The sequence below is a fragment of the Nyctereutes procyonoides genome, unplaced genomic scaffold, assembly GCF_905146905.1.
Source record: "Nyctereutes procyonoides isolate TBG_1078 unplaced genomic scaffold, NYPRO_anot_genome, whole genome shotgun sequence".
Taxonomy (NCBI): Eukaryota; Metazoa; Chordata; class Mammalia; order Carnivora; family Canidae; genus Nyctereutes; species Nyctereutes procyonoides.
This window is the reverse complement of record NW_026575046.1, coordinates 39040639-39184817: the sequence shown is the minus strand read 5'-3', so window position 1 is coordinate 39184817 and position 144179 is coordinate 39040639. Positions and strand designations below refer to the sequence as shown.

Sequence of the window (144179 nt, the reverse complement as noted above, 5' to 3'; positions counted from 1 at the left end):
ACTATAATTCCCCTGATTACCAAATGTCCAAACAGTTTCATTAAAGTAATCTATGAGCGCAATTAGAAGAGGATCTATGTGTGTATGCTTACATAGTCTATAGAAATAAAGCTTAAATGCCCCTTAAATACAAAATTCCATTCCTTGGATTTATTATGTTGCATTTATATTATTAGGTAATTTAACATATATTAAAATTTCCAATGTGACATTTTAACACTGGAATTCCATAGGATGCTAGTTCTTATTTCCCAAGCTTAGAGGGGGCAGGGGAGTTAACTTCCAGTGGAAAATTTCTCTATGGTAGAGAACATATTCTTTATTGCTCAGTATTGGTATATTTTACTAAATGTTCTAGATAAACATATAGTATTTATTCTGCATTTGATTAGTGTAACATTGGTTCTCATAAATCAAGTTTATTCATCTATTCTTACTGATAACTTATTTGCTTTATTTCCTTCAAGTTACAGAAAGAAAAGAGTTATCTTCGGTTATGATTGTATATTGATCTATTTACCATTTCAGTTACAATGACTATGTATTATGTTAATAACACTTACCATGAGATGTTTCTTCTTACATTTTTTAAGTGTACAACAAAATATTGTTAACAATAGACAAAGTGTTGTACAGATCTTTGGAACTTTTCATCTTTCATAATTGGAATTTTCCATTGGTTAGCAATTCCCTACTTCCCACTCCCCCCAGTTCTTGCCAACCACCATTCTATGCAGCTTTAATGAGCTTGACTATTTTAGGCACCTTGAGTGTAAGTGAAATCATATAGTATTTGTCCTTGACTGGCATATTTCAGTTACCATAATGTCTTTAATGTTTGTCCATGTTTTTACTTTATGTTAAGGTTTTCTTCTTTTTATTTTTATTTATTTTTTTACTTTTAATTTTTGTTTAGGGATTTCTTTTTAAAGGTTGAATAATATCCCATTGCACACATAAACTATACTTAATTCATGTATTGATGGACATTTAGGTTGTTTTCACATTTTGGCTGTTGTGAATTATGCTGCAGTGAACATTATAGTGCTATAGTGATCCCTGTTAATATCTCAATGCAAAAATTTATAGAAATAGATTCTAAAATTCATATGGAACCACAAAGGGTGCTAAAAAAACAAAATAATTAAAGAAAATACAAAACTGGAATCCACATTTCTCTACTTCAAAATATATTCAACAATATGGTACCAGAATAAAAAGCAACACAACAGACCAATGGAACAGAATAGAGAGGCCAGAGATAAGTCAACTATTATGATCAACTGATCTTAAATAAAGGTGCTGAAATTACACCATGGTAAAAGGAGAGTCTTTTCAATAAACAGTGTCATGATGACTGCAAAAGGTGCATACTAGAGGCAAAAAAGAATGAAATTGGAACTTTATCTTGTACCATACACCACAGTCAACTCAAAATGGATTAAAGGCAGATATAAGACCTGAAACTATGTAACTCCTAGAAGACAACATGGGGGAAGTTCCAGGAAATTGGTCTTGGCAATGATTTCATAGAGATGACAACAAAAACAAAAATAGATACATGGAACTACATTAAACTAAGAAGCTTCTACACTGCAAAAGTATCAACATCAGTGTGAAAATGCATCTTATGGAATGGGAGAAAATATGTGCAATCTATATTTGGATAAGGGATTAATTTCTAAAATACATAAGAAACTCCTACAACAAAAGTGAACAAGAAAAGCCTTAACAATCCAAATTAAAAATGGGCTGAAGATTGGAATAGACATTTCTTTTTTTTTTTTTTTTTGAATAGACATTTCTTCAAAGAAGACCTACAAAAAACCAGAAGTTATGTGAAATGATGCTCAATGCCACTGATCATCAGGGAAATGGAAATAAAACCCATAATGAAATATCACTTCACACCTGTTAGGATGGCTATTATCAAAAAACAAAAGACAGCAAGTATTGGCTAGAATGTGGATAAGTTGCAACTTTTGTACAGTGTTGGTGGAAGTGTAAAATGGTGCAGTCAATATGGAAAACAGTATGGAGTTATCGAGTTTCCTCAACAAAAAAATAGAACTAGGATATGATCCAGCAATCCTACTTCTGAATATTTATCCAAAAAAAATGAGATCAGGATCTTGAGGGGATATTAGCACTTCAGTGTTACTGAAGAACTAATTAAATTTACTGTATATATCTTAAAACTACATGATTATGTGCATATAAATCTGGCATGGTTGTATTTGCCTGTGGAATTAATATCTTTTTTTTCTAGTATGGAAAGTTCTTTATACTTATAAAATTTCTTAAATTCTAGTTCATCTGATGTTATAATAATTAAGCAACTCTCCAGCATTCAGTGCTTTATTTTTATTTTTTTATTTTTTATTTTTTTTTGCATTCAGTGCTTTAAAGATGACTTGATTTTCTTCTGCCTTCCACTCTTTCAAAATCCTGCTGTGGTCTGCTCCTTAGAATAATTTGTCCTTTCTTCTCCTACTCTATCTCTTTAAGATGGTCTCTAAGATTTCAAGAATTTTAATATAATATGCTCAAGTGCTGCTTTCTTTGGGTTTATTTTACTTAGGGTATCTAGAAACTCTTAACTATGTGAGTTTTAGCTCACCGGTTTTAGAAAATAGTAAGTCTTCAAATATTATCCGGAGCTATCCACTCTCCTTTCACTTAAGGGTTTCCAATTTTAAAGTTTGTGGAATCTATGCTTATTTCAACATTAAAAAAGCACACGAGACATTTTCTTTATGTTCCAGAACATATTTACTTTCTTTCTTGTATTTTCCATCCTTTTCTTACTGAGCTTCAACTTTGACATTTTCTACAAGCCTATCTTCCAATTTATTCTTTTTCTGACATGTAAATAACTATTAAAGTCATTAATTATATTTTAATTTCATTATACTTATTCTTCTAGCATCTCATTCTGACTCTTTTAGAAAGGTATACTAAGACGTAGTAGCATGGGCAACAAAAGCCACTCATTTTCATAAAATGGAAAGTAGAAATATTTATGCTGTCAGCTCTAAAGATCCAGTTACTTAAACTGGATTTAGTCAATTTAAAATGACTTTATTATCAACACAATATATTTTCCTTGAACTCTAGGGATGAATCATAGGCTAGAATTTAACATAATTCTAATGGCTAAAAGGTGAACTTCTCTAACATAAACTGGGGGTGAAAGGGCAGGCAAGGATATTGGTTTTTTCTTTTCACTGCTGTGTTCCCAGCACCCAGAGGAGTGCCTGGTATAGAATATGTGCTTTTTTTGTTTGAGTTGAATAAATGAATTCCTGAATCAAAGTGGAGGTAAATGAGCAACCCGATTTGTTTCATTTTTTCACCATCTTGTAGAGTAAGAGTTCAAATTAATCTTTGTGAGCCGCTAATCTAATTAATACAAATAGCAACATTAAAAAAATATTATAAGATATGTGTGGCCTTGATTTTGTAATTTTAATGAAATAAAATAGATTTTTTGATAATATTATGAGACAAAAATGGCATTTCTTAGTATTAAAAAGGATCCATTCATTAGAAGACGTAATGTTGAATATACATGTGCTTAATGAGATTTAAGCAATTATAAAACAATAAAAATTGATAAAAACATAGTAGAAAATAGAAAAATAGACAATCATGGAGATTTTAATAGTATTTCTCAGTATATGATAAAATATATACACATCAAATATTCACAAGAATATTGAAGATTTGAAAAGTAACATCAACCAACTTCTGACATTTTAAAACACACCAAACGACTGTAGGATACATATGCCTTTCAAATACATAGGCAATATTCACCAATATAGACCATACAGTCAGCAATAAAATAAGTCTCAATGTATTTCAAGGGTAAAAATAAAGCAGACCATATTTTCTTGCCAAAATGGTATTAACTTAGAAATCATTAATAACTAATTAGCTTTCAAGGTCTCCGTGTATCTAGAAATCAAACAATGCACCACTAAATAATCTATGGTCATGTGAAGATATCACAATGGGCATTGATAGTTGTTTATTTATGCCCTAGATATTACTAAAACCATGCTATTGAACTGCTGTCAGTGAGGAGCAATAGATGTTTTTTCCAGGTCTTTCATTATTAAACAAACCCCAGCAACCTCAGATATGCATTTACATTTTTTAAAAAAAATCTAAAAAATTTTAAAAGGACTGAGATTAAAATGAGCATTGCAAAGATCTAGGAGATAATATAAATTGCAAAAGCATGAATGAAAAAGGTGGCTGCCTGACTTGTAAATATCCTGGTCATCCCTACCTCAGTACCAGCTGAAGGAGGTTTGCCTGACAGGGGTCTTTCACAGACACATTCCAGCCTCACAGTTTAGAACTACACTGTGCAGGATAAGCATTACATATTGGTGGGCTCTCAGACTGATTTATAAGAAGAACACTGTATCACTAACAACATAAAATCTTCACAAAATGCATCGACATTAAATCCAGTAAGTGAATTCAAAATGTTTTTTTGGCAAAGAAACTTGTAGTTTGATTTGTATTATTGGAAAATAACAAGACTGTCCTATAGGTTAAAGACATTTCACGCACTGGGATTAATGTTCATTTATTGGCAGGATTAGTTTTCTTCCCTTCAATTAAATCAATAGATTTCATTTCTCTCTTATCTGCTTTGTTCACCTGGTCAGGTGTTTTGATATTCCAAGCCTCAAAGTACCACTTTTTTACAAACCCATTCCTGATTTTGCACAGGCACAATTGATGGTTATTTCCCATAAGTTAAATAAATGCTTTCCACTCTATATCACTTCACTAGATACAGACACTGGCAGTTGTATTATCATTTAAACCTCTCTACAACCCACATGACAGTATAGTGGTTTTAGCACACTCATTTTCCCAAGGAGGAAATGAAGCATATCTCCTCATTTCCAATGAGCAATAAATATTAGAGATGGGATTTTAGACCAGATGGACCAAGTCCAGAAAGGATGCTCTTGTCCACACTGCATGCACCATCTACTCAACTGTACATTATAAAAATATGTATACATCCAGGGATGCCTGGGTGGCTCAGTCTGTTAAACATTTGCCTTTGGCTCAGGTCATGATCCCAGGATTCTGGGATTGAGCCCTGCCTCAGGTTCCCTACTCAGTGGAGAGTCTGCTTCTCCCTTTACTTTTCCTCTTTGCTCATTCTCACTCTAATAAATAAATTGAATATTAAATATATATATATATACAGATATTATAACACAGAAGATAAATCAAGCCATGAAAAAGGTATATATTGTAATACTGATTCTTCCTCCTACCACATCCATTTATCCAAAGATTCTCCAGGTCCTTTACATATTTGCCATCTGATTCTATAAATCCGTAATCCTTTGTGACCAAAACATCCTTTCTCACCTTGAGAACCTTTTGCAATATCCATCTGATATTTTATTTCAATCTTTCTCTCAGATGATCTATTATCTACGCATTAGCAACAACGGATCTTTTAAAATGTAAACTGTTTTATATTACCCTAACTTAAAAATTGTCAATGGCTTTCCACTGGTCCTTGTGTAAGGTCTGATTCCGTTTCCTTTTCCAGCATCATCCTGTGCCACATTAATGCAATATTGTTCTAGAGTACTGGCTTTCTCTCTTTTCCTCAAAAATTCTAAGATTCCTGCCTTGCCTCATACTCTGACTGCTGTTCTTTCAGCCTAAAACATGATTATGTTCAAACTGACCTACTTCTCCAACTCAGGGACATATTCAAATCCACAAATGACTATCTTTTTTTCATCTTTCAAATTTAAACTTAGATACTATCTCTTCAAAGATGCTTTTATTGTTTTAATGTATCAACTTCTGTGTACAGTTTCTCAAGCAAACATATTAAACAGGCCAGCATTTGGGAGGCATCCTCTTACTCACCTGGTAGCCAGTACACAAGCATAGGGGCCACCCCCCCAACACATGCCACCCCCTCCACCTGGAGCTTAGTGGTCAACTCAAGATTTCCCTCACCGATAGATTTTTCCCAAGCCCCATTTCTGTGGTCTCTTAGCTGGCTCTGCAATTGTTGGTTAGCAACCTCAGGAATTTCCTAGATGAATTCTAAAATTAACTTCTAAACACAGAGCAGAGAGAGACCAGAGAAAGAGGTAGACCACTCCAAATTGGTAGATGGCAGGTTTAATAAGCAAGGGAACTTACATATGAGATTTGTCTTGGGCAGCCACAGATAGATCTCCACATTTGCCTGCCGGAATCTTAAAGTTTATATAGAGATCTTAATGAATTTTAATTATGTAACCATTCCAGGTGATCTCAACAACACCTTACTCTTTCAAAGGTACTTCCTTAAAATGGCTTCAGCTGTGGGAATGGAGGGCTGAAGTACCCTCCCAGGACAGAGAGGGGAAGAGGAGCCCCCAGCTGCCTAGGTCCAGATCCGAGGTCAAATGAAAGTCACATCCTCTGGATCACAACATCCTCTTCCAATAGAATAGCACTCCTGGGCATTTATCCCAAAAAAATGAAAACTTACATGTACTCAAAAACTTGTGCAAGATTGTCTTAGTAGTTTTATATAATAGTAAAAACTTGAAAATAATACAAATACTTTCAATAGGTGAATATTTAAACAAACTCTGGTACATCCATCACTTGGAATACAACTCAGTAAGAAAAAAGAATAAATAATTTGTACTGAGTGAAAAAAAGACAATCTCAAAAGGTCAAATACTCTATGATTTCCTTTATATAATGTTCTCAAAATTCTGAAATTGTATAGAAGAAAACAGAGTCGTGACCATGGTTTAGGAAGAGTGGAAAAAAGGGTTGGGTGTAACTGTGAAAGGATAGTAAGAGATCTTTGTGTAGCTGAAATACTTTTGTGTCTTGATTATGATGGTGGTTACACAAATTACACATATGATAATATTACATACAACTGTATACACACATTGTAGTTATGTCAAATTCCTGGCTTTAATATTATACTATATATTAGGGAAAATGGGTGATAGGCACACAGGACCTCTCTGTGCTATTTTTCAACTTTCTGTATATCTATATTTATTTCAAAATAAAACATTAAAAAAGGAATTAAGGGGAGCATCTGAGAGGCTCAGTCAGTTGAGTGTCCAACTCTTGATATCAGCTTAGGTCATGATCTCAGGGTCCTGGAATGGAGCCCCACATCCAGCTCCATGCTCAACAGGGAATCTGCTTGAGATATTCTCTCTCCCTCTCTCTCTGCACCTTCCTCCACTTGTGTGTGTGTGCACACACGTGCACACACTCTCTCTAAATACTTCTTAAAAAAAAGAATTAAGGTACAGGTAGTAAATAAAAATGCTGAAATATTTACAATGCAAATTGACATTTGGGGGTAAAGGGCATGCTACTATGATTTGTGTAACCATCACAACTAAGACATCCAATGAGGATTTTTAGCAAAAACTCTCCAGCAATATCAACAAAAAATTGTTTTTTCCAAAATTGGGGTTGTGGTATCATATCTGCATGTAGGACTGGAGGTTTTGGGGTTTGAGTACAGTTATCTTCTCATGTGCATTTCATTTTAATAAATTTTAAGGCCTACATTTTTCTCCCAGATGTTTGATTTTCTATATATGCCCAGTCACTAAAGTGAGCAATATCTAATTAAAGATGTTCCATAATACAGCCTTATTAAATTCAAATTTAGTATCAGAAGACCCATTTAAGTTAATGAGGACTGTGTAATGGTTACTAGGTAGCAAAAAGATTGGGGGAAGAAAAAGATGATAGAATAGGACACATTATCAGACAAGAAAAAAAATGTGATTAAATTCTAGTATGCCAGGAAGTAGTTTAATACTATCTACCGTGTTTTTAGCTTCAAGTAAACTTTCAGTGATATGCAACAAAAATTTTAATATACCATTTTTCTAGTTCAGTAACTCTTCCATCTACACTTTTTTTTTCCATCTACACTTTTAATCAAACATTCCCTGGACGTTTGAAACTTGGATTTCCCAGTACTTGATATTCAATAATCACTCAATCTTTAAATGGATAATCATATACTCATTCAGGACATCATGATTACTCCAAACAAAATTCAACATTCCTACAAAGCATCAGGAACAAAACTGATGCCTCGACCATCGAGGGGCTTGTTGTCTAGCGGGGAAAGAGAGATAAAAATTGTGCTTTTTATAAAAGTTACAATGCAATGTTACAAGAACTTTGATGGGGAAATACAGGGTACCACCGAAACACATGGAAGGTCATTGGACAAAGGTTGGCAGTAGGAGAGGAGAGAAAGAGGTAAGTGTGCTGATATCAAAAGATAAGTTTTCTATATGGAGAAAGTGGAGAAAATGTTTCAGGCTTCGAGAAGAGTATGCATGACGACCTAGAGGTAAATACAAAAACAACAACAAACTGTCCATCAATGAATACTTATTCGAATGTTATAAAGAGAGGGGTGACGTCTGGTTGGTTTGGAGTTTAGAACAAATAATATCTATTGAGCTTTAGCTGGAGAAGTTAAGGTCAGCAACATGGAGTGGCATCAGAAGGCTATGGTAGTAATACATAGCAGTGAGAATGGCAAGAATTACTTGACTTTGTGAGAAGTTAGACATGAATCAAAGACATTAAGAATGTTTAAATATGAATGAAGAGGCTTAAAAGTTGTCAATGGTGTCCAAGACGTTCAAAGATGATGTGTTATGGTATCTGTTATGCCCTCTGCTTCAGTGGTCATAAGATTATTTGTGGAAAAAGAAGTAATATTAATCATATTTGCAAACAAACAAGTTAGTAATTGTGTATGTGTATTTGAGTATGTGGGTAGACACTCATACACATGGAGAAAGAGAAAGATAATTTTGTTGTTGACTCGATAGCATGTAGCTGGAAAATACAAAGCACAAATATGAGGACTATGGGAAGGTCTACAGAACAGCTTTGCTCTTATTTCTTCTTTCTAAATACATTTGTTTCCTCAATCCAAACTGGCAATAAGCCTGTGAATGTTCTCTGAGAACGTTCACTGACTATAGGTATGTGCACTCTGGACACAGGACAGAATGGAATTGCTAGAAAAGTTACTGTCCCAGGAGTAACCCTACACCAGGGAGGGCCAAGTTGGTGAAAAAATCAATCAGCTCCTACATTGTTCAGTGAGATAATTCTAATATGTGCTCCACACAGCCTTTCAGAGCCTCATTTTCCCTTTTTTAGTCATCTTTGGATCATATCTCAAATAAATTGCTTGCAACTAAATCCTTGCATTAGGTTCTGTTTCCTTCTTACTGTAACTTTGTGTATATGTTGCCTAATATTTTCTGTCAATTTTAAAACAACAGATTTTCTTGAATTAGAAAAACAAACAAGTATGTGTAGAGAGGATGCCAAAGTTAGGGTAATTTACTAGGTTTTTTATTTTAGAAGTGCCCTGATTTGCTGTGTAGTGAAAGTACAGTATCTTTAATAGGCAATATTTCTTTTGGTAGAGAATATTTGGTAGTTGTTTGATTTTGTGATTCAATTTTGTTCTATAGGAGCTTTTTTTAATTCTAAATTTCTAGCAACATATATTTTTTGAGTGCTTTCATGTGTTTGTTCATAAACTGAGGAAACCCTGATGAAGTAAAGGGGTAGTTGTGGTAACTCAAGGTAAAGAGCCTAAGGTAAAGAGCCAGATGGACTTAAGACTCATCTGTAAGTTAATTAAGACACTTACCAATGTATAATTTAATTAGAGTAAATGTCTAATAGAAAAATATTTCTATCATCTTAGGGGAGACAAGGCATTTACTTCTTCGTTTTTCCTTCCACTTTTAAGATTATAACAGCATGTATGCCCATTATGGGATTAGTAGAGCTGTGTGAGTTTTATATTCCAGGAGCCTGTGACTAACTTCATACTTACAAGAGTTGAACTCCTTGCTGAGGCTTGTAATTCATCTTATTCTGCAGATTAATTTCCAGTACCTGTTTTATTCATTCCCTTTAACACAAACTTCTAAGATATGTTAGAAGCACTACCCTTTCAAAAAGGTCATTTATTGTTCTGACCAATTTTGAGGCCCTTTCTGTTGATTGCCCTGTAGACTATGGTTGGATCCCATGCTATCTTGGGTCTGTTATTATTTCCTCACTCTGGTGTGTCTTGTTCTTTTAGGGAGTGCCTTCACCTGTCTGTCATTATCACTGGGCCCCACTCAACATGGGCTCTATGAGAGAAGGGTGTGCCAAGCTTAGGAGTTTGTCTTCCCACTTACACAGAAATTGAGAGTAGTAGTACCCTATATGCTCTGATTATACAGTATGAATCAGTTTCTTTTTTCTGTTTTAACAGATTTTAATGTAATTATATGCCATTATACTATGAACCTGAAAACCTACGCTTGGGAATTTTAAAACTTAGCTTAAGGAACATAAATATTTGTTCATAGTCACCTTGGGATGTTAAAAAATGAGACAATTTCACTGGAAACAACAACGACAATAAAATCAGATATCTCTTAGCTTCAGAAATGAAAGCAATAGTAACAAGATAATTTTTCCAATTTGATTAGTAGAGTGGTAAAAAATAATTAGAGTGGTAGGAGAGGTCTGGGCAAAAAAAAATCTTTGTGAACATTTTTGAATAATAAATAATGCCATTCGATGAAAGCCAGATTTCTCCCTTTACTAGCTGTGTAATCCCGGCAAGTTACTGAACTGTTTTAGTTACATCATAAGTTATTTATAAATAAATTATATAAGTTATAGCAAATCCTGAGAATGGTCCCAGTACATGGTAAGGGTTCAAAATATTGTAGTTATTATTATATAATATAAAAATCTGAAATTAATTGTTAGATTATTGAATTACACTTAAGTAAGAATTTGAGTGAAGTAATTTGCTTACTTAATTGGCTACTCAGGTTTCTACCATTTCTTTTGCCTGTGATACTTCCAGCACCATCTCTTAGTGCTTCAGAAAAATGGACTTGGTTATTGAAGCCAATATTCTTGAAGAGGCCTTTTGCATGTATCAACAGAACCAAAGGAATGTGTAGACTCTAAGATGTTATACATTAAAACAAAACAAAACAACTCCTCTCAAAGAAAAAAACATCCACAAAGACTTTGCTGTTACATAGACAGGGAAAGCACAGAAAATGCATGTGTTCACTATGTTTTATAGCACTGTGAAAATGACTAGCTTGAGGCTTGCCAAGTTAAACCCAGCTGGGCCAAATATTGCTGGAGCTCCTCCTAATGGAGGTAACTGAATGGAGGTTAAACTAAGTAACTAGTAAAAACTCATCACTTCCTACTTGCAGTTAGTGAAATGGTTTAGAGCAAGACCAACATTTCTTTTGTAATACGAGATAGAACATTTCCAGTTCTAATGAGTGAGGAAAACTATCCAGTTAATCCTCTGGATATAGAAACACAATTGCTTTTAATAGAAAGGCAGCTGATTGAATGTCATCTTAAGATAATCACAGTAAAAAAATAAAATAAAATAAAAAGATAATCACGGTATTTTTCTCAACTGCCTAAGACATCCCATAGCAATTCATGCATAAAATATTCCTTTTCAAAGTTAAAAAAATCTGTATTCAGAAATATACATTCAATTTAAACATAAAAGACTGTCCTGTTAAATGTGATGTGGAACTCATAATAAAACTTCAGGATTTCCTATCTTACTGCAGGTCAAATGCAGTATGCATGTTTCCACTTACTAACTCTGTAGAGGGGCAAGCACAGTCTTAAGTTGAACTATTTCTCTTCTAGATTGGCATCAGGGATGTTATTTAAGATTAGTGAAATGGCATATCTAGATTTCCATCTTTATGGATAACGATTGTTTATCCCCTTAATTCATTTAGATGCTTTTGTGTTTCTCCTTTTGAAAAAGAAAGTCACCTTTTTTTTTAAAAAAAAAAGAAAGTCATCTTGAAATACTTTCTAAAAAAATTGTTTTGGAGAGATAAAAAGAAGGGTGAACTACTACAATACTATGAAATATTCTTAAATGGCTGTTCCTGTCAGATGAGAGTAAAAAAGACATCAAAAAAAAGTGACAATCATTTACTTTATACCTGATGGAAAAGTAAGCATTTTATTCAAAATATGCTAATAACTATTTTCTTTTTTATGTACACAAAAAAATGTTCGAATAAGTCAGAAATCAAAAAGACCACTATCATTTAGGAACAAGGACTTTATCTGAGAAATTCTATTGAACATTGTACAATGCTAATGCTTACATTTAACTATACTTCACCTTGGAAAGGATTTATCTGATTGTTCTAATTGAGAATAAGGTTTGCTTCTTAAGTGCAAAACATTTACCCATACAAAAGTAGAGGCCATCAATTTTCTCTTTAAGAATTATATCAATAATAAGGGGGTCCTGGGTGGCTCAGTGGTTTGGCGCCTGGCCCAGGGCATGATCCTGGAGACCTGGGATTGAGTCCACAATGAGCTTCCTGAATGGAGCCTGCTTCTCCCTCTGCCTGTGTCTCTGCCTCTCTCTCTCTCTCTCTGTGTCTCTCATGAGTAAATAAATAAAATCTTAAAAAAATTCTATCAATAATGAGTAATAATTCTTGATTCTAGATCTAAGAAATGCCAAACTAATGCTACTAAGTTTTTAAATATCTTCTTATTAATTTGAAAGAAAGATCTCCATGAACAAAATGTCAATGGATAGATATATCTCCCTTTTCCTTTTAGGCAAAGACAAATATTAATTAGAAATTAAAACTATAATTGGATAGCAACCAATAAATATTTTTGACCATTGTGGATTGAATAACTATCAATGCTAAATATTAGGTTTAGTTATTAGGTCATTTAAATTTTAGAATTATAGGGGTACCTGAGTGCCTCAGTACCTTAAGTATCTGCCTTTGGCTCATTCATGCCCCCAGTGTCCTGGGATGAGCTCTGCAAGCCTGCTTCTCTCTCTGCATCTGCCATTCTCTTCACTTATGCTCAATGGCTCTAACTCTCTGTCAAATAAATAAAATCTAAAAATAAATAATAAATTTTAGAATTATCAGATAACGGAAATATATCTGTTCCTTCAGGGCAGGGACCATTTCTTGCTATTCTGTGTGTATGGTTGGTGTCTGACACACAATGTACCTAACACACAATGTGATACATAAAATGACACAATATGAGTCTTGATTCAGATTTTTGAAAATGCATCACATATAGTAGACATTCGAGAATTTTTTTAATGAAATGCAAAATGTACAAAAGACAAGTTTATGAGGTTATAGGTTGACTCAGAGAATTGATTATACCTGAAGATTTCATTTTCATTTTAAGTAATTCATCTTATTTTTCCCATTAAATTTCAGCCTAATTTCTGTTGTATTTAACTTTTTACGGAGCCTTAAAATAAAGAAAAAATCAATTTTAGGCATCTTATTGTGGAAATCAACAAATAGTACATTCCACTGATATCATTCTAATTGGACTTACTGGCTTCTTCTTGAACAGAAAGCCAATTCTCAAAAAGGTTCAGCAAGAGAGCCAAAGAATCTCTTTAGTTTTCCCATTAGCTAAAACTAATGCCTACAAGTGCTTAATCTACACTTTCAAAAACAAAAACAAAACGAAACAAAACATATATGAAGCCAAATTCTGCTACTGACAAGCTCTATCACTTGACCGAGTTATGTAGCATCTATGGGTGTTGGTTTTTCCATAAATATTATGGGGAAAATAATATACATGCTTAGATATTTTGAGGATTAGTCTCTCTCCTTTCTCTTGCTTGGAAGAAAGTCTGGTAAATATAAGTGCTTTAAAAGTGTTTGTTAAATATAATAAAAATATAACAATGAAATTAATTTAAATAAATGACTATAAAACATCAAGTAGAAACTAAATAGAAACTAGGCATTGTTATCTTCAAAATCTAATAATACCTCTATTCTCCTGTCTGATCACTCCTGTCCTTAGATTCATGTACTTTGTGCTAAACTACTTTTAGTTACTGTAAAATTTTAATTTTGTTCTCAATGCCTGGCCTTATTACTTGCTTCCAGAATCTGAACAACCTTCTCCTCTCTGTCTTTTCCTCCTTCCTTACTACTGCTCTTTAACATCATCATAATCATAATCATTATCATTATCAATTACTTAGTTTTTAACTTAATGCTCACTTCCTCTGGGAAGCCTTCTTTAGGTCATTTTAGATCAATATGGCAGCCCTCACTCCATGTTTTCTATACTGACCCACCAGTCTGTCCTGTAATTGATTGCCTGTTTGCTGGCCTGTCATTTCTCCTCAATTAAGCATATTTTATAAAAATGTTCCAACTCTGAGGCACCAATCACAATTTGACACATAGCACTTTTTTCTGTATGTGTATTAAGTAAATGGAATGCTTCTTTTTTAGTCCACTGAGAACAGGCTCCAGATCAGTGGCCTTTAAAAGATGGTCTGTGGAAATATTTTCTCAGCCAGTGAAAAAAAGTAAATAAGAAAATGTTGTCAGTTTTCATAAAGATAAGTGTAATTATTATTATTTTAAATTTCTGAGATATGCTTTTCTTATTCTAATGATAAAAACTATTCCTTTAGGGGACCTGGGTGACCCAGTCCGTTAAGCATCTGACTCTTGGTTTCAGCTCAGGTCATGATCTTGGGATCATGAGATCAAGCCCTGTGTCAGGCTCTGCACTCAGCATAGAGTCTACTTGAGATTCTCTTCCTCTGCTTCTGCCCATCCTACTTATGTACTCTCTCTCTAAAAAAAAATTAATAAATCTTTAAAAAAATTATTTCCTTAATTAAATGAAAGCAATAAGAAATGGTTAGTTTATTTATATTCTCTTTACTTAGAAAATTAAAAAGCTTCTTCTACTACTTCTACTTCTGGGATCTCTATTTTTTTTAAATTTATTTAACTAATACATGATATGCAAAATTCTAGCGGAAATGGAATGAGGCATAAAAATAAGGACATAAGTAGATGACGCAGAAAAGTAAGCATGAAAGAGGCTCTAAAAAGGATAATGATATATGGTATCTTTTTTAAAAAGATTTTATTTATTTATTCATGAGAGACACAGAGAGAGGCAGAGACATAGGCAGAGGGAGAAGCAGGCTCCTTATGGGGAGCCCAATGCGGGACCCCTGGGACCACTCTCTGAAGCAACGGCAGATGCTCAACCACTGAGCCACCCAGGTGTCCCGTTTTTTTTTTTTATAATAATGCTTAGAATTAGTGATAATTTTTTTTTGTGATAGCCATGCATCTTGAGCTATCTATTGTAACCGAGGTGAATATTCTATTTGTTGCACCTGTCCCCAAAATGAGGTTTCATAGACTAGAAGTCATAGTGCTTCTGCATTTCAGTGAAGCATTTGACAGAGTTCTAAGAAATGTTATTGGACCAGGTATAGAAATATATCATAACTAATAATGTAGAGGGGTGGATCACAGCCTGAAAGTGATGAGATATGTCAATGTCAAGTTGTAATGTGATGGCACTTTCTTTGGCTCTGGCACATTCAAAATTTTATTAATGACTTGGATGAGGACACTGATAGCTTGCCAATCTAATTTTGAGGTGACAGATATTGTAAAGAAACAAAAATGATCAATTACAGTATTGGATACAAAGAAGTCCTTGAGAGGACAAATAATTGTCCATTTTAAGAAGAAAAATATTTTTTTAAGAAGAAAAATATTAAGTGACAATACAAATGTATGCTTTTTTGCCAAAAGGAAATTCACAAGAACAAGTTAGTTAGCCATTGAAATAAAGGTAGGAAAGACGTAGGAATTTGAATTCAATACAGGCCAATAGTAGAAAGTAGTTGTGATCTCCTTTGTAACAATAAATGGAAGGAGGAACACCTGGGTGGCTCAGTGGTTGAGCATCCTCCTCCAGCTCAGGTCATGATCCCTGGGTCCTGGGATCCAGTCCTGCATCAGGTTCCCCATGGGGAGCGGGATACACTCCCTGCCTGTGTCTCTGCCTCTTTCTATGGGTCTCTCGTGAGTAAATAAATAAAATCTTTAATAAAATAATAAATGAAAGGATAGGGTCAACAGGAGAGAGAAAACAATTCTTGTTTTGGCTAGTGGATATTACATTCCAAGATAGTTTGATAAAGGCAATGTATCTATAGATGGGCTACCAAATGTTGAAAAGAAGTGACCTGAAAAAAGAGACAGTTCAGAAGAATTGTATCTATATCTTCAAATATTGATTTGGTATAACTTTATCATTCTGGGGAGTGTGTGTGTGTGTGTGTGTGTGTGTGTGTGTGTATAGAAAGGTATCTATGAAGGAAAATGTTTTTTTATTTATTATAAAAGTATTTCAGGTTATGTAATATCAAAGTAAATGATTATAAAGACAGTCTATTACAACCAGAGGAAAGTAATAATGAAGTCATTTTCCTACAGTTGAAGGTCAGGAAAAAATCATATTTTAATTCCTCCAAGGAGACTGTTGAGAAATGCAATTGCTGTTCAAACTTATTTAAATATTGTGAGCTGCAAAATATGCATCCATTTAATAAAACTACATTTGATTTTTGCAGATAAATAATGTCATAAGTGAAGGTGTAAGCCATATTTAGAGGACAATAAGTCTGATTTTAATACCTTTTATACATTTCTGCCTCTGAAGATACATTTTAATCATAATAACTAAGGAGAGCAAACAGTAGAGAGCTTAGAAAGTGACGTTATAAAATATGTTTGCATTTGGTTACTGTTGACTGGAAATTCAATCAGAGGACTAAAGGAGAAGGAGAAGTCTAAAACTGATATGTCACCCCAGATGACTTTTTTTAACCCCAAATATTGCTTTTCCATCTTTTTACTACTTACTGTAATAGGCCCATGGGACAAGATGAGTATACTGGTAAATCTGGAACTACGGTAGAAGGGGAATACCCTTTAACATGAATAAATTGGCTTTCTTTCTCTATTTTTTTTACTACATTTCTTTTATTATGGATGTCTCACTTCACTGGTACAGCCTACAGGTAATGTGTCACCATGATAAATGCCACCTGCTTCTATCAGACAGTGCTGTCTGGTGAAATGAGGGCTCCATTACGAGCTGTAGTTCATTTCTGATTTTAACACAGATTGGTTGACTGACCTTGAATAAATTGGGTCATGTCAGCATATTGGAGCTTTTTGGCTGCATCCTTGCCTGCCTCATATATAATGAATGTATTGCATATGGTAGCCTTTCAATATGAATAATCAAAGTTATCACTAAAATAGTGACAATATTTCACTATTTTATAACCAGCATTGCTGATTTCCTAACTTCATCTCAATAGCTAGCTTCTTTATCAAGATTATAGGTATGTTTCTCTTTCTGTCTGTGATGTTATATATCTTCATTTAAAAATTTTTGAATGTTTTTCTTTATTAATATATAATTGGCAAATAATATTGTAGGATTGTAGAATACAGTGATGATCTGATTGCTATATATATATCAATATATGTCTCTACATAGATGTATATACGTACACACACTGGGAGGGTTTCTCCTATTGAGTTAATTAACACATCCATCATCATACAAATTTACATTTTTCATATTTTTTAGTGGAAACATTTAGTTCTACTGTCTTAGCAAATTTCAATTATGCAGTATAGTGTCATGTATGTTCTATATCTTCCATTGTCTTTGGTAGAAGTTATTTGGGATGTTCAGTTTAGAATTTATTTCTGAACATGATTACACCAGTAACTTGTTCAGATACTACAGTTGCTTGAAAGACTTAAGTACAAATATTTTAGCCAGATGGTATTCAACTTGACTTGTTTTTACACAACTTACCTATTATCATTTAAAAATATATATTTGAGATTGTCTCACATCAAGATCACATAGATATACTTCTTTTTTAATGATGATATATTCTTTAATTGTAGTAATGTACCATAATTTATTTACTCAATTCCACATTGATGGATATTCAGAATTTTACAATATTTTGTAATCATAAACTATGCTGCAAAGAATATTCTTGTATAGATGTGTGTGTGTATACATATATATATATATATATATATACTTTAAAACATTAAGTGATTTTTAGACTGAACCTCTTAGAATCAATAAACCTGTAAAATGAAGAGGTTGAGAATGCTATAGTATAAGCATTTATTTTGACCAATATGTATGTTGCCATTCCATGAAATTCGTGTTAAGAATAAAAATACTGCAATATTAAATATATTGAGGTCTGAGTGTACTATGTCTACTAGCTATTTATAAGACAGTAGGAGAAAAAAAAGTCTTCTACTTCTGGTTATTTTTATTTTCCCACGTCTTTGATCTTTCACCAAGTAAGAGATGAGCATGGATCAGTAGCACTGATTATATCGATATCTTACATTAAGGATGTATTTGATGAGATATGTGCATATTCCTGGTATCTTTTACAGATGCCCAATTTTAGCAGTTGTATTGGAAGATAACCCTGAAGGTTGATGGTATTTAAATTACACTCTGCTACTTTTTCCTTTGAACAATTCAAAGGATAAGCCAGTTGGAAGTTAAACAGCAATTTTACTTCATGAAATTTTTATAAAAAATACATATGATTTAACATAAATTGATGATAGAAAATGTTTTAACCTTATGTCTTTGCTTGGGGAGTGCAATTAAAATAGAAAATAATTTTCTTGCCATATTGATTCAACACTGCATTCTCCCATGCCCTCTTTTATTCACTTGACACCACACGTAGTTTATTTTAGATGATGTGATAGCAATTCCTGAATGTTTTACATATGTGATAACAGTTTCTGAATCGTTTACCTATTCTGCATTTGGAAATTTTAATATGTTATTTTTCAATGTTCGTAATCAAGGATTAAAAATATGTGTGATCCTTTTTTGATTAAGATTATTCTTTAGTGTGAATCAGAGTAAACACGGGCATGGTTAAGTGTAATTAGATTTAGTTACCAAGGAGAATGTGTGAAAACAAATAAATGAACAGAAATACATTTAGATATGAAGTAGATATCCTGGAAATGCTGGTAGTATGTCACCTATTCTTCATGCATACAGGTTATAGTACCAACGAGCTAAAGAATTTCCATTGGCTGTCTTAAAATGGTATAGAGACCATGCCAATATAGAAAGTTGCATTTTATTTTATTTTCATCATTGTTTCTTGGAAGACATTTTTCTGTACTCCCTTAAATGCAGTTAACTAGTTACTTCTACATTTTGAAAAAAAGAAATATATTACAGATATTATTGTACTATTACACAAATAATTCACTCTTTGCCTTGCATTTTTATGTGTCTTTTGGAAAGTATAGCTTTTAAGTTTTATATTTATTCCTAACCTTTCAACTGCTTTATTCTTAAGTCTCTAGTTGAAAGCCACCACAAAAGGAGGACATTGTATGGATTTAGGAATTAATCTTAATTTTATTAAAGATAATGACCAAAAAAAAAAGAAAAAAAAGGTAATGACTATAATAAAAACTATATTTATTAAATATGCCCCTTGCTCTAAGAACAGTGCTAAATGGTTTTATGAATGCCATTGGCCCACACGACAACACAAAAGGTATGGTAAGATTATTCCCTCAATTTTTCACTAAAGGAGCTTTGAGCTATCAGGATTAAGTAACTTAAAAAAGATCTTACCATTAATAAATGGTAGAGTCAGTCTTAAGCTCAGGTCTGCCTAGAGACTTGGATATAGTTATAAGTAGAAGAAATGTATCAGGAATATGATGGAGCTTTTGTTTATAACAAATTATGGGATTGTGAGCACAGAAAGACACAGAGACTTTCAACAGCATTAGTCATGGTTTCATTCTTAAGCTATAAGGGGTTCTTGTTTTTAAGTTGCCAAATACGACAGTATTTTAAATATATATACATTTCTCAGTCTCGAATAAGTAAGATTGAACACAATATAAATTAGATGTGTAATTATATTTAATGATGTTTAATTATTTCTAATTCTCCATAAAATAAAACTAGAGATCAAGTAAAATGTATAGCATGATGCTTTCTATTCAGCATGAGTGGGGAATGAGAGATGTATGAAATGAAATATGAAGTTTTGTTCCTGCTCTATTGACCTAGAACCTTTAAAGTCTCAGTTTATTAGGGAATATTTTAGCCAAATTATACCAATATTAATGGATTTTTACCAAAAGGTATATTCTGATATTAATGCAATTAAGCAAATCTAATTCTATGATCAATATTATGATACCTGTCAAGAGAAAGTTATTTTCTGACACATTTTAACAATGAAGAGTTACTTAATTTAGTGAAGTTTATTTTGAATCTTGCTGTCATTCTTATTGTTTTGTTTCTTTTCAGTTATTTGTATCATTATTCCAAAAATGAAATTGATAGGACAATAGTCTGATAAGGAAACAAATGGCAGAGAAGTCATGTTGAAGTCATGTTTTGTCTGTAAAATTTATTCTTGTACCAATACAAATTTTACCAAATAGTTTTAGAAATTATAAGTTTCTGTTGATTGTTTCTATAAAGTTAATTTTTACTGTGTCAGTTAGTGTAACTTATAAATGGTATTGAATTTTTTTTTATTTATGTCAAATTTTAACTGCCTGCAGTCCTAGTAACTCCATTCTAGGTTGATGTTCGTATGTTGTTATGTGGCTTATGAACTGAATAAATGATTTATGATTTGTATTTATTTCTTAGCTAATTTACAAAATTTTGAGCAAATTATTTCATTATTTCAATATGGAACTGTGATTCAAATGGATAGATTATTATCACTGTGTTAGTATTTTTTTATATATTTCTGATCACTTTGAATTCTGTACTTGACATGTACATGCTATTTTCAAAATGAAAAGCAAATGAATGATGAGATCAAAATGCCTTCATAGTAAAGAATGTCCTTATGACCAAATTACTGTAGGTAGAAAGGCAATGTCAAAACCTGGCTTTACTGGAAAAATGCATGTTGAAATGTTCAAAGTGATTCACCTCTGTCTGAATCATGCTAGTATAGGTGATTTTACTTTCTTCCTTTTGATAATCTGCATCCTATATTTCTGTAATATACATACATTACTTTTTCAAATGAGGAAAAGAAATGAAACAAAAAGCAAGCAATCAAGTAGAGACAAATGATATATGTATGGACTTAGAAAATCCTTCTGGGTGTTTTAGAAATGGCAGTCAACATGTCACAATTGCAGAGGCAGATTCAAGTTTTGAAGGAATCAGTAGCTACAGTGCACAAAGTTCCCAAAAATAGGTCATTCTAGAGCCTGGGAGTCCACTTAAGGAGACTATCAGGACATGGAAGATGAAGAATAATGATTCCTTGAATTATGCAGGCATGGGGATGGGGAAAACTTAGCAGACCAATGAACAACTAGAATGGTTGAAAGAGTTAACACTGTAGAAATAAGAAATGCCCAAATGGAATGTCTCCCAATTGTCTTTCAATGTCAAAAATAAACAAAAAATAAAATTAAAGAAATGGTCATGTGTCAAAAATTCTGTAGAATAAATTCTTAGTATCTTTAGATACTTGATTTTGCATTGGAACAATCAAATTTCTCAAGAGAAAGGTTTTCCAATACGCTACCTGCGGTGGGCTGGAGGTGGGAGCTGAATTATAATTTCTTATTTATTACTCTAAACTACATTATTTTTTTTAAAATTATTTATTTATTCATGAGAGACAGATAAAGAAGCAGAGACATAGGCAGAGGGAGAAGTAGGCTCCTCACAGGGAGCCCGATGCAAGAGTTGATTCCAAAACCCCGGGATCCCACCCTGAGCCAAAGACACATGCTCAACCACTGAGCCACGTAGGTGTCCCTCTGAACTACATTCTTAGAAGTGTGTTATGACCTATGATTTACTCAAAATGTATCTAATCTAAGGATCAGTAAGAGAAAGGTTGTGGAAAAAAGTGCTGAACCTGGAGCAAGAAGCCCTGGATTCCATCCTGGCCCTATTCACTGACTACTTGTATAGCTATGAAACATTGAATCATAATTGTGGTGTAAATTACAAAAATGAAGGAGGGCAAATGGTTCCAGGTTGACTTTTAAACATCTGTATTTTCTTCCACTTTCACATTTTAGTGAATGTGCTAAATCAAAAACATGAGTGCAAATTACATACTCAGCAATGAAGACTAAATACTATAAACTAACATTTATTTAGTGAATATTATGTCCTAGTTTTCTATGTGTCCCACTCTGCATGGGCTGCTGTAACAAAATACCATAGACAAGATGGTTTAACCCATGGGAACTATTTCTCATAGTGCTGGAGGCTGGGAAGTCCAAGATCAGGGTACCAGCATGGTAGGGGTCTGGATGAAGGCCCTACTCCTGACTGGTAGATGGTAGTCTTTTCCCTGTGTCCTCATGTGGTGGAGAGAGAGAGACAGAGACAGAGACAGACAACAGCCTTGCTTTCATGACGTCATGTAAACCTAATTATCTCTCAAAGGTCTCACCCTCAAATACCACCACATGGGGGATTAGGGCTTTAACATATAAGTTTTGGGAAGACGAAAACATTCAGTCCATAACACTCTGTGCTGTACATGTACTAGTTTATTAATTCTTATACCAAACCTGTGAGACTAAGAACTTTTAATATCTTCCTTTTAGAAGATGAGGAAATTGAGATACAGCAAAGGGTAGTAATTCACCCTAGGTCACCCAGCTAGGAAAATGTATACTCAGAAACGCAAATTACAGAACTCACATTCTTAACCACATTGCAGTATACAATTGTGATTAATTACATGCTGTAGCTACTCAGAAAAATAAGTTAAATCTCTTTCACATTAAAGTTGTCTACAGTGTACTATTTTATTCTCTTCAACAATAGGCTAATTTCAGGGACTGGAATGTTCCTAGATATTGAATATGCCATGACTGTAAAATCTAATTCTTATACTAAGCTTTGTGTTTTTCTGAGATACTCAGGTAAATTTTTAACAATGAAATTTTCCAAAAATAATATATGTTATATTAGAACATGTAGCTCAAAAATGATAAATATCACCTCTAATGTGACCATGGAGGGAAAACCAAACCAAACCAAACTACTGTAATTAATTGTGTGTTAAAAAATAAAGAAAATGACATCCTAGTAGCTAACAAGCATTTAAACTGTTTATATTTTAGGAAATATCAACAAAAATTTTTATTTTAAATCTATTTAGCAAATACTTGTTCTTGTTTCTGGCTGCATTCATTGTTTATTTTAGTGATGGATCTAAATGCTCTAAATCTCAGCTTCATGAGGGTCTGTACTAGGAAAACCTTTTGTTAAGAACAAATACTTTATTAGTTTCATTGTATTCTTTCTTTCTCTCCCTTTCCTTCTCTCTACCTCTCTCTCTCTCTCCCTTTCTCTCTCTTTTGCAAAGAACAATTATTAATTTAATTTTATTAATTCCCAGATCATTTGGTCTGACAACTCAATTTTCCTCTATGGAAAATGTTGAAATTACATAATTTTATCCACCATCCACTGATATCTGGAAAATGTTCAGAAATACTTTATGATATAATTATAGAATGCTCTTTTAAAACATTATAACCAATAATAGAATCTGGGCCGCTAGGTTAAGAACTTGGTGATATCTGAGCAATGCATAAAATAAACAGTTAAACTTATTAAAAAAAGCCTCTTATCTTCAGATGCTTGAGGATAGGCTAGTCATCTTTAAAACAGACCAGAGTATAGAGGAATTAAGCAAAATAAGAAAGTTATCAAAAAATAATGAAAGCAAAATCTTAGTAAAAGAAATTGTATTAAATATGATGAAAGAACTAAACATTTACATTAATATTTAATAATATAAATTCAGTTTTTGTATCCATATCTGGTAAAATTACAAGGATATGTATACGTGGATGAAAAAAAAAGTCTGTAAATGTGAAATATGTTTGAAAACTATGCTGAAAATAAGACTTGTTATTTTAGAGGTGGGACTATAAACATACTTGCTGCTGGGGCTCACAAATATGATGAGCAAATGAATTAGCCCCAGCCTAAGAAAAACTGTTAATTTTATAGGCCTGTCCTCTGTTTTCTTACTTTTTATAATGACATGAAGAAATATGATTTTAAGATAAAACTCCAGTATCTTGAACTTGTTCAACTAGAGTAACATAAACATCTGTGACTCAACACATGATTTACAAAATGTGACATTATCCAATTTGCTTCAAATGTTTTTCAAAGAAAAAAGTGAAAATAAATGTTGAAAGAATTAAAATTCCCTGTGTAACTTTCCCAGATCAAATCAGGCATTGTTCTAAGACTTTACATTTATTACATATATCAACTTATCTAATGTTAACATTTTTATGAAGTAGCTTTACTCATTATCCTCACTTTACAGATAAGGAATCAAAAGTTTATGATAATTAGATCAGAAGGATTTGAACCCAGGCTATTTGACTATAGGTCATTGTTCACATAGCTCTCTGGGGTTAGCATACCCCCAAATATATGAGATTGTCCACAGCGGTTTTATCAATGAACACTCTCACATCCCAAGTATAGAGATCTCATGATTCTCCACATCTTTGTCTACAGCTGGTATTTTCAGACATTTTAATTTTTGTAAATCTGATTCTAGTGTATTATTACATTTCCCCAAATCCTGGTAAAGTTGAACATCTTCTCATATGTGTATTAGCTATATAATGCTTCTCTAGTTTTTTCATCATTACATTTTAATGAACTATATTAAAGTATAGCTTAAAAACAATGAAAGTGTGCAGTTTCTACAAATTATGCAATAATTGGCCTGTTTAATCTCAATAAAGCTCATTTGCCATTAATCTCTCACTTTCTTGGACCTAGGCAAATACTAACCTTCTTTCTGTCAGTCTCAATTAGATTTTTTTTTCTAGAAATTACAGACTACTTATCCATATTCACTTGTTGGACATTCGGGTTGTTTCTCTCTCTTTTTTTTATCATTACAAATACAGTTTCTATAAATGTCATGTACAAATTTTCACATAGACATGTTTTTATTTCTCTTGGGCAAATGACTGGGACAGCAAGTGCAAGATCATATGGTGAGTCCACATCCTTCAATATTTTTAATTTTAGCGTCTTTGGTGGGTTTGTAGGGGTTGGTATTTGTTTTGGTTTGATTTTTTTAAAAAAAGATTTGGTTGACTGATTGATTGATTGATTGATTGATTGATTGATGAGTTAGAGCACACATGGGCAGGGAGGCAGAGGGAGTCTCCAGCAGACTCCCTGCTGAGTGCAGAGCCCAACGTGCGGCTGGATCTCTCAACCCTGAGATCAGGACCAGCGAGGAAATCAAGAGTCACACACTTAACTGACTGAGCACAACTGTTGTGGTTTTAATATGCATTTCCCTGATGACTAATGATATCGAGCATCATTTCAACTCAGGGAGACTACCATACTCCACTTAACAGGATCTTGCTGAAACATTAAGATATTGAACCTAGACAAAAAGCTGGTGTAATCACAGGGCTCACCTCATTTGCTTCCCTTTTTTCTCTGTGACCATGATCCTTCTTGTTTTTTAATGTTTGAATACTGTGGAGTTTTGTGTTATTCCAGTTTTCTAATTGTTTGCAATAAGAAAGTATGTTTGATCTTAGTTATTCCATTATAGCCAGAAGCTATTGTTCTTTTACAAAATAAATTTTATAAATATTATTTTTAAACAATTAGAGTTAATGGAACTTATTTTTGCTAATGAAAGTAGATTTAATTAAACTATATAGAGTTTAGGAGTTACTGGGTTTTTTCATTATATTGTTTTCTTTCCTTCTGGATTCTGGATTACATTGATTAATAACTACTTTAGTAAAGTTAATTTGGTGGTAAACTCCCACATTCTTTATAAGTCTGAAAATGTCTATTTTTCTCTCACTTTAAAATGATAATTAAATATGTGCTAAATTCTAGTTTGTTGGGGTGTTTTTTTCAGCGTTTTGAAGATAATAGTTGTTCTCTGTCTTCTTGTATTTATTTATTCTGTTATCTTATTTATCTTATCTTCTTAGGTTTTAATAGTTTTGTTAGCCTCAATAATCAGTAGATTGATAGCAGAGAGTAGAATGGCAGCTTTTTATAATATATATTATAACATATATCTCAACATTAAAAAAAAGATAGTAGAGACTAAGAGAGGGAGAAAAGGAGAGGTTTACTGCCCCCTTGATCAATGAGATTCTTTTAAATTTGAAGAGTTCATTTGAATTGCAACGGTGTGCCAAAACTGCCCTTACAATCATATTCCTGTAATCAAGAGTAAGCTTCGGTTGTGAGAATAGATCATTTTTTCCCCCTTTGAGGTCAACTTGTTACAGATGGAACAGCATGGTACTGTGTTTATAGTGAAATGGGTTTTTGAGCTGTGCAGGAGCTGAGGTGGTAATACATGGCATGATTACATTTAATTTATATTTCAATTCTGACTCTCTTGAGCCCTAGCTCTGCTTTCTCATTTTCCTCTTTTCGTGACAGTCATGCATAGGGTGATGACTACAGATTTTCATCAGTAACTCCCAATTCCCTACTGGAGTCAGTATGCTACAGCAACTTTCTCTCTAGAATGTTTTCCTTTGTTTGTTTTGTTTTGGAACTTTGGCGATTTTCTTTTTCTTTTGGTCACCTCTCTCTGTTCCAGAAACATAAAATTATCTGTAATTTGGGCTGCTGTTACACTAACGTAACAAATAATTCATTAATTAATATCAGATTCTATTAAAACATTAACATCTGTATCTTCCAATTAATTGCTGTCAAAGTCCATGTGCAGAATCAATTATTTCTTCCTCTCAGAAATGCGTAGGGGTGCCAGGGTGGCTCAGACAGTTAAGCGTCCAACTCTTGATTTCTGTTTGTGTTATGATCTCAGGGTCATGAGACCAGCTGTGTGTTGGGCTCTATGCTGGATGAGGAGCATGCGTAAGGCTCTCTTTCCCTCTGCCCCTCCCTCCAAGCCCCTCAACCCAGTGCATGTGCACACCTGTGCTCTCTCTCTCTCAAAAAAAGAAAAAGAAAGAAAGAGAAAGAAAGAAAGAAAGAAAGAAAGAAAGAAAGAAAGAAAGAAAAGAGGAAAAAAGGAAAAATGGGAAAAGAACATTGCTGTGTTTATTGTAGTTATGGAAGAGAGAGAAGCTGAAATTTGATCTTTTTACAAGCCACCAACATTAACAAATGTAAATTTTTAGAATATTTATCTCAATTTTTCTTTCTTTTTTTGTTTTTTTTTAAATATTTTATTTATTTATTCATGAGACACACACACACAGAGAGAGAGAGAGAGGGAGAGAGAGAGAGAGAGGCAGAGACACAGGCAGAGGGAGAAGCAGGCTCCATGCAGGGAGCCCGATGTGGGATTTGATCCGGGTCTCCAGGATCACACCCTGGGTTGCAGGTGGCGCTAAACCGCTGCGCCATCAGGGCTGCCCTCAGACAAAGATTTTCATTTAAATGGAATGGTTATATTCTCCTTATGAACAAGTGTGTGTTTCCTTATAATTGGGCAACAAACTATAAATGGTGGGATTAAAAATAATTATTGTAAATGATATGTAAAATGAAGAACAAGTTGGAAAAAATGTAGATATTGTGATGCACAGAATGTATACAAATGCCAAAATTTACTAAGCACCTCCTAAGCCAGAGGGTTTGCATTTAAGTCACATCAATAGATATTTGCTGGGCTCCTGCTTTGTTCCTGGAAATGTGCTAGCTGCTATGATACATATAGCATCCTCTTGCCCTTTTCATTCTACAGGATTAATGTCTCTTGAACCAATTCTTTTCTCTCTATACCTCCTACTCTTCCTTTGTACAAATCTCCATCTATCCTCAGACCTGCGTACCTGCAGTCCTCAGGATGGTCCACCCCTATCCATTCTTACAAGTTTCCTTGAATACAGACCTGTTTATTATTCTCCTGTATTAACTCTTCTGTATCACTGCACTGTCCTCAGTTTAGCATTCACATTTCCCATCATGTAGTAGGCATGTCTTGAGTTTTTTGCCTTCTATTCTTTATAACTCCTTTTGCCAGCATAGCACCCCCCAACCATGCATATTTGTGATGGAAGAAACCACCCTCCCATTTCACAGTATTCTGTTCACAGAACTGCCAACTACAGTGTCTCTTTAAGGAGTAAATACATGACCGAAGCTAGATCAATCATAACCTTCCAAGAATTGAATCCACCTTGTGGCCAAAAGGACCTAAGGTAGTTGAAGCTGAGTTAAAGCAGTGACTGTGCTTTAAAGAAAATGCCATGATTTCCTGCTACTGAGTTTCCTGAGAATCTCCTAATTCCTGTATTTCTTGGGATTTGGCTACATAGCTCCCCCATCAATTATGTGATTTACCCAGTTCAATAAGTTCCCTTATTTTCTAAAACATTATCCACATATGGTTTAGATTGCTTTCAAGAGCATTTATTAATAGACCCCCTTCATGGACATTCAACACCATTTCTTGCAATGCTCCACCTTACATCTGAGACTGAATTCTCCATCCTCCATTAATTCATCAGCTTGTTTTTCCCATTGTTCTCACAAAGTGCCCCAGTTGTTTTCATCTGACTAGATATTTACTCCCCATGCCTCCCCCCCCCTTTTTTTGTGGAAATGCTTATCTGTACTACTCTAGTTCCTACATATCTTCTAGAATTCAACTTGCATTTTCTCCAGAAACATCTATATCACAGATGCTTCTACTATATGCTCCTATACCCCATTTATCACTCTTTTCAGTTATTGCTTCTCTGCTGTGAAAGAGGAAGTTCCATAAATGGAGAATCTGTGTCTATCTTCTTCATATTTTATTCATGGTGCCTAGGTCAGTGCCTACCACATAAAAGCAAATTAGCAAGTATTTGTTGAATAATGAGCAAAAGAATGAACATAAGAAAACTTATTTAATTCTACAAGACATTGTATAATCATGTTTCCCACTGAATATAATCAAGGTCCGGACAATGATTTTTCTGGCTATTAAAAAAAGAGAAAGGGATTGAGAGAGAGAGAGAGAGAGAGAGAGAGAAAGATATCTGTGATAGGTCAGTTTACCAGGGATGGATGCAGGAAGAGCATAAGAACATTTCGGCCCTAGCATTGCAACCTTTGCATTCAAAATGGTACATGTGGGAGAGAGAGAGAGAGAAAGATATCTGTGATAGGTCAGGTTACCAGGGATGGATGCAGGAAGGGCATAAGAACATTTCGGCCCTAGCATTGCAACCTTTGCATTCAAAATGGTACATGTGGGATGCGTGGGTGGCTCAGCATTTGAGTATCTGTCTTTGGCTCAGGACGTGATCCCAGGATCCAAAATGGAGTCCCACATTGGACTCCCTGTGAGGAGCCTGCTTCTCCCTCTGCCTATGTCTCTGCTCTGTGTATCTCTCATGAATAAATAAGTAAATCCTAAAAAAAAAAAAAGGTACTTGTGAAATCTGCCGCTTTTTGTGAGGTAGCATTTCAGCACCATGTAGATATGTTGACAAATAAGTTTTATCTCACATGTAAGTTTGGTTTTTAGTAGGATAATGAGGCCTCATCCAGTCTTGCTTGGATATGGTGATTGATTAGTAATATCTGCCTTGGAAGAGGAATAAGAAAGTTTGAACAGGAGTGATAGGTATTTTCCATTCACATGCTGGTGTTATCCATTATCTTCTAGGTGCCTTTTTGAATTAAATGGTTCCAGGAATTTCCCAGCGAGATGTAGAAAATGTCAGTTTGAGAAATGTATTAAAGACTCATATAAAATGATAGAAACATAAAATTTTTAAGATGTGTCAAACATCTATTCATATTATAGGTTTAGAAGTCAATGGCTGGAGAGAAGAGGTCTTGCCCGTAAATGCCCACCAACTGGTTAGCAAGAAACTTACTTTTTCTATTTTCTGGTTTGGACTTTTCAGGCTACATAATTGAAATAAGGGAACTTATTGAACTGGGTAAATCACATAATTGATGGGGGAGCTATGTAGCCAAATCCCAAGAAATACAGGAATTAGCAGATTCCCAGGAAACTCAGTAGCAGGAAATCATGGCATTTTCTTTAAAGCACAGTCACTGCTTTAACTCAGCTTCAACTACCTTAGGTCCTTTTGGCCACAATGTGGATTCAATTTTTGGAAGGTTATGATTGATCTAGCTTCGGTCATGTATTTACTCCTTAAGAAGACACTGTAGTTGGCAGTTCTGTGAACAGAATACTGTGAAATGGGAGGGTGGTTTCTTCCATCACAAATACGCATGGTTGGGTTTGTTTGTTTGTTTGTTTGTTGTCAAAGACTCTGAATTAATAAAAGTCACTTATTACTTGTGGTGACTTTACCAAATTACTTTAGTCCCTCCATTTTTAAATAAGAAAGATATAGTTAACCATTGGATCACACTATCTTATATGCAGGTATTAGCCAGTACTTGTCACATGATGAAAAATTAAGTGCTATTAGATATTCCTATTGTGACATTTTAGTTCTAACATAACATTCAAATGACTCAACTTCCAAATCTCTTAAAGAAATTTTGTGTCAGTTTTCAAGCCTTGATAAAATTAGCTGTATAAGGGAGTAGGCTCCCATGTCATAAATGGCAACCCATTCCATTGTGACTTTTTTTTATAAGACATTTCCCCCTACTTCATATAGTTACAGGGATAAAGGCAGTCTAGAAAACTGTGGGCAAGATGGGGATCATGGAAGAAAGTGAAGAGGGGAACTAGGGAACGGAGGGAAGTCTAGAGAAGGAAGAAACATGGAAGATAAACCAAAGTATCATGCATGGTATCTAAGCAAGGTTTTCTCTAATTCCTTCTTTGTAATCTGGTGTTTCATTTTCAAGGTTAAGTTTTCCTTTTCTCAATATAAATTTTATGAATTATTACATTTTATTTACACAAGCAAAGGTGGTGACAGCAGCAAGCACAGCTTTGGAACTCTGCCCAACACTCTTAACTCAAAGTTATTATCATTAATAAAATAATGAGCGATAAGCAGAGCTAGAAAATACAATCTAGGCACTGAGCTGATTGCTTATTCACATTATCTCAGTTAATCACATACTTCTTATGAGAACTGTCTTCATCTTTTTCTTTTAAGATTTTATTTATCTATTCATGAGAGACACACAGAGAGAGGCAGAGACATAGGCAGAAGGAGAAGCAGGCTCCCCATGGGGAGCCCAATGAGGGACCCCAGGACCTTGGCCTGAGCCAAATGCAGATGCTCAACCACTGAGCCACCTAGGTACCCCAAGAGCTGTCCATATTTTATGGATAAGAAAATGAGGTTTGTAACTATTAAGGTGCCCAAAGTCACAAAAGTAACAACCAACTACAAAAACACAAAACATGAGTGTTTCTCAAGTCCATGCATTTAGCTGTTCTAGCAAACTAAATGAAGCACTCACCTCTCTCCTTTTTTTCTTTGTGATTTTCACACAACAGGTCACATCCTCCACCATCCCCACTCACATCAGTGTGAACAAAAGGCAGATCCTTGGGAAACCCTCCAGCCCCATCTGTCCTAGCTGGGTGTGCTCCAGGTGAACTGTTTGGCAGGGCCTACTCTGAACTCTGTGAAGCCTCTGCACCTGCTGTTGCCTCAGCTTGGAAGACTTTCCTGGATTTTATTAGCTCATCACTTCTAAATCTTGGAAACCTTGCTTTGACCTCACCAGCTCTGAGTGAATGAACCAGGGAAGTTCTTCAACCCCTCAACCCCTGTGGCTACTCAGTCCACTGTAGCAAATCCAGGGCTTTTGTACTTACCTTAATCACATTATGCCTGATATGATATTGAAACCATTGGTTAAATTTCCACTTTCTTCAAATACATAATGAGGTGAGAACAGGGAATCAATTTCACTCATCCTTCTATGCTTAGTGCCTAGCACAGCAAATGGAACCTAATAGATGCTCCAAAAAGAGAATTGGATGATTTAATAATATAATATGTATTAATTATTAGCATACTATATATTAATATAATTCCTGAAAAATTCTATATGCTAAGCATTGTACTTATTTTTTTCCCTGCATTACCTCATTCGATTTTTCTGGTCAATCTGACACCTAAGTCATATTATTCTCACTCTAAATCAGGAAAACAAGACCTAGAGAGGATATCGAATTTATCCTTGTTCACACAGATAGTGCCAGAGGAAATTTGAGTTTTGATCTTTCTAAAGTAGAATCTATACTCATAAGCACTGCACTTTATTAGATCCCTTCATGAATGAAAATAAATCAAACATCAAGCACATGATTTTAGAACATGATCTTACAATGCAAGTTTCCATTATTGCTCTCCTAGTTAAAAATAAAATAGATTAAACAGCCCGTTTTTCATTGTTCTCACAACACACTGCAGATGTCCCTGAATTGGCACCTTTGTCTTGTGTTCTCCCTCTGGTGATGGCTCCCTACTTTTGGTCTGTTTATACGGACACTATCTGTTTGGCGTGGCTGAAGTCACATTCTTTCCTAATTTTGTGAACTCCAGCTGATACACCTGCCTCTGAATGGACAGTGCATTTTACCCCTTTCATTCCTTTTTCTTGTGTTTCAATGAAATTCTGCTGAGGTTAGGAGTACAGTCTTTGGAGTCAATCAGGGTTGAGGTTGTGGGTAATTCAACAGCATAATAGCTTTGCCTTTGGGGTAATGCTGACTTTAGATGTTAGATGCCTTCACTGTGGGTCACTTGGCCAGTTAAGTCTCAGGATCCAGGGATAGGCAGAGAGAGTGAGGCTGTGAAAACTGGGCATGTCAAATGGAGCCTGGGTTCCTGGTGAAGAGAATAAGGAGAATAAGGAAGGGAAAACCTACCATTCAATGGGAGGAAATAAGACTTAGAAATTGATCTAAATCAAAAGCTCCACCATAGAGGTTGGAGAGGAGTTTGGAGCAATTGAGGTATACCCTGTAAAGCAAATATTCCCAGGGAAGTTACATTTTTGGTTCTGGGAATTGTTCAAACAAGTGCAGGAGATAATCCTCTCCAGGGCAGGGAAAGGTTAAAACCACACACCCTATCTATAATATCTATAGAAATCTTTCACCTTGTGGTTTTCTCTGCCCTTTTCTGCTTCTTACAAACATGTTTATTTGTTGTTCTAATTTTGTTTTACTTTTCCATAAGTTTGCATTTGTTTTTTATTCTTATGGATAAAAAAAAAAAGAGGACATTTGACCTCTCCTTAAAAGTAGGCCTCCTTGCTCCTGAGGATATTTGTATCAAATGAAGAATAGCCAAATTGAACAGGTGGGAGGAAATATTCACTCTCTCTCCTGTGTTATGTGAGGGTGCCCTGATCTCCAGGCCACCTGCATCCTTTAGCAGTCTTGATGAAAGAGCACAGGGCCTGGCAGTCTTGGAAGTTTTGTTCCCTGGTGCTGTCTGGACTGCCGTGGGCTGCTACCAGCCTTATGGTCTCCACACAATCTGTCATTTCTACTTTGTCCCAATAACCTTTGGCAACAACAAAACAAAAAGGTACCTGAAAGTCAGGGATGCTGATATAGTGAATTTGATCAGACCTTTTCTTTAAAAAATGCAGGTGTCATTGGCACCGCAAGAAGTCATTAGCTGTTGAGAAGGTTCATTTAGAATCAAGATCACCTATGGGCTTGTTATAATTCTAGACCAAAAAAACCATGTGGCCACCATAGTTGTTTTGCATTTTACCCTCTTTTTACCAGGTTCTGCAAATTGGAGGAAATATGTGAGGAGATAATAACTCAGAATGTATGTATGTATGTATGAGTGTGTGTCTGTGCATCTTTTTTCTATTTATTTATATATGTATCAAGAGAGAGATACATTACATATCATTCACATATATACATAGTTATTATTTCCCCCCCAAAAAAGAGAGAAAGAGTTAAATACTTAGATTTATGAAGAAGGTACTATATCAGAGAGTCTGAAGGCTCAGTTTCCATTGAGATGTGCAGTGTTATAGGCTAGGGGCCTCTAAATGCCCACAAAGTCGAGAATGACATCAGTGAATGAAGCCAGGCATCTGTGCTGGGTGGTACAGAGCATACAAGAGGGTGGTGGGATTGTGAAGAACTGGAAGTTCTCTGTCTAATCTGGAAGGACATCAGACACTCACTTTTAGTTCACTGTTGCCTTGCAGGATGCAGGTTTATTGTTGGCAGATTTTCATATCTAATAAAACTGGAAAAAAAGTGTATGTAAAATTTTTAAATTCTTTTTTTAAAAGATTTTATTTATTCATGAGACACAGAGAGAGAGAGAGAGAGAGAGAAAGAGGCAGAGACACAGGTAGAGGGAGAAGCAGGCTCCATGCAGGGAGCCCAATGTGGGACTCGATCCTCAGTCTCCAGGATCACACCCTGGGCCGAAGGCAGCGCTAAACCGCTGAGCCACCCCGGCTGCCCAAATTTTTAAATTCTTAAATTGTGAATGTGTATTTCTCTCATCCCAACCTCACCCTTACTCATTATTCAACTGGCCCTTTTTCATTTATATTGGCAGTCTTTCTTTACATGTCTAATTTTACAATAAACTCCAACCTGTACCTACTATTTTTCATATGTCCATTCTTTCCATAAATTACTTGTTTAATAAAAAATGAATAAAACTAGAATATCAATATACATCCAAGCAGGAGATATATTGTTTAAATCTGTAAATAAGTTAAAGACCTAATAATCTCATGGCTAGGTTTTCTAACTGTCCTTCCCTTTGGAAGAAATATGCTTTCTTTTCTTTCTTTCCTTTTTGTCTTTTTTCTTTTCCTAAAATATGTGGTGTGTGATAATTATTTTTTCCCTGAAGCAATTCATATCTATTTGTCAACCCTACATGTTCCCCACCCACCCTGGCTGTCTTATGAAAACCAATGTGGGATATATTGGTAGAATTGAAAGGACCTGAATTTTTATTTATTTTTATTTTTTTAATTTTTATTTATTTATGATAGTCACACACACAGAGAGAGAGAGAGAGAGGCAGAGACACAGGCAGAGGGAGAAGCAGGCTCCATGCACCGGGAGCCCGACGTGGGATTCGATCCCAGGTCTCCAGGATCGCGTCCTGGGCCAAAGGCAGGCGCCAAACCACTGCGCCACCCAGGGATCCCTGAAAGGACCTGAATTTTTAATTCAGACAAAGTAGCCTAACCAGTAGCATTTGAGTAACTGCAACAGCGTCTCATAAACTTAAAATTAATTCCGGCCTCTTATTTATAGTCTGTAATACCCACCAAGGTATGATCCCCGCATACCTATCCACCATCTCCTACAACTCCTACCCACAACACTTCAGAATATATATTTTATTTATCCTCTAGAATTTTTACTAGCTTCTCCCAGCCATACAACCTTCTGTCTGGCATAGATTAACAATTTCTGGCTTTTCCTTGTCATTCATGTCTGAGAACATGTGTTGATCTCCCACAGAGACCAACTATAGGCATTATGTACACTGGTGAATGTTCTTTGTACTTATTATCTTAATGATTTCACTTTTTAAAACATTATTTATTTATTTGAGAGAGAGAGAGAGCGAGAGCAAGATGGGATAGAGAAAGAGAGAGAGAGAAAGTGCACATACGTGCCCATGCATGAGTAGGGATGGGTGGGAGCAGAGGAAGAGGGAGAAGCAGACTCCCCACTGAGCAGGGAGCCTGAGACATAGGGCTTAATCCCAGGACCCCTGGGATCATAACCTGAGCTGAAGGCAGATGCTTAACTGACTAAGCCAGCCAGATGCCCCAGTGATTTCACTTTTAAAAGCTACTTTCTTTTTATTAAAGGTTTATTTATTTATTCATGAAAGACACACACACACACACACAGAGAGAGAGAGAGAGAGAGAGAGGAGAGAGGCAGAGATGTAGGCAGAGGGAGAAGCAGGCTCCTTGCAGGGAGCCCGATGAAGGACTTGATCCCCAATCCCGGGATCATGACCTGAGCCAAAGGCAGGCGCTCAACCACTGAGCCACCCAGGTGTCCCTTAAAAGCTACTTTATTGAGGTATGACTGATATACAAAAAGCTGTACATATTTAATGTATACAACCTGATGAGTTTGGTGTTAAGTACGTACCTGTTAAATCATTGTCACACTCAATGCCGTAAGCAATTTCATTATTCTGTGTGTAAATATCCAGTTAGGGTTTTTTTTTTGTAAAGGAGAGAGGAAGGTTTGTGTTAGTTACATAAAACTTAACTATTTGCAAGACTATTTCAAATGTTTACTAAGACCATTCCCTTTCTGAAAGAAAAAAAAGTACACTATATTTTTCTTGGCCATCGTGCCCTCTGCCTCTGCCCTCTGTAAACTAAGTTTTCATGAGGAGAATGACACAGTAGTTTGTACTGATGAGTGTAATATTTATATTCTTACAAGTAGTTTGAATAATTATTTTCTTGCTAAGACTATTGCTAGCATTGTGATTCTTACTTTTGACAGAACGTATAAAAGAATCATAAACCTCTATACGACTTGACAAGGAAGTGTAATTCAAATAAATAATCTTTCAATAGCTTGGCAGGCTTTAGGAGATAAGACCTGTGTTTTGACTAGAAACCCTTTTCTATGTGCTTTCAATGGGGCTGTAAGAGAATTTAGTAATATCCTAATGCCATCTAATAGAAAATACTGCTTATTGAGATATCATATTATTTTTTAAGCCATCAAAATCATTTCCAGATATCCATGATTGCTAAATATAATTTGGGCCACTATTTGCATATTAATTTTGTTGTAGTTATATGAAACTTGTTGACACTTACAATAGAAGGATCTTCTCCCTAAACAAATGCCTGCAATAAAGCTTTAGTTGTCTCAGTAACACTGATACTACAATTGTTTAGGTAATAACATGCAAATAGGACATTTAGAAATAGCATTGACTGGGAAGTTGGAATCATACTTCAGATACCACCTCTACCATAAACTGCAAATTGGGTAATTCATGTCTCTGTGCTTTAGTGACATTGTCTATGAAATGAGGCTATTGGCCAGAATGTAGCTTTCAAGTTTCATGTCCTGCATTTTCATTCTTAAAGTAAGTGGATCTAATTCCTGGTATTCAAATGTTTAAAAATAACTCATTAAAGTTTATATGTAATACTTTGGGGGGGTGAGTTTCTTCTTCTTTTTCTTAGAAGTTAGTGTTACTTCTATATGTTGACATTCTTATTCAGTACCATGCATGACATAGGATTTCAGTAAATGAAGGATTTTTTTCAAATGAAGGATTTTTGGATGATGACTAAAATGATTTGATTTTTTTAAAAAAGGGGATGGTGTGAATGTTAGTTTGGTCAAATGATACTATCTCCCTCTCAGTGAGACACAGTTTAAAAAGAAAACAATGCTTTTATTTATATTGTACCTTTATTAGGTTTTTAAATTTATCATAAATAAAGCTTGTGTGCTTTTGGATTTAGGAGAATTATTTGATTTCAAATGGTGGCATATGGAAGAGCTATTATACACCATTAAATAGGTTACTATACAATTATATATTACTGTGATAAAATCTTATCAATATACTATGGTTCATAGTCAACAGTTGTCAATACTTCAAGACTCAGAATCCCTTGTGTAATAGGTAATTAGTAAGTTTCTTAAATTGGAAGCTTTAACTCTTCCTTGTTTTGATATATCTGTTCACTATCTAGATCACTGACACATGAGGAGGAGCTTAATGACAAATCTACTTAAAAAATGTTGCTTAGAGAAAACATGTCTTCTTCTAGGTCTAGGAAAATCCATTTATGTTCCGGGTATTACTTTCCTAGGGCAACTGTAACCAATTTTCACAAACCTGATGGTTTAAAACAACAGAAATGTATTTTCTCAGAGTTTTAGAGGCCAAAGTTAAAAGATTAAGGTATCAGCAGAGCCACATACCCTCTGAAGGCTTTAGAGAGAGAAGTCTTTCTTGTCTCTTCAAGCTTCTGGTAACTTCAAGAATTCCCTGTGGCTGCATCATTCTGCTCTCTGCCTCTGTCTTCACACGGCCTTCTCTTCTATATATGCTATATCTTCTGTCTGTGTCAAATCCCCCTCCTCATGCTTTTCTTATAATGACATAAAAAGACTTGTCACTGAATCTAAGACCAGATAATCTAGAATGACCTCATTTTGAGATCTTTAATTTAATTATGTCTGCAAAGACCGTTTTTTCCAAATCAGGTCATATTCACAGGTTCTAGAGGTTAGGATGTGGACATATCTTTTTGGAGGTCATCATTCAACCGATTACATTTCCCCATATGTATGTTCGTAGAAAATCCTCTTTATTGGTCCTGGGAATGAGGCCCATGTGAACTCTGCTCAGTGGGGAACATGCCTCTCTCTCCCACTCCTGCCCTTCCTTTCCTAATCCACACCCCCACCTGTGCTTGCTCTCTCCCGTTCTCTCTCAAATAAATAAATGAAATCTTAAAAAAAATCCTCTTTATTCTATTACCCTGCATGACATGTTTGTGTTCTTAAAACAGAGTTGTTCCTAGGGAAACACCAGTGTCAAGCACAGTTCCTGTTACATGTCGACTCATAACACATACCTGCTTAATGAATGGATTTCTTGAATACCCATAGTTTTCAACACCTTGATTGGATTAAACATTCTTTTGGTATCATTTCAGTTAAATATCTCTCTTCTCTGTAAAGTTTAATAACTAAAGATTAAGACAGTACACTGGGAAGTTCAACATAAAAGAACAAGTTTATATTTTTATTTCTTATTAAGATTCAAGAAATGTATGCTATAGTCTTGAATCCACTGTTAGCAGGGAACTTACCCATTATGGTTTCCAAAATATTTTTTATTTATAAAATAAAGGAGCTAATTTAGATGATAAGTCCATTTAAACTCATCAAAAGTGACCTACTTCTGATTTTGTTTCTAATCCTGGTTTGGCATTTTACAGCTATAAAACAACTGGTTAGTTCTATAATCTTTCTAAGCCTCCGTTTTCTCATCTGTAAAATGAGAATTGTCATTAGTGCATCACAGCAATATGAAAATTAAAAGAAATGGTGTATCAAAATAATATAGTGTAATCCCTGACACTAAGAAAGCTATACATTATTGGGAACTAGTAATTAGTGTTGACTATTCCTGTTATATAATACAATGGCTTATTTTTCTATGAGAGTTTTGTTTAGGATCCATGGAATGCACAGATATGATTGAACATCAAGATTTAACTTTATCCTGGGGCACTGGCCAAAATTTGTTGAAAAGAAAAAATCTCGGGCAGCCCAGGTGGCGCAGCGGTTTAGCGCTGTCTTCAGCCCACGGCCTGATCCTGGCGACCCGGGATCAAGTCCTACATCAGGCTCCCTGCATGGAGCCTGCTTCTCCCTCTGCCTGTGACTCTGCCTCTCTCTCTCTCTCTCTCTCTCTCTCTCTCTCTTTGTGTGTGTCTCTCATGAATAAATAAAATCTTTAAAAAAGAAAAGAAAAAGTCTCTTTTCTTTGGGTCACATATCATTTTAATCTTATCTGAATAATCTCTTACTCAAGAAGATTGTTTTTGATGAAAAGTGTTCCTGAGAATACTTCTTTACTGGGTACTACCTAAGGCTTGAATTTAAAAAACAGTTTTGGCACATTATTTCTGTTTCTTCTATTTTTACAGTGGCCATGAAGGGAAGAAGCAGAACTTAATGTGGACAGCTGACCCCCAAATATGTGGATTCAGTTTCCACATGTCAACTAATCAACTCCCAATGGTAATCTGTGCAGAAATAGGACTGCTGAGGAACAGAGAATCACCAATATTAATAAAACGAAATTTAAATGTTTAACCTTTTAGTACCTGAATAACTTTTTTTTTTGTTTTTTTTCTGAATAACTTTGTTAAAGAGAAGTGCTCAATAGTATTTTGAAGAGACCCTTTATTGCACCCCTCACCCTGCACTCATTGTGATGCCTGAAATTCTAATTCTATTCAACAGTGTCATTTCATAACCTTTAATGTGGGGAAGATCTAGGCAGTCTTTCATTATTGTGTACATATTTGCTACCTTCTATAACTAGATCATTTTGAACATAGACTGTACTTCATCTTTCAAGATTATACCCTTTTATAATAATTATAATATTCACAGACATTTTTCTGCTCTCAGATCAGTTGCAATCTGCAGCTCATGGTCAAGTGAAGAGAGCTGAAAACAGCAGGAGCAAATGGCACTGAATGACTTAAAAACAGCTGTACTAGAATATAGAGAGAGGAATATAGTCTCGTCTGTAATGTCTGAAATTGAGTTTTCTCTTTAAAGGAAAATGCAATTTAATTTTCAAAAATATTTGAATTTTATTATGTAAGAAAAAATCCTCTGTTTTAACATGTTCATTGAATTTTATTTCTTCATTTTACTTGTACTCACTTTTCCATTTGTGGGTGGAATTTATTATAGTTACTAGTTTTACATTGAATGAAACAAAATCTCTAAGATTTATTTCAATAAAATTTTGAATTCCTTGTCATTTACAGTAAAATGTATATACTTTCCATAGTAAGGCCATCCTTTGTTGTTTAAATCCTCTTTTCCCTCCTTCCTTACCCCCAAATATTGTTACTTTAGTTTTTTAAATAAAATTATTGAACCCACAAACATAGGCTGTGAGTAATGTGGATATCACATGCAAATAATAAAATAATAATCCAAATTTGCTTTTGAGCTCCTCTAGTAACTGTACCACCTCAAATATTTTTTAAAAGACTTTTTGTTTATTTATGAGAAAGAGAGAGAGAGAGAGAGAGAGAGAGAGAGAGAGACAGCATGAATAGGGGTAGGGTCAGAGGGAGAGAGAAGCAGACTCCCTGCTGAGTGGGGAGCCTGATGTGGTACTTGATCCCAGGACGCCAGGCTTAAAACCTGAGCTGAAGGCAGACGCTTAACCAATTGAGCCACCCAAGTGCCCCTAAATTCAGTTTATTTCCAAGTCTAGATTTGCCCTTTAGATTTACTTTTTTAATGATTTCTATCTCTTTATTGAGATTCTCTATTTAATGTATCAGTGTCATAATACTCTTATGACTTGAATATAGCTTTTTTGATTCTTCAAACACACTGATTATACTGCTTTGAAGTCAGCCCACTCTGAATGCTTTATTTTCCTCACCTTCCTGTTAAATTTCCATTTCTGGTTCTTCTGGTCTTCTGTTTGCTCTTAGGGGGATTGTAATTTATGATTACCTTCAGTATTAGTCTTCCCATTCATTTGCTTATAAGATTGCTACTGTACTTTCTAATAGTATCCACAGGTATGGAACTTCTGCATACTTTGCCCTAAATTAAGTAAGGATCTCTTCAGGAGGGAAAGTGTTTGTTAACACAGCTTGTCCTTCACTGGTAGCATTATTGCAAAACTGTGGATAAAAAGATTCATGAGTGTAATTCCCCATGAAAATATAGCATACAAACATTCTTACAAAAGTTTTATTCCTATTTTGTTTTGAATAAAGACTCCTTACTTTGTTGCATGGCTTTCATTGATTTCTAGAGCCCTGAAATTGTTGTTTTAGAGAACCTGTCAAGTTTTATTTTATCTTGGGTAGGTGTATTTGCTCAGGTCTTTACTCTGCCATTCTAGCATTGTTCACATTAATTATTATAATTCCTGTTTCCTGCATAAATAAGGCTCAGCAGGAGCTGCCCAATGGTCCCTGTCAATATTTAAAGTGAGATCTCTGACTTCAGGGGCTCGTTATGCTAAAGTGGATACCAAACCGCCCATATGAACACCCTAGTCATCTCTACCTTCTTTCAGATGAACTTTCCTTTTGATATGAAATGACTAATTGTGTTGTTTGTAATGTTTTATAAGATTATTATTTTTTCAGATGAGCAAAGACCATTAGGCAAGGAAATCCAGCATAAATTTTTTTTAAAAGATGAGTTTTGAAAGCATCAGTGTTATAATGAAGGCAATATTACATACTGTTTTAGGCAAATCAACAGTCTTATATAAATTTCTTTATAACTACACTGCTTATGGTAAGAACCAAAAAAAAATAATATTATCCACAATTATACTTTGATGGGCTATTGATGAAGAAATCATTACATAATAAATGTGCCACATGTTACAGTTAGAGAAATACAGGTAAATTACCAACCCAAACCAGAAAGAATCTTAATACTTTACAGCCCCATGCAGATATCAAACTTTTTTTTTTTAAGATTTTATTTCTTTATTCATGAGAGACACAGAGAGAGAGGCAGAGACATAGGCAGACGCGAAGCAGGAGCCCTGCAGGGAGCCCGATGTGGGACTCCCAGGACCCAGGGATCACCACCTGAGTCAAAGGCAGATGCTCAACCACTGAGCCATCCAGGTGCCCCTCGAACTTCTCTTTAGACCACAAATGTTTTGTTGAAAAATAATGTGACTTTAGAACATGTAGAAAAACAGAATTGTTTCAAATACAGTTTTAAAGTTTGCTCACTAAATAATGAGGAACACCTTCTCTTTCTCTGTGAAATAATTCTTGCACCAAACACAATACAACTGATTAATTAATGATTATCAAATGAATATATTAATCTGTATAGATTTTCTGAAAAAGACTTTCTCATCAGTTGAGTTAGCCAAAGTCAGCTGGATCATATATTATATTTAACAAATACAATAGTTTCAAAAGTAGAGTTAAAAAGCATTTTTAGTTGTTGTTGTTTTTTTTTTTAACATTGGAATACATGCAACAATACATGGCCTCTTTCTCCACAAGGCACGAAATAGCTGCAGCTGAGGCTCAGGAGACAGTTTCTCACAGGCCTTAGCTCTTGCTTTAGTGTCATATTTGGTCTACATCATACACATATGTTATTTCTCTAGCAATAGACTTTGTGACTCTCTGAGTTAAGTGCTAATACATTACTATCATCTTTCAGTGAAAGACCTGTCCCTCATCATCATCAGCCATTCCCAACAATAGGATGCCTCCTAAGTGAGTCATCTTTTAAAAACTCGTTCAGCTAACACTTTCATTTGAAGCTTACCCTTATACCACTTTCCAAGTTACAAATGCCCCATACCTTGTGCATTTATTGATAGATGTACACCTTGTTTAAAGTGTTGTAACTTCATGTTCACTTGGATTCTTTGTGAATTACAGCTTTCCAAGATCATTTTGTCATCTTCATTTCTATAATCTCAGTACCTACCACAGTAGCTGAGGGATTCTAAGAGGTCTCGTGTTAGATGGTAGTTCAATGGTTCACAATACATAGGGCCGGCATTTTAACCCTGGGCCATTGACAAATGGTCCAGGACCACTTCAATTCTTCTTACAGTTCAAGTTTTATCTCGGACAGGATTAGTTTCTACAGATATAACTATGTAACTTATGAAGAGTGCCAAGTTAGCCCTGCCATTTGTCTCTTAGCATCCTCTACCTACAGTATTTATATTATTATTTTTTCCTGATTCTCTGTCTTCCTCCTCTATCATAATTGCAATTTCCTTAAGGAAAAAAAGCCATGAAATATTTATGTCTACATCCCTATCATAGAGCACAACTTAACACACAATAGATACTTAGTGAATGTTATAAGAATTTAGTTTAATTAAATTAACATTTGGAGTTTATTTGACTGAAGTGTGGCTATAATGTAATTGAGTCAAATGCTTGTTCTTGTTGGTCACTAGAGTTGGAGATATTTTAAAAAACTCCAACAGAAGGTCTTAACAAACAGGTATAATGAAATTCAAACAGATGGTCAGCGATTATGCCAACTCCATTCTGATTTTGATTCCTAAGCTAATTACTATGGTGAGCCCCGACATGGATATATTTTGATAGCCAAAATTACCATCGTTCACTACATTCGTTTTTTGTGAGAGCCAAGAAATCAATGAACGTGGATCCAGCTAGTTTATATGAGCAGTTTTATTTGGATTGAATATGCAATTTGGTTGGAGGATTTTAAAATGATTAATTTTGCTAAATCCTGAATCTTTTAAAAAATTTTTGGAGATTAGTTGTAGAGACATAATTTATTTTGTTTTTGCCTGGCCACCATCTGACACGGAAAGATTTTGCCTCACATAGTCTCGGCTGTAGAAACCAGGTACAGTTTAATGTCTGTCATAGAAATCATTTTTTTATTGTCTTTCAAATGATTATAAGTATTTTGTACTTTAATCTGACTTCGTGGTCATAGAAACCCTGAGGAATATAATAGCTCCAGAGAAGCTTTTAAAAATGACAATGCTCAGACTCCTCCCTCAAAACAAATGAGGTCTCTGCACAGTAGATCAGAAAGCAAATTTGCTGTTGACAAGATACTCTACTATCATTTCAGCATTTTGATTCTGTTCTATTTATGTTTTATAAATTTTGAGCTGAAGTTACCAGATACTGGGTGTTTAATAATTCCTCTTTTTAAAAGTGATTAATTTAAAAATCATAGTTTAGGGTCATACTGTTGATACATCTTCAAAAATATTCTTGGTACTTTAGATCCTTGCTAGCACTTGGCACCTTATGGTGCTCCTACGTGAAAATGTTTAAAACAGGTCAATGGTAGGTCCTATTAATAATATGAAAAGAGAGTCAAGCATTCCATTTGGTTATTGAATAATGTTAGCTTTATTATTATAATAGAATACAGTATGACATAAAATTAAGAGCTTTTGCTAAACTCTGTAAAGCAATACATGCATCTGCCATAAACAACCTCGATTCATGTTAGGTTTTATTGCCACTTCACTGCACTAAGGTGCAATAAACATTCAGTGTCATCTTTTAAAAAATGTTCCTGGGAGTAAACAGGAACTGTCCTCTATAAGAGTGTATCTTTATTTTCAAGGAAGACTTAACTAGTATTACATGGTTTAGCAAAGCACTGTAGAAAAGCTACATAGAATAATTGGTCTTTGATAAACTGTGCAATCAATTTATACAATAGAATACTATCACACATACTAACAAACTAAGAAATGATAGAAATGCAATCATTGCATAGCAAAAAGCAGACTAATAAGAAATATTCACATCTAGTGAGCAAAATACAGACCAAATGTTATCCATGAGGAGCCTGGAAGATAAAATGCTCTTTATAAACACATTAGGTTAACGCCGAAAAATAACAGATATAAACAGCAACACAGAAGTTAGAGCCATATTTTGTTTTATTTTCTATACATGATATCTACACATGATACCAGAGGATGAAACGTCCTTGGTTCAGTCTTTATTGGCCTAGCTCATTGAATTTAGGCAGGACCAAATCAAACAATAAAGCACATTTAAAAAGAAAACCAGAGTTCGCTTAGGAAAACACAAACTGTGTTTTTTCCTACATCATTGGATAGCAGCTTTTTGAAAGAAACATTGCTCAAAACTTGGGTACGGATCCCAACAGACTTATTTGGCAATTATGCTGATAGGTTTATGCTGTAGTATTCTAAATGTGGTTAGACTATGACCTGTGGATTCTGGATGCTAATTTTAAACATCTCTGAAATTCTGTCAGACAAAAGGAGACTTCAAAAATACCTTCTGAATAAATATTCATCTCGAAAACATCTGGAAGTAATGAAACAGACCAGAATTTTTATAGGGAGTATTAATGGACCTCTTGTAGTTAAAGCCCTTACATAGTATACCTACAAATATATTGCTACAGTATAAATGAAATATAATAATGTTACTCAATAAAAGCTATTTCCTGTACATTCTTTCATGTGTTTTTATATTTAATGCTACATATGGTACAACACTTATTGAGATAGTTGGTATCAGCAATACAGCAATAATATACAACTGATTTTCTAGCTCCAACTAATGCTTTTCCATTTTCTTTCTATTTTACAAGAGCCTCAGATAGGGAAATGTGGCATGACTTGAGCAGAGAGCAACTGATTTACTACTGTACACCGGGCGATAGTTTGAAATTATAAGCTTTCTCTACATAAGCGGACTTTATACCCATCTGTTTAAATTCCATCTGATTCCCACAGGCTGTTCTGTTTTTAATTCAGGCTCTAAAGGTATTTCCATAGCACTTTACAACATTCTAACAGCTAAGAGCGGTGAGTCCTACACAATATTTTAAGAACATAACTTTAAAAAAGTAAAAAATGTACAATCTCATGCTGTATATTTACATATATAATTTATATATTCTATATTTGTTTACTAGTCATAAATTTCAATCTAAAGCTTTTAATGTACTGTTATATAAAATAATACATTCAACAATTCTAGAGCTTGCAAAATATGTTTGCCCCTCTAAGAACATCTTTTTATAATGAGAATCAAGTGATTATTGGACCCATGTGCTATCTGGATATAGACAGGGTGGCAAAGAAAGTATTTTTTAATTGTTTTATTTAATTTTTTTTTTTAGTTTTTATTGAGTGTATGTCTCTGTTAAAATGATTCCTCATTGAATCTAGTGATAAAAGGTCAGATGATGGTGAAGTAGCCTATTTAAAGCATTTGTCTCTTTTGGACTAAATGTGCTTAACGGTAAGGAACTGCACGTTTGCGTATGCCATTTCCATGAATTTTAAAATAGCCTTTAACAACAGAGTAATGCATTAGCTATTTTTAAAAGGAGAAAAATTGGGGGACTTCAGCTTTGGAAACAAAGTGTTAAAGCTATACATCAGTTTAAAAAACAAAACAAAATGTAAAGCACACTGAAGTTTGTGCAATAAAGACAATAGATTTTTAAAATTTCTTTCATTAAACATTTATAATTTATTCTTTGAAACACCTCCACATAAAAATATTTTTGACATATACAGTATCTTTTTTTAGAACATTTGGAAATATATATCTACAAATGACCTGGAGTTATAGAGTTAAGTTTTATTTTCCTTCTACTTTTCCCTACAGTCTGGACCTACTCACATACCTTTCCTCTCTCATTCTGTCTCCTTCTGTCGTGCTTTTTCTCTTTTGCTTCCTCTCAGAATCCTGTCTCTCAGCTATATGTTCTGCTTTGCTCTGGACTGCTGGACAGGGGTCTGTTGTTCTTCTATGAATTATGGAAATAAGGAAACCTTCAAATTCTTTAAGACAGAGGCAATAAAGCAGGTGGGAATCACTGCGTTGAGAACAGAAAGCAATTCCCAGTGCAGAGGACTGAACAACAGGATGTGAATAAAAGGACCTATTGATGTGGGGTGGGGGCTTTTAGCTGAGGCTCTCTGTTTAAATATGTAGCCCAATAGACCAAGTTAAAGATTCCAAATAGCAGCGGGAAAGCTATTCTTGACAGTCGGTCAATTTTGCTGACACTGTTAAAGGTTTTCTTGGGTTCTGGTGGTTTTGTTTCCGGCTTGACTTCTTTTGGTTCTATGGTTGCACTTTTAGCAATTGTGGCTAAGCCAGGGTCACCCCTGGCCAAATTAGGGGTGTAGCTGGTTGCTGTTGGAGCATAAGTGTTGTTTTTCTTAATGAGAGGATCTTTCACTTTCTTTGGCTGTAGAAGGAAAGAGTAAAAGCATTTCGTTCAGTAGACTGTGGGAAGGAAGTTTATACGTTGCTAAGTAAAGTGACCTTTACTTTGAAATCCAAATCTATGCTTTATTTAAATTGTAAGAAATATAATGTATGGCTGTATTATTGAGACAAATTAAAAATGCAGACACAAGTGCCCAGTTATAAAATTGACAAGTTAGGGCATCTAACCATACAGTGATTATAGCTAATAATAAATACGTATCCTGGACTTGAATCTTGCTAAGACCAAATCTTAAATGTTCTCACCACAAAAAAGAAATGGTAACTCACACAATGTCATGTGTCACATAATTCAATAAAGCTGGAAAAGAAGGGCACCGTATTTTCCAGGATTTCCCATCAAGAGGTAATGTGATGTTAGTTTAGGAGCCTATCCTCAAGAAGCTTTGTAGCCTCAGCCTTTACCCTCTAGAAACATGTTACTGCCACATGAAGAAGCCTGGACTAGAAAACTGGGAGACCAGAGACCAGCCAGTATCAGGCCCCAGATGAGGGAGAGGCCATTGTGGATGCCTCCCCCTGGTGGAGCCTCTAGTTTTCTGCAAGCATGTTAGTGAGCCATATCCTACTCATGGAAGTACCACCAGGTTGTTCCCAGACCCAAAGGCCTGGTGGTTACTTTAGGGCACTAAGTTTTGGAGTGGTTTGTTTTGCAGCAATAAGTTGCTGAGTCAACTGTTATTTGCTCCTTCTCCTCATGTTGCAAGTGGATTGATAAAGCAGAGTTTTTCAGGGTATCCTGAAGTCAATTTTTGTTCAATGTCAGCTGCTTGTCAGTGTTATCTGTGCAATGAGTCACAACTGCAGCATTTCTTGGGGTTTCTGTCATATAGAAATTTCTAAAAAAATGAAGTGAATCATTGTTTACAACTACGTGGTCTGATACAATTGCCACCAGTCATTTGCAACTACTGAGGACTTCAAATGTGGCTAGTCTGAGATGTGTATAAGTATAAAATATGTATAGGATTCTGAAGGCCTACTATAAAAAAAAGAGAAAAAAGTAATATATCTCCTTAATAGTGTTTTTTATTGTTTACATATTGTAAGTATAATATTTTTGATATGTTGGTTAAAAGCATATTATTATCACTAAATTCTATACCTGAAATTAATATTATACTGTATGTTTACTAACTAGAAATTAAATAAAAACTTGAGAAAGAAAAAATCAGCTTCACTGGTTTGTACCTTTAAAACAAAGTTATTAGAAAATTTTAGATTACATATTGCTCACATATTTCTGCTGGACAGCACTAGCCTAGGAGGGTAGTTCTCATTCTTTGTGCACACTACACCACTAGTTAAAATTTTTAAGAACAAATATGTCTTGGGCACAGCTATATTTTGAATTGGAATTCCTCAGAAGTAGAGTCTTGCTACTGATTACTGCAAAAGGGTATGCAGAAATACTTATGAGCAGCTAAACTTGACCAACCAGGCTCAATGTTCTCTGAATAATTTGTATTTTTATTATTGAATCAGAATAAAATATTACTACCAGATCTGCTGCTTTTCACAAAGCACACTAGTCAGGAATTTTAACAGGTTAATTTCTTTATTATCCAGCCCTGTGACCTATCTGCTACCTTTTCCCCCCTCTCTGAATCCTTAAGAATTACATTAGGAAAACAACAAAAAGCCCAGAATTTTTTCTTTCCGGTATTACATTATTAAAAGTAATGCCACTTACTCGAAGTGTACTCCTATCTTATAGTGAAGACAGACTTGGTTAAGTTTTATGAAGTTGACAGAAATTTGCATAATTATTTGTAAAAAATAAAGCAAGAAAAAATGATTCTTTCAAATGGTAAAATTATACAGGTCAAAAATAGTTATGGTTTACTAAGTCACACAAAGACTAATACCATATGATTTCACTTATATGTGGAACTAAAAAACAAAACAAATGAACAAATAAACACAAAGCAGAAACAGATCCATAAATACAGACAGCAAATTGTTGGCGCCAGAGGGGAGGGCATGGAGGTGGACGGGCAAAATGGGTGAAGGGGAGTGAGAAATACAGGCAGGCTTCTGATTATGGAATTAGTACATCATGGGAATAAAAGGCATAGCATGTGGAATAGAGTCCATGATATTGTAATAGCACTGTATGGTGACATATGTGGTGAGCACAGCATTAATGCATAGAGTTGTGGAATCACTATGTTGTACACCTGAAACGAATGTAACATTTTGTCTCAACTATACTGGATTAAAAAAAATAGATAGGATTTATTTCAATGCAATTAAACTGCCAAATTGAACTTGTATTAGTCCATTTTCCTTTAACAAATAAGACTTCTAACATTACAGACTACATGAAAAAGCATACATGTCCTTTAGATAAAATGGTATGTACTCCGTTGTTGAAGAGAGGCAGTAGGTTCCAATCTAACCAAAACTTGTTGAGTGACAGACATCCTGTTAGATAAATTGAAATGAATAATCTGCAGCAGGGATAATTCTTGGAGAAGAGTTTGTATTATTAATAGATTTCATTTCTCCCAGTGCCAAATTATGATAATACTCCAGTACTAAAGTTTCTCAAGTTGAGTGCCTTTATTTGCAAAATATGTTGAATAAAATATTGAGAAATATCTGGTTTGCTTATTTGGGAAAGAATACTTAATAATCTTCTTTAATCTTTGAGAATGTTGAGCTTCTCCATATTCTTTAAAAAAACTGATATTTCTTTCAGCAATTTACCATACGAGAATGGATCTTAAGCAGGCTCCTGAAGGCTCACTTGTTAATGTGATGTCTTACAAAAAAAAAGTTTTTTTTCAAGTTACACCATGTCAGAGATTGAAAATTTAATTCTCCTGAAAACACTCACCTGGTCATAGAAAGCATATTTTATTCATACTCTCTGAATGTCAACATGAGACCTGGATCACACTGTGCTCACACTCCCTATAATAAGTAAATCAAACCAGTAAAGCCCTGGGGAAGGTTTTTAGAGGCATAATTTACAGAAAATATTATCTTTCTCATTAGGATGATAGATATAGATGAATTATTGATAAATAATATATGTGTATGATAATGATAAATAATATATGATACAACTCTACCTAACATCTATATTTTTATACTGAATAACATGGACTGTAGATTAATAGAGATCAGAGTATTTTCTTTGAGACATGAATACAGGGTCTGACCTGTATCACCTTCATTAGAGGTAAATACTCCAGAGATAAATATAAATTGAACGGTGAGTTCAATCATACCTCAACTTAAATTCTATGCTTTCCAGACTAAATTCATCTAACGAGTTACTAATAACTGATACTGATGAGAAAGAATCAGAAAGACACTGGCCTCTTGCAACAAAGAAAATATTAAGATAGAAAAGCAATTTTCCCCAATGTTGGCACATCACTTTCCACTTAAATATCAACCATGTTTAGATATCACCAATTCTGAAGCACTTTAGCAGACTATTTCAGTTCTAAGATATGCATTTAAAAATGTTCACATCCGGGGCAGCCCCGGTGGCGCGGCGGTTTGGCGCCGCCTGCAGCCTGGGGTGTGATCCTGGAGACTGGGGATCGAGTCCCACATCGGGCTCCCCGCAGGGAGCCTGCTTCTCCCCCTGCCTATGTCTCTGCCTCTCTGCCTCTCTCTCTCTGTGTCTATGAATAAATAAATAAAATCTTTAAAATAAATAAATAAATAAATAAACAAACAATAAATAAATAAATAATAATAAATTCACATCTATGACTCTGGGCTATGTCTTATAATTGGTAGTTTTATGTGATGTCTTATAATTGGTCCTATGATTAACCATTCTCCATGTATGGTTCTCTCCCCTTTGGGCTGTCCTTCTACTCTAGGACAAATGGAGACCATCAATGGCTAAAGTAAGTATCTGATAATCATTCTGTCCTCACTCTCTTACTCCTCTCTCCAACTGGTATGTGCAATCCCTTTGTCTTGTCTCTTCTCTCTATGGAACCTGAGCCAAGGTCCTGGTTTGCAAATTCAGATTTTTTTTTTTAAATACTTGGCAAGTATGTTTCAAGGCAAGTGAATTTTGAGAGCTTGGTTCAAGTTCTGTTGGCTGCCATAGTGCGTTCTACACAGAACTTTCTTTTGCTTTTAACTTGTGTAGGAGATTATCAGGGTGTTAGCTGATTCATCCGTGCCTGAGGGGTATATCTAAAAGAGCTTTTACTTGGCAGCATATTTTCTTCCTTACTTTTGCATATATTAATGGCTCATCTTATAGTCAGTAACACACTATAAATTAGTTTAAATATGGTAGATGTTTCCACTGCAAAAGGTTCTCTTTTTTAGTACGTCCGTAGGGCTATGAGGAAAACACCATTAAATTAATTTCTTTACTATAGACTCTTTCAGATTCTTAAATACCCTGTGACTCTGTGATATGCAGCATTATTCAAGTGTATTCAACCACAGAACTTTATTCTTTGAGACTATTTCATAAGGCTAGTACTCCCAGGAATAGAATTTGGGAAAAAGCTGCTACAGAGTGATTCCTCCTAGATTATTTCTAGATGTTTTACAATCTCTGTGTCTCTGACTTTGACCTTCTTTCCATCATCCCAAGGCTCGCTTACATTTTGACATATTTTTCCTTTAAGCCACAGGAGTAGAAATATCCTCCACACACGTGCTTTAAAATACACTCTAAAATAGGTTCTAATTTAGGCAAGCAGTAATGAGCTTGACTTAATAATTTTCTACAGTGAAGAATTTTTCTGTGACTTCTGTGTATGATCCTTAAAGCAAACCTCTAATTTGGAAAGGAAATATATTTCTTGTCCTTTACTTCACTGAAAATTGGTGATAATGCATTTTGTAAACTCAATTCCATTGAGACATTAGAGTAATAATATTTATGACAAAGTGATTAGGTTCAGAAATCAACCAAAAGACAATGATTTTCAAGTTCAAATTATAATGGCATAACTTTATTTGCTCCTAATGTCAAGTTGATTAAAATTGTTCTCAGAGACCATAGGAAAGCATTTTTGAGTAGGAATGTTTACCTTCATCTCTCCTTTATCTCTTTCACTCTACTCTGTATATTGGCCCACTTAAACAACCTCTCTCTTGAGCACTACCAAAATTACCCTAGCATACAGTCACTTACGATTTAAGAAACATAGAATCCTCATTACCTAGTCTCTGCATTCTTCATCCATCCCTTGAGGTCCAAACATGCCATCTCACAGGTTTAGTAAGACATACCGGTGATACATACCACAGGGGATATTAAAGTACTTACCTTTTCTGGAACCACGCTTTTGCCATCCCATGCATAACCTCTCTTGGTGAAATAATTGACTGTGGCAAACTCAATCAGAGCCGAGAAGACAAAGGCATAGCACACTGCAATGAACCAATCCATAGCAGTGGCATAAGCCACCTTAGGGAGAGAATTTCTGGCACTGATACTCAAAGTTGTCATGGTGAGCACAGTTGTTACTCCTGTAAAGAAAGAAATGAAGTAAGGTTCACACTACAAAATATGATCACTGGAGGTCAGCCTACTTGTGCAAAGGGAAACCAGCAGGACCAAAGATACACTGTTTTTTAGTTCATCCCATTTTGGTTTGGGATGGATGCGTTTGCATTTCACAGTGTGGTGGGATTGAGGGGGACCTTTTGGAGGGATAGATTGCTCTGCTATTGAGAAGCTGTTAATATTGTGAGTTCCTTTAAATGGGCACATTGAATAGGGTATCCTGAGCAGGAAAGGAAATTATACTATCTCATTGTCCCCAACTCTTTAAACAGAAAGCGTAGATCTTTACTGTCTCTGATATCACAAGAAATTGCTGGGTCCTCAGCTCTGTTTAATATTCTATCTGTATATACTAAATGTATAAACCAAGAAGCCCATAGCTTCTTGTTAATCAATAATTGATAGGTAATTGAATTATTTTAGGATAATATTTTGTTATATATTCTTCTGCTTTTATACTATCTTTTCCCCCTAATTCTGACACAGCTCCTTTTTTGAAAGAACCCCTGAAATGTGTTGCATGTCACTTGCTTGAGGCCACATGGCACAGAAATGGCAAAACAAAAATTTGAGCACAAGCTTCTCTGATTCAAATGTCCATAAGCTTTCCATTTCTCTGTTATTGCTGCCTCATCTGGCCCTATTCTGCGAATCCATCCGCAGTGATTAAAGTTATCAATATTCAAAGCAGTTTTCAAGTTAGTTGTTTTTAGATTATTTAGATTATTAGTATATGTATTGCATTATAATAGAATATTGTAATATACCTTGTAAACCATTTGAAAATATATTAATTAATTCACCCAATAGGCTGCATAGTATGGAAGAACTTCTAACCTCTTCCAGTGACTAGTCCCAACCTCACCATCTCCTAGCACTAATAGGTAAAAGATTTTAAAGATGATAAATTATTGCTGTGGAAGATACTGTCATCTGATGTATCTAAAACTCTTATCTATAACTACCCTTTTTGATTAATTTTTAGAGAATCAGCAGTGTTACACAGCTGGTAGGTGGTTGATTTTCTAAGCTACTTTAAACCATCCAATAGTCCCTAGTTTCCCATGAATTTTTAAGGTAGATGATCTTTGTAACTATGTTAGGAAGTGATAAGATTAAGAAGAAACACAAAGACTTTTGTTAAATCATATTTTTGAAACATGGTCACAGATGTAGGGAACAGACTTAAACTTTGGTGGTGTTACAGAAAGGTCTGGGGCATTATCTGTATTATACAACCAACAAATGGTTTAAGAAATATTGGCTGGTAAACAGCCCTTAAATTTACATATCAATATTAACTTGAGCAAAGAGCAAAGGTAATTAAATGTTGGTATTTGAGGAACAGAACAACCCAGTTTCAAATCCCAGCTCTGTAATTGCTGAATGACCTTGGGAAAATTGCCTCACAATTCTGAACTTCTGTGGGTTTTTCAAAAAATTATTTCTTTGTAAATTAATTTTAATAAGTCTAACTCAGAGGGCTATTATGAATATTAAATAAAATGCTGTAATATAGTGTTTAGCATTGAGCCTGATACCAAGAACAAAGTTAATGGCTATTATTATTGACAACTTCAGTCCTTGTTAATAAATCTCTGCTACAATGAATTCCTTTTTTTTTTTTTTTCAAATTTTGGTTCATGTAGGCAACTGTCAGAAGTAATTTGGGAATGAGTGTTCTTAAACTAAATATATCCATAAATTAAAAGTAAGAATAGCATAAAGGGAAGAGAGAGACAGGTGTGTGTGTGTGTGTGTGTGTGTGTGTGTGTGTGTGATATCTTACAATTCCTGCTATAAGTACAGGGAAAAGAACAAAAATGTGTTGAGCTCATCAACTGAGTTCCAAGAACTCAACCTGACAATTTACATATTTTATTTTATTCTTCTCACTTAATCTTTTAAACAGTACTATTTTACTTTAATTGCCTTCTCATTATATAGGCAATTGAATCTTAGAAAAGTGAAGATTGAACCTAAAACTTGTATCTACCTGGCAGCAAAATTACATAATCACATTGCCTCTAAATGACAGAGCATGACCATCAAGAAGATGATGTTTGAAGACATAAGAGACTTCAGCTTTGTTGCATTCTGGATGCCTTATAATAAGCTGTTACTCTGTACAACTTTTTTTTCTTTTTCCCTTGTGTATTTTTTTCTTTAAGTATATGTGACCCTCTCAGGCATCTAACGTAGCACAGAAGAATGTGCTGAGTTGAGACTATAAACAATAGAAACATGTGCACTAAGTAAATGTTAAAAGGCCAAAGGCCTTGAGAAACTGTATTTGTGATTGTACTGAACGAAAAACATTAGAAATATATAACTTGAAACAAGGAAATATTTGCCACAATTGAGTTTACAGATATGTAGTTTATGTTCACCAAAAGGGCATGAGTTGGATGAGATATCAGATTGTTGAAAATGTTAAGAGCAAGATTTTTAACTTCTAAAACATTTCAAAATGCTTTAGATAATTTCCAAAAAGGAAAGGTAGGATTTATTAGGGTAAGAAGAGAGGAAGAGTTAGCATTAAAAAAAAAATCCTTTTCACTATAGTGCTATTATTCATTCCACAAAAATAAACATAAAACATAAAATGTGCTCTCTATTTTTTTCAATTTCCAGTGAATAAAAGGTTCACACTGAATATGCATACAGAAACACGTATCTTGACAAGAGTTCAATCTTCAGTTCTAGCAAGTGTCTTCAACACTAGTAAATACTAACAAATGGTAATAAAAAAAGAGTTTGAAATGAACTACTTTTTTGCTCTGCAGCTGGGGTCATTCTGGATCTTCATATACCTGTGTTCCTAGACTACTTGTGAGAGCAAATATGTGGTTTCCAACCTAGAAGCACTTTGCTAAGTGCCAGAAAAAACTATTTTCTGGGCATTTGCAGCAAAGTCTTGCTTTTTTCCCTGAGATAACGGATTTTTCAGACCTTGGCTGTTATTGAAGAATGATACCATAGGGGGCAGCCCCGGTGGTGCAGCGGTTTGGTGCCGCCTGCAGCCCGGGGTGTGATCTTGGAGACCTGGGATCGAGTCCCACATCCGGCTCCCTGCATGGAGCCTGCTTCTCCCTCTCCCTCTGCCTGTGTCTCTGCCCCTCTCTCTCTGAGTCTATGAATAAATAAATAAAAATCTTAAAAAAAAAAGAATGATACCATAGGGATCTCTGCACATGATAATCCTCAGTTTAGATTATAAACTTAAGCTTTTTATTCGGTAGTAAAGAGTCTTAAACATAGCGTGGGCCTAGTTGATATTTACATGCATCTATTTACATGCATTAGAAACAGCTTGCTATTTAAAGAAAGAGTTTTTAAAAATCACACCATAATGAAAATGAAATGGTAATTCTTTGAACCTTCTTTCTACTGTGCTAACTTCAGATTTTAACCCATGATTATTGTTTCATTCAATTTACAACATCACCAATATAACTTGTCCTCCAGACCCTTGCCTGCATGTCCTGATTGTCACTTACCAAAGACAGTCCTCGCTGGTACAGACTCTCTGTTGAGCCAGAACGAGACTTGGGAGAGAATGACTGTCATTATGCATGGCAGATATGTTTGAATGACAAAATAGCCAATCTTTCTCTTCAAGTGGAAATGAGTGGTCATAACAACATATTCTCCTAGAGGGTGAAACAGACAGTAAGGTGAGCAATTTGACCTTGAAAAGAAGTTATCTCCAGATTTTTCAAACAGCAGCAAAAACCTAGACTTAAGACATCCTTTCTCTAAGATGTGACATTTGGTTCCTGAAGAGAAAACATTTATCCAGGAAAGAACGGAGACATTATAAAAACACCAAAAAGGGTTCAAGGATGAGACTGAGGTGCCAGAGATCTCATGGATATTGCTGCATCCTTATCCTGGTACATCACACATTTATGAGATATAGCTGAGCATCTATTTACAGATTGGTTTTAATGACCAAGAAGGCAATGTGCAAGATCCTGATGACACATACTAATGGATTAGAACAGACCAAATCCCCAGTTTACCACAGCGGAAGACATTCAGGCTATCTAATGAAGTAGCTTTGATGTCCAAGTTAGGGGAATTCCAGTTCTCACACCACACTTCTTTTTAGCAGCTCTGTGACCCAGGGTAAGTTATTTAACTTAGCCTGATCTTTGGAATGAGGAGAGTGGGTTAGAACCTAGCGTTTCTCAAAATTTATTTTGAGGAATACCTTCATCAGAATCACTTGGGAAGGTTCTTCAGGTCCCACCTAGATACACAAACCACTCTTTAAGAGAGGCCAAGGAAAATCCACTTCAATATAGCTTTTGAACCTGTCCCAATTCCTAGCTTGGATTAGGAAACAGTGGACTACCTGGGCACACTTCATGATCTTTGTATACATCAAAGTCTGATTTCATTTGGAGATCCAAAGTGATAGATATACAACCCGAATTATAGGAGATTTCTTTTTTAAATTGATGTTATATTTCCTCAATTGTAAATCGTAGAAACATTTAGCTTTATCCATTCTCAATGTATATTTAGCTATCTGTGGGTGGGCAGGAGAGAAATGTGTATTCATACTAAGAAAACATCACTTTCTTTGGTATTCACCAAACTTTTTCCTTCCCTTCGTCTAAAAAATTTCCCCACACAACCTGTGATTTATATCTCAGCCCATGGCCTGGCCATCTACTTTTAGCTACATATGGATAAAACTGTCCATGATCTCTAAATATCCCAACCTTCACTTTTCTGCAAAGTAATTGTAGAGGTTCCTGGTGTAGTTCTGCTTTCAGCTTTCTTCCTCATTTTTTCTTGACTCTAACCAGGAATTTCCCTTCTCACTTCTGCCCTATTTGTATATAGAGGGCTGCCAAATCAACAGCTCTAAGTGATATTGATTTCAAACCTGTACTCCCAAATATCTACTAGACATCTCAGAGATACCGATTTCTCATTGACATCACCAACTAAGTATGTTCAAAAACTGACATTCATTAATCTTTCTCATAAAAAAATAATGAATAGTGTAGAGCTGTGCTGCTTTTCCACTTAAGAGTCCATCTCTAAATTCATGGTCCTCTCATCTGTCTGCTCACTCAGGCTAAAATCTTAGAATCAAACCTTGGATGTTAAGTCGGGCTTCTGAGGGAGAGAGAAAGGAATCAGCTGATCATCACAATTTTAATTTCTCCTTTGCAGTATCTCTGGCTATGCCTTATCTCATGGTCACTGCTCTTACCTCCTTTGTAGATCTATTAACTGCCTTGTTTATTTCCAGTCACTTCCTCACTCCAGTTTCCCTAAATTTTGATGTCAGAGTAATCTTTTTAAAGCATACATAAAATCTTAAAATACCTTAATGCATTCCCATTATCTGCATTAAGGTTTCAAACCTCAGCACTATTGACATTTCAGGCCAGTTAATTGTTTGTTGTGGGGGCTGTCCCACATATTGTTGGATTTTTTACTTGACCTCTATCCATCAGATGCCACTAACAAACACTCTGTCCTTCCCCAGTGTGACCACAATGTCTCCAGTGTTACCTACTGACAAGTAAACTCTGTTACCTGGATTTAAGACTCTCCATGTCATAGCTGTAATATGCATTTCAGTATCATGTCTCATGTCTCACCACACATTTTCACATCTCAGTATCTTGACCTACAAAATTCTCTACTTGAAATCTATTATTAGTGACTATTTTGTTCATCTATGAATTGGGCTCAGTCCATGGTGGAATAGAAAGAAATGTCACATAGAAGCAAGTTTATTAGCCTTGGAAACAAATGGATTTGGGTTTAAAACTTAGATATGCTATTTTCTTTCTGGATAGCCTTGGGTAACTCACTTATAGTCTCTGATCCTCAGTTTCCTAATCTGTAAAATAGTGAGAAGTGTATTGTGGGGAGAATAAAGAATAAGGGCTCTACTTAAGATCATGCTGTATAAGAGTTTTAAAATAAATTTTAGTTCCTTTCTCCATTTTCTTCTCTTTTCCCTCCATTCAGAACTGGTAAAAGTATTGGTTAAAAAAAAATGCATTGACTCTTTATAAGAGGAAATCATCCACACTCCCAAGTGTGTTTTCATTGCTAATTGTTAATAATGATAACAACTGTCATTTATTGATCGCTGGTAAGTAACTTCAAATTTATTTATACCTTCTGTTTACAGTTATAATAAAATCTCATACTTCTTATCTTAGCTAATTTACATGCTTATATCCCTCTCATCAAACTGAAAGCTAATTGAGAAGAGGGACAGTTCTTTGAATATAGCATGGTTTTACATATTTTAAGTATTCAACATCTGTGTGTGGTGAAAAGGGAGGCATTGAGGTTTAAGGACACTCACACAAATTAACATCCATGAGATTCTGTCTTTGGGAGGGTAAATACAATGTTTACTAATTTCTTTTCAGTTTCTATAGATACCTTGGGTGATGACTCCAAGGTCATCTGAAAGAAATAAGTGATTTAAATTTGAGAAAAATGTAGAAAGCCAATTTTCCCAGCATTATGAAAAGATACTCCTGTGGGGACATGGCCATGTTACATTTCACCCTCTCAGGAGTATGCATTATTATTTCTAATCATTCATTCAACTGTGGTTTACAAAATGTCATCAGCTCAAAGAAAAAATTCCATCTTTCATATAATGTCAGAAAGATGAGTGTCTATACATATTCCATTATCAACTTTTGTTGTTCACAATGTGACATTTGAGGAAGATTCTGCAAAGAATATGATTTTGGAGGAGCTATTATTCGACATTTTGTTTGTTAGATAAACCACTTCCTCCCTAACAAATTAGAGAGAGAATAAGAGGACTTCAAATCTATTGAAATCATTTTCCTAAATTAAACAAAATCTAAGAAGTTTTGGCACAAAACATTTAAGTAATGAAAAGAAAAGACAGCAAAATCAGAATCATGTTGTAATAGGTTAAAAATAAAAGACAAACACAACAACAGAAAAATCAATCTCTTATATTGAATAGAAAGAGTATCTCTAGACATCAAGTGCTCATGCACTAAGCATGTCAAATTCTTTTTCTCTAATTCAACAGTCTAGAATTGTAATTCAAATATCCTTGCATATCATGTAACCCTCAGGGAAGCTTGTAAATTAGATTTGACAATATTTCTGATACATTACCATACAAAATTAAGGAAAGAGAAAGAAAAGAGGCAGGGATATAATTGTATAAAGCAGCTTCAAGGATTTGTTTAGAACTGGCTTCCATTTACTTGAAGAATAAATACTTTGTTTAACTTTATTTGACTTCAGTTTCCTCATTTGTTCAATTAAAATGATAGTGCTTTATTTAACTATTTCCTAGGATGCTGGGAGGATAAAATGAAATGATAGATATGAAAGTTATTTTTAAAAATCGAGTCACATGGAGATTGACAGTGTGAAGACAGAAACAATAGAAGTATATTTTCTTCAGCTCTAAAAAGCAACCATGCACTTCAACAAAGTTGTAGTGAATTAAGCCTCTGTAAACCTGTCACTTTACTTTCAAGCGTGCTTCTAGGCTTTGTGTTTTCTAAGGCTATATGTTTCCTAAGTTTCTACGCTACTTTTTATTTTATTTTTATTTTTTTTATATTTTTATTTATTTATTTATTTATGATAGCCACAGAGAGAGAGAGAGAGAGAGAGAGAGAGAGAGAGGCAGAGAGAGAAGCAGGCTCCATCCACCGGGAGCCCGACGTGGGATTCGATCCCGGGTCTCCAGGATCGCGCCCTGGGCCAAAGGCAGGCGCCAAACCGCTGCGCCACCCAGGGATCCCTCTACGCTACTTTTTAAATAGGAATAAGGAATCAAAAATTATCATTGAGGGAGGAATTGGTATTTTAATATCTGCATCAAAGAGTTATGGAATAAAAAATTAAAAATATGATTAGAGTTCTAGTCCACTTAGCCTCTCTAGACCCATCCCTTCATCTGAAATATGAATAGTTTGATCAGGTGACCATAGAGATCTTTTTTGCCCTACTTCCAACCCCCAGTTTTTATATTTCATGGCTACAAGGATTTCTCTGAAGATCATGTGCTAAGCTTCATAAATGGGAGTGTTGAGGCTCCTTGGATTAAAGTTAATCACCACTCTTGTCTCTGGTCAGGGAAAATGGGTGCCTTCCTCATTCATTTTGACCCTGCAGGGTCATCCTTAAATCAACTCATCCAGAGAAGACTATCTTTAAGAAAGAGGATCTTACAATTTCTCTTGGTTATTTGTCTAAGGATAAAAGTCATTCATAAAGAAGAAACATTCTTATTCAGCAAAGCCAACCTAAATTTCCTTAGATCAAATCTGTCTATTAATTTAGGTAAATATGAAGGTTTTATAGTCATCACCATGTACTTTAAAAAGGCATTAAAGGGATTCCTGGGTGGCACAGCGGTTTGGTGCCTGCCTTTGGCCCAGGGCGCGATCCTGGAGACCCGGGATCGGATCCCACGTCAGGCTCCCGGTGTATGGAGCCTGCTTCTCCCTCTGCCTGTGTCTCTGCCTCTCTCTCTCTCTCTCTCTCTCTCTGTGACTATCATAAATAAATAAAAAATTTTTTAAAAAAGGCATTACATATTATTATATTCTTATTGTTTTCTGGCCATATTATTATTATTATGCCTGATGACTAATTTAATTATTATAATTTTTGTAGAAGTCATATTTACATGCTCTTTCATCACTATTGTAATTTTTGCATGGGCACTCCTTAAAGAATTACTTAGGAAACATAATGTGGTGTAGTAGAATGAGATAGGTGGCCATGTCTGGTGTCCAGTTCCAAACTGCCTTTCCTGATACTTCAAGCAAAAATGACTTCTTCTTTATGCCATGTGGCTCCCTTGTACTAACTCTGTTATTATTATTAATAGTAATATCTAATATTTATTACATAATTTGTACATGTCAGACACTCTGCTAATAAGCAGGTTGCATGCATGTTTCTTTTTTAAATCTCACAGTGGCTCATGAAATAGATTCTTTTATCATCCCCAAATAGTACAAGAGAAAGATGAACAGAGAGATGTCTTGCCAAAGGTCAGAGAGTTAATAAGTAGTAAAACCAGTATTTAAACCTTCACAGTATAATTCCAGAGTCCACACTTTTAAATCCATGCTATACCACATTATTGCATTTCACACATGTCTATGTAGCCTGTTACTAGTTATATGGTTGAGAACACTCTGCAGCTAGATTACCCAGGTTCAAATTCTAGCTCTGCCTTTGCCTATCTGTGTGATCTAGGAAAAACAGTTAAATCTCTCTGGCTTCAATTATGTTCCACCTGTAAAATGGATATAATAACATTAATACCTATATCCTGGGATTGTTGTATTATTAGAACAATGCTAAGTGTATGTTAGCTACATATATCAATCAACTATGAGCTTCTTGAAGGCAGAAATTATGTGTCCTCCATCTATCTTTCCTAGGCTCAATTGCAATGTCAAACACAGTAAGTGAGCAAATGGTTGAAAGAATTAGTGAATAAATGAATGAATAACTTAGAATTGCACTGGATTTGCCAACTGACTGGACTCATCCTTCTAAGTGCCTGTAAAGGTTTTTCTCTGCCAGGTGAGTAGGTGTATTCAAATAAATCTCCAACTTATTGTTTTCCTCCAAATCTATGGTAGACACCAGGAAGGTTACTGGGGTTCTAATGTGTTTACACTGAATTTAAAAATCCAAGCATTGGATTGAATCTCATATTCCCTCCTGCTATGTCACTGAAGTGATCTAGAGGTATTTGACTTGAAGGAGATCACTGGTAGGTAGTACATATGAATGTGTGTTTACATGTGAGTTGGCTTAGGCAAGTAGGGCAACCCCTTCTAAGAGGTGATCTGAATCGCTTCTCTCCCCACAGAGAATTTTCAGGTAGAAGTAGATGGTTTTTATCTAATCATTCTTCATGTGGTGGTCTTTCCTGCTCTCAGTCCTACTGTTCTGACAGACGTACTTGATGCTTATTTACCTTAATATTTTTAGGGTTCCACATGGATATGTGAAACATGGGATTGAAGACCTTAAAAAGATCTTTGTTTCTTCCCATAGAAATCTACCAAAGTGGATTTTTGATGAGCTAAAGTAGACCCAGAGGGAATATAGTTCAGTGTTTTATTTTGATATTGAAATGTACACCAACCTGAGCTCCTACATCTGAGGATTTGCTCACTATTTTCCTTACCTCCCTTTCCCCCCACCAATATCCATTTATGGGAATGATAAGAGAAAGCTCTTATTTGTACAGATAAGGCTTGCTGCTTTAGCACAGAATGAGTACTTTTAACAGACCCAACTTATGAGGTCCAGACAGTTTGATGATGGTGGGTTAGGCCACTGCCTCTCATCCCGTAGCCCCATTTATGCCTGTATATCATTTATGAATAACTAGAATTTATGTAGGCTACATCCTGATGAAACCAGAGAAGTCTCCAAGTTCATCAGACTTAGCCACTCACCTTGCAGACATGGAAACTGGTCATAAAGAGGGATGCAGTGACATGTCAAGGTCACTAGCACTAGAACTAGAGTAGAGCCACTTCTTCCTCTGAGTAACCCTTGTGATTTGTATATAGTTCTAGTATTGAATGTATGCCACTGTGTTTGAGTTACTGTCGTTCTAATGGTAATGGAGAATTTCTTGAGGGAAAGATTATTTTCAATCTTCTGGGCCTAAAACAGTGATTATTTGGTTCCCAACAAGTACAGATTAACAATATGAAAGGCAACCCCTGAAGCAATCCCTCCTTGATTATCCTAGGCTGGATACTGTATACATTTATTGTTTTATTCATTAATTCACAATATTTATTTAGTGCCTCTTCTGTTTCAGCTACTATAGTAAATAATAGGGATACAGAAGACAGATATGGTCTCTGCCCTCACAAAAATGTTAATCACAGCACTTAACACCCATTTTGATAATTATAGTTCATGTGTTTGTCTTCCCTTAGACTTCAGATTCCATGACAGCAAGCTCTCTGCCTTGTCTGTCATTGACTGTCCAGTGCCTACCACAATATCCAGCTTATAATAGCATTTATTTTTGAAAGTGAACACTTCTCGTTTTTGTATGTTTTCCCACAAAACTTGTGAGGTAGAAAAATTTTCAGTATTTTCTATGTTCTGGGATATCTTTAAGACTATAGCAATAACTACTACATTCCATTTTGCATGCTTACTATATGTAATATTCTACTTAGTGTATTATATTATCTTTAGTGAAAAAGTATAAAATCTCCACTTTTTAGAAGAGACAGTTTCCAATTATAATCAGAAAAATGACTTTCCCAAAGTCACTAGACTTCTATGCGGCAGGACCAGTACTTGAGTGCACATCTTTCTCACTACAGAGCCTAAAACCTTCCCACTATGCCACATGCATTTTTAATGTGGACAAAGCTGAGGAACAATCTTCTCCATTTTTGAAAACAAGAAACATAAATATTTGAACTTTCAGAGTAGCCATGGTTGTGATAAAATAAGCAAAAGGCAGAGCCCATTAAGCAAGGATTTTCCAATAACCAGAATAAGATATATTGACCTATTACTTGGACTTTTTAAAATTATTGGGGTTCTGACATAAAACCTGAAATCTAGGGAAGAGAGTTTTCTGAAAAAAAAAATAACACTTCAACCCTTATTTATTACCAAATTGTATTTTTTTAGAAATTACCAAAGTTAGTGAACTAATTTAATTTTATTATCATTATTTTTTTAATTCATGAGAGACAGAGAAAGAGGCAGAGACACAGGCAGAAGGAGAAGCAGGTTCTATGAAGGGAGCCCAATGTGGGACTCAGGACTCGATCCCGGGATCCCAGGCCTACGCCCTGAGCCGAAGACAGATGCCCAACCACCGAGCCACCCAGGCATCCCTAATTTAAAATTTTAAAGACAGCTATAAAAACTGCTGACTTCTGTTAAGGCTTTAATGATTGAACATAATTAAAATTATTGAGATTGCAGAAGGGTTAAAATTCAACTTTTTATAATTTTCTAGCCCAATGATCACATTCCATTTAGTTGCAAAATGGATATTTACATAACTAAACTCTTATTTCTTGAAACAACTTCAAAAGTTTAAAATTTGGGGTCCAGCTGCTTAATAGCACTTGCTCCAGTTCTTAGCATTACATTGGTAAAACAGTTATAATACTAAGAAGAATGGCACCCCACTTTTTCTAACGCCAAAGTGGAATGGTCAGTAATGTAATGATGTTTCTGTAGGATTTAGCTGTGGAAGATCCATAGCTAAGATACAAATGGATTTGTAGAAGGAATTAGTGTTTGGTATCTTATGTATAATGATCACTGCTACAAATTCACCAAGATTCACTGAATCATTGCAATAAGTCAGGCCTAGATGATATCAATAGCTAACATTTATTAAGAATTTTTTTATATGTGCCAGAAACTATCATAAGTATTCTTCATGGATTTAATTTATTCCTTCCAACAACCCTGCAAGGTGACCACAATCAACAAGTAAGGTGGAAGTGTAAGAATTTAATACATACATTCTCCTCCAAAAGTTCACATTTATAAATACTCAGCTACCCTGATCTCATAGAACTGGTACCTTATTTTGCAAACAAAGAAACAGAGGCCAAAAGACATTAAATGATGAATCCAAGGGCATAAATCTATAGAGTTTACACTAATTCCTAGCTTATCTGGTTTCAAGGTTAGTGAAATTTTCTCTCTATCTTCTTATTGAAGAACTTACTGAATTCTCACATTGTCACAAAAACTGTTTATATTTCTTCTGACATATCTGGAATAATCAAGTGGCACTAACCTGTACTAGACTGAACAATTCCAGAGTCTACTGTTTGTCCAAGAAGATCATACTGATTTAGGCGTGACCCATCTTCTGCTACAACAACTGAGCGTGCTGGCTCTCTGGTCCACTCATAAACAACTTCTGCTCTAGTATACGCATCTGAAAGGAAAGAAAGGAAAATGGTCCATGGGTCATGCTACTGCAAGTCTCCTAATTAGCTGATGAGTCCTACCAGTTTCATATTTTCAATTGCATGGCCAGGACAGGCAGGACCAAAAGCAGAGCCCATATCCCTTAATTTAGGAAAACTGAAACACATTTTCCTGATTTGTTCTGTCATCTGTTCACTCTTACAACAAATGGTTATTAAGCATCTACAAAAGACAAAGTACCTTGCTGAAAAAATACATAACAAACAAGTTTCCCTGATGTCGTGGAACATGCATGGTAGTAATGGGGACAGAAATAGACAAGCTAATAAACATATAATTTCAAGTAGCGTTAAATTAGAAACAAAGCCGTACACAATAGGTGAGGGGGTAAAGAATGAAAGACATGGACATATTTTAGGCAAAGACTCCGAGAGGGTCACTGAGGAAATGACCATTTTATGCATGACAGAAATGAGAGTAGGCTATATAAGTCTTGGGGAAGAATCTGCTGGATAGGTGAACAAAAGTTTTTTTCCTCTGGGCCTGATAGAAGCTTTATATGTTATAGGAAGAACAGGAATACTGATATGCCTAAATCTGAACTACATGAGAAATGAAATAAGGTTAGAGGCAGTAGCATGGGTTCAGATTATGTTGGGTCAGGGGAAGGTCATGATAAATGTGAAAAGTAACACTGGAAATTTTACTGAGCATCCATTTTTAAAAGAAGTCTGACTTTACTTCCTTTTAAATTAATTCTCCTTTCTATGGTATTTACTATTGTGACAATATGCTGATGAGATACACCATTTAGCTCATTACACTTCTCAATCATTTTCATTTACCATGTCACTTTTCACCCAGCCATCTTTCTACATGAGAAGTGAGGTCATGATCCTGATCTGTAATTCTGAAAGGTTGGGAGAAGAGGTGTAGAGAATGAGTGAGGAGGTGAGGAAGAAAGGATTCTATAGCTTTTCTGGTTTCTAGTTACACAATACCATTATACATGGGGTGGAATGATAGTATATACTCTCCTTTGTTTAGATGTAGAGTGATATTAAAAATAAAGAGAACAGCACATTAGTAAAAGCAGAAAGTTTCCAGGGTTATATCAGGCAGATATGACAGCAAAAGCTTCCTTTACTGTGAAAGCTTTATCCTTGGCCAACTTCTGCATTAGGCACAGTAGACAGTGTCCAGGGTCTGCAATACTTCTAGGTGACCAAACAATGTTTTAATTTCATTTAAAATAAAAAAAAAGTGAACATAACCCAACTTGAATTCTATTCATCTTTATACCAACATAGTCATAAAATATAAAAGTTAAAAATATAAAATTAGAAACTAAAATCTATATTTTAATATACATTTTTTAAGGAATTGTTCACAAAGGGAAGTTCCTAGAGCTTGTTAAAATCATAATGTGTCCCTGTTTCACCCAGCACTTGCTCCAATGTAACCAAACTTGAGAGTTTTGTTTAAACCTTTTCCAAGCTGAAATATTATGAGATGTGAAGTTATGGTTGCATTTTTACACCCATGTGAAGCTTCCATAAGAAAGATGAGAGCCATGCCTCTGATTCTCTGAACCAAAGCTTCTTCTTGCCTCTGGAATGAATTTTGCAGAAAAGTGTAGCCAGTCTTCTCCTGATTTTACAGTGTCTGGTCTACTCCAGCATCACTTTTGGACCAACATACAGTCACGTTATTTTTGTAATCAAATTTCTCCAGAAGTTCGAGAGAATATACTAGGAATTAACTTAGTGGTCATTACTTCTTTCATAAACATGTAAGATTGATAAATGAGTGGTTTTAGAATTTGTTCTCATTGAATTTTACTTTTTAATCATGGCCGCCCTCATTGACCTTTTTTCATGGCAGTAATCTTTTATGTATGTATGTATGTATGTATGTATGTAGTGTAGCTTTATTAAGGTATAATTGACAAATAAAATTATAAGACATTTAAAGTGTACAACATAATTTGATACGCATATATAGTGAAATAATTCCTATTATTTGTTAAGTTATGTGTCAAGTTAACACATCTCATTGACTTAAAATTTTGAATCATTTCAGCATTGCATTTGTTAAGAAGAAGAAATGCATTTATTAGCATCTAAAACATGATTTATTTTTAAAAATCCCCCAAAGAAGTGCAGAGCATAGTAGCTTGAGAAGAACCATATTGCTTACAATTTGCAGGTACCATACTCAGTAAAATATTTTTCCAATCATTATAAATTTTTCTTTTTTTAATGGAAGGGTCTTGCCTAAGAAGACAGCCAAAGTTTATGGTAACATAGAATCACTGATTATTAACATGGAAGGATTTCAGAGGTCATATAATTTGTCTCATTTTACAGATGATAAACTGAACCACAGAAACAATGAGACTTATTTAAGGGTTTAAATATTTAGATAGCTATTTAGTGGGGAAAATGAGGTAAGAGCATAGAATGATATTCATTCTACTCTACTGCTATTAATAAGGATTTTCTAGGCAAAAACTGTATATTATATTCTCAAAATCCAGCAGGGATACTTGATGGTCAAGTATTTAGGGATGAAACCAATTCTAGACCTTGTGTCATTTTGTAACAATTAAAACACTCTTGTTATTGTATTGCACTATCATTAACAACAGTGCCTGGACTCTACCTTTTCCTACCTCATCATGTGTTGCCAATGGGCTGCTAATATAGTTTTAGAGGAAAAAACTTGTTACCATCCACTTTTCACTTCATATAATTCAATGTCTCATACTTGTAATGTCTTAGAAACTCCATCGGGTATAAAATCTACAATAAACACGAAACTATTGTGAAAGGGGAGATTACTCATTGTTCACGTCTCTTAGCGGAAATCTCCCAAAATGCAGAGCAGATCTACATGATTAAATAGGTAAGGGGATTAAGAAGTGCACTTGTGAAGAGCACCAGGTGTTTTATGGACGACTACATTGTACACCTGAAAATCATGTTATACTGTATGCTAACTAGAATTTATTTATTTATTTTAAAGAATTTATTTATTTATTTGAGACACAGCATGCATACCACGCACTTGAGCTGGAGAGGAGCAAAGGGAGAGGGAGAAGCAGACTCCCTGCTGAGCAGAGAGTCCAACTTGGGGCTCAATTCCCGGACCCTGAGATTATGACCTGAGCTGAAGGCACAAGCTTAATGGACTGAGCCACCCAGGTGCCCCAACTACCTAACTGGAACTTAAACAAAAACTTTTTAAAAAAGTTGGTGTTTTAAGATGTAGAAGACATATCTAAGGTATATCACAATAGGTGATATACCTTATTTCTTCATTTCAGTATCTAGAAAGTACTTTTTATGAAAACCTCCTTCATCTGAGACTATTCAGCATAAAGAAAATAAGGTTAAAAAGAGTCTTCAGCTACTTAGTCAAAATGTTGAGCTCAGATTTCAAATAAATCAGCAGATTACCCAAGAAAAAAATTAACAAGAAGACAGAAAGTTTTGGTTGGGCTTATGAAAGAATTTGTGGTGAAATAACACTGGGAACATAGACTTGGTATCAGAAGAGTATCTGCTAATATAGACTATCACTTCACTTTTATGGGCCTTTATATTTCCATTTGTATGAAGCAGGCGCACTAAATAATTTCTAAAGTTATTTATTACTCAAAATTCATTTAAATTTCTACTTATCACTCTCTCCTTATTTATAAGGCACTATGCTTGATAATCAGTAGGGAAACCATCACTTATCAAGTCCTTACAAGGTCTAACACTCGCCTAGATCTTATTGTCAGAATATCATTTGAATCTCTTAGAATCAAAGTCTTATTTGTATTTTCCTCAAAAAGCAATTAAAAGATGTCAATTGAATCATGTATGTTGTCTTCTGGTTATCTGGCCTTATGAAGAGGGCTCTATTGCCAATAAGCAAAAAGTGTGATATAACACTGACAATCAGGGTCTAATGGAAAGTAGTAAGGAAAACATCTGTTTTTCTGAGGTTAGTTCTTATCAACATATGGATGAGGTTGCTTCATAAACATTTATTACAGTGTTTTACTAAATTATTACAAAATCCTGTAGCTTCTCTCTTGTTTATTTTCTTCTGTGATATTTTGGCAAGATGTTTGCTCAAAAACTGGGTCAAAGCATTTTTAGCCCACGTTTGCCTCAGTTTCTTAATTTAAGAAGTGTGCTAATTAGGCCAGGTCAGAGAACTAACTATACAATAAATCAACCCCCACTGCTTCCTCTCAAGCCAATGGCAGGCAATGGTAATTATTCATGGTGCTCTCCCACTGAGCTCAGAGGCTTACTTTTTAATATCAAGCCTTCTCTGTTTGTTTAATTCCCCACAGGTCTTAAATCCTCTTTTCTGAGGCTTTTCTGAGATTTAAACATTAAAGGGGCATTTAAAACCTGATTATTGTATATTTAATAAATATTTATTGAGTGTACATTATAGTAGGCTCTGTGCTAGGAAATACTGAACAAAATAGGTTGTGTTCTAAATGGAGTTTACAGTCTCCAGACAATAAAAAAGTCAACCAACAAATAAAACTAGTAATTATTGTGTGATACATCTAAATTAAACATGTATTATAATCAGGAAGATGGGTGGCACTATATGTAAATTTAGATAAGGTCATTAGGGAAGGTGTCTACGAGATGACATTTATGCTGAGAAGTGGAAAAGTAAAAGAAGCCAGTTACAGGAAGAATGAAGGGAAGAGTGACCCAAGTAGAGAAAAGAGCATGTATAAAGGCTCTGAGGTGGAAAACAGATTTTTATTTAACTTCAGTTTTCTTATATGAGACACTATTTACTTTCTAATCACTATCCATTTCTTCCTTCCTAAAATACCTCCAATTTTCTTCAGACTGACAATGTGCCTAGTTAAGAATATTTCTTCCCAGTCTCATTTGCAGTCAGCATTGGCAATGGGACACATCTTTGATTATTAATGAGATGTGAGTAAATGCCTTCTAGGATTTTAGGGAAAGCTTTTATCTTTTTGATACAGGTGCTAGTTCCTTCTTCTTTGTCCACAATTCTTTATTTTGAAAGCAGATGCAACGGCTGGAGTTGCAGCAGCCATTTTGTGATCAGGAAGATCTAGGGGTGTTTTAGAACATCATCCTTGTTAAGATGCTGACTAACCAACAATCAACCAACAATCACCATCATTCATCTTGTATAGAAAATATAAACGCTTCTTTTCAGCTAATTATACTCACTGCTTAAAAGCTATTCCTGACTAGTATGTTAAACAAGTAATTCGTTGTCCAAAACAAGGTTATATCTGAAGGTAAAAGGGGGCACTATTAGTAGTTACACCAGGATATTCAGCATAAATAAGTACTGCCTCAGGCAAAGTATAACGCACAATCTTCCCAAGTATAAGATTATTTTGTGGATGAGATGAACTAATACATATACAAATATTTAATATACTGCCTCGCATATAACTAACACATAATACATAATATTATTGTTAAAAATGGAAGTGGTAATCAGGAGAAAACATAGTAGTCCATAATATAGAATATATGTTCAATTGGGAAAAGAGTGGGGAGGAGGGAGTTATCACCAAAGGCCTGTTTGGCTGACAATTTTTGAAGTAGTTTGTCCTTGGGTTTCAGTATAGAATTAGATTTATAAATAAACTTGTCTCTCCATGACTAGTGCTGCTAGGAGCCTGAAGGCCCTTTGCTATTTTCTTTGCTTGCTATCTTCCTACACTACCACTATTTTTTTCTATGAATCATATCTTCACCAAAATAGTTACTTAGACTGTCTGTCTAGTGGGAACAGAAAGCTGGTTAGGTAGTCCAGGAGTTGACTCAGTCCTTATAAGTACCTCTTCTACAGGAAACCAGTAATACATCGCTCTCACACCCTTTATATATGCATACTAGTCAAAAGCAGAAGGGTGGAGAAAGACCAGAGCTGACTCTGCTGGTCACTCTTCTCTTGGCTCCTCTTATGTGTATCTATCTGCATATTTTCAAACAGCAGAAGCCCAGAGGGTTATCACAAAGTTTTCTAGGATACCTGCAAAAGCATTAATATGCACATGGAATTCATGGGATATCTTAACAAGTCGAGAACTTTTCTAAAGATTATGATTAGGGTAAATTCTCATCAGGGAATATTTTTTTAGGTGTAGGCTTCATTATTAAGAAACAATTATCATCCACTGCTGCCACCTACCAATATTTCCATCTGATAAACAACCTGAAATATTCTTAAGGTCAAACAAATGTCAGCAATGATACAAAATAAGCACAATGATCTCCATTTATTGGCAGGGAGATATTAGCTATGGGGTAAAAACATCTGTATTCTGCTTGTTTTTCTATGAATAAAGCTTTAACAAAAGTAGAATTTTTCCACTAAGTAATTAAATCCATTCTTTCTCATTGAGGAGATAGGGAATAATCTCATTCTGAAATAACATTTTAAAATGGAATAAAAGATTATTACTTATACAAAGTATTTTTTAAAAGATTTTGTTTATTTATTTGAGAGAGAAGGGAAGAGAGCATTGGGGGAAGGGCAGAGGGAATAGCTTACTCCCTCCTGAGCGGGAAGCCTGGCCCAGGCTCTATCCCAGGACCCAGAGATCAAAACCTGAGCTGAGGGACACCTGGGGGACTCATGGCTGAGCGTCTGTCTTCAGCTCAGGACGTGATCCTGGAGTCTCAGGATCGAGTCTCCCATCAGGCTCCCTGTATGGGCCCCGCTTCTCCCTCTGCCTGTCTCTGCCTCTCTCTCTCTCTCTCTGTGTCCCTCATGAATAAATAAATAAAATCTTAAAAAAAAAAAAAACCTAAGCTGAAGGCAGATGCTAAACACACTAAGTCATCCAGACATTCCTAGAAAGTGTTTGCAGCAAATCACTAAACTTTCTTCATGCTTTTTATCTGTCCCCCAACAGACTTTAATAATTGGAGGTTTCTTGCTTAAATACTTAGGTCTTTCAGGGATGCCTGGGTGGCTCAGTCAGTTAAGCATCCAACTATTAATTGTGCCTCAGGTCATGATCTCAGGGTCATGAGATTCAGCTCCACATAGGGCTCTGCTCTCAGCACAGAATCTGCTTGTCCTTCTCCGTCTGCTCCTCCCCCTGTGCACGCTCTTTCTCTCTCATAAATAAATAAATAAATAAAATCTTTAAAACTATTAAATAGAGAGGTCTCTTATAAGAATAAAGAAAAATTAAAATTACAAATTTACTCACAGCTTCCAAATTTTAGTGGGCAGGCATGGGCATCCATAGGAAAGTCCTCCAAATGCATTGGACATTCAGCTCTCACCGTCAGCCTTACCAATTAAGAAGACAGAGGATATAAACAAGAGCCCTATAGATTAAATACTTGGCTGATAAACCGGACTAGGTTGTCACTAACTCTAACAAATACATTAAGAAAAGCAAGAGAGGCAGGCACAAACTTCAGCATGATACTGAGCTGTTAACCAAAAGATCTAAAAGGAATTATTTACAACAATGACTAGATTCTATCCATTTATTTGTTTTGATAAAATAGGTGACACCAGATTTTGTATGATGGACAAGCATGTTTAATGTTTTCCAATACAAGCATCATTACCTAATTCACCTAGACTCAGAAAATCTTTTGAGACTATAATTAGATGTAAGCAAATATTTGGATAAAGACTTGGCAGAGAAGAAAACATGGACAGCTAGGAAGAGAAGAGAATGTCTCCGCTCTTCAGTGCAGCTCTCCCCATCTCCTTCCCTAAAACAGCACCAAACAGCATAAAATAAAAAAGGAGTAGGTGAAAGAGAGTTTGTGGGTGATCCCACTATAATCCAACCATTTTGTTTTATATAGAAACCTGCTGCCTAATTGAAGCCAGGATTTTGCTGTGCTTCTTTCTAGTCCCTGTCTTCATTTCTATTTACATTTGAAAATGATAAAGAAAATAATTCACTGAAATACATTTGATTTTGTTTGGTGGAATTATGAGGAATTTATACCAAATCCATCATACAGTTTTTATAAAATATATTTATCCATATTATTAAGTAGCTGAAGAAATGGGGTAGGAATGTCTTTATAGCCAGTAAACTCATTAAGTGATTCCAATGCTGATTAAAGCAAATATGGCATGTGTAAATTAATGACCAAACTTACATTTTAAAATCCAAATTTTAAGGAAAGTGATGATATATTAGCAAAGGAGGTGGTAAGTTTAGGAGATCGGCATAACAGGCTAGTTATTGACGAAGAACACTGTGCATATCAGAAAGTATGAATTGCTAAACTTCTCAGTAGATGCAAATCCTGCCCCAGAAAATTGATAGCTGAGAAGAATAAATACTGAACTTAGGCTCAAAAACAGGCGTAGGAAAAAAAAAAAACAGGCATAGGGTGTTTTACAAGGGGCAAATACTTCAGGTTTCAATTATAAATAGATTTTACCCGGATGATCTGGAAAGGTCTCACTCAACATGTCTGTCCACTGATCCTCTATTTTTTTTCTCTCTCTTTTTTATTTTTGCATGTGATTTGTCACTGTTTTAATTTTATTAGATGTTTACTAGTTGAGTCCAACACCTAAAGTAGCTCTTGAAGCGCTTTTTCTTTCTTTTTTCATTTGGATATTTTTGTATAAAAAGGTAGAAATTCTGGCAGCTCTCTTCAAAAGCAAAGCATCCCTCCATTCCCACACTAAACAAAATCCACCGAGTCTAGGATTTTGCCTCCATTATCTTTTCATGCCAAAGGAATAATTGGACAGTCTGAATTACCAAGTACTGTCCAGATCTATAAAAACAACATTCTAACAAGTCACTTGGGTATGAAATAACTGCTTCCCTTAAGAATGAGTTCTGTACAATTTTAAATTTCTTCAAATGAGGAATATTTTAAAGATTTTTTTCTTTAAAAGTATTCACAACTTTTTTTGATTTGTGTTTCCTTCATTGAACTGTAAATGAATGAAAATATCTAGCTGCTAGGTTTTCCAATAATCTCAAAATGGAAGAAGTGTTTATAAAGCAGATATATATATGTATATATATATAATATTTTTTCTTCAATTTAAGCAAAATTAAGAATATTTATATTATCTAATAATATCTAACTAATAACATCATTATAAATTTGTATACTTCTCTAAATGTATACTTTCACATGAATCTATGGTTTTTAAGATGAGCTGTTCTAATTTCGGGGGATTTTTTCCTCCTTTTTATGTAGAAACATTGTCAGATATATATCTTGAGATAGCATCTAGAAATTTAATCTAGACCTTATTGGGATAGAATATTTTAGGAATATTTTAGGAATATTTTCTAAAGGAATATTTTAGGTTAGTAGTAGGGGGAAGAAATTCCTCATACTGAACTAGCACAGGCTGGATAGATACTTGAGATATATTACTTAATATACATTATAAATTCCCCTCCCATTTTGTCTAATCATTTTACTTAATGCTTTCATACTTGCATAATACTTCAGTCAGTTAATTTTTCATACTGGAGCAATTATTAAGGTTGAAAAACAAGGTAAGCAGAAAGCCAGATATTTCACCATGCCCTATCAACTTCATAAGCACATATATATGGTGACAAAAAAGTATAAAAAGAATCACAAATGGAAACACAGTCATCCTTACCTCATGGTGTACAACAAGGTACCATCCTCTGTGATCCTCAGGAGTTTGTTTGGCATGGTCATGTTGTGTGCCACAGACTTCTTTCCATTGTGAAAAAAGGTATCCGGAGTCCAGATTTTACTTGCCATTAGGTTATTTAACCGGAGAACTGTCATGGGTCCTTTAAATTTTAATCTTTCATCCTTCCAGCTTTGACGGAAAAATACATCTATTGTATATTCCTAGGTAATTTTGGAAAATGGCAAAGAGTTCACTGAGCTGTATTTTGCAATGCAAATGGCTTACACAGACAATGCATAATTTTTGTAACTTTAAAAGCAAAATAGGAGGTAGGTGATGTTTTTAGAAGTAAACTGTGGTGGTCTGTACATATTGGTGTCAGGTGAATCATTGGTCAGCATAATCATTTTTTAAAATATCTAAAATGCCTGAAATATTTCTTGGTCAGAAAAATTCCACAATTATCTCTTCAGATATATGAAAATAAAATCATACTCCAGTCCCTACACCTCTACTACACCAGCACTCAAAAAAATAGGATGCAGTACAAATAAAAACAAAACTCATGTTAGAGGTTACCACAGATAGGAAGATGTTTAAATTACACAATGACAGCTACAAAGGTAAATCATAGCATTTTGGGGGGCCCTTCCATAGTCTGAAAACCTCACAGTCAGTTTCAAATCATCCATGATTCTAATATTAGCATGACAGTCCCATCTCCTTTATGGCTAAGTAAAAAAAATTTTTTTACAGATAATGTATATGGACTTTCAGTTTTCCACAGCAAAGAAGATTATGAAAATAATCTGGTTCACCGTCAATTGGGATCTTTGCCAAAAAAAAAAATTCAAAATATTCGAGTGTGTGTGTGTGTGTGTGTGTGTTTGAGTATATGTGTATATAAGACACATGAGAAATGTGTGAAGCTCATCATCATTCACAGCCAGGGAATCTATTTATTTGAATAAACACAGAATTCCTTATGGCAATACCCAGAGACAAACATCTGCTAATCTGAAAACAAGCAATGTGACTTACCAGCTCCTAAAATTGAAAAGGGTAATATCCATCTTCCTTGCAGCACTTGCTACACTGACACTAAATTTGGAACTTAATGGTTTGAAATAAAGATTCCCACATTCTCCATTAATCTTAGCATGCTCCAAACTGGAAGGAAGACTAACTTGAAAACATCATGCTACATTTTCTTAATCGCCTAAACCCTGATGCATTAGAAAGCTGTTCTTCTTTTTTTAATCTTATACATATCGTCTTTAGAACATGCAGAATAAATAATGTCTGTGTCTAGGCATTTTGTGCATGAATTTAACTACCTGTCTTCTTCTCAGGCTTTAAGTAAGATTGGGTAAAGATTGAGTAAAAGTTTATCCTTTCTGCCACAAGTTTGGTATTACTGAGCCCTTCTGATCAAGTAACTAATAGTTATTACTGGATAGTTTACAGTGCACCAGGCATAGCACTAAATGTTGACTGAGAGAGCAACAAGGAAGTGTAACATGAGGCCAGTTTATTTTTGTGGGCAAGAGAAACTACCTTGTCTGTTGCTTAGGTTTTTCATATCTGGAAGTGTGAGGTGAAATGGCACACTGAGATACATGACATAAGAATTTACTCACCAAGAAACAGTTTTTAAGCATCTTTTAATTTAGCAGAGGGAAAAACTGTTTAGACTTGGATGCTGTAAGGAAAACTTATGGAGTAGGATGGGCATACAATGGTTGTTTCCATGAGGAGAGAGATGGAGAGGGAGCTATGGACTACACTGGGAAGTGATACAGGCGAGCAGTGCTTGCGAGAGAAGCAAATGGATGGATTTACCCTGAGCTGTGTACATTCTTTTCTCTGGACAACAGGCTTATGAGATAGGGATATGATAATAAAGATATTTCTATTACTCAGGAATCAGCCACATGAGCTCTATTTTCTGTCCAACTGAACTACTTTAGCTTGTCAAACAGTAGCGGGAAGAGTCACTTATAAATCAAGAAGCCAAGTATGCCGAACTGACCATATTCTTATGAATCCAAAAATTTTATTTTGTTCATTTGTTTGCTTGCTCTAAGATTTTTGAAAATGAAATAAATGTTAAATATTTTAAAAACTTAAAATAGACTTATTACCAAATCTGTGATACAATATATCCAAAGTCAATGATTCCAAAAATTATGTCAACACTTGCCAAACTCCTCATGTTTACGTATTTGTCATGTTTACAACCAGCTTTACTTACCTGTGCTAATGGCAGACATTGAAATCCCCAAATTCACTTATGATATTCTCCCTTCAAATATTGTACTGGCCACACAAGCATGCACACACACACTGCAAAAGTAACTGGATAAGCTTTCGTATCCATGTTCCCTTCAGCTAGAAGTGGAAATGAAAACTGAAATAAAAACACTTGATAATGATCAGATCCTGTCTAACCAAGAGTGTAAATATTTGGTCTCCCATTTTATTAGAACAGCCCCTGCAACACTGCCATGGTAGCAGCAGGCAGCTCTCAGCATGACCTCACCCTCGGGGTCCTAGTTCACTAGACCAGATAGGCCAGAACTGCTTCTACAGAAAGCTGGAATAAGAAGGAGGATAGCAGAGCTGGAGCATAATGGTTAGGGATATAAGTTCTCAACCTGCTAACTGCTAACTTTGTTTGTCTGCCAAATGTGACTTTAGGTCATTTTCTTATCTTTCTAAATTCCAGTTTCCAATCTATAAAGCAGGGATCATGCAGTACTGATTTCATCTGTACTGCATATCTCTCTATTGTGAGAAATGAGTTAACAATGCAAGTGAAAAGCTTGCAAGAATGTCTGAAACCAGGCAGTTCTCAGTAAACATTAGAAGTTATTTGTCTCCCAATTTTTTTTTTATCAACACCAATTTATATCAGATTTCGATGTAGGTGGGAATGAGAAATGTGGTCTTTGGACGGTAGCAGCATAGGAAATGTCAGGAAAGTGAGGTGGTCATAACCAAGCAAAATCAGAGGCAAAAAGAAAAGTCTCTACAGAAGACTGTCTGAATAAAGTTCAGAAGTGAAGAAACTGTTCAAGGTTCAGCGTTCCAGCCCCTACCATTCTAGTGAGAAGTTTCTCCGTGTTACCCTGTTCAATAGAGTAGGTTGCTGGAGAATGTGAGTCTTACTCTGAATACTGGGACAAATCATCCGTTATGTTCCTAAGCAAATATTGTTGTATTGAAGTGTTCCCACTTGCACCATCTATTACCATCTGTGTGTGCTTTGACTTTATACATTTTAAGCACCATGGAGAACATGGCTCTGTGACTGTGCTGCCTGGATATTTGTGTCAGAACCTAGTGCCCTGGGAATGTGCTGTTTGATTGCCAATTAATGGCTTTTAGAATAAAGTTAAAGAGTTGTCCTAATTTTGTTTTCTATTCCAGATGAAGTCAGATGCCTTGGGAGCTATGGAACCTCTAGGGACACACAGCCTGAGTTCAAGTTGCTACCTAGCTAGGTCACTTTCCTCCTCTGGAAAATGCGGAAGATAATAATGTCAAGGTAAAATGCATGGTACGAGCACTAGATGAAATAAGATCTATAAACCTCTTAGCATGGTGCTTGGCATATTGGAAGCATTCTTATGGTTATCCGTATTAGATATTCTATTAGTTCTCACTTTAAAAATGACAAATATTTTCTTGTCTTGAAAAACAGCTTTGTCATTGGCCTTCTAATTTTGATAGACTCCAAATCATACTGCCTTGTATGCATAATTCTCCCACAATGTGGTTTAAATGCGTAATCTTCTCAAATGAATTGGCCAGGTGTAATTTATGCTAGCCACTTGGCATGTCAGTTGTAAACCTGGCTAATTTGGTTCTCTGACAGAACAATTCAAGCATTATCTCATTCAAGAGTTTTAGGCAATAGGGAGTATTTTTCCTTCTTCCTATCTGATTATTTGATCAAAAGCCATTTATGAAAAATAATTCACAATAACAATAGGGTTAGTGGTGTATCAAAAACCCTAACATACACCTTTAGTCCAAGACAAAAAAAAAATCAGTGGTTCCTTAAATGACAATCTAAACCTATAACTCAAAGGTATGCCAAATATTTTCCAGAGAAAATATGCCTTTATTTGAGTGCTGCCTTGTAACAACTCCTATTGAGCATCTACTCTTTGCATTATGAAAGATGCCAGAGATAGAGAATATTCATTTTAAATTATGATAATAATAATAATGAGGAGGAATACCATTATCAGTGTGTGATGTCTGTAATGCTTCATCCCCTCTCGATGTTTCCATTGATGAGAAGAGAGCTTCACCAGTGCAAAACTTCTGAATGCTCTCCAACCCCTCATACTCCTCTATTTAGGGAGGGGAGGAGGGAAGAATAATTTCATTTGATGGGTAAATTTGGAAGGAGAAACCAGTCTTGCCTATCTCAGCCTCTTCCTGCTGCACAAAAGACACAAATTCTGCTGTCTCTCCATGCTAGAAGTTTTATATGGACAGGCCCTGCCCTAACAGAGGGAGGTCTGTTGACTGGGTGGGTTAATCTGATTCTGATGTTTACTCTCTGGAAACTCACTTGTCTGCAGATACAAACCACTTTCTGCAGTACCATTATTAGTAGTAATAAAAATTATATTCTTACTTTCCAAATGCCTTATTCTTCTGTCTTATTTCTCAAAAGGTTTGGAACTCAAGAAAGAGGGTATTATTTATTGAGTCCCATATGACTTTCTGTTTTTAAAGACAATATCGACTCCTAAACCTATCACTAAATAAGTGGTAATTCAATACTTACTATAAGCCAGCAATGCACTGATACTGTGAGGGATGTGAAACAAGGGTGTCTTTACATTTTTTGGCACCACTTTAGGAAAATAAGACATTTATGTAAGAGAAATAAGTTTACAAGGTTGTGTTATCAATCAGGCCAAAAGCTGAGTTGTTATTTTACAATCATTAAATGTGACTAGATGCAGAAAGGAAAACTTAATCTGTTATTGGATTAATAAAAAAAATGTTTTCATTAAGCTTTTGGGTCTTGATTTGGGCCTTTGTGGAAATGTAGGATTTAGATGGGTGGGAAATAGAGGGAATTTTCCATGAAGATTACACAGCATGAGACAGAGGTTCAGAGGCAAAAAGTATTTATTGAGCACTATCTAGAGACACTTTATTTACATAGCTCATTTAGAATTCCTATCTTACAAGGAGAGCCTATTACAATATTATACCCGTTTTAGAGACTTTGATCCTTACATTTAAGTGATTTGCCCAAGGTCATGTTATTGGTAGTGTTGAGATGTGAATTCAGCCAGCCTGGATCCTAAACAATTTCAGCTCACCCCCAAGTGGTATGGCCTCACAGAAAGCAGTACTTAAGCAAATGACTAAAGTAAATAAATAGTCAGTATTAGGAACAAGTAAGGAAGAGTGGTAACATCATCTGTGGACTGTATGGAATACAGGGAGAGGAGTTTAAATTTGACCTTAAATCTGACTGGGATCTATTAAATGTTCTTAATTAGAAAAGTATTGTGAGAGAATAATTTTGTAAGATGGAATGTCAACATGGGAGAATCACAAGAGGTCCTTAGAGAGTGATCAGTTTAGCAAAAAATAATGTATAACACAATATTTCAAGAAAGTGTTCTACAGATCAACTGCTGTAATAAATTGCCAAAGGGATAAATTCATAATTATGGCTAATTTTTATATCTATTTCTTGCATAATGATAATGGTTAACATTCATTGAATCTTCCTATATGCTAAGAACTTTTAAATGATTTTCATGTATGAATTCATTTAATACTTGTGATAACCTCCTGAGGTATTATCATCACTCCCATCTTACACATGAAGAAACTGAGGCAAAGAGATACTAAGGAACTTCCCCAACAATACACCCTTATGAGCTCAAAAACTGGGATTATCAACCCAGGCAGTGTTCTGGTTCAGAAATCTGTATTCTTACCTACCACTCTCTTATGCTCTGCTGACCCTAATTTGCATAATTGGTACATTTCATAACTTATGTTAAGATTTAAAATATCTAATCATCCTCAGCCAGTATTTCCCAGTGTTTGACTCACAGAGTACTAGCTCTACAGAATGTCAATAGGTATCACATAAAATGTTTTGGACAAGTATGATTGGAAAACACTAGATTAAATGCAGTTAAACAGGTTTCCTTATTTCAGAATTTGGCAGAGCTTTTACTCTGCTGAAGTGGGTACACTTGTGAATTTCCATACTTTGGCAATGTTGGTCTAAATTGATATTTTCTGTAATTTTTATGGTCAATCACTTGAACTACTATGATGTCAGAGGACTTTTATGTAAAGATGGTGTCAACAAAAAGACATTTCAAAAATAATATTCAATAAATATATCTTTGAAATATTTCATACTGATGTGTCTTCGTGGCTTCTATGATTTTCTGATTATATAGGAGCTTGGCTGTTATGAGTTCACAAATATTACATAATATCTTCAGAGCTCTACTCTTTTACCAATTCCCATCAGATAGAAGAGAAATTCATGTTAATTTATTGGACTAGGAAAAGAAATAATAGGTATGTATTAATTTTATTTTCATTCTTGGTAATAATTTAATGAATGTCTTTTGCAATGAAGTTGAACATTTCCCACCAGTGTGTTTTATTTTAACCATTTCTCTAATTCTGGTCAAGTATTCATTCATCTTTTATACTCACTTCCCCTGTTTAGCCAAGAATAATTCAGAAATCATGATGCTCATGGCTATTCTATAAAAAGTGCTGGCTAGGGATCCCTGGGTGGCGCAGCCGTTTGGCGCCTGCCTGGCCCAGGGCGCGATCCTGGAGACCCGGGATCGAATCCCATATTGGGCTCCCGGTGCATGGAGCCTGCTTCTCCCTCTGCCTATGTCTCTTCCTCTCTCTCTCTCTCTGTGACTATCATAAATAAATAAATTTAAAAAAAATTTTTTAAAAAAGTGCTGGCTATCTAGAGACCTAACATCTTTGAATCAACATGGCCTCCTAAATAAAATGTAAGGCAAATCAACTATTTGGCTTACAGAACATAAATCAAGGCAAAACAATCATTTCAGAGATGGAAAAAAAGATGATTGCAGTGGTTGATATCATAAATAGGTTTGGTCTGGAAAGCAAGTGGGTATTTTCTATTATATAAATATTAATATTGGTATATATTACATAGTATACACACAGAAAGATACAAAGATATTGCCATGCTGTTTCAACTTACTCTCTAAATACTGGGTCTGTATTTTTCTTTCAAAAGTTAAAATGAGAAAATACACCAAGAAAACCAAAAATGCAGTGTCACTTACCATATCATGGTCTGAAACAGGTCCGAAACTGGTGACGAAGATGTCAGTCTTCACTTCAGTTACACGCTCTGATGAAGCAGGAAATTGGGACAGTGAATGTCTATCAACAGCCCTTATTAGATCTCACACCACATACTCACACCCAAATGGGAAATTTATTGGCTTTGATTAGCTATTTCTAAAATTGGTCCACTGTGTAGTCCTGATAATTTACTGCTTACACATGAAATTTCACAGTTAATATTTTTCAATGGAGAATGGAGCCCAAATATGTCACTTTGGGAGGCAGACTTTATGGAGAAGTCAGCTGCTGCTTAATGAATTCTTCAAGAATGAACACACTTTCCTAAATGATACCAAGCCATTTCACATTGTAATAAAAAAATGTTAGCATATGAGTGTGATTTAAGCTTAAATATTCTTACAGAGCTCACCAGATCCTCCAGGTATTTAGGATACTCTTGGGAAGTATATAGTATACTGAAACAAGCTTTATTAACTCTTTAAGGACTCAAGGGTATGTTTTGTAAATGATTGCTTTCTGGCACTAAATCATAACCGAATTATCCAAATTACTCCCTGAGAAAAATCTGACAACCTATATAAAGACTTTCAATTTTGAGGACAAGAATAAATATATTATGGCACAGAAAGAGTTCATTTAATAGATTCCATTTCAAGTTCAATGTGATTTTATTTTATTAGTCTCTGAGGCATATATATCAACCAATGAAACATATTCCTTGTAGTTGGGTGACAATTCAACACAGACATTTTCAAGGAAATTCAGTCATCCCCCTCGCCCCAAAAAAGAGAGAAAAATGTTGCTCTCATAAAAGGACACAATCTGCTTAGAAGTGAGAATAAAAAAGATGGCCCTGTAATTTTAAACTGTAGCTCTGAGAAATAACGGTCCAGTGTCTTAAGCAATTCATTTTATTTATCGTGACATTTATATCTCTGAGGTAGGACATTAAAAAGGTGATGTAATATATGCAATAATAAATTCTTTTGAAAATGAAGAATTTTATCTCTTGGGAATTCACTTATAAACAGTTAACACCTTCGGTATGAATTTCTCTCAAGAAGGTCATGTTATACACTATATATAATGTGTAACACAAATGTTAATATAATTTGGTGGTAGAGATAATCCATTCAATAAACAATATACCATTTTTTGGCATATTTTCCCTTTCTTTTCTTTTTTCCTTCCTCCTTTTTTTCTTTCTTTCTTTTTTTCTTTCTTTCTTTCAACAATTTCATTGGCTCCAACAATTCTTAAATGAGCCCCTTGACATAATTACCTGGAATTTACTCTTTAAAAACTTCAAAATGGAGGATATAGCTTAAGACAAAGAAAATAGAGCTGTGTTTTTAAAACTCACTTCCTTCCAAAGTCAGTGTTAATATTCTACAGCAACTGTATCGCTTGAAAGGAGCCATCAGCAATGTCTCAGCTGGAGTAACAATTGGCTTCTTCTGGCTATCCCTATCCTCTCCCCTTCAGGAGTCATTTTCCCAGTACATACATTTCTCTCTCTCCCTCTCTCCTGAACTCTCTTTCCAAATGTATTCTTTACTTGACTAATTCTTCTTAGTTACACAAATCTGTTATTTCTTAAGACTCAATCTAGAGTTCACATTTCATTAGAATGACAGGACTTTCAATTAAAACAATAATAAAAAGAAAATGCATGCCATCTATTTCAAAAAGCTAGAATTTCTTTTATTAATTGAGCTTATTTTTGTCCTTTCTCTTTCAGTATTTTCCTTTCTAGTTCAAGCAAAGGAGCCATCACACTTGGATTTTCTTTGATATGATAAAATATGCGATTATTGCCATGAAAAAAGTACAAGAAGAAACACATCACATAATAGAGAATTGGGCATATTTTCATCCTAATTTCTAGTGTCCCAAGTATGCTCTTTATTGGAAATAATTTTATTTCTTATTATTTATATAGATTAATTTATTGCAATTAAAAGCACCCTAAATTATGTGTTTAAAGAGAATTAATATCTATATTTTCTTTCTACATAAGTCTTGAAAGAGTTGGATCCTCCTGTTATTTTATTCACTTTTCTAAGTCATTGACTCACCTAATCTTGTTTCCAAGGTTGAAGTTTGATTCTCTGCAGATTATAACTATGGTGGACTTATGGTGAATATCTTATAGATCTGAGTGACATCTACAGAACTAGAATTATTCTTTCATTTTTATTTTTGTGCAGGGATCTACTATTAAGTGCATGTTCACTTGGGAGATATGTATAAGTCCCTGTCTGCACACTTGCAAATCTTGGCAGTATGGGACAGCTTTCCTGAACTCTTTTATCACCATTTTCTATTTCTTGAGTGTGGGGAGGACATAACATCTGCCCTTCAAGGTAACTCACCAAGGTAGCTAGCTTTACAAAAATTGGCTTTCCAGATGTTTTAGGAACAACCAATCTGTTTTTCTAGCATGATAAAGTGCTCAAAGAAGTGAGATACCCACTTTCCAAATTTATGGGCTATTTCCCTCTGCTGTTTTAAGATTGTTAGTAAATGATGATGCTATATAACTAACAAATTATAAAGACTAAAAAGCCTATTTATAAAGATGACTGTACCAATAAAATAGAATGTAAAACATGCTTAAGTTCATATACATTTATTGCCACACATAATTGTTAGTGTGCCATATAGAAAGATTAGGCATAAATGCAAGGCAGTTCACACAAATGGCTGTAATCACACTTTAAAAATCTATTTCTTGAATCCTTTATCTGTCCTTGCCCCTAAGTATATTTACCGTACCAGTTCATGATCTCCAAGTGCTTCATCTTATTTTCTACTAGGTATCTCCCTCTAATAGTTCCCAAAAGTCACCATTGTAATATCCCAAGGACCTCACCCGAGTCCTTCAGATGACCTTCTCACCATGCCCTCTAATCATACAAGATGTCCTTAAAGAGTTTCTGATTTTTGCTCTCTGTTCACCCTGTTTCTCCTCTAAGGTTAAGGTGGCAAAATTTCCAAGTCCCTAAACTAAAGATCGCCTGGTGTGGGGGGTACGAGGGTGCAAGAGCACTGAAGGGACCACTCAACTACTGAATGGAAGAGGTGGGCCATGGTACCAAGAAGAGGAAGGAGTGCAGTGCAGTGAGATTTAGGAAAACATCTGGAACTTGGGATAAGAAAATTAAAGAAAGGGAGTAACACTTTCTGCATTTTTCTCTCTAATATATTTTCCTTGCCACATATCCAAACAGTTTTCTTTGATTTGTCATCAGCTGTTTGTGAGTGGCCAGTTTCCATTGCTGAAAAACTCTGCTTATTATGTATGCCTTTGGAAGATTCATCATGAAAATTAGCATGCCAATGTCTCTAAGAAAACATATTTTAAATAAATGTAATCAACCTTGTTTACCCCTGAATTTCCCAAACTTACCTGGGAATGCCACTCTAAAATATTACAACAGCTTATTGTAAATATAAGACTAATGTAATATATGTTTATTAAAAATTGTTTTAACTTCATAGTATGTTTGGAAATTTCCAAAAAAAAAAGAAAATATTAAACCCTATTGAATACCATCATGCATATAAATCCACCGTTAATATCTTGATGTATTCCTTTCCTTTTTTTTTTTCTATTCAAATAATTCTCAAACCACATTCTCATTCAGTTGAGTACAATTTCAGTGACAAGAAATAGGTTCCTTTGGCCAAAAGCGTGTCTTTCACTACAGCTCACCAGCAATTTCCTTAGTGATACGTGAAGTCATTCTGCTTTAGACAGAAGATTTATAACTCAGAACGCAAAGGTTCAATACAGAGTACTGTTATGAATGTATTTTAGTCAAATTGTAAAAAGTGACATGGTTAACTTGCTCTTTCAGCAAAGAAATGATGATTTGAAATCAAGGCCTCTTTAGATCCAGGACCAGGCTTAAGCAGAAGATGTGCTCATACCTATGTACTTTGGCTGATATCTAGGAGAATTCTTCAGGAATCTTCTTTTTACCAATTCTGGGAAAATTTAGTCATCTTTTCCCCCCCTCCTTTCTAATTTGAAATTCCCATAACCTCATGAAGGAGAAAAGTTTATGGATACATATACAAATTTTAGGAACTTATTTGTTATTTAAGGAACATTAGAACATTAAAATCCAAATCATGTGCTCTAGCACTGGACATTAAGGTGTTATTAGAAATATCTAGAAAGTACTCAAGGCCTTTCTATGGATCACATGAAAGGTGAAGATACTTTTATGTCAAAATATTCTGTTTAAGAGCACACAACATGAGTCAGGAACTTTTAATGAAGTTCAGCTGGAGTGATTTTACAGCTAGCCAAAGTTAAACATGAATGAACTCTTTCTGTAACTAGGAAATTGTCTGAAAATGGAAATCAATTAAAATAACTCAGTTGGAGGAAATGTTCAAAGGGCAAATTAATTGGAAAGTAATTTTTAAAGTATTTTCTTCACAATAATCCTTCCTGTCCATTGTAAAAAAATCAACAGTCTTTAAAATTTGTATAAATTTATATACATGTTTGAGTACCAGAGGGATAAACATGGAATAGTTGTGTAAAGTGAGATTATAATGACAGTGATGATTATTGTTATAAAGATTTGGGATATCTTAAAATAGTACATCAATGTGAATAAAATTTTTGATGATAAATAAACCAATTAAAATCAATCTTTAAAGAAGCATATCCTTCAAATATATACTTCATATACATATATAGATGCTTTATGTGCTTTATATGATTTATATATATTTATATGTTTTCTATATATACACAAATATATATGTATACATACTATATTATATACTCTATAGCTGCTAGACAGTAGTAAATCTGTTTTTATCAGAGATTTCTTACATTGTTGATATCCTGCTGATAAGTATTGAAATAACAGATGTTTTGAAGTGATAATTCAAAAAGATGATTAGTGCTTGAGGCAGAAATGAGAAAAGCAGTACAGTATAGTAAGTAGTAAGCATATTGGATTAAAAGTCTAAACACTCAGATTTTAACTCTGATTCTCCTGGAAAACAAGCTGTGTGATTTTAGGTACAATCCTTTAATCTTCCTGAGCCTGTTTTCTTGCCTTTTTAGTGAAGAAATAATACCCATAGAGTGACAACATCACACTGGAGTAAGGGTGGAATAAGGTTTGATGCCCAAAATACTTTGAGATATATTTGTTGGGTATATTAATTTAACCAACAAATGTTAATTATTGAGTGCTTTCTATGTGCCAGGCAGGCACTGTTTTAAGTAACAGTAATACACTGGTGAACAAAAGTGCAAATGTTCTTATTCTGTAGCACATCTTATAGTCTTAGGGAAAGTTATTTTAGATAGAATAGAAACATGAATAGTATAGATAAATAGAAAGATGATAAATTAGAAACACAGATTGGTAAATGATAGGAAGGTGACAGATATAATTACATATATAGTCATTTACAAACACATACACAAATTATACTGATGAATTCCAGGTCACTATAAATGCTCTGGAAAAATGTCTTTTTTTCTGACTGAGACCTCAGTGAGAAAAATTCAGGGATGACCACAAAGGGAAAGATAATTAAAAGAGGAGAGGAAAGAACAAGATCTGAGGTAAGAACAAATGTGTGAAACGGAAAGTCCAGGGGTGCCTGGGTGGCTCAGTCAGTGAAGCATCCGCCTCTGGCTCAGGTCATGATCCCAAGGTCCTCAGATGGAGCCCTGCATCAGGCTCCCTGCTGAGCCAAGAGTCTGTTTCTTCCTCTCCTTCTGCTCCTCTGCCCACTTGTGCATGTTCTCTCTCTGTCTCTCTGTCTCTCTCTCTCTCTCTCTCTCTCTCTCTCTCAAATAAATAAAATCTTTAAAAAATAAAGGAATGGAAAGTCCAATAATGTATCTGGGGCCTGGTGATGCTGATAATCATGGTACAAGATGACACTCTGGATGCAAGTGGGGCCACACCTAAAGAACTTTGTGCATTTCACTGAGCAGTTGACCTTTATTCTAATGCAATAAGAAACCTCTGGGTAATGAAGTGAAATGATGTTACTTGCAGTTTAAGAAGATAGCTGATGCTGTGTGAATAATGCATTATAAGAGTGTAATAAAAAAATGGAAGAGGGAATCAACAGTGAAGAATTATAAGTGGTGTTTTATTAGGAATGTCTATCACAACAATTTATTTAATATGGTATTGACCATTTCTTCACTGGAATTGCTGTCTACTGAGGAACTCAGAGTGATATTCACTAGGCCCTGTTCTGTGGATTTATAATTTAGAAAGGTGGTTTATTGCCTCCTTTAAGTTACTTTGTATCTATTAATTCACAGAGGCAGTCACTATATAGAGACTAAGTGGACTAACATTAGTCATCATAATAAAGTATATCTTAAAACCTCACTTGGAAATGGTCCTGCTTGGAAATTGAAAATGTTCTGGGATCCCTACACAACCATCAGTGTGTACTTCTGAATTGGACAATGTTTCAGCTCCCTGCCAATCTGCCTGGGGCAACATTTTTTGCTCCCTGTCCTTCACTTACATTCCCCAAATTCTTTAAAGTAGTTGGCAATTTGCCCTAGCTGATATATAAAGCAACTTAATTGTGGCAGTGTTCAGCTACTAAATCTGGATATGGGGTAAAAACCCACTTTTTGAGATATCTAATCAATCACTGATTCTTTTGTGTTTTCAGATTCCAAGTACTCAAATGATAAAAGCATCTACCAGGAAAAAAAAAAAAGGTAAATTTTACTGTGGCAGAGATTAATCTCATTTCCATTGAGAATTTCCATCCGTCCCTCTTTATATTATAGCCAGATTTTTATTGGGAGGGGGACCCTGTAGAAAAGAATATAATGTCTGTGTTAGAGGAATGTGGTCTATGTAAGTCTTGATCAAAACTGTATAACCTGTAATAGCTTTGAGGCATCATACTTCCTGTTTCCATTATAGCATTTTAGTTACATGAGACTAATACTATAGCAATCTTTGGAGGAATATGGCATCGACTTAGAATTGTGTTTCTCCTAAGTTTTCCAAAATGGTAGAGTTTCTCATCTCAGAAACACTACAACATTATTTTTCAAGCAAGGAGTTCAGATTCTATCTGAAAAACAACAACAAAAATCATCTACAGAAAACATCTTAAAAAATATTCTACATTGGTTCTAGAATCAAGACAAGAAATGAGGGGCACCTGGGTGGTTCAGTCAGTTAAATGTCTTCCTTTTGCTCAGGTCATGATCCCAGGGTGCTGGGATAGAGCCCCACATTGGGCTCCCTGCTCAGCCAGGAGCCTGATTCTCCCTCTCCCACTGCCTACCACTCTGCCTACTTGTGCTCTCTTTCTCTCTCTCTCATTCAAATAAATAAAATCTTTTTTTTTTAAGATGGGAAATGGAAACTATAAAAAGTTCAAAAGTAACTACACAGAAAATAAACTTCAGTGTTTACTGATAATTTGGTCTTTATAACTTGAACATAGTCTCTGTGGCTACATTTTACCTCAGGAACTTCTTGGCACTGATCAGTAGATGATTTATATAGAACAGGAAAAAAATGAGAGTAGAAAGTTTCTAAACATGCTACGACATTCCTCTGGGTATCTGGGTTGGATTCATTAGGCAAGCTGGCTTCAGGGGCTGACTGGAGATCTCAGCCAGTAAACATTAAAAGGTGTTCTCTGTTCATTTTAACAATTCCTCTTAGGTCTTTGGTAACTGCTTTTTCCCAAAGTCCAGCTGAACTATGGAATGTCTAAGTATAATATTTCTGTGGAAATGGATTACATGATGCCAAAGTCTGAGTATATGCTCCACACCTTGTATCGAAAGCACCAGATAAGGTTACAGCAAATTCAGAAAGAAGGATTCTCAAGACAAATTTCAAAAGCTAATATTAAAAGCCATGATCTGGTAAAGTAAATATAACACCACCACCACCACCCACCAACAAAAACTATTGGATGAACCTAACCTTTTAAAATTTTGGACATTGTTAGTAATTTAGAATCTTTTTATTCTATTCAAAGCCATCACATTGTCCTCTCAATATCTTATTCTCTGAATTTTTAATATTCTAGCTGTTTAATAGAAATATCAAATGTGTGTGTTCAAATCAGTTGAACATGAATAAAATGGTTGCCTCTGATCTTAACATCACCCAGGATACAAATAAAAAAAATAAAATAATAAAAACAAATTAATTATGAATTAAGAATTTTTAAAATTACATGAATATCGAATACTTTATAATCTTGAGATAGAACAAAGTTGAATTTTGAAAAAGAATTAAATGATACTGTTTATTCCCTAGTCACCTAAACTTTACAAAGTCACAAAAAATTTTACAAAAGTTAATCTGCTTTTTTTCCAGAGCACTCAGTTTTCTACCTTTACTTATTTTGACGTTAAAAAAACAAACAAAACCCATAATCAAAAATCCCAAGCTAACTCTCAAAGGAGTCAACACCACTTAGCCAGTCTCCTGCATATCCAACCCAGTCACCTTGCTTAGCTGGAGATGTTTACATCTTAAAGCTGAGATCTCTTGCAATAATTGGCCTAAGGGAGGTCTAGAAAGTCTTATATAGTATAACAAGTCCAAAATTGGGAAAATCAGGAAGATAAGGAGAAAGTTTGCTTTGAAGTATAAACTGTTGGTTAAAATATTATGTTAGTGCTAAAATACCTTGAGAGAAAACCACCATTATATTCCAGTTACAAATATTCACCTGATACGTGCATTTAAGTAAAATATGACACAAACAAATAAATAAAAACCTTAAATCCATATAACTTATAGGAAAAATCATACCTAAATATTTATTAAAGATATATTAGGGATAAATAAAGTCCATTATCTACCTACATTCCTATCTACTCATTTACTTGTCTACTTCTCCTCCCATCCACCTGGGTTTGTCACATGATGAGTATGCATTCACTCTCCTTTACCATCTTCATCTCTATGGTTTGATGATAAAATCTTTGAGAAGCATTCATCATCCTATCTATTATTTATTGAGATTAAGTCTAAGGCAACATTTAGAAATTATAATAATATTTCCAGAAAGTACCATTAGCAGGGAGGGAGAGAGTAAAAAGTTCTGTAGTCCCCTGAAAATGTGGCTCAACCAAGATCTCATTTCTTTGGCACTATCCTATTTGGTTTCCATTTAAGAATGGCTTTACTGTTATCAGTTTTCCAAGGAGTGAAATAAAATCGTTTATAGAAGAAAATTTCTTTTGTAAGCAAGATGCTTAAGAAGAAGCCTGTGAATAGGAGGAATGGCGAGCCCTCAGCCTGGTGGTATGTTCCAGACAATAAACTGTACACATCAATCCGACTCACCCTGGGATTTTGTCATATTATCAATAAAATGTAGCCTGTATATAAGGCTAAGAAAAAGGAATGTCACTGGAAGGGCATTACTTATCCTTAAAAACCTGAAATCTCCCTTCAGAATTAAGTTTGGAATCTGTGTTTACGGGTTGCTTTTGTTGCCCACCTAGAGTGCAGGGGGTATCAGTGTGATGGTGGCCAAAATTTGACCTCAATGGTTGCAGTTCAGGAGCTGTATCATTTAACTTTTCAGTAAGTTGGAGAAAATTCAGGCTTCTTTAGTATATTTTAATCACAGTCAATAAGCAGAAAACGAATTGTCTCAGAATGTGCTTGGTTTGGTCCTGATTTAAAATGAGAAGAGGAATCCTGATTAATCAAGAACAGACACCTGAGCCTACTCATCTTTAGACCACAGATCCCGCCCCTTCACCGTTTTCTATGTGTTGCTCTCCTTCACTTTTTCTATCCCTCTCACTTCCCTCTCCTTATTTTCACTGCTCCCCTTTTGCTCATCTTTCTTCTCTAACTTTTTCTTTCCTATCCTGCCATTCTTTCTGGCTTTTACCTTTTTCCATCCCCCAACCACTTTATTCTTTTGTACTGGCCAGGTTTTAAGCAAGAGCCTTCTGAAAACATTCTTTAGTCCCTGGTTGCAAGGAAGAAGAGGGCTCTATACCTTGCTCTAAAAAAAAAAAAAAAAAAAAAAAAAAAAAAAGAGAGAGAGAGATATTTTTAAATGAGAATGAATTCCACAATATTTCTGATGATTTTGTTTTGGATCTTCTGGCCACTGATTATTTCAATTCAAGTCTATTTAAAGGTTTCTTCATTACCTTTGTATTTAAAATACGAACAGGGCCAAATCATTGTTCTCTTTCATTCCTGAATAGAGTATATTACATCATTAGAATTCCACACATTGTATTCCTTCGTAGCTTTTCTATCTCAAAAAAGAAAAAAAAAAAAAAGGAAAAAAGTCTCTTCCCCGAATTTATGTTATCTTTTCATTTTTATCTTCTCAGGATTGCTCTCTAGGCTCTGAAAAGTTAGGTACACTTTTTAAATAGTGTAACAATATCTGCAAACTTGTTTCTATCATCTAGATGAACCAAGTTATATATGTTGTTTCTTAAGTTACTATACCAAGGGTGTGTATCTCCAAAGAGTATTGCTATACCTTCAGGTGGCAGTGTGTTTTTCTGAAAAACAGGTCATGATGAATTTGCACATAGTCTCTTCCATTTGTCTCGGTTTATCACATTTCTATACCTTCTGAGAACATTCAGAATAAAATATCCCTGCATTCTTCAGAATGTTACTGTTTTTATAAAATTAGACATTTGTCATAATAGAGAAGAGAGTGAGCCCATTTCTCTTGCAAGAGAAGATTATATCAGTGGTCATGAAGCTACTAAGAAGAACCTTTTTCCTCTAATAAACTAATGATAATCTTTCAAGTGTTTGCTCTACATGGGCTTTTCATCTATGAAAATGGGTGGGGGCAGCCTGGGTGGCTCAGCGGTTTAGCGCCACCTTCAGCCCAGGTCCTGATCCTGAAGACCCAGGATTGAGTCTCCCTGCATGGAGCCTGCTTGTCCATCTGCCTGTGTCTCTGCCTCTCTCTCTGTCTCTCATGAATAAATAAATAAAATCTTTAAAATAAAAAAAAAGAAAATGGATGGATAAAAACACAAATGGATCATGTAACAACAACAAAACAAAGGTCCATTTCTGCCATGGAGATCTACTAAAATGTATGTCATACTTAGCAGAAATCTATAGTAAAGAAATGAAATGAAATAATTACAGAGAGATATTTATTCAATAATTTCAGTTTATACATCTGGAAAGCAGGGTGGTAATATTTTTCTAATTCTGTAGCTGACTGTGTTTTTGAAAATATCTAAAAACTCTAATATTTTAAGGTATAGTTTTTTAAAGATGGAGAGATGTTCTCAAAATGCTTGTAAAAATATTGATGACTCTGGAGATATATGTAATAAACACATGCTAGTATATCCTTTAGGGCTAAAAGATACATTCCAAAAAAATTAACCGAAATTAAGTTAGTATTAAAACTTCCTCAGAACTCTCAAATTTATCGGATTTAATCGTAGCATATTCCAGGATGACACATAAAATAGTAACAGACGTAAATATTTGAGCTACTTTTTAATTTATTTTGCCTATCATATCCTCAAAATCACTGTTTCCAGGAATCATGAATATCAGAAAAGTCATCTTTAGTAAAGATTAAAGCACATCCACTCTTTTAAATTTTCTTGAGTACTTGAATTCTTGATTATCATAGCACACTATATCCATTTCAATTAAAAAGAATACACTCTGACTACATTTGGCCAACTACTATTTCTGTTCTTTAGATACATGCCTATTTCTCTTACTTAGGGGGATTAAATAGATATGAAAAGTAGATTCTACCAAAATAGTAATGTTGCAGTTTGAATCAATGTTGATTCTGTTAACAGATCTAGCATTATCTCAATTCTTGAAAATTAGCCTTTCAACTCCTTCTTAGTCTAATTATATATCCTCAAGTTCTGTGGCTCACCAGGACCCAGGTGTGTATATGAGAAGGAGGTAAAATACTTCCTGTTTACACTATATTTGATTAAAAAGTTAACATACATATGTATTTAAGAATTATTACATATAATTAAATGTAAAGGACCAGTCAAACCCAATACTTATACTCCAAACAACAATACAACCATATAGCTAATCATTAAAGGTGTGTGCATGTGTGAGTGTATGTGTTTAAAATTCTTTAACAAAATGAAAATTATGCATAGAGCTTAAAGAGCTCTATGTAAAATAATTAAATGCATCGCCCATTAGTACTTTAGAAAGTCTCACTTTTTAAAAGTTGTATAACTATCTTGTTTCTTCTTTTTGTACATTCCTTCCTTACCTGCAGTCTTTGCAATTTATTTCGAATTCTATGAATTAAGAATAATTTTTCTTAAGCCAATTTAGAAGTTTAGATGTACACAAACGTTATTGCAATATATCACATACATAATTATGCACTCCATTTTATGACCAATACATTCTGTTTCTTAAGATTTTTTTTTTCTTAGAATGTAGTGAAGGAACACTAGGTGGAATTCAAACCCAAAGGAATTTGTATAGTATGTCCAAGAATGAATGTTTGAAATTGACAAGAAAGGACACCTGGTAAGGCCTCTGACATATATTTGAGTTGTGTCTTTGACAAAGCAGTTCCTCTTAAACCTCTGAGACACTAATGGTGTTTGGCAGCCTCAAAACAGACCCACGGGAAAAAAAAAATAGACCCATGATCCACGTCATGTGATTACAGTACCCAAAATATTTTTCAAAAAAAGACTAAATCCACGCTACTATTCAGTTTTAAAAACAAAATCTGGATTATTAAGCTTCTTATTTTTTGTATTTATTTGCTATTGACGAAGAGATGACTTTCTTAATATTGCAATTTAATTGCAATTTAAATATTGCTATTTAGTTATTTAGTTTAGTTTCTAACAAATGCTTCAGAGAAGATGCATCATTAGCTGTAGCTGGGAATCATAGATTCTCACCTTGGTTTCCTGTGAGACTTTAGACAATAATTTATTTCCTTGCTTCCCTTGTTTTAGTCTGAGATCAATATTTTGTTTTGGCTTCATTAATCTCTGTTTAACTAAATAAGATCAGTTGATTATCTTATTCAAAGTTTATTCAAATAAGTGAGTAATGTCTAGCACTATTTATTCTCACTGTTATAAATACTGTATTAGTAAGTGCTTTTTTCTTCCTAAGTAGAAACCCATAGTGTAACTAATTAATTGGTATACAAAGAAAAATATATTTTTACTACAGAAAATTAGGGTTTAAGTTCAAGTTCATGGTTAAAAAAAATTACCATATATCTCATTCACCTTTTATCCCAGAGTTGGTGCTAATTTAATGCAAAATAGTGCATCAATATGTAATATTCTAAACATTAAAATAAATGTTTAGAACATTAGGCTCAGAGATAATCTGCTTGAATTCAATGCAAACATAGCAATGCCAAATGAAGTAGATGTAGTCTTTGGGCTGGAAGGAAAAATATTACCTTCATTTTTTCTCTGGATAACCAAATCATTGCACAGAAAACATTATGACTCCCAGGTAAATGTAACACTTTTAATGTAATTATGAGAAGTTTATATCTGCCTTTTACTCCATGTAGGTATATGCACAGAAATACCATAATAAGTTGAATTAACACTGGTCAATCTATTAAAAATAGGATTGGTGCCTTAAACTACATGCTGCCATTCTTATTACTTTACCATTTAGAAGGAAAACAAGGCTTCATTAGTAAAGATTTAATACTGTTCTCTAAAATAAAAACACAATAATGCGACTCACCTCCCAATCCTGGTCTTAGACGATTGTCATAACCATCTAGGAGTCGGTCCAAAATCCTGGTGAAGACAGTGGTATTGTCTTTAAGTTCATCTTGTAATGAGGGTTGTCCATAGCTAAAGAAAACATAATGGCAGGTGATAATCTAAATTATAAATTTCTATTAAAATCATTTTCCAAATAAAGCCTTCCCTAGATTTTCCTACTTTCTTTTCTATTGAATCTTAATTTGAAAATTCCTTCCGATAAAGTAAAAAAAAGGTCATATTTTAATTTTTACCATTTTCTCCTATTTGTTCTCATAAGTGATAAACTCTTTATTCTAATATTTCTAACTAAGGAAGGAAAATTACAGGAAATGTGTTCTGTCTCCTTATGTGTATAAATCTCAGCATGTATACGATGCTATAATGCATGTTTCCTCTGAGCAAGCAAGAATGTTAATGCATGCTAGGGAAAAAAAGCCTGGTAAACTTCTTCCCAAATAGAAAAAAAAGGGGTTTATGAGCTATCAAATTAATAGTTTTGCTTTCATTTAACATGTAGCATCATGCTTTTATGTACTCTTCCTTCATCTACTTTATATGTATTTGCCCTTTTGATATTTTTTCAGGATGTTTAGATGAGAAAAATAGTTAAAACTTCTTTCTTAGGATAATTATAGTTTCAAATCGGTGTGTAATTTCCATTCCCCTTAAGGTTTATGAACCGATTTTTATAATGTGTCTATTCAAGCCTTTAATTAATCGAATTTTCGTCATTCCTATCTTTGAAATAAAAGATACCTTGAAAAAGAGATATTCCAGTATTCTTAATTTATGGTTTACTAAACTGTAGTGTAGGATTAGTATTTTGTTTAAGAAAACAGCAATTTGTGAGCAGAGCTGGAACTACAAGGCCGTTTTCTTCAACTTTTAGTAAAACTTTAATTCTATTCTTCTATAATGGAGTAAATTGTGTCTACTTAAATCCTCCTACTTGCAAGTATAGTTTTAACCCTTACCATTACTATTCTTTGAGTTTTAACCACATAGTGACCACAGTTCAAATATTGCATATTTCTTAAATCAATCACATTATCATTTATGGTCGTTGAATCATATTTTATGTAATGATTAGGATGACACCTCTAAAATCCTTTGAGAGAAGAGTTTTTTTTATCTCTGAGTGGATCACACTCACTGATATATTTCAATGATAACTCCGACCTTGAATAAAAAAGAAATGAATACACAGTGTAAACTAAGAAACGCCACAAAAATATCACTTTTATACTCTCTACTTAATATGCTTTTGGCTTCAGTCATTTGTGTTTATATTACTGATCAATGTAAAAAAATAGTAGCATCTGAAACCAGGATTCACTTATTTGCCAGGAACAAGAAATATAATGAAAGTATCATTGCAAAAACAAACACCATTTTTAAATTTTATCTTGGCAAAATTTAATGGCCATATTTCTGATAAAATTTCATTTAATAATTAAAGTTATTATAACTAAAAGCTCTTTATGATATTAAGCATATGAAATACACTTCTATGAAACAATTTTCTATTCTCCTAAGTTCAACATCAATACCATACAGATTGAGAGCTTACTCTCCTTTGGGAAAACTAAACATCTCACTAGTTTTTGAAATCAAATTTTCACTGAGCTCTGTGTCTTCCAGGATGTTTCATTAGCGATACTAATAAAGCAAAAATAGTTGTCTGAATGCAATTATTTATCAAAACTAGTCACAAAACAAACTGCCATGCCTGCATCTTTCAAGGATATTGGAAGGTCATCTTGATAAAGGTGAAAAAGAAATGCTAGTACACTTTAAATTGTGAGGACGGCCTGATCAAGTAGTCTAAGGAAGAAAGCAGCAAAATAAGAAGGGGTAAAGATGAGATGGGGTGAGTGACAGAGCACAATTCGATTGTGGATATGATTTTTAGAATATGTAGTTACTAATTACCTTTTCCTGCATTTTCCGTGTGTTTAAGCTTATACCAAATTCAGGAAAAGCTTTCATCCCTGTTTTTAGCTTCTAAATGTATTTCCACCAATTGCATGCATTGGAATATAAATGCCAAAAGAGACTTTTCCCTCCCTCCCTCCCAGAAAACTAGTTCTGCTATCCCAACTGGAATAGTAATCTTTATTTCCTGTGATTTTCTAATCAGGTTATTCTTCATCTCCACTTCTAATTTATTATGTCCAGTTGTAACTGTCAGAGAATAACCCCGGGATAAAGATCAAGACTGTTTATTACTCTTAAACACTTATGCCAATGTAAGGTTTCCTAAACTGAATATATAAGTTGAAAAGAAATGTCAGTTACAGTACCTGATTTTGATTCCATATGAACCACTATATAATAAAACACTGTGCACTAACTCCATCTACAGGTCATTACAATAGTAACACTTCATATAATTTTTTCAAAAGCAATGGAGAACATTTAACTCCTCAGATTAAGAGTACCTGGCAATAGTGAGTCCCCTCTTCATCTGGTAGTCATTATTTACCACACCCAATAGCAAAAAATAAAAAGACAACTTCTCAATTAAAATAAATCCTCCTAAGTTCATTTCTTTCTAGACTCTTCCTTCTTTCCACCTTAACTTGTTAAGAGTTCACTTTCCATTACATTTTGAAGAACCTTAGTTTTTATAAAGTCTAAGACTTTCTTAAGGGCCATAGGAGTAGAACATGCAAGAAGCATAAGTGCAGATAAAGAAGAATCTGAAATATTTGGTTATTTATACCATTTTTACTATAATATGTTTATATGTTTGATTTGACCATTAGCACATTTTTAATATGCTTAAGCATTTTATTAAATTTTTCTCATAACTTCTCTCCACAGTAGTCACACTTAAATAGAGAAGTTTGATTTTATGTAATGTTCTTAAGTATTTCTTCAGTATATTCTACCTCTATTGATTATACAAATAATGGTTTCGAAACACAACGTGCACACGCGTTTATAGAGACTTAGGACTTTCAGATTATAAATATTATTTTAAACTTTCTACTTTTACGCAGTCACAAGCTACTCTATGATCTTTACAGTTGCCTAGAAATGTTCTTGCTGGAAAATCAACTCACAGTACGCAGACATTAATTGGGGTAACTTTCTCTATGAATTAGGAAACCACATATTTTGTTCAGTTACAACTGAACAGTGAAAAGTTCAATTTAAGACTTAAATGTTGAATTAATATATTCCTTTAACAAAAGCGTGCTAAGTGTATTCTAATCATCATGCAAATAAGACGGCTATTTTTTTCATACTGCTCTTCTTTATTCTTAGTTGGGATTTTATTGCCGTTAAGTTTTTTGAATTCCCTTAGTCATGAATTCATCCAAAGACAATTTTCTTCCCCCTGAAAGAATAAATGAAAAGTTACAGAAATTCTCATGCAGATTTAAAATAAAGTGCCCCCACCTTCTTCCAATCAATGTGCTCAGAAGGAGGGTCCAGGCCCAAAGATAGTCAGAGAGACCCAGACTTTTCTTCATCGCGGGCTTGTGCAGCTGAAAAGTAGAACAAGTAGAGATCAATGTCTCTTGCAAGAAACATCAGGTTATAACCACTAGGGCTGACTGAGGCAGTTCAGATGAATGCTTTGAAGTCAGGAAATGACCTCACTGGGATATGACACCTCATTGGAAGCAATGGAAACCTGGACCATCCATTCTCCACTTTCCCTTCCATTTCTCCATTCAGCAATATATCAGTATCTTAATTTCTCCTGTAAAAGAATACAAGTTGAAATGCTTTCAGGTGACAGTATTGCGCAACAAAAAAAACCGTGAGTTTTTTTTCCTCTAGGTTGTATATTTCCAATATAGTTTGAATTACTCTCTTCTTGTTTATCATCTGAAAATCTTGACCTTTTTGACTGGAGTTTCCCTGCCTGAACTGTGCATTGACATTTTTAAGCCGGTGTCTATAATGGGGTGAACGTGTTTTGGAGCTGAGATGGGGTAGGTCAATATGCTTCGATGACTAAATTCATTTTTGAATTCTGGATTTTCCTTGATTTCAGAAGCAACTGTATTTATCTTAAAAAAAAAAAAAAAGCATAGGAAACACACTGTTGAATGCCGAAGTCGTGCTTATATTCTCTGTGATTGCTTTGTTAAACGTGCTCATTAATGCTTCTGTGGGGCTAAAGGACACACTTTATAGTCAAGCCATGTGCTGATCTCTCTCATACACACAAGCCACACTCACGTAAACGCATGCAAACATGCCCACACATGTCTTTTAAGCCCTCTTAAATTCTGCCAGGTTGCTGCTAGAAGGAAGATGTTTCATCTCAGACAGATGGAAGCTGGAGTGCTTTGCTTTGCATGAATACGGGAATCTTTTTTCCCTCTTAGGTAAAGTGCAATCAATCACCATCTGATTGTCGAATTTTAGACTTGATAGTGGGATGAGGAAGGAAAGGAAGAGTATGGAAAGCTTAGAGAATTTCACAAAATTATCATCTATTTGTGGGAACAATTTTTAAAGATCGGTGCACTACCTGGTTACGGAGAAGATATGGCAACACTTTTTAAATGTGCTATGATTAATGGCAATCATAGCATGAGAAATGCTGAAGGTATTTATTGGGACTTTTCTGAATCTATACTCCTTAGTACAGTGATTAATGGATTGCATGTCTTTTAAAGCATGTTTTTCATTATCCACTCTATGGTTTAATGTGGTATGCCTTTAAGCACATCTACACAAATGCTTTCCACACTCCTGGGGGGATCATTTATATCAGTAAAAACCATTACAGACAGACATGTAAGCAATGAAACGTAATTAATGTGTTTAGAGTGAAATGGTCTAGATCTAGAGATAAGAGCTGTGAGCTTCATAGTTTTTACTTAATTTAGTCACTGGTTTTGGCATGAATGACAAGAGATATCAGACAAATATCAGTATGTTAAAAGATTGCATCTAAATTGCACAGTTAGAATTCACCCTTGCATTAATCTTCAGCATCTGTTATGAAGGAAAAACAACTTCTCTTACCCTATTAATAAGTATTGGTCTTTATAAAAAAGAAAAAAGAGGGGGTGATTCTTGAGGGGTAAATGGAATAAAACAAATTCCCGAGGCAAGGTACTATAGCTTTTTGTCCTCCTCTGGCATTTTAAAGAGAAAAACAAACCTATCATGGCACTTGAGTTGTTGAGTAAGAAAGTTTCTTGCAAATACAAACATAATAGTTTAAAAGAAATGCTAAGCTGCCTCCTTACCCTCTTCCACCTTCAACCTTCCCCCATCAGACACACACCCTCCAAACACCCGTATCCCATGCCACCCATATCAAATGAGAAGTTGAGTTTTTCACGTTCAGAAATCAGAGAGACCCCTACACCAGAGGGCATTTTAGCAGCGTCCACTGGAAATGAGAAAAGAGGCATTTCTGCAGCCAGAACGTGAGCGTGCCTTCCCTGGAAGGGGACGTTGAGACGGGGCTTCCGTCCCAGTCCCAGCATCTTAACTTTAGACGGTGCCCCCCAAAGCCCCTCCCCAGCTCATCCCAGCTCCCTCTTGAAAAAAAAAAAAATCAAAACAACATGTCACCACCCACCCCGCGGAATAAATCCATATCTGCCTAAGAAAGGGGGAAAGAAAGGAAGAGATACGGGGGTGGGGGGGTGGGGGGGTTAACGCTTCTATATCGCTGCGGTTTTCACCCTGAAAGAAAAACATTCGTTGTTTCTACCTGCTGTGGGATCAGGCTCTTGTCCTGTTCCCTCTCTCCCCTTTTTTTCCCTCTCGCCTTCCTATCCCTCCGGCTGGGAAAAGCCACGTTCAAGCTGTGCGTGTAGCGGTCCGCAGCCGCACTTACCTCGGGCCCCCTCTGGGCACAGGATCGCTCAAGACCCGGGAAAAGTGTGCGAGCGAGGATCGCGGAGAGCCGGGAGCAGCGCGGGAGCGCGGGTCGGGCGCGCCGGAGCCCGGGGGCGTCCTCGCTCTCCCCTCGCTCACTCGGTCTGAGCCATCATGGACTCTGCGTGCTCCTCTGCTGAAGGTTTCACACCCAAATTTGCTTCCCGGTATCCGATCTGCAGCTATACAACAAAAGATTTCTCTTTACCAAGACAGTAGTAATACGTCCCAGGGCAAACCGGATGTGAAATAGGCGGTGACTTCATGCCAGAGAGATTTTATTTTAGAAAGGAAGGTGGTACCAGCCTCTGGATCTGGAGACCAATCCGCCCATTTTTTATATGCAGCACAATTTAACTTGCACCGCTCTGGCCCTAATCCCCTTCTCTCTGGCTGCAGACTCAAATCCTTCTACAATCTGCTGCAAGCTTTGCTTTGCCTTTTTTTTTTTTTTTTTTTTGGTGGGGAGTAGAAATGGGGGAGGAAAGGGGAGAAAGGGTTAGAGACGTAAGGACCCCACTCAGAACCTTTTCACACTTTCAATTCATGAGCACTGTTTTAAGGTGTGCCCCGTTAAAAAACAACAACAACAACAAAACAGCTGATCGGTATAACTAGTCCAGCTTTGATCAAACGTTCAACCACTGCATGCATATGAATGGATGCAGGGAGCTGCAAGGTTGCACATGTGGAGAGCCACTGTCCTCTCGCCTGCCTCCCTCCCTCGCACGCACTCCCACACACATGTCTGAGTCCCTGTGTCTTGCAGAGTCACGAATGGTGAGGGATGGCGGGCAACAGTGCTGGCCAGTAGGGAACTGGCCGCCAGGTGTCCAGGCTTTCGCACTTGGACAGGTTGTGAGCGCTTTCCACCCCACCTTCGTCTGTATCTTAGAGGACAGCAAGAAACGCGCTCCCGAGCCGGGTTTTTTAATCTCTGCAGGCAACTGTTTGTCTGTTTATGTGATTAAAGGAGAAAACACGGTCCCCTTTAAATCAGAACCGTGCTAGGTTCCCAGGACGAGGAGTATTTAACTTTAAATAAATCACCCAGATCATTTCTAGGTTTGAGAGTCATATCTCCATTTCCGGAATCATTCCCTTGACTCCAACTCCATCATTCTCCGGATTAGGAAAATGGGAGAGGGGGAGGAGAGAAGATTAACAAAAAGATTTTTAGAAGTCAGGCCCCGACCATCTTCTACCTTCCCACCCCCCCCCCGCCCTCTTCCATTACCCCCCCCCCAGTGGCGCTCTCCACCCACGAATAATTAGACACTTAGGGAAGGAGGGTGTGTTTCAACATCAATCTAACTCAATTTCTAGGGAGCCAGGGGCGACTGTAGTTCTCCCTTCGGATTTTGTGAATGGGTGTTTGCAGCACAGAGGAGATGGGTGCTTTCTGAAACGACCTGAAGCTCTGGAAACTGTCCCTTCAGCACTTGAGCCAGACAACGTAGGAGGCGCTGAAAAGATAGGGTGCCTCCATGTAATGCTTCTGGTGAGTAAGGTCTGAACTTTGATGAGCTCCCTAGTCATTTTGCTCTGGAAGACTTGTAGCAGAGGAAACGTTGTGGGTAGGGGCGGAGCTTGGCAAAGTGAAGAAAAAAACCTAAATGGCCAGTCTATACCACTCACTGGATTTTGGTTCTACAAGCCTTCCTTGACCTTGTGCTGTAATGCAGTCAGCTTACTTGGTTAAAACATAACAGGTGATTGAGATGATCAGGAATATAAAATTGAAGACCACTTTCAGAATCGGGCTTGGTTATCATGAGTTTTGAAGGGAAATGTTACTGGGAAGATGATTTTAGGAGTAAATATTCAAGGAAGAGAGATTTGAAGATCATCTTATGTTGCCTACTCTGTTCAGATAGGACAAAGGTCAATGTATTCTTAAAGATTCCCACTGAGGATCATCATAGCTTCCCTATATGACATTACTCAATTTTTATTTATTTATGTACTTATCCATTAATTCACTTATTTATTGAGTAGTTCTGAGAACAAAACTTCCTTTATTAAGGTTTTATAAACCTGGCTTAACAATTAGAAAATATTGTTTTCTTACCTGACAATATAAAATGCAATTCCATGATTTTGTTTTCATTCAACAAAGACTGATAGTTCTAGAAATGTAATCTTTTCATCTTTTTTTTTTTCTCCTGGTAAAATTGTCACAGCTTCTTCTACTCTGCTCTGCCAATGGGAGTAACTTTATATCCTATACCTAATGCTATACAATCAAACCACTCTACTGATTATGGTGTTTTTTTTTTCAATCACAGTTACCGAAATGTTATTATTTGCACAATAATCTCTGAAAACAATGCCAATCACATCTTTCTTCAGATTAAAAGTGTTATGTGACTATCCAGCAGGACACAATTGCATGGCATTTCCATACATTTAAAACAATAAATATTTATAAATAATCACTGGGTTTATTTTAAAACTAGAGTGCACATATGGGAATAGAAATGTCTATGCCATGATTCTCCATTTAAGAAAACAATGCAGTTTTTACTAGATGATATTTGTATGATTGGTTTTTGGACATATATGTTTTTAATAAATGATTTTAATAAATAAATTGTGGTCGTTTAGAACACTGATAATTTGGCTACTCCAAAAACAGCAACTGCAACTCTAAATTATCAGTTTGTTTATTATTTTCCATCAAGGTATCATTAACCAAGGAATAAATATAAGAAATAATATAAGAGATTAATGGTAAGGAAATAATTACTTTATATTTTCTCTTTATATTGAATCTTTTAGATAATTGGTGACAGACTTGTTTTTTCTTCCACCTAGGGGAATAAATCCTTTCAAAGTATGTGTGCATCTGATTGAAGTAAGTTCTTGAGATAGTAGTAACCATGATATTTAATATTCTTAAAGTGTTTACTTGGTGCCAAGTAATGTGCTAATAAATTTGTATAAGCCATTCAATTTAATTCACAAAACATGTCTGAAATATAGTCTTAATATACCCGTTTTACACATCATTCAATTATGAATTAAGAGTGAGAGATTTGCCAAAGGTCACATAGGCAGTGAATGCTCATGCTAGAATGCAAACCCAGATCTTCTGACTTCAAAGCTTATTTTTTTAACTACCCTTCTATATTACTTTAATTCCTTAATTACCATATAGTTGTAGGCTCATGTTAAAATCTGTTTTATTCATCTTACATCTATGTTGAACAATCTTCATATCAGTTACATAAAACCTACCTCTGAACATTTTTAAAAATATTTGTTCAAGACAAGATTCTTTCTTTTGCTGGTCTAGTGCATCAAACTGCAACACAGTATCAGGCTAACTTTAGTGTTTCAGAGGTTTCTGCAATTTCCCTCTTGTCTTATGAGGCTACTCCCTCAGAGGACCTCCAAACCATCACTGGTTCTGGACAGAAGGGATTTGAGGTCAAACCTAGGACCACAGATCCTGGGGAGGCCTAATAGCTCTATTTCCAGTGTTGCAGTCTGGTACATTTTGCTTTTTCTGTCAATTTTAAATGGCAGGAAGCCCTGACCTAATTGAAGAAGTGGTACTGATTCTTTTCAACAGAAATGTTTTTACTTTCTCCAACTAAATGTAAACCAAATGAAGAAAAAAAATAGCAAGAATGTTCTCATCAATTCAGTGTGGGTTTTTATCATTTACAAAATATAGGGTGAGGGAGAAGAGGCAAATAAAAATAATGAAATATCCAATAAGCTTCAATTGAAATCTAGAATAAAGTGTTTTTTTTAAATGTCTGTGCATGGTTTAGATATGTACTGAAAGTGCATTTTAACATGTATGAAACATGGTTATCAATCTGCAATAATAAATATATAGTTCTAGTCAAACATGATGCCACCTACATTTATGTATATATACTTAGATATTAATATGGAATTTGTACACTCACTAAACTAGTCCTCCTTTTCTAATTTCTTTATATATAATACAGACCATCTTGCTAATGAATTATATGAACACATCCAGAGGCCTATCCCTTCTATTATAATTGTTATCAAAATAATAGCTCAGGGGGAAAAAGAACTGTGATTTAAGTAATAGTGTACTTTTTGTACACTATCTGTACACCTAGACACCTTTGTCATCTGGGTTACTTAGACCAATTCCTTTCTCCCGTGCTGGAAGGCTAGTTTGACATCTTAGCATAGTGAGAGACAGGTTATGTATAATAAAAACAATCTAAATTTTCTCATATTTGAGTCATAAATGCTTGGTACTCTAAAGGGATTTAGTGATTGTCTGCCCCAATCAATTTAACAGATCACAAAGATTATGTAATTCTCCCAGTGATCTTTGTAGAAGTAGAACTCAGGTTAGCATGGCACAGTGATTATTGTACATGGATATATATCTGAAGTCATTGGTATCTAACAGCTTCATGACCACTGGTATATTGATAAACTTTTCTGAACCTCCTTTTCTGAAGTTTTAAAATAAAGTAATATTAGAGGCAGCTGGATGGTGCAGTAGGTAATGCGATCAACTCTCGATTTTGGCTCAGGTCCTGATCTCGGGGCTGTGAGATCAAGCCTGGCATGGAACCCCATGCTCAACGCAGAGTCTGCTTCAGATCCCCATTCCCTCTCGTTCTGTGCTTCCTGCTGCTCATGCTTATTCTCTCTCTAAAAAATAAATAAATAAATAAATAAACAAACAAATAAATCTTTTAAAAAATAAATAACACTAAAAAAATAAATAAATAACACTATAAATAAAAAATAAACAAGTGATATTATAAATAAAAATAAATAAGCAATATTATACATAAAAAATAAAAAATAATATTATAAATAAAATAAATAACATTATAAATTAAAAAAATAAGTAATATTACGTCATTAGCTGACTGTCGCATGATACAGGAAAACAATTGTGAATCCCATAGTTCTCTAGCATACACCTAGTAGGTATCCAATGAATGCCACTTTCCTTCTCTTTCTCTTATCTCAATACAAATTCATTGTTTTTCAAACACTATAGTACATTCTGTACAGCATATTCATGTAACTCACAATTATTATTCTATTGTCCACATTACACATTAGATTTAACCAAAACATAGAATTCCCAGTTATTAGACAAGATGCCACAGCAAGCTAGCTTACCTGCTGGGCTTAATCCTAGACCCATATGCTTATTTTGTTGTTTTGTTTTTTTTTAAAGAGTCATTTATTTATTCATGACAGACACAGAGAGAAAGAGAGAGAGAGAGAGAGAGAGAGGCAGAGGCACAGGGAGAGGAAGAAGCAGGCTCCATGCAGCGAGCCTGATGCGGAACTTGATCTTGGGACTCCAGGATCACACCCTGAGCTGAAGGCAGGCACTTTAACTGCTCAGCCACCCAGGTGTCCCTATATGCTTATTTTGAAGGTGTTCTGAGAAAAAGAATACTTCTCACTATACCTGCCTTAGGCATTGAGGATTTTGCATAGACCCTAAACCAGGAAGATTTGAAGAGAATGCTCCAAGATAGAAGCAACCACAGCTTCTGCAGTCAGCCACAGACACCCTACCCCACTCCCACCCAATGTATATTTTACAGCATTTTCCTGTAAGAAAAACTGAACCAATACCCTTTAGGAATAAAACATATATATGAGAGCCAGACTCTTTTTAATTGTCACGCAAGGAGGACATTGTCCAATTTTCTTTTGTGGCAGTTTTCAGTTTTTCAGCAACTTAGATGTAACCCAGATTCATCCATTTTCTTTCTTTTTTTTTAAATTTATTTATTTATTCATGAGAGACACACACAGAGAGACAGGGACACAGGCAGAGGGAGAAGCAGGCTTCCTGCAGGGAGCCCGATGTGGGACTCGATCCCAGGACCCCAGGATCACAATCTGAGCCAAAGGCACACACTCAACCATTGAGCCACCCAGGTGCCCCAAGATTCACTCATTTTCTTTTAGTCTTTTCACAGATGTCAAATCTGTCAACCCAAGCAGGAAAATGCAGATTTATTCAGAGTTCAGAGGAATGATAATAAGCTGATAGTTGAAATAAATTATTTATTTTCAAATATCAAATATCAATAATTTTTGAAACTTTCAGAAGATTTTAGACTCTGTAGATTCTTTTAGCAATGTGAAGATCGCAATGCAAGTCAGGAGGGAGGTAAGAAACTGAGCATAGTCTATTAAAATGCCACAACTTTAAATCAGATTTTTAAAAATGATATAGTCTATATGACTTGAATTGAGGAAACATGCATTCTCTAATTTTATGGCAAAATTAAGCCATTCAGGATGTGTTTCCTTTGGTAAACTTCAAGTGTGTATATGTATAAAGAGTCTCTGGGTAAACTCCTTTAATAAGGAGTATATTTGCCCTTATTTTTCTTTGTTAAGGTGAATATAATGAATAGATATTCCATCAATATCAGTTAAGTGTCTAGCATGCAGAAGGGAAAAATAAAGATCTGAGTTAGAGAATCAATTTAGAAAGATTACTTATCAGAAATACTAAAAAAACAGTAGGTATATTGGTACCAAGAAATTGCATTTAGCTTATGCAGAATCTTCTGACATGATGAGGATACACCTAGTTTAGAATATTTGAAGATTTTAATGTGGCCTCATTATCCTGTTGGGCAGCTGCATTTACATATTTGAAATCATAAAACACAAAAAGTGACACAAACATTAAAACATCATTTAAAAAATCATTCATCATATTCTGAATGGCCATAGGATTTATGGAAAGGATATGAAATGGAAGGATTTACTATAACAAAGATCAAGAATTAAAACACTAATGCCCCATCTGTTCAGTAGCTCCCAATTCTTGATGTTTACAATAATTGCGTTCTGTGGAGTGAAATGAAAATGAGTTTATAGACATGGGTGCATTTTTTATTGTGGTTGTCCATAAATATATCTCAAATTATCTAATGTCCTTGTGTTAAATGTAGAATATAAACCAATTAGATTTTTTTTACCATAACTTACAACTAAACAATCTTAACCTAACCCCTTTCCAAGTTCGCTTATAATAACATTCACCATGCTTTCTCTTGGAGAAAACTCTACAACTTCCATTTTAGTTTTATACATGATCTTGAGCAGGGGTAGGGGGGGAACAAAGAGTTTTAAAGATGAATGACAATTGCTTTTGAATAATTTCATTTATGAAACAGTCAGCCCATGTAAATCTCAGGAATGTAGACTGTCCCCCAGGAGATCTGGAGATTTAGCTCAGAAAGCATTGCTCTGGATAAAGATACAATATTAAAAACCATATAGACCAATATCAACATAAAGGATCAAGATGACAACTGAAGTTAGATTTACTTGTTCTACTCTTCATCAGCTTTTAAGATGACAGCACATAATTGCCTTTGAAAGATGTAAAATGTGATTCTGAAGCAATGGAGTGGGCTTACGGTTTGTCACTACTCACATTCAGTGTTAGAATTTCAACATAAAGTAGACGATTCTTAAATTTCATTTAAGATGAGAGAATGAATTCTAAAATCCCCAAAAGAGATTATCTCCTATTTAGTAGCTTAAAGTATACCAGAAACTGTGTTTATTTTTCCTCACATAATCTTTGCCATTGCATTCTTGTAATAATGCTGTTTATAGACAGAAAACCTAGGTTCAAAAGAAGAGTGGACTGTCCTAGACTCACTTGGCTCATAATTCAGAGCCCTGATTTGAAATTGATGAAAACATTGATTTTGTGGCTTCCAAAAATTCATAATTATAAGGTAACTGAAGGTAAGTCCCTTCTTCGTAGGCTGGGAGTAAAACTGTCATGAGAGACTGACGAAAATATTTCTGATCACAGATTTGCAGTTTGTGAAGAAATGTAATCATATGAATTAAAGTTTTAGAAATGTTTAGTACAGGGAAGCAGAATAACATATTTAAGAAAGTGGAATTTGGAGTCAGACCTTTTCTTTCTCTTTTAGTTACTGTTCAGCCACTTCTCTAAATTTGCTTCTTTTTTTGTAGTAGAGGATTAATAATTTCATTTTACATGGAATATTCATAATAGTTATAAAGTAGGTAATATTAAATCAAATTATTAAATTGTTGAAAAATTAAGGTATTTTCAACAATTTGGTAGCTATGGTTATTACTAACACAATCTTTACTCTGTAACAATCTGTGATAACATGTAACTTTCCCTAGAACATTTCTTAGCTTCTCAAATATTGATATTAAGTTTTTATACATGACAACCAATTAAGTTAAGGCTTTGCAGTTGGACCAACTCACTCAGCCAAAATTTGTTAAATATCAGATTGACCATTTGATTTTTTTCATCATATAGTTATTGCCTGAAGCAAGAAAGCAATGGCTTTTAGAAGGAAAGTGAATTCATTATTTCAGAGAAATTCGACCCAGCAGGTGGTAGAACATAAGACATAAAATGCTTAAGGCAGAAGCAACTGCAAGACTCAACCATGATCCCACAACAGGAGGTGAAAAATTCTCTCTATCCAACTTCTGTTCAACTATTTTGCCAATAAGATGATGTAGGTTTAGTCAACATATAGGATGGCTTAATATTAAAATCAGATAAAAGGAGTAAGAAATAAATGGGATGACAATTAATGAACAAATTAGAAGTTAGGGAAAAATTACCACTCTTATCATGTCTTACTCATTTTTTTAACAATTAGAGTAGATAGATACTCCTGAAAGAGCAAGGAGTTCAGAAATTCTAGAAGGGAACACTGAAAGATAAGTCATTTATTGTGGACTTGGCAAGTTTTGAAATTAAAAAGTAAATTTTACTAGACCAAGAAAGGATCAGGGAAAATGCTTGCAGAGATTCATTTTTTTATAACATGCTTTTGTTTTTATTTATTTGTATGGGAATATTTTATTTTATCAGGGAGGTTCATTCCTGTAACAGACCATTTGAATCATAACAGTGTTTTAGAATTCAAATTAAACACAATTTTCAACCAGTATTGAATTGAAAATCATGCAGAGTATTTTGTTTGTTTTACAATTCTTTCTATAAGCTAATTTCGGTTAAAAGTATGTTTTTTTAAACTGCCAAAGTGGAATAAAAGCAGAACTTAGAAAAAGCTTTTGAAAAGCAGCTTCAGGAGCCTACTATTCTGTTCTTCAATTTCATTATTAGTTCTGTGAACCATGTTAAAATATTATAGTTACTCTTTGGGTGACCTTGAGATACTTGATACCTCTAGGAAAACTAGCTATTTCAGGGATTGAACTGTCCTAAGTTAGTCTGACAGCCATATGTTTAAATCATGATTTCAGTGCCTGGAGAAATTTTTGTCAGGCTCCCAAGCAAGTCAGCGAATTCAGGAGAATTGCCTTTTGGCTTTGGAAGAGCATAGTTGGGGAAGGTCAGTCAAGGTTCAGAAGCCTTTGTCACAGGCTTAAGGAGGATGCAAATACAAACCCTGTTCTCAGACAGAACAGCATCTATCTCCCATTTATACTTTCATGGAACGCCCCATATTACCAAAAAAGAAAAAAAAATTCCATTACAAAATGTGGCCACCTCTCCTTACACTTTTTGTTTGATTTAGTTGTGAGTAAAATATAAGAACAAAAGTAAATAAAAAAACAAATAGAAGAAGGGCTAATATTTTCCATGAGAAGAGCTTGTGAATCACCAGAAAAATGTAAAAGAAAACCCAAGTATTTTAGGACTAAATCTGTTTAAACTGTACAAGTAGTTCCTCTCCTGTAATGTATGGGAACAGGTAGAGAAAGTGTTCGCAATATTTGAAACTATAACTCCCTATTTAATCATTCTTTCCCTTTGAAAAATCATGCTAACTCTAAAGTTGCTAAACTTCTTTCTCTTTTGAAGCACAATAAGACATAAAGGGAAGTATAGTTCTCAGAGGTCAGCACATCAAGTACCACACAAAAATGAAATTTTATATAAAAATCTTAACAAAAAGACTCCTGGGCAATAATAAGTAGTTATTTGTTCGTGCCATTTTTATTAAAAGAGGCCTCAGGAACCATCTTTTGTATAGATCCTTATTTTCATCTAGTTTTCAAATTCAAAACTAAATCTGAGATTTCCTCATTTAACAGCACAGTATATTAGACTCACCTGCTCAGGTCTACTACTTTCACTTTCTCATACCCATTTGCAAAATTCATGTCATTATTATTACTGCCTTTGAATTTCCAGAATTTATTTCATACAAAATCTTTACAAATGTACTGAATAATCTAATCAGATTAGTTTTAGGGTTGTTTAAGTCAATTCAAAAGTTCCTCTGAGGAGTAAATAGGAACAAAATCATCAAAAAAAATTTTTGGAAAAAAAATCTTGGCATAGGGATCGTTCTACCAGATATAAAAATGTACATGAAGAAACTATAGTAAATAAACTAAATAGTTCTGGCTCAGATGCAGATGGAAGCTTAATGTAGGATTATCTGTAAATGGCCCTAAAATTAGAGGCATCTTAAATGTCCAAAAATAGGGGAGAAATTGAATAAATTTTAGTATATTCATTTCACAAAATTATATGTAGTACTTTAAAAAGTGAAGTAAATTTTACCCAATCACATAAAATGATACTTGCAGTGTATTGCTACATCAAAAAAGCAAACATATAAATAGTATGATTATTGTTTTGCAAAATACATATAATAAGAAGATAAAAAAAATAAAGGTCTGAAATGGTACACATTTCAGATAATAGAGCTGTCAACAACTATCATACCTTTTATTTTATCCTTTCCATATAATATAATTTTTTTGGTAGATATGCCTTTTGTAAATTTTTTTATAAAACAATAACAAAATGAAAAAAAGAAAGGTATATGATTTAGCTTCCTGGACACAGGAGAAATAAAGCAGTGACTCTACTGCTCACTTAAAGCCCCAGAAGTCTGACTCTAGGTTTGTTGTTGTAATTATCACCTAGGAAGAGCTGGATTCTCAAAATTGCTGAGGTTTCATTCACTTGTCTTAGAGGTTGAAGAGGAAGTGGCAGCACAGTGCTAGAAATTCACACTCACTTTCTTCATCTCCCTAATTATATAGCGATCCAGGAGAAAAACTTCCCTTCAGAAATAAGATACTTAGTTCACAATCGTAGGCACTACTCCAAATTAAATGTTTATAGGTTTACTGTAAACTCAACAATAAATGATAAAAAAAGATAAAGGCTGTCAATCAACTAAACAGACATGCTTGAGTATAAAAGACTCTGTGGTGCGTGCTATAAATCCCGGATCATTTTACAATATTACCAGTTTGGAGACTTGGAGATTTACAGCCACTTGGGTTTTTTTTTTTTTTTGGTTTGGTTTCAGGCAGAATTCATTTTGTGCCTGCTGGATACCCTAGGGACCATATGTTTAAAAACGTTAGCATCGCATTGTTGGGAACTAGAGCTCTTCACCTAGCTCTCTGCCTAGAGACCTTGGAACTCTTCACTAGTCACATAATTCTCACAGTTCTATTGTTAAATGAATCACTTCCTATCCCTTATGTTGAAACATGTGTAAGTTTGGCTGTGTGGTTTTGCACAACAGTTATGTAAGCAGATATCTCCAAACCCCTAAGTTAAGCATGCTCTTTTCTTTCATTTGAAAGATTCTCTCCCTACTCCCTGCCCCTGCCCCCTGCCACACACATAGCCTTAGCAAGAAGAGCAAGTTTTAAATAGTAAATTTAAATGACTTTTTTGTTTCACTCCTAAAAAAAGTATCATCATAAGTTAGTGTTTATGGAAACATTAAAGAAACAGCCTCATGATCAAGAGAGAAGTATAATTCTGCTTTGCATGTTTGTACAAAGAAAGAAAATCAATTCTCCCATATATGAATAGCACTGGACTTTGGGCATCTATTTTCTATGGATTGAAAACCTATCTTTCTTTCTTTTTTAAAAAGATTTATTTATTTAATTAGAGAGAGAGAGACAGAGAAGGGAAGGGCAGAGGGAGAGGGAAAGAATCCTCAAGCAGACTCCACACTGAGCATGGAGACTGGTGTGGGGTCTCATCCCAGGACCCTGAGATCATGAACTCAGCTGAAACCAAGAGTTGGGACATTCAACCACCCAGACACCCCCAAAACCTAGCTTTCTATCTAAAGGATGATCAGTTATTAAAATGTTTCTAAGTTTAAAACTCCTATCATTACATTGACTATTAAGCTGTGGTAGATGAGATTAGCATGTATTTCTCATTTAACTAAAATAGGTGTGCATTTCAGAAGAGTAGATAAGCAAAGATAAATTTGACAGTTCTGTAGGGTGGGCATGCATCAGTCTCCAGATTGGTTGTTAACAGGAGGATTTCCTTTTTTCTCTTGAGATCAAATGATATTAGATGTTGGCAGTAGGAGCTAACTAAGTGTCCAGTCTTGGATGAACATAAAGATGGCAGAGATGTTCTGTTCAAAACTCAATGAAATAAAGGCCCAAGAGGAGTACAGCAGAGCAGTTTCAGGGAAACATGGGTCAAGCCCCAGCTCAGCTAATTACAGAACTGAGACAAGTTACTTAATTTTTTTTGTATTTCTGATTTTTCACCTGAAAAATAGGAGTAAGAGGCCTTTTTTCCCCTAAGAGTCCTAAATTAGGTAACTTAAAGGGCTTAGCATAGTACATGGAACATGAGAAATGCTCAACATGAGAAATGCTCAATGAACATTTTTTAATGTGACAGACATTATTTGTACTCATTAACATACCATCACTATAAAACCACCTTTCTGATACTCAGTTCCTAAATTTATGGATTGAGATTAATATTTCTTTTTCACAGTGAGGTTAGAAATTGATAAACTGTACTATAGATACTATTACTGGAAACTCTGACATTATGTTTATTTAGGGAATACTACTATGTCACTATCATTGAGAATTCACAAAATAGCCATGTAAATGCCACACATCAGGGAACACATTCCCTCTTAATTCACTGTACAATTAGGATTTAATGGATGAAGTCAAGATTCCTAGAAAAAGTGATGCCAATGTATATTAGCATGAGCAGTCATTATAATCTTTAGATAATCTTATCTTAAATACTGTACTTTAGAGTTACAGAGGTTTAAAAAATGCAGGTTATAGGAACACTGATGTTAAATCAATCAGAATGCACAATTACTTCTCCTTGGCTCCATGACTCTATGCATAGGTAAAAATATGTTGATGCTGCAGTTTGCAAATTGCATAAGCCCTAGTCCTCCTCCCTGTATCTTTTTGAATATGAAATTCTATGTGTCTTATTGCAATAATTAAGCAAGAAAATTGCTTCCCATTATATCAGCCCATATATCCCTTATGCATAAGACAAAGAGCTTACTAAACATTTGCAAAAACTTGACAGTTCAGGTAGTGATGGCTAGGATTCTACTGGACTAAAAACTTCCCTCCCCTAATCCTGACCCTACAAATATAGACTGACTGTATTCCAAGCTATGATAGGTACTTTTACAACTCCAAAGTATTACAGCCAGGTTGATTAGGGATAGTCTGGTTATTAAAATTCCAATATTAGTGATGAACGTGATGTAGTTCCTCTCACTGCAATCATGCTTTAACTTCTCCACTGAATTTAATATTTCTAAGTGCTTCAGAAGACATCCAACCCTCCATTCTCATTGGAAAGTGTGAGTTCACTACTTTGTCTAACATACTTAGGGAGATAGCTCCAAGAAGCAGTGGCAACTACTTCAACTATTAAGGAGGCTGTCCTCACGGGAGTAAGATGGGATAGGGAATGCTGGTTTTGGAGCTGGAAAATCTGGATTTCCTTATTCACTAACATTAGACTATAGGTTACCTGAAAGCCAAGAATATTCAGAGTAAACAAATAGATTGGATAAGATATATATAAGGTAGAATCTAGAAGAGCAAAATAGACATTGGGTTGAATTGTGCATAATGGTTAGAGGGACTTATTGGGAGGCAATTCTCTATTGTTTTCCAGCATTTCTGCATGTTATAAGCAGAGAAAATGATTGCTTTGTTCCAGATTATTTTTTCAAGGATGTTTTTGTAGCAAACAGTCCTAGACGGTAAAGATAACATTGCCCTAAAGCAAAGGGCAGGGAGTGTTTCTCATAATAAGAGATGTGGGCTCCTAAGGTGCCTGCCTGACTGGCTCAGTTGTTAGAGCATGCAACTCTTGATCTCATGGTCATGAGTTCAAGGTCCATATTGAGCATGGACTCAATTCAGAATAAGTGAAATCAAATCAAATCAAATCTTAGAGAAAGAGAAATGTGGGCGACACTTGGGTGTCTCAGCTGTTTAAATGTCTGCCGTCAGCTCAGGTCATGATCCCAGGGTCCTGGGATGGAGCCCAGTATTGGGCTCCCTGCTCAGCGAGGAGTCTCTTCTCCCTCTCCCTCTGCCTCGGCCCTCAACTTGCTCTCTCTCAAGTAAATACATAAAATATTTTTAAAAAGAGAGATGTGGGTTCCCTAAGTTCCAGGTTCCTCTCCTGTGATGCACCATGCTCCGTATGCAGGTGCCATCTGGCCCTCTTCATGTTGTCTTGTGGAAACTGGGGTATGGAGGACTGATGCAAACATTATGCTGCTGGTTGTGCTTTGAATAATAAAGCCCTTTGTCTTTGACCCAGGTGTCTTATGTCTTCTGCATGCATCCAAAAAACTGCAGCAGAATAGTGTTAGCTTGCAAGTAGGGTAAAGTATTAGACATGTCATAGTTCTTGACAGAATATAGAGAAATAAAGGAATACAGCATATAAAAGAACTCTAGAAGGGTAAAAGAGCAAACACTAGTCTGCAATTCCCTTCCTTCATGTTTAATAAAGGTTCACTTAGCATTAATTCATTTATTCATAAATTGAGCACCTTCCAATGGGCAGGTATTATTTTAGGACCAGGAATACAGTACTGACTATGACTGACAATGCCTCTTCTCTCTTGCTGCATGACTACTAATTACCAGAGAAAAATAAAAATAGGTGAACAAATACATTTTAAAATTTCAGATGGTCATAAAAGTTCTAAAGCCAAATAAAAAGGATAGAGGTATCCTTTTAAGGATTAGAGTTTAGTGATTCATCAGTTGCATATAACACCCAGAGCTCATTACATTAAGTAATGCTACCCCATCCCCTCTACCCCCACCGAAGGGAAGGCCTTCCTGAAGTGATAACATTTGGTATATGGTCTGTCATTTAGAATTTGAAGAAAGAACAGTCCAAGAGGATAGAGAAAAGGGGAGGGAGAGAAAGAAAGTGAGGAGAGAAAAAGGAGAAAGGGAGACAGAGAGCATGAGTAGAAGCGAGGAAGCTTGAATAAGAGAAATAAAAGCAGTATTCCTGGAACATGAGTGATGAATGAGAGGAAAAGTGATACTAGATGATTTTAGCAGGAGGGTATTATGCTGAGTGAAGTAAGTCAATCGGAGAAGGACAAACAGTGTATGTTCTCACTCATTTGGGGAATATGAATAATAGTGAAGGGGAATATAAGGGAAGGGAGAAGAAATGTGTGGGAGATATCAGAAAGGGAGACAGAACATAAAGACTTCTAACTCTGGGAAATGAACTAGGGGTGGTGGAAGGGGAGGAGGGCGGGGGGTGGGGGTGAATGGGTGACGGGCACGGAGGGGGACACTTGACGGGATGAGCACTGGGTGTTATTCTGTATGTTGGTAAATTGAACACCAATAAAAATTAATTTATAAAAAAAAATTTGCAGGAGCCAGATCATATTGTAAATTATAGACAGCAGTAAGCAATCAGGTGAGATAGATGCTGTTTTTTTGCCTTTATGAAGTTAAATTGGCTAACTTTCTTCATTAGTTTTAAAAAGATACAAAGTTTACTGATGTTATGCGTATTCAGAATAAAAGGAATATATTTGTGCTGTGTAAGGCAGGTGTTTGGATTTACAGAAAAAAAAAGGAAATAAAGGCTTTTGCCTAAAAACTTCTGGAGAACAGAGCTAAAGTATAGTTTCAATTAACTACTATTATTAATATTAAAAACTAATACCTCTATTACTACTAAAAATAACAATATAAAGATAAGGAGAAGGATGAGGGAGACAAGAAAAATAGCAAATTATAAAGATAGTCATTGTTAGGAATTATGCTCAATGCTTTACAAACTTTTTTTTTAACTTCAAAATTATGGTGCAAAATGCTTTACTGCTCCTTTCAAAAATGGAAATTCAAGCTCAGAAAGGAAGAAATCTTTGCCTGAGATTTTCCGGCTAGCCTATGCCTGGGCCAGGATTTGAACCTTGGAACTATCTGGCTCCAGAGCCAGGAACTTTGCAAAATATGCAGCCTGTATTCTAATGTAGCATCTCTATGCTGAAGATGTTCTTTCTTTATAAAGCAGGCAGCTGGGATCCCTGGGTGGCGCAGCGGTTTGGCGCCTGCCTTTGGCCCAGGGCACGATCCTGGAGACCCGGGATCGAATCCCACGTCGGGCTCCCGGTGTATGGATCCTGCTTCTCCCTCTGCCTATGTCTCTGCCTCTCTCTCTCTCACTGTGTGCCTATCATAAATAAATAAAACAAAAAAAAAATTTATAAAGCAGGCAGCTTTGTCATCAGTTGATAGAGAATTGTAGTATCCCAGAGATTGTTAGGTTTAGTGATGGAACAAAATGATTGGTTGTTTTTATCTGCATTGTTTGAAAAGTCTGGCTTTATACAGAGGCTGAAATACAGCACATAACATTTTTTTTCCAGTGGATGCCATAGCAGACAACAGATGTACAATGTCTATACAATAAGATGGACAAAAATGCTTAAATCGATCATCTAGCTTGAGAAGATAGCTGACCCATGCTTTATTCCAGGTACTTCTAGACTTTGGTCCTTTGGAAGAAAAATGATGAGTTTCTGGAATATATCTCTAAAGAGAAAGGATTATTATCATCCTACAGAAAATGTTTCATAAATGCATGAAGTCAAAGGTAAGGGAACAGAAAAAAAATATCTGAACTAAAAAGACAGGTTTTGATCTAATAGAATAATAGAGTATAAATCCAAGGATATCTGGAATTTACTTCTTAGGTAATTAGTAACTAATAACATGTTAGAGTAGGGGGAAATGTCTGAAACAGATTGTCTAGATGAGTGTTTTCAAAATTATTGCAAAGAATGCATGTTTCTAGAAATACCAACATTTTATTAAATTAAGATTCCATTGTTTGGAAAGCCTCTAGCAAAATTTATCCAAATTTATTTTTCTTCATAACAGAAAGAACTCTTAGTTTTATTTGGGGTTGAAGGTAGAAGCCAATGGTTTGGTGGGCTCACTACTGGTGGTTTTAAAACATGAGACTGGAAATTTAAAGTAAAGAAAGAGAAAAACAAGCTGCCAGATGGTCAGTTCTTGAAATCAACCAAGCTCTCTAAAACAAAGGAATACCGGGAGAGGTGTCCTGGCTGTTTCTCTAGTCCCATGGCTGGCAATGTGTTTATTGGAGATAGCCGTCTTTGAAGTGGATTCTCCTTTGAAATGGATGTCTCAGCAATCAAAGCTTAAGTCAGGTTGCATCACAAAAAGAAAAGCCAACTGTCTAAGTTTACACTACAAAAATTTTATAGATGAAACTTACTCTGTGGCACTGCCTCATCAACCCTGGTGTACCTACATCTTAAGTCTTATTGGGGGGTGAAAATATAAACCCTCATGTGTTTAAACAATTGTGACTAGACCTCTGTTACTTACCAGCACTTGGGGACAATTCTTGATACACATAAATATTGTACTTCTCTTTACAGGTTTACAGGCATATTTACTCATTAGAGACTGAAAATTAACGTTCTAGATAATACATTCATAAATAAAACAACTATTAAGAAATTACCATTGTGCCAGACACTGCAAAATGGTGAGGATGTGGGAAACTAAAAGACAGAGTGATTGACTCTGAGCATGTCATAGCAATCTTTTCAAAAGAAGCTCACATAAGTTTTGAAGTGTGAAAAGAAGTTTTCTAAATAGAGAAGAAATGGAAATACAAGACTGGTAGGAAATGTGATAAATAAAAAGAGACCTCAGTATGTCCCGAGAACTTCAGCATCTTTGATAACAACTGAGAAACAGAAGTAAATTGGTCTTTTGGGTGGCTACATGGTTCTGTGGCAGAATTAGATATTTGGAGAGGCAGGCAAAAGCCAAACTATGCAAGGCTTTTTACTACGGCACTTAAGCATTATACCCTAGGCAATGTGGCACTATTAAGCAGTTTTAGACAAGGATAAACAAAATCAGTTTTGTGTTTTTGAGTGACCACTCTGGCCTTACTGTGAAGAATGGATAAGGGAGGCTGACTGGAAAGTGGCCAAGGTGGGGCATGAAACCAGATATAAGAAAGCCAAATTGGAATCTACTCAAGAGGACATCAACCACCATAGTAGTAACTTTTTGATTGACTAGCAAAAGGCTACTAGTATTTATTCATGGAACAATGCTATTCCACAAACCTACCAACAGTCATATCACTCCTTTATCTCATAAAGAAATCCTGACTCCTCACCAACAGAAAGCTTATGTCTAAAAAAATGGATTCCATGAATTAAATTTTTAAAAAGTCCCATTTTCCAATTTATTAAAAGAATAACTTTTTTTTTTAGAGAGACAGAGAGAGCACGGGAAGGAGGGGCAGAGAGAGGGAGAAAGATTCTCTTTCCATACCCAATGCGGAGCCTGATGCAAGGCTTGATCTCACAACCCCGAGATCATGACCTGAGCTGAAGTCAAGAGTTGGGCACTTGGGGTGCCTGGGTGGCTTAGTTGGTTAAGCAGCTGCTCTGGGTTTAGGTCATGATCCCAGGGTCCTGGGATTAAACCCCACATCGGGCTCCCTGCTCCCCCTACTTGCGTTCTCTCACTCTCTCTCTCTGTCAAAAAAATAAATTAAAATTTAAAAAAAAAAAGAGCTGGACACTTAACTAACTGAGCCATCTAGGTGCCCCAGGAACAACTTTTATTTAAAGAGCACAAAAGTGCAGATATGTCTTTGATCTACTCTGATTCTTCCACTAACACTCAGCTCCATGCTGAATATGGTTTTGATTTCTTTGCCACTTTGCAGATATCTCACTATCCCAGGGTAAGAAAACACAGTCTGCTCATCTCTTCATATCTGTAGTCAAGGAGGTTTCCATTTTCCCAGGGCCCACCATTTCTGGCACTGAGAAGATCTGAGAAATTGTCCACTGTGCTGTTTAGCACTACACTTGCTTGGAGCATTGTGACTAAAGCCAGTATCATTTTCACTCTTAGTATCAATAGTAAGAGCCAATGACTGCATCATCAATAAAAACCTTCATAGTCCTGATTTCAGAGTCATTTCTATGGGAGACAATAACACCTTTAGGATTCTTTAGCACCCCTAAAATGAAAACAACTACAACGAGGATGCCTGGGTGGCTCAGTTGATTAAGCACCTATCTCTGGTTCAGGTCATGATGCCAGAGTCCTGGGATTAAGCCCCACATTGGGCTCCCTGCTCAGCAGGGAGTCTGCTTCTCCCTTCCCTAGTCCCCCCCGCTTATGCTCTCTCTTTCAAATAAATAAATAAATAAATAAAATCTTTTTAAAAAACCCAACAGAACAAAAATTACAACACTGCATATCCAACTTCATGAGTTCTTGTAAACAACCTCTACCACACCAAATCCTGAAGAGACTCTGAGCTTTTGAACAATCCCACGTCTAAAGTATAGAGTATTTACTTTGTCCTTTGTGGAAGAGCTGTAAAATATTTCTGAATGAGATTCATAGATTACCATCTTTTGTAATCTATGTTGGAGGTTGGTTATCTTCTTTATTGTGGTTTTGCTGTCATTTCTATCTCATCCACAACTCTTATCACCTCCATGCTGCCAACTAGATTTCAGGGAGGAACTACTCAGTGTGTGAAGAATTAGAACTCAAGTTCCTCCATGCTGCTTTTGCCCACGATATATATTCCTTTACAAATACTCCTGATTCTGATTTCATTCCTTTAGGATTTTTTTTTCTTTCAAACACATGAAATCAATCATATCATGAAAAGAATGTATCCAAGAAACTTAACTCAAAAGGATTTTTGACAGAAAGCATCACTATCCCATCAGATAATGTCAGAGGCTGAGTATCCAGATTGAGGGGCGGGGGGAATTGTGTGACTGTGTTGCATACCCAGTATGCTTAATAAATATTTTACTTAGAAAGCAATGATTAGATGAACTAGAAATACATTACATGAAAGCAGCCTACTTATAGAAAAGTATAAAAGCATATTTTTGTTAATTTTTATTTGGACTTCACCTAGTTCCCAAAGAAAAGTAGGAGTAGCTAATGGTATACACTACTTTTGCTTTATTAATTGTTCTACTGAAAGTTTTGCTGATGTCCTTGAGTACAAATTCGAAGGAAAGGACATTGTTACACATAGTACTTCATCCTTTACTCAAATTAAATTCAACTTTTTATTTCTGTAAAAACAATATATTCAATGAAATGAAAAGGCAGTATAGTTTGAGAATTAGGAAGAGAGTCATGTGGCTCAGTCTTTGTTTTTCACAAATGGAGAGGAAAACATTGAAATAAAAATCATGGTAGTGAACCTTTAAAGTGCTTACAGAGCAAATCTTTTCAAGAATTATAGGCATGTCCTCATGTCTAGGAAACATCCTGAATATAGCCCTATAAAATTAGTAAGAATCATGAAATCTCACAGATCCTGAGAACAGTTTATAGTATGATGATTCTCAAAGAGCATTTAATCCAATGCTTGCACATCACAATAAGGAAACAAACATTCCAGAGCACTAAAGTGACTTTTGCAATGTCACATAGCAGTAATAGGGGCTATCTGGAGCTTTTTGAAACCTACTTATAATTATTACTGTGTGGTATGCTCCCAGGCAATTTATTCTATGGGGAAAGCCTTGGGCTAGGACACAGGTTTTCTCCCTTCCACAAAGTAGATAAATGTGTGTGTGATTTAGGACACATCAATTTCCTGAATTTTTGTTAGAAGGTACAATCCTAATTTTTGAAAATCTAACAAAAAACACCTAAAGTAACAGCATCTGAGCCAGCGTCAGAGATCACAGACTGAAAGGTCCCTTGTTTAGAAACTAAATGTAGACATAATTCAAATCAGATTTTCAAAACTAGGGAGAACACTTTATGTAATTCTCTTAAGGAAGGGAAACAGAACACCTTATTTTAAATAATAAAAAAGGTCTTTATTATATTCAGTTGAGGCTCCACCAGTTAAAAGATTAAAGAAACTTCCTTAGGTTTCTGGAAATAACTTAGTAACCCAGTTTCATAAGATCCCATCACACCACAGCAGGATGCATGTTTGAGAGCTCTTCGATATAAAAGTTTAGGGAAAAAGAAGAACCATCAAGTAGAGGGAAAGTATTCTATTTTTTTGGAGTTTTACCTTTAGTAATTAAATTAATCAAATAGATATTTTTCACTTTCCTTCCATAAAATACACATTTAAAGGCTATTCAAATATAAATTGCTCTCAAAATCATGCTAATTGACTCTCTGGTAATTCAAGAGATGACTTCCTGATGAAAATAATGATGAGCTCTCAAGGGAATGTAAGGAAGTTTGATTTTTAAGAGTAGTCCCACTTAAATTTTTTTCAAGTTATAAATAAGAAGAAACACTTTAGAATGGAAGCTTGAGAAAGGTTCCTGAAAGGGATAGTAATGGTGATAATTCATTGTCTCTAAACCTCAGGGTAAAAAGGAGGGAAACCTCCAAATTACAACTTTTTTAAGTTGAGTAAGAGGACAAACTGTCAGATAATAGGATGAAGCCATGTGTCCCACTTAGCTTCACAGTAAAGGTTTTCTCAAAAAGTAAACATTTTGTAATTGTTCATATTCCATTATTGTATGTGAAAGAGAAAGACAATTTTCCACTTCTGTGCTGCAAAGCAAAAGCTTAAAATTTATAGAGCAGAGAAATAGAAATGTCCCTGGAATCTAGAAGCCTGGTAGTGTCATTGGTTGCCCCATCTGCCTTCTTTGCTGCAGAACCTCCATTTGTTTGGATATTCACTCTCACGTGGTTCAGAAAAAAAAGAAGAGGACAATAATTATGATAGGTCTCAAACCCCTTGGTTGTGATTGATTAGGTATGAATTTGTGACCCAATCCTGACCAAAGGGATAGAGAGGCAAATCTATCAATGTAGCTTTACAAAAAAGCAAACAAATAAAATGATGCAAGATTGGAAATCTCTCTCTTTTTCACTAGCTACGGCCATATGTCAAGATGATAACACAAAACTGCTATAAACATCTCATAATCAGAAGTAAAAACATTTCCAACTCACCAAAGGTAACAGAGGACTAATGTACTGAGCCCCTGGGTCCATGATGATATTTCTGACTTGCAAAACCATTTCTGGAATCAACCTTCAGCTAAGCACTGAGAGCCAATTTTCCATGGGTCTCTGGCATTTCAGCACATCTTGCAAGCAGCGGTACTGACTGCCTTTGCTTGTGACTACACTTTCAAGGATGTTTGTATAATGAAGAGGCTTGTAAGATAGAGATAGTGTCTGCTCTAGTAATAGAGCCAGTTTGTTTACTTTTCGGTATGATAAAGTTAATGTTTACCTTCAAGACAAAGAGCAGGCAAGCCTATTAAAAAAAGATTAACTTTAGAGTTCTTCTCCGGTAATGCAACCAACTTTATAGGCAGGGATTTCCTGGCTCTTTTAATTTCCATGTGGAAATGGGACTCATGGAATCAGCAAAAATTGATACTCTGGCTGTTGTTACTGTTGTGAGTAATAAAGCCTTTGTTTCTGACCCAGAGTTTTGTGTTCATGCGCACTCATGCAACTGTTACAGGCTAATTATTTTAGCTCATAGGTAAAGTAATATTTCAGACCATTCACAGTGATTGACACTAAAATTCCTATTATGTGAGGTAATATATATCCCCATAATTAATCTCATTTTAATGGGATATTCTACTATTTATGGCTAAAATCATCCACTGAGATATTGTCACAAAACTGTATATTTTTGGAAGAGAAGAGCAAAATATTCTCTAGGTGTATGCTTCATATTCTCGTAAAGTCAGTGGCATGATATAGTGAAATTTGAGAACTAGATGCTTCTGAGATTATAGGAAACTATTTGACCCTTTAGCCTAAGTGTCCTTTTTTGTTAAATGGTGACAGTAAATATGCGCTACCTACATATATGCTCTCATATAAGGACCATGCTTTTCAGAAAATATAGTTGTTTTTACTGAATTTTAAAGAATCATACAATTTTACATGCATAGTCTCTAGATACAGATCTAGAACTGTTGATATAATTAGTACCACAATACAACAGTTTTATTATAACACCAGGGTTTATAAATGGCAGATGTCTTAAATTCTATAATAAACACCTTTAATTTAACATAATTTGGGGGTGGTGTGTAGAACTGCAAAGAAATATTTCAGGCACAAGTATAGAATCATTTCTTTTCTTTTTTTTAAGATGTATTTATTTATTTTAGAGAGAGAGAAACAGTATGAGTTGGGGGAACGTGCACTGAGCATGGAGCCCAACATGGCACTCTATCCAACAGTCCCAAGATCATGACTGAGCCAAAACCAAGAGGCAGATGCTTGACTAGACTGAGCTACCCAGGAGCCCCTAGAATCATTTAGATAACTCAATTTTAAATATGTAACCCATGGAGCAACCAGAAAGAGTTGTTTCTTCCTTCTTTTCCTTTCTCTTTTCATGTGGGTGCAGTATAGGATTTCTTTAATGAATCTTTTGTGAAGTACCTATCAGTGGACAGAGATGTCGTTAAAAATTCTTTACCAGTTTTTCTTTCCTTCCTCTTCCCTTTGTAGAGGAGAACATATGGCAAATGGATGGTCAGGGATGCTGAGCAGACTAGAAAATGTGATAACCAATAATGGGAGTAATGAGATGACAGAAAAGATGGCTGGCATGGCTACAGTTCAGTTACGTTGAGCAAATAAGTAAACATATTGAGAAAGAAGCCTCTGGATGTAAGAGAAGATATTAATTATCAAAGAAAGGTAAAATGATGGAAAGAAACATGAGATGTTGTACTAAAATTAAAGATTTTGGTATAGACTTATGATTTTGTAACATATATGCACCATTACATGTACAGTAGTTGTATATGTATTCACATACATATACTTCCAGCTCTGCCCACTAATAAGGCAATGATACTCCTGTAACAATAAGTACAGTGAGTTCTAAGATAATGGTTTTCTAAATGCTGACCTCACTAAAAGGAACCAGGGCTTCTTAAAGTATTAACTTTTCCTAGGACTAGGAACTATTTCCTAGGACTAGGGAGAGTAGGAGATGAGCTCTGTATATCGTATTGTGCCTGAAATTAAGGTAATGCTCAATGAATGTTGAAGACATCTCTAAAGCACATAGGAGCCAGTTTGAATGGGATGATTTTGGTATCAAAATAAGTAGCAATAACAATGGGTTGCAATCCATTGAATAAGTTAAGAATCCATGATATTATACTGATAATAAGTGGGTGAATAAATGAATAGAATTATTGCTTCTATTACATATTCTATTATAGATGGATTTTATTTATATAAATGTATATTCTATTAGAGTTATATACAAAAATATACATAGAGATACAATTTTTCCTTACAACAGAATGTTAAAAAATTTTGAAGGAATAATGGAAATAGAGAATTGCCATTTAGCAACTATCAGAGTCCATGGTTAATTAAGTAGATGCTATCAATAGATACAAAAGGTATTTGGTGGTGGTTTGATGAGGAATGGACTTAGGAATTATTTTGAAATACTTCCCTACATTACTCTAGTCAATTAAACTGGGAAAATGGTGACTGTAAAGTAGAAAAACTGGCAAAGGCCAATATTACCCACTGTTTCAGTTAAAGTCACCAGAGAAAAGATTGTTTCACAAGTGTCTCATGAGGTCATGCGCCTAGAAGTGTGCAACATTTGGCAGGAATTCTTGCCAAAAGTGCATGCGCTTAGTCAGGAAGGAAAATTAGCACATGGACCCAGGTTGAAGGTCATGCTATATAGAATGAAAGGCCTGCTCCCTTTAAACTTGTCAAAGACAAAAAAGACAGCAAAACACTGAGGGACTGAATCAGGATGGAAGAATCAGAAAAGACCTAACAATTAAAAGCCACATGGTGTCCTGGATAGGAACCAGAATCAGAACCAGAATGGGAAAGTTGTTACTGTTGGGGCAACTGACAAAATCTGAATGGCAATTTGGGCTTAAATGGTCTTATTGTACTAATTTTAAATTCCTGATTTGGAAGGTTATATGATTGTTATTCAAGAAAGTATGCTTGTTTGGAGAACAGAAACATTGTATCATTTGGAGTGAGGGGACACTATGTCCACATCTTACTCTTGAAACTTCAGAAAGAGATAAAAGATAATGGCTACAAATTCATATACAGAGAGAGATCAATTGAGGGACAAAACAAATTTGGCAAAATTTAACAACTGGAAGATCTAGTAGATACATACATACTAATATTGAAGCATACATAACTATTAGGAAAAATGGAATTATTTCCATTAAAATTAAGGTGGGTATGAATATATCATTTATTACTCTAACAAATATTGGGATTCTGCATTGTTTGTCCCATTATTTTGGGTGCAAGATTTACAGAGGGAACAAGAAAAACAATCTAGACTCCAGGAATTCATATAACCATGAGGTCTGTCATTTATGCTATTTTTATTTTTTTTAAAAGATTTTATTTATTTATTCATAGAGATGCAGAGAGAGAGAGAGAGAGAGGCAGAGACACAGGCAGAGGGAGAAGCAGGCTCCATGCAGAGAGCCCGACATGGGACTCGATCCAGGGTCTCCAGATCACGCCCTGGGCTGCAGGCGGCGCTAAACCGCTGCGCCACCGGGGCTGCCCCATTTATGCTATTTTTAGATATTCCAGTGGCCTTGTGGAAGGAGGTGAGGAAATGTGAGCAGAAAATTATAATATTCAACAGAATAATAAATATATCCACTGAAGCCTATACTTTTTAACAAATGTACTAATTTCTGGGATCTTGAATCTAGAAGGTATGTCATTTCCATTATTGTTACCAGTGTTATGAATAGAGATTGCTTTTTTTTTTTTTCAAGGACCTTTGCAAGTATGATCTTGTTTGTCAGGGCTGAAAGCAGTCTAGTAGTACGCTGCCTCCTCAAATAATAAATACTGTATTTCTTTCCTTCCATCTCTCCACTTCAAAGGTCAGCAGCATTCTGAATAAAAGAGTAAAGACAAAAAAACCCTATAAATTGTGGTGGAGGCCCTCAGTGGAAACATTATTTTTAAAGTGCTTAAATTAAAACAATAAAGAAGGTGATTACTATAATATATTGACACATTTCTTCCAAATTCAATTTTTAGACAATAAAACTTCTATTGATTTTAATTTATTCTTTGTTTTGTTCTGTATCTAAGTATAGACTTCCAAAACCACAAAAATTATTAAAATTCTTAATAATGTTTGCAATCTTACTAAGGATCTATGTTTTATTTCCCTTTGGTTAAGTGGCAATACTTTTTGCCACTGGAGTTTGACAAATGATTAATAAGAATTATCCTGGTTTCCTTATTGCATATTGTGAATTTACTTTATTTCTACGTTAATAGTAGTTATTCAGAACATCTGCATATATGAAAAGTAGATTTCAACCTAGAACATATTTGTTTAATGGCTGAACTACCTCAAACTCAATGCTACTATACACATGAAGCATAAAACATTTGTTTTGAAATGTAATCCCTCAACGGGAACCTCATTTTGGTAATAGTAAGAATCTAGTCAAGAAGTTCATTAATATATTCATAAATAAGGGGTCAAGAAAATTTAGAAAAAAAGCGTGACTCTCTCATTAAGGAAGTACCAGGGATAGCTTTCTGGGGAAGAGAACAAACCAAGGTTTTAAAAATAAATAGAAGTTTATTAGACCAAAAACTGAAAGTACCAAAGACATAGAAGTATAGGACAAATAATAGAATTTGATGAATCTATTTGCTACTGCCTCAGCACAGAATATGTATGCCTGTAAAATGGCTGAGCAGGATCGCTTGTAAATCTGAGAATGGGGAGGAATATAGGGGCCAGATCATGAAGAACTTTAAATGCCTGTATTTTATCATGTAAAATAAAAGAAAATGGGGAGCTAATAAAGAACATTAGATGGAAGAATCACATGGTCCCAGAAAAAAAAATTAAAGAAAATCACACTTAACAATTTTATAATATACCGGAATAAAATACATATTAACAATAGAAATTATATGTCATTGTTACACACTGAATATTTTGCATATGAAATTATATCTAGTTCAATATTCCATTCATATTAGAGTTGCCATCTGTATGGTAGGATCCCATTCCATGTGAGGCTGCTCATGCTGCTTCAGAGGGCAAGCAGCTGGACGGAAAACGGAGATATATTTGGTGTTCAGAGACTTGGGATGTAATCATTAACTTCAGTGGCACCATGTGCCTAGTGCTGTGTAAAATCCTTTTTCCCCATCCTATAAATCCAAAGGCAGCATGTGGGGTGTGAAAGTATATGTGCATGCATGTATATTTTGCCTATTCCTAGTTCATTCGCACAATAGCTAGAGTGACTATTTAAAAACTCGAATCAGTTCATCTTACTCCTCTAGTATAAAACTTTCAGTAGATTCCTACTGTACTTGGAATAAAATGTGAATTCCTTTACATAACCTATAGCACCATGCAGTATCTATATCTTGCCTACTTCTCAAACACTCTCCTTGTCATTCACTAATTTCCGACCATGCTGGCTGTTTTTCAGCCTGTAGACTAAACCGTGCTCTTCCCTAAAATATGGGGTTTTGAATTTACTGATTCTTTTGCACAAGATGTCCTCCCTTCTAGCGACTGTTCTATGCTTCATTTTAGAGATTAAAAGCCACTTGAGGGATCCCTGGGTGGCGCAGGGGTTTGGCACCTGCCTTTGGCCCAGGGCGCGATCCTGGAGACCTGGGATCGAATCCCACGTCGGGCTCCCGGTGCATGGAGCCTGCTTCTCCCTCTGCCTGTGTCTCTGCCTCTCTCTCTCTCTCTCTCTGTGACTATCATAAATAAAAAAAAAAAGCCACTGGACTCTGAAAGGCAAATCCATATGCTTCAAACTAATATTACATAATGTTGCTTTTCATGGCCATGGTGACATTAAATGTTGGAAACAGGATGGAAACAATTGGCACAATTGGATGTCCACAGGGCTTGGAACCAAATCCATAGTTAAGATTCCAGCTGTACAATTTACGAGCTGTAACTGGATAAATTCCTTAACAATCTCCTAGCTTCATTCAATTTTGCATTCACAAATTCATTCATTTGTTCATGCAGGCCCTGTTCTAGACGGTGCGGATTAAGCAGCGACCAAGACAGGTAATACCTCTGCATCTTTGAAGCTTCCACTGATGATGGACAGAAAGACAGACTGCAGACGGACTGCAGACAATGATACATGATATGACTCAAGCAGTGTCCTTTTTCTACAACTTGACCAATAAAGTCTTTCTTAGGAAGATTTTAACAAAGTGACAAATGTTATATAGTTAAATTAGACAGATTGTCAGCAAGCACCAATCCAGAAACAATACTGGAGTGCTTCAGGATTAAAATTTATAGATAATGAGACCATTTTACAAGGTTGCTGTTCTAGGAATTAAGTGAAGTGTAAGATATGCAGCATAGTGTGTGAAACCTGATCAGTACCAATAAATGTTAGTTTCCCTCCTCGTATTCCCTGGGATTAGTGAGGACTAAGAAAAAGACAAAATCACACTGATGTTGGCCAACACTGTTATTTCCTGCAAACTTATACGCTTCCTCTCAGAAAAAAGTTCTTTCTTTCCAAATTCTTGATGATATTTCTAATAGGATATTGATAGGTATTTCTAACAACAAGAATTTCCCAGTAATATAAAGTAAAAAAAAAGGACAAATTTAATTCAAATTAATTTTAGTATGAGTCTGTGATCCATTATTTGCTAGTTATGTGATTTTTGTTTAAAACACCTCATCTTTTTGAGGTATAATTTTCTTACCTATAATAGACTTTCAATCATAAAGTTAACATGTGCCTATAATGTTACAGCCTGCTTAAGTATGTTACATGTGCTAACATATATTCTTCATAACCACTTCCTGATGTATTCACATGATTACTAATACCACTGTACAGATGAGGAATCTGAGGTACAGATAAGTAACTTGTCCAAAGTCACTTCACATGAGTATAAGAATATTTGAAAAAATTTAAATGGAAATGGTATATTCTTTTCAAAGAATTTTGTAACCATCTTTATAGTTTCTTTGCTTAGAAAACTGGGGGTGTTTGTTAACCGCCAGTTAACAGTTGCATTACTTTCCAGAGCATTACCTAATGGGCCCAATGTGTACCTCAAGATAAACATGGTATGTTATGTCAAAAAAAATTCATTGTTGATTTAAATGGTTCCGAAATGTCTATAAATAAAGAAAATTTAAAAGTTAAAAAAAAAGAATATTTGAAAAAAAATATTTGAAACTAGTCTACATATGATGAGTGAAATATTAATGTTTGTCATTATAAGCTATTGAGATTTTGTGATTGTTCATTATAACACAGCTGTTGTGCTGTCAAGTTTTAATAGACTTGTATGTTATAACTCTAGAGAGCTACTGTATAAGCATTTTCAAACATATTTTATTTAACACGTTCAATGTAACAATTACTATGTATAGGCCATGTTCCAGAAACTTTATAATTATTGATTAATTCTCATGTCAACACAAAGAGAAAAGTACCACTTACTATGGTATTTATGGACAATGGTACTATGTAATATATTTCCACTTAATAGCTAAGGGAACTTAATAGCTAAGTCACAGAACAATCGACCTGCCCAAGTTCACGTAGTTATGATGTGGAAGAGGCTTTTTTAAAATTTATTTTTATTTTTTTTATTGGAGTTCAATTTGCCAACATATAGCATAACACCCAGTGCTCATCCCATCAAGTGCCCACCTCAGTGCCCATCACCCAGTTACCCCCACCCCCCTGCCCACCTCCCTTTCTACCACCCCTTGTTTGTTTCCCAGAGTTAGGAGTCTCTCATGTTCTGTCTCCCTTTCTGATATTTCCCACTTATTTTTTTTTCTTTTCCTGGAAGAGGCTTTTAAATGAGGGAACTTGATTATGTGCTCCTGATCACTGTGCTATGATGACTTTCATGTATTTGATAGCATGCTCCACAAACCTTGTACTAATTCTTTGCAGAATTCATGTGGCTAATTTCTGAATGTTGGAAATATGGTTCTCTTCAGTAAAGAAGGATCTCAGACAAAGTGACAGTCTCTGGAGGACTACCATGAGCTTGTAGGTGCTGGTTAGGCTATTAATTCTTCCCTTGAATAAGAAGGATGTCATGTAGTATTTTTCTTATTATTCAACAATAATCTTTATCTTCCTTCTTTTAAGTGTTGTGTAGTCAAAACATTTGGATGACTAAAAATTTAAATGATGTTACCTAATGTTTTTGTCATAATTTAAATATAGCTCTCAACTCTTGTTCCTGAAATTATTTCACTAGCATTTGTAAATGTATGTTGCATTAAGGTGCAGAAAGTGAATGTCTTTTACCTTTCTTACTTTGAAAGTTCAGAGTTAGTGAATTGTTTAAAAACATTATCTATTGGCAAATTATGTGTATTAGCGTGGTACCGCATGAGTGAGAAAACTTCAAATTTTGTATAATGCTGACCAAATAATACAAAACTCTCTGCAATTTATATGTACATATATTTTTAGCTTTCATAAGTATATCACTGTGACATAACAATACAAAGTATGTATTTTAGAAATAGTCTGAATTCTGATTTTCTCCCTTAGGGTCTTCCTATAGCTTCCAACCACTTGTTGAGACTAGTATCATAGGATTAATGCCTTGAAAAGTATTGTCAGTATTTCATCCCATGTCACTATCTACACAAAAAAAACATTTAAAAAGAGGAAAATGTTTGCCCTCCATGTTGTACCTTCTAGTGTCTCTTCACATGATCCTTCTTTAATGGGCATTTGAGAATATTTTAGAGAAAGAAGAATAAGTGTCACTCTGAATATGTCAACATCTTTAAAATTTTTTAAACCACAGTCGACTGTAAGTTTCTCCAATTATGATAATTGTTGTCTTTGCATAAAGGTCAGTGGAAGGTTGTTCTTGAAAGTGGTAAGGAACATTCTTACACTCCAGGTTTTTATATTTTTATAGTTTTTATATTTATATAGTTTAACCATACCATTTACTTATTAAGGATCACGTGAGCTTGTTCACCCAGTCCATCCCACTCTTCCTAGAAACACTTGGTGCACATGCTAGCATTATAATAGTTTTCTTAAAAAGAACTTTATTTTTTAGGTTCACAGCAGATTTGAGAGGAAGGTACAGAAATTTCTCAAATATCCCCTATTCCCACATAGGCACAATCTTCCCCTATTTTCAACATTCTCCACCAGAGTGGTACATTTGTTACAATTGTTGAACCTACATTGACACATCATTATCAGTCAAAGTTCTTATGTAGCATTTTCAGATGGGTCTTTTTTTTCCCTCTTAATAGTATGCCTTTAAATTTCCTCCGAGTCTTTTAACGGCTGATAGCTCATATCTCTTTAGCACTGAATAATGTTCCGTTGTCTGGATGCACCAAGTTTATTCATCCATTTACTTGCTATAAGACATCTTGGTTGCTTCCAAGTTTTGGTAATTATGAATGAAGCTGCTGTAAACATTCATGTGCAGAATTTTATGTGGATGTAAGTTTTCACCTCTTCTGGGTAAGTACCCAGGAGCATGATTGCTGAATCCTATGATAAGAGATTTAGTTTTGCAACCTACCATCAAACTGTCTTCCAAAGTGGCTGTGCCATTTTATATTCCCACTCTTTACAGTGTCTTTTGCAGAGCTGAAAATTTTAATTTTAATAAAGTCCAACTTACTATTTTTTCATATATCATGCCTTTGGTGTGATATCTAAAAAGTCACTGCCATACCCAAGGCCATCTATGTTTTCTTCTATGTTATCTTCTAGGAGTTTTATACTTTTGTGCTTTCAAATTAGATCTGTTATCCAGCAGCCCCGGTGGTGTAGTGGTTTGGCGCCACCTGCAGCCGGGGGTGTGATCCTGGGGACCTGGGATCGAGTCCCATATCAGGCTCCCTGCATGGAGTCTGCTTCTCTCTCTGTCTCTATGAATAAATAAGTAAAATCTTCAAAAAGAAATTAGATCTGTTATCTACTTTGAGGTAATTTTCATAAAGAGTGTAAGGTTCATGTCTGTGTTCTTTTTTTTTTTTTTTGCATGTAGGTTCCAAGTTATCTCAGCACCATTTTTTGAAAAGATTAACTTTTCTCCACTGTTTTGCTTGTTCCTTTGTCAAAGGTCGGTTAACTATATTTATGTAGATCTGTTTCTGGGTTCTATATTATGTTTTATTGATCTATTCTTTTGCCAATATTATGCTGTCTTGATTACTGCTGATTTATAGTTAAGTCATGAGGTTGGGGAATGTCAGTTCTCCAACTTTGTTCTTTAATATTGTGTTGGCTATTCTAGGTCTTTTGCCTCTTTTCATAAACTTTAGAATCAGTTTGTCGAGATCTACAAAATAACTTACTGAGATTTTCATTGGGATTGCATTGGTCCATGCTACTATTATGATTAATAGATTTTTTAGTTTTCTAAGTACTATTTCTATACTGAAGTGTTAAACAAACATCTTTAGGTTTTGTTTTAATCTATACCTAAGGACAGGAATGCCATCTGCTGAATCATTGCTCACCTTTCCTATCTTCCCTAGGTTAAGATGTGAAGACATCAAACCCCTAGATTAAGATGTGAAGACTTCATGTGATACTTAAGGGTCCCATAAGCCTCAAAGGCATAATGAGTTGCTGGCACTTTTTAGTGTACAAATAAGTCACTAAATTTGTCATCTTTAATAAATGTTTCATTAAATTGTAAGTTTTTAATTATTTTGTGCCTTTTTTTTTTCAAGGCATCCTCAGGAACTTTCTATCTGGTTCTAAATTACATAGAGGGAAATAAAATATCTACCAAGGAGTGTTTTCAGAAATCACTTGTTTAAGTTTCATTGTTGTTTTGCCTATTTTAAAATTATGGTTGTTTTTCTAAATGGATGCAACATATACTAAACCTAACATAGTGAAAATTTAAGTAATTGAAACATGGAAAAAATAAAATGATAATCTTACTGTTCAAGTATGTCTGCCATTAATATTTTATTTCTCATTCTCTCAACTTTGTATTTAATAGAAAAATAAATATGACACATAGAAATTAATAATTTTCCTCTTCATTAATGTCATAAAATAATGAACACTTTTGGAAATCCATATTCAAGGTAATAAACAGTGTGTTAATCTGGCACTACAGTTAATTAAATGTCCCATAAATGAGATGGATTTATATGTGAGGCAGGCAGCAATTTAACAAAAGATTTTATTTACTTAATCTTTTCATAATGCTTCTGGATTTCAAGCATGCTTTCACCAGAACTAGAATCTTTTAAAAATTTAGATACTATCATTTATATTCCAGATTGATAACTTTTTTCAGGTATGTAAATTAATTTGATTAGTAAGCCCTGCCCTTTAATATTTTTCAAATGGCATTTTCAATTCAGTTTAACAGGTAAGTTTTAACTGCTTGCCAAGGAAGATGCACATTATTAAGTATAGAACATTGTTCTTTTTTGTATGCTTATTACATTGTGAATAAGGCAAGATACACAGACACAGACACACAGACATACAGGCACATACAAAGTAGTGACATAATATGACATTGCTTAGACTTGGTGAAAATAAATAAGTAAAACAGAAATCTGACTGTTCCCTCCATCTATAGAAATACATGTTATGTGTTTCTGAGATCAGAAATGGGAATTTTTTTGTCTGGAGTCAGTGATAATGTCTAAAGAAGAGCCATTATCCACATGGTTTCCAGGCCCGAAGTACTATACTTCACATTGTATCCTCATGTGGAATAATGAGAGACAGAAAAAGTAATTCTGCAATATGTAGAGTGATTACTTAAGGAGCAAGCTGAAACTGGATTTAGAGAGAAATTGATGAAAATGAAGGAAGGATGCCAGGTGCATATAGTAAAGCACCCCCTATATGTACTGCATCACACTCTGCACCTTCTCTTCAGTGTATATGGTCAACAATATTTGTTGAATGATTAATGAGTCAGGTTTAACATTTTCTTGATGACTAGGAAGAAAAGCTGGCATTATCAATGGATATTATTTACATAGAGCTGATGAAGTTTTACTCTAAAATACATGTGCCTATAAAATATGAATACTCTCAGCTCCTAGTAATATGGGTAAATATAAATTCAAGATTCAAAGGCTATTTATCTGCAGGCTGTTGAATGTGGACTTTTGAATTGAAAAGGTGATTTAAATGATGTTTAATTTTATGATTATTTTTCCAGTTTTAAGTAAATCATACTTAAATGACATGTTTTTTTTTTCCTAATGAAGCTACTGTACAGAGAGGAAAGTGAGGATAAAATCAGAAATGGGACCCAAATCAAGGAGGTATACATTACAACCTATGCCCTCCTGAGGAAACTTTCTCAGCTTTATTCTTATCACAGGAGACTTAAAGGTTTTAAAGAAATTCCTAATTTCGTTGGAAATAGTTTCTCACAATCTCTAAATAAATTAGTCCCCTTCAGTATTGCTCAGATATGGTATTTCTGCGATGGTCACATTTTTTAAAGCATAAGAAGAAACTAAGAAAATACAGAATCATAAGTTTAAATTCATTTAGTTAAGGAAAACTGCTTGTAGATTGTTTAAACGGTCTTCTTTCCTGAAGCAGATTTTTAACATACAATCTTATCTAAAAGTTTTCCGTATTTTATCACACAGCAATTCCAAGACTACTTTAATTATCAAGAGATTGATAGAAAGATGTGTCATTTAAAAGTAAAGAAAGATTCTAGGATGAAAATAATATTTGACAGTAAGAAACAGTTAATAAATGAGGTCAGAATTCTGCATTACATTTAGCTAGCTCTGTAAGTTTGGGCACATCCCCTTCTTTTCTCCGAACCTGTTTCCTGATCATTAAAACAAAGATACAGAAATAGAAGTGATCTATAAAATCTCTTCTACCTTTCATGTCCAAGTACTTTGCTTAAACCAAATAATCTACCCGACTTTGGAATAAAAAAATCCCATCGCTTGCAGTTTTTGCCACCCACCTTCCCACTCTGCAGTCCTTGGGTCAGAATTCACTAGCACAGCCCATGGATCACCCCTGTGTAAAGGCACACATAGTCCTCTTATGTGATAAGTTGTTTCCATGACGGCCAAGACTTACGGATACTTATGACCACTTGTGCACCTCACAGTGATAGGGTCCTAGTAGGGAGGGCAATACTGTGAAGCACCACCCAGCTCCCAAGTGTCAGGGTATCACCACACACTACCGGGGTTGTCAAATTGTTACCTCCCATAGATTGTAGGTTGCTTGAGGACTGAGACCATGTTTTATTCTTCTTGTGAAACACAAAGCCTAGTTCAGTGTTTTGTACATACTGAATGAATAAATGAAGGATGAATTAAATGTGTTACCCTTTATTGAGCAATTAATTCCTAGTTAGGTTTAACGTGGAAAACAAACTCATCGATCAGGTTTGATTGCTAATGTCTCTTTGAAAACAAATCCTATGAAGCTAGATTCTCTGCCAGTGAATACAGGTGTATAAACACAGGTAGGAGGGAAGGGGCTAAAGGAAAAAAAAAAAGTCATGAAATCTGAAACTACAATGTTGTTATTTTTTTCAGGATGTAATTTGTTTTTCTCTTCGGTTTCAGGTGTTTTGAGTTAGTGAATGAAACTAAGTAAAACTCTGATACTTTCTTTTGGATCTTTTTAAAATGTAAAGAAGAAAAATCCTCTTTTGTTATTGGGAAAATATTTTGAGAGCCAAAATATAACTTGCAAAACTGAAATTTTAAAAGATTTCAGGAACTGATGCCCAAATCAATGATAAATTATTCATTTTAAAATTCATGCAGCCTATTTAATTTTTAAATCATTGTCTAAATATGGAATTATAATATAAGTATTTAGACAAAAATCCTCATTGTCACTTTTATTAGAGTCTCTGTTTATGTGCAGTTTACTAAATCTAAGCATGTAGTTAAATTCATCCATGAAAAAATTTCTGCATTAACAGCATTCACTCAACATATTTGTATATATTCCTCTTTAAAATTTTTATGTATTTATTTATTCATGAGAGACACACATAGAGAGAGGTAGAGACATAGGCAGGGGGAGAAGCAGGCTTTCCGCTGGGAGCCTGATGCAGGACTTGATCTGGATCACAGGATCACGCCTTGAGCTGAAGACAGACACTCAACCACTGAGCCACCCAGGCATCCCTGTATATATTCCTATTATGTGTAAGACAGTGTCCTAGGTGCTGGTTAGTAAAAGTAAAAAAGTAGCCCAAAGCACTTTCATACTAGTGGAAAGAGATCACATAAACAATATAAAAATTCTATACTTGGTTAAAAGGTATTAAGCGTTAAAGAGAAAAATAAAGCAAAAAAGGAGTATAGGAAATATGGATATGAAGGTGACATTTTAAGTAGAGGGACCATAGAAGACTCACTGAGCAGATGATAGCTGAGCAACATCTTGAAGTAAGTGAGGGAGAAAGTCCTGTGGTGGAAGAAATGTTCCAGACAGAAGGAACAGCAGGGGCAAAGTTACAACACACAATGCCCATGTGTTGAAGATGCTAAGGTGCCTTATGAAAAATGAGTGACTTAAAAAATAATTTTAAGAATTATTTACAAATAAAAAATCTTCAGAAAGGATGAATACCCACCATTTGCTTAGACGTGGATGGAACTGGAGGGTATTATACTAAGTGAAGTAAGTCAGTCGGAGAAGGACAATCATCACATGGTTTCACTCTTATGGGGAATATAAGAAATAGTGAAAGTCATTATAAGGGAAAGGAGGAGAACTGAGTGGGGAAATTAGAGAGGGAGACAAACCATGAGAGACTCCTAACTCTGGGAAATGAATAAAGGGTTGCGGAAGGGGAGGTGGGCTGGGGGGTTGGAGTAACTGGGTGATGGGCACCGAGGAAGGCACTTGATGGATGAGCACTGGGTGTTATACTATATGTTGGCAAATTGAATTTCAATAAAAAAAAAAGAAAAAGTCTTTCTCTTAAAGTTCTCACACATGGCACAAATATAAAATCAGTAAGTCATGTGTCTATTCCTATATTTTATATCAGAATATTGCAGGAACAGAAAACAGGTACTTTCTAATCATAATCATAGCTGGGATTATCCCCATAGAACATACCTTCAATACAAAGGCTTATAAATCAGATCAAGGACTAAGAAGTTTTTTTGCCTCAACTTTCCTCTCCCTCTGTCTATAGGGTGTAAAATAATGTGTCTGCATTAACCTATATAGAACCGAGCCACAGAAAACACATGTAATTCTGTATTTTTTTTCCTGACATTGCTCCAAAGATAGTGTTCCTGCTTGAAAAATAAAGCAGATCGTTATGATGCCATCTGTATAATACAAGCAAGCAAAAATCCTATTAGAATGAGTTGCTGAGATAACTTAGCCAAGGCACTGCATCCACAGTTTCCCTGTCCATTGCACAACTAAGTAATGCTAGATCTTTCTTTCTTCTCTCTGCCTCTTCTCATTATAATGGCCCTGTACACAATAAATTATTGATGTGGAATCCAGATGATTAAACATACCCAAAGGGACTACCAGATCACTCTGCTCTGGTAAGTCCAAAGTTGCAGCCCCCTCACAGGCTCTCAGTGGACTCCACTTTTGTGTTGCCTGTAGACTGCACCCCCTCACTTTTGCTTGGCTCTCTCAGGTAGACATCTAAAATTCCCTGAAAATTCATTCAGAATGTAATGATGAAGAGTATCTCTCCTAAGGGAAGAAGTCTGAAAGATAGAGTCTACTTTCTAGTCAGCTGTCAGAAAGGCTGACTTTCTCACCTGGTCTGTTATTTTCTGTCACCTGGGCATTCTCTAAAACAAGCCAGGCTCCTGGATAAAAGGAACAAAAAGTAGTAACCCAGCCCACTGTTCTTTCTTATGGTTTATTATCAGAAACACTTAAACATAGGAGCAGAGGATGTCAGTGTCTGCTAGGAAAGACACAGATAAGATATTTATCCATAAATAAGTATATGGGTTCACAATATGATGCAATGGCATAAAAACATTTAAGAATGAACTTTGGAAAAACTTAGATTGACAAGAGAAAATTTCCAAGGTATAAGAGTAAAGAAAACATGCTATAATGTGGTATGTTTTTATAAATATGTGTACTCATGCATCTGCATATACATACTTATATAGGAGTGTATAAATATATAGACAAATATACATGTATAAAAGAAATAAAATATTATCTTTAGTGGTAAAATTATAGGCAACTTTTGGAGTATTTTTATATTGTTCTGCATTTTCCAAATGTATATAGTTCATTGGCAGATGAACTATATAAAGATTCCACACAAAAAAACAAACATTGAAACAAGAAAAGCCTGTTGGAACTAATAAGTAAATCAGTGAAGTTGTAAGATACAAAATTAACACACAAAAGTCAGTTGTGTTTCTGTACACTAACAACCAATGTGAAAAGAAAACTAAGGAAATTATTCATTTATATTAATTAGCATCAAAAAGAGCAAAATATTTGGTAATGAACTTAACCAAGGAGGTGAAAGACTTGAGCACTGAAAACTACAAAACAATGATGAAGGCAATTAAACACACACACACACACACACACACACACAAAACAAAAACAGAAGAACATCCCTTGTTCATGGACTGGAAGAATTAGTATATATATATATATATATATATATATATATATATATATATTTTAGTTTTCACATTCCCCAAAGTGACTTGTAGATTCAGTGCACTCCTTATCAAAATCCTAATGGCACATTTTTTTTTACAGAAATAGAAAAAATTCTAAATTTCATATAGAATCACAAAAGACCTTGAATTGCTAAGGCAATTTTTTTTTAAAGCCAAACTTTTTTTTTAAATTTTTTATTTATTTATGATAGTCACACACACACACACAGAGAGAGAGGGGGGGGGCAGAGACATAGGCAGAGGGAGAAGCAGGCTCCATGCACCGGGAGCCCGACGTGGGATTCGATCCCGGGTCTCCAAGATCGTGCCCTGGGCCAAAGGCAGGTGCTAAACCGCTGCGCCACCCAGGGATCCCTGCTAAGGCAATTTTAATCAAGAAGAATAAAGTTAGAGGTATCATACACCATAGTTTCAAAAGATATTACAAAGCTACAGTAATTAAAGCAGTATAGTTATAGCATAAAAACAAACATATAGACTTCTAAACATATAGACCAGAAAAAAACCTGCAGTTAGCTGATCTTTGAAAAGGATGCCAAGTACACACAATAGAAAAAAGATATTCCCTTCAATGTGGTGCAGGGAAAACAGGATATCCATATGCAAAAGATTGAGACTGGATCCTTACCTCACAGCATATACAAAATGAACTCAAAATGTGTTAAAGATTAAACATAAAATCTGATAGAATAAAGTTCTTCGAAGAAAACTTAGGGAAAAACTCTTTGATTCTGGATTGGGTAATGATTTTTTGAATATGACATCAAAAGCACAGGCAACAAAAGCAAAAATAGACAAGTGGGATTACATAAAAATAAACGGTTCTGTGAAGCAAAGAAAACAACAAAATGAAAAAGCAACCTACAGAATGGGAAAAAATATCTGCAGACCATATATTGCAAAAGGAATTAATATGCAAACTATAAATATGGGACTCCTCAATACCATAACAAAAAACAAATAACCCCATTAAAAATGAGAAAAGGATCTAAACAGATATTTATCCAAAGAAGACATACAAATGGCCAATAGATAAATCACTAATCATCATGGAAATACAAATTAAAACCTCAATGAGATACCACTTCACACCTATTAGGATGAATATTTTCAGAAAAACAAGACAAAAACAAAGGCTATTAAGTGTTGCTAAAGATGTGGAGAAAAAAGAATCCTCATACACTCTTGCTAGGAATGTAAATTGGTAGAGCCATTATGGAAAATAATATGGAAGTTCTTCAAAAAATTAAAAATAGAATTACCTTTTGATCCTAGAAATCCCAATTCTGGGTATATATCTAAAGGAAGTAGGATCTTGAAGAGATATCTGCATCGTCTCTTCATTGTAGCATAATCAAAACAATAAGATATATAAACCTAAATGTCCATAGTGGGTGAATGGATAAGAAAAATGTCCTATATCCATACAGTGGAATATTATTAAACCTTAAAAGAAAAGGAACTCATACCATTTGTGACAACATGGGTGGATTTGGAGGATATGGTGCTAAGTGAAATAAGCCAGACAAAGAAAGACAACTGCTGCATAATCTCATTTATATATGGAATTTAAAGAGTCAAACTCAAAGAAGTATAGAATAGAATTAATAGATCTAAGAGTATAGATCTTATTTTAAGCATTCTAACTACAAAAGGAAAAATAGGGGGATGCCTAGAGGAAACTTTTTTAAGTGATGGATTAAGTTTATGGCATTGATCCTGATAATGTTTTCACAGGTGTATATTTATCTTCAAACACATCAAGTTGTAGAAATTAAATATTTACAGCTTTTTGTATGTTAATCATACCTCACTAGAACAGTTAAGATTGTAGTATTCACAATTTAAATTTTATAATCAGGGAAAATGATCTTTTCTTTTCTTTTAAATGATCTTTTCAAATGATATATTGTGTTATCATCTGCATTATTGTTTTGCTTTTGTCCTCAACAGAGAACAAAATGTGTATGTTAAATAAGAACATCTCTTAAAAGGCATAAATTCCTCACGGGGGAGAAAAAAAATCTTAACATCAAATAGTTTCTGTCCAGTCTCTGTGGCACGAACTACAGAGATGCACAAGTTGCTAAGGTCAAGGAGCATGTGACCGCTATTGTGTGTGGACTTGTCCCCAAGGGGGTATTTCAGAGGACTCTCAGCCTGGTGAATATGGCACACAGATGTCCTGTTTTCTTAGACTGTTGCAACATTTAAATGTATTTGGCAGCCTAAGCACATAGTTTCTTTCTGAAGGAGGTTTTCTGCTGAAGGTTATGCTGTGTATTCCACTAAAACATAAATCTGTTGGCTGTTTGTTAAGCCTCTTGTACAATGAAATCAAAGCAATCGTCATAGGATATGGCTCACTGGAAAATGTAAACTGGCTTCTCCACCCCAAAGAGAAATGGATTACGTTATACAGGAGGTTTTGCACACATTCTCTACACACATCATCTCTCTTCATAGGGAAAAGCTTTACTGCAACACCTTCATTGCATCTGCCAACTCCCTCT

General features: G+C 35.1%; 1 protein-coding gene across 1 annotated transcript; it reads right to left on the bottom strand.

The window, feature by feature from the left end:
• Positions 1-44628: 44628 nt before the first annotated feature.
• Positions 44629-102813, bottom strand: GABRA1 (gamma-aminobutyric acid type A receptor subunit alpha1). Its single transcript, XM_055325420.1, has 10 exons — positions 102598-102813; positions 100185-100273; positions 96751-96863; positions 82984-83051; positions 75638-75858; positions 73233-73315; positions 65856-65999; positions 56533-56685; positions 52793-52995; positions 44629-47485 (listed from the first exon to the last, which is right to left on the bottom strand). The coding sequence occupies exons 2-10, from the start codon at positions 100256-100258 to the stop codon at positions 47174-47176; spliced, it is 1371 nt and encodes a 456-aa protein (XP_055181395.1). The 5' UTR covers positions 100259-100273; positions 102598-102813; the 3' UTR covers positions 44629-47173.
• Positions 102814-144179: the final 41366 nt, after the last annotated feature.

Excerpts from the sequence above, each read along its gene's own strand:
- GABRA1 (XM_055325420.1), bottom strand. The coding sequence starts at position 100,258 with ATGAAGAAAAGTCTGGGTCTCTCTGACTATCTTTGGGCCTGGACCCTC. Across the intron at positions 75,859-82,983 it reads CTGTTTCAGACCATGATATG|GAATATACAATAGATGTATT; the intron begins GTAAGTGACACT and ends AAAATTACCTAG. Across the intron at positions 47,486-52,792 it reads AAAGCGTGGTTCCAGAAAAG|CCAAAGAAAGTGAAAGATCC; the intron begins GTAAGTACTTTA and ends TTCCTTCTACAG.